Genomic DNA, 144,179 nt, shown 5'->3' with positions numbered 1-144,179 from the left:
CGTTGCTAGGACACGCCCCCGCATGTTTTGAATTTTTATCACGTTCTGACAATGTTTCTATGTATTCAAATGAAACTGCTGTTTTTCCCTCACAGTCTAATGCAGAATGCATACCCACAGCAATGAAGTATTTTATTGCTGCCACCATTGAGAAGGCCCTGACATCTCTACAGCATTCAAATAAACATAAAAGGTCAGCACATGTTTTACCTACTGCTAGTAATATATTTACTGACCAACTTAATACTAGATATGTGCATGATCGAAAAATTCATTTCGGATCGATTCGGATTTTTTCGAATTTAGTTTCGGATCGATTTGAAAAAAATTCGAATGAATTCGTTTCGGATTCATTCGGATTCGAAAAAAATTCGGCTGTATTCGGTTCGGTTCGGAAATTCGGAATTTCGGTATGTGTTAGGTGGGATATGCTGTGTATTAGACTAGTATTATGTACTGTATATTAGGTGTAACCCATAGCAGAGTGATATAACCTAATATACTGTACAATACTAGTGTAATCCATGGCCATCCGAATTTACGATTTATTCGGTAAATTCGGCAGTATTTTAATTCGGAAATTCGAATCGATCCGAATCTCCGAATGTTCCGTATTTTCCGAATTTCCGAATCCATCCGAAACGAATCGCACATGTCTACTTAATACTGATGTATCTTCTAATGATGGGGACACCTGAATTTGAGGTTCCTATATCAGACACAGAGGTTGACAATTATTTTTTATTTAAAATTGAACACGTACGTTATCTTTTAAAAGAAGTTTTATTCAAGCTAATCCTTCTGAAAATATACCATATAATCATTTGAATTCAGTGTTTAAAACGGTTATCAATCTCCATGAGGTTTTTCCTATTCCTGACGATGTCTCTGATATGATAGCTAAGGAATGGTCTAAACTAGGGAATTATTTTAACCCTTCTTCAAGGTTTAAAAAATTATATCCTGTACCTATTTCTAAGTTAGAGCTTTGGGAAACAGTACCCTAAGTTGATGGGGCTATTTCCACTCTTTTCAAACGTACTACTATTCCTTTGGAAGACAGTACTTCGTTCAATGACCCTTTTAGATTGAAAACTGGAATCTTATCTTAGAAGGGCATACTTAAATACTGGTTACAGTCTTCATCCAGCTATTTCTATTGCTGACATAGCTGATGCACCTACCTTTTGTATATCAAGTCTTGTTCATCAGTCCTCTTCTGATCCTGAATGCTCAAATATTCTTCATTTACTTCAGCATGCAAATAATTTTATTTTCGATGCAGTATTTGATATCATGAAAATCAACGTTAAAGCTGTACCTTTAGCTATTCTTCCAAGAAGAGCTTTGTGGTTTAAATCATGGAATGTCGATATGGTATCTAAAATGAGATTATTATCTGTTTTCACGATAAAATTCTCTTTGGTTCTCAACTAGCTTCTATTTTTTTCTACTATTACTGGAGATAAGGGGGTTTTCCTTCCACAAGACAAAGTCTAAAGGAAAATTTAAGGCACCAAATCATTTTCAATCCTTTCGTCAGAATAGAGAACAGAAAGCTAACCCTAAACCGCCAGGCTCTAACTGGAGACCTTCTTTAAATTGGAATAAATCTAAACAATATAAGAAACAGAATTCAGCCTCTAAGCCTGCATGAAGGTACAGTGCCCAATCCAGTTCTTCTGGTAGGGGGCAGACTAAAACACTTTCAAGAATTTTGGTCAGAATCTGTCCAAAATCCGTGGATCCAGAATATAATTTCTCAGGGATATAGAATTGGTTTCAGAATAAGACCTCATATAGGAAGTTTTTTTTCTCTCACCCATATGCCAAATCACCTGTTGAAAGCCAAGCATTTCCGAAATGTGTTTCAGACCTTTAAATGATTTGTGAGAATTCCAACTTTCAAGATGGAAACTATATAAGGACTATTCTTACCTTTTGTTCAGCAAGGTCACTTTATGTCCACAATAGACTTACAGGATACTTACCTTCACATCCCAATCCACCCAGAACATTATCAATTTCTGAGGTTCTCTTTTCTAGAAAAGCATTACCTTATATCCGGTTTCAGATGGACAATATCACAACAGTGGCATATGTCACTATTAGATATAATAGAAGTATCTCAAATATGTTCTTGGGCGGAATCAAATTCTTGTATTATCACTGCAATTCACATCCCAGGAGTAGACAACTGGGAGGCGGATTATCTCAGTCATCAATCTCTACATCCAGGGAGTGGTCTCTCCACCCAGATGTGTTCTATCAAATTGTACTGATATGGGTCCTTCCAGAAATATATCTGGTGGCCTCTCATTTGAACAAGTAACTTCCCAGGTACCTCTCAAGGTCCATGGATCATCAGGCAGAGGTGATGGATGCTCTAGCAGTACCTTGTTCTTACCAGCCTCCTTACATTTTACCCCCTTCTCATCCTGATTCCCAGAGTGATTTCAAAGATCAAGAAGAAACAGTCCTATGTGATTTTAACCCCTTAATGACCACAGTACTTTTCCATTTTCTGTCCGTTTGGGACCAGGGCTATTTTTACATTTCTGCAGTGTTTGTGTTTAGCTGTAATTTTCCTCTTACTCGTTTACTGTACCCACACATATTATATACCGTTTTTCTCGCCATTAAATGGACTTTCTAAAGATACCATTATTTTCATCATATCTTATCATTTACTATATAAAAAAATATAAAATATGAGGAAAAAATTGAAAAAAACACACTTTTTATAACTTTGACCCCCAAAATCTGTTACACATCTACAACCACCAAAAAACACCCATGCTAAATAGTTTCTAAATTATGTCCAGAGTTTAGAAATACCCAATATTTACATGTTCTTTGCTTTTTTGCAAGTTATAGGGCCATAAATATAAGTAGCACTTTGCTATTTCCAAACCACTTTTTTTTTCAAAATTAGCGCTAGTTACATTGGAACACTGATATCTTTCAGGAATCCCTGAATATCCATTGACATGTATATATATTTTTTTAGAAGACATCCCAAAGTATTGATCTAGGCCAATTTTGGTATATTTCATGCCACCATTTCACCACCAAATGCGATCAAATAAAAAAATTGTTCACTTTTTCACAATTTTTATCAGAAACTTTAGGTTTCTCACTGAAATTATTTACAAACAGCTTGTGCAATTATGGCATAAATGGTTTTAATTTTTTCTCTGGGATCCCCTTTGTTCAGAAATAGCAGACATAGATTGCTTTGACGTTGCTTTTTGGTAATTAGAAGGCCGCTAAATGCCACTGCGCACCACACGTGTATTATGCCCAGCAGTGAAGGGGTTAATTAGGGAGCATGTAGGGAGCTTTTTGGGGTAATTTTAGCTTTAGTGTAGTGTAGTAGACAACCCAAAGTATTGATCTAGGCCAATTTTGGTATATTTCATGCCACCATTTCACCGCCAAATGCGATCAAATAAAAAAAAAACGTAAATTTTTTCCAAATTTTAGGTTTCTCACTGAAATCATTTACAAACATTTTGTGCAATTATGGTACAAATGGTTGTAAATGCTTCTCTGGGATCCCCTTTGTTCAGAAATAGCAGACATATATGGCTTTAGCGTTGCTTTTTGGTAATTAGAAGACCGCTAAATGCCGCTGCGCACCACACATGTATTATGCTCAGCAGTGCAGGGGTTAATTAGGGAGCTTGTAGGGTTATTTTTTTTTAAAAAAAAACAGCTTTATTAGTGTAAAAGAATAGAATTACAGAAATCAGGAGACGCAGCTCCAAAAATAATGTGGAACAAAGCTGGTTTTATTTTCCTTCTAAACATACTGCTGCAGTCTATACACAACCAATATGCAAAAAGAGATAGATAAGGGCATATCAAATATGGCTTTCTTTCAACTGTGTATATATATATATATATTAATGCAGCAGCACCTTGCTGCAGTGGGTAACTAAAATTAACATAAAAATTAACGTAAAAAGGATATACATAATCCTAGAGGTTCCTCCAATTTTAAAGATCTCATCAATTTCTCTGTCTCAAATAGGAATATGTTAAGATAGGGAAAGAATAGCAAATGTAGATATCTGTATCAGTAGGTTGGAGACAAGTGTGTTGTAATACTTCAGGGTCAAGTCATATGGTGGGCTCTATTTTTGGGGAAATGTACCTATCCCAAACCGCTAACATTTCGGCATAGGTTTCCATCTTATCTATTTTCATGTAATGGAACTCCTCTAGATCTAAGCTCTCTGATACTCTCAGTTTCCACATGGATATGGGTGGGATTTCTTTTGCTTTTCCAGTTTTTTGCAATAAAAAATTTAACGCTGTTGGTCATGATGTGAAGTAATTTGATATATGGTTTGTATTTAATCTTGGATGGTTTATTTAATAACCAGATTAAGGGATCTAGTGGGAGTATTGTTTCAAAGATATTTTCTATTTCTGTTATTATTTCTCTCCATAAGTTCTGGATAGAGGAGCACCACCACCAGATATGAGCCATGCCGCTTCCCACATGACCACAACGCCAGCAGGTATTAGAGGAATTTGAAAATAATCTATGTAGTCTGCGGGGTGTGTAGTACCATCTATGCAAAATTTTTAGATTAAGTTCAACTATTGAGGATGAGGAAGAGGACTTTAATGTAGACTTTATTATTTGAGAACTCGTTTGTGGTAGTATTATCTGTCCCAAGTCTTTCTCCCATCTCTCTATGTATGGTGGGATATGTCCTGGCTGTAATTGGGTGAGTAGTTTGTAAATAAGTGAAATCGTATGTCTTGGGGTGGGGGATCTGGTGAATAGAGCTTCAAAGTTAGTAAGCGGTCTAGTCCTATTTTGGGATTGCGAGTGTGTGCTTAGGAAGTTATGTACTTTATGATAGGTAAACCATTGTTTGAAACAGCTAAGGCCTTGGGTGATCAGGACGTGTTGTGGTTTAATTTTTTAATTCTCGACAAGTAAATATAAGGGTATATCTGGGTTATTTGAGAGCATATGATCATGTTTCAGTTGAGGCGCAAGGTCCAAGATTCCATTCTCTATCAGCGAAGTTAGCGGGGATGGCCTGGATGAGATGAATGGGAAGTGTATCAGATTAGATTCCCAATTTTTAAAGGTTTCTGATATTATCGGGTTAGACGTGTATATAGAAATATCTTTTTATTTAAAAGTCCAGCAAAAAGAGCTGATGTATTTAGTTTGTAATAGTCCTAGTTCTATTTCAACCCATGCTTTGTGTGTGTTGTTTGTGTATAAATCTAGAATACGTTGTAGAAAGATTGCACTTCTGTAAATTTTAAGATTGGGTAACCCAAGGCCACCCTGAATCTTGGGAGAAGTCATTATATTTTTTTGGATCCTAGGATGTTTCTTGTTCCATGTAAAGTCACTAAAAGCTTTTTGTAGGGTGTCGAGGTAATGGTCAGGGAGGGGAATCGGAAGGGTTTGTAGGAGATATAATATACGGGGGAATACTTTAATTTTTAGTGTATTTATTCTGCCTAGCCAGGATATCCTTTTGTTTTTCCATCTAGATAGATCATTCGTTATGCTCTCTTTTAACGGGGCATAATTGTATCTAAATAACTGATCTAGAGATGGTGTAATGTTAACTCCTAGATATTTTATATATGTTGGACACCCTGAAAAAGGGGATTTTTTTTAACTCTGAGTAGTGCGGCTTGGTCCAGAGTAATGTTCAACATTTCCAATTTAGTTGGGTTTACCAAGAAATTAGAGAGAAGTTTGAAGTTTTGGAATTCTGTCACAAGAAGTGGTATTGCTATTTCGGGGTTAGTTAGTGTGAACATAACATCGTCTGCATAAAGGGAGATAGTATATTGATGTGACCCTATTTTGATCCCTTCTATTTGGGAATTTTGCCGAATTTTAGTTGCTAGTGTCTCTATAATGCATGCAAAGAGCATAGGAGAGAGGGGGCATCCTTGTCTGGTACTGCTGGCGATACTGAACGGGTCTGAGAGAACACCATTAAGGAGAATTCTGGCATATGGTCGAGTATATAATGCAAAAATGCGTTGGATAATTAGGTTTCCAAACCCCATGTGTAAAAGCGTACTGTGTAAGTAATCCCATGCCACCCAATCAAAAGATTTTTCAGCGTCGGTGGACAGGAGAACTAGAGGTAAGTTCTGTTCTTGGGCCTGTTGTATTAAATTTAATATCCGTACTGTATTATCTTTTGCCTCACGCCCCGGGACAAGCCCGACCTGATCTGATGTTATAATGTCTGGGAGAATTAAATTTATCCTATTTGATAAGATGTTTGCAAAAATGTTGACGTCCGCGTTCAGAAGTGAAATAGGACAGTAGTTAGCCGGTTGGTCTAAAGATTTCCCGGGCTTAGGAATTACTACTATGTGTGCCTCTAGGGCAGTTTTAGGAAAAGGATGTTCATCATCAATGGTATTAAAATAAGCAACAAGGGGTGGGAGTAATAGTTCTTGAAACTTAGCATAATAGGAGTATGTGAAGCCATCAGGTCCAGGTGATTTCCCTGTGGGTAGGTTTTGTATAGTTTTTTTAATCTCCATTAACATGATGGGTTCTTCTAATTTTTCCTTTTGGTCTTGTGTTAGTGTGTTAAATTTTAATTTAGAAATACATTTATCTAATTGTTCTTTCCTTTGGAGTTTGGAGGATTGGGTTGAGGGATATGTGTTTTGGGTAAGTTGTAGAGGTCTTTGTAAAATGATTGGAAGACTATTGCTATTGCATGTGAGGAGTGATGTGTTTGCTGATGTTTATCTCTGATCTGGATGATAAATTTAGTTTTATTTCGCTTCCCTAAATATCTTGCTAAAGAGCGTCCTGGTTTGTTGTGAGTGTCAAATGCTTGTTTTTTAAAAAGAGGTATTGGCGTTTAAAGTCTTTATTTAATATGGATGCTAGTTCTATACGTTTTTGAGAGAGAGTATCTAAAAGGTCTGAGTTAGTAGGGTTAGTCTTATGTTTAGATTCTATTTGGTCTGTTGTGTTAATAAGGGCTGTTGTTTTCTCCCTTCTTATTTTATTCTGTCTTGCCTTCAGTGCTATCAGGTCTCCTCTCAATACACTCTTGTGTGCTTCCCAATTATTTTGGGGGGAGATGTCATGATCTTTATTAATTTGAAAAAATTCTTCAATGCGCTCCTCTAATTTCGTGTATATCTCAGGGTCTGTAAGTAGCCTATCATCTAGTTTCCAAATAAAGTTTTTCAGGGGTTTTGACGGCCATATGAAAGTGGCATGAACTAATGCGTGATCTGACCAGACAACGGATGATATTTCGGCTGAACATTCCCATCCCTGTGATGTCAGTAAAAATTTAATCTATCCTCGTATATAATTTATGAGGGTAGGAATAAAAAGTGTAATCCCTAAGGGTTGGGTTTAGTGTTCTCCAAGTATCTTTAATAGCTAATTGTTTAAGTAGGTTGTTAGTTTTCGTGATTACTTTGGTTGGTGTGGAGGTATATCTCGACGAGCAGTCTAGGTCTGGATGTAGTGGGGAGCTTGTAGGGTTAATTTTAGCTTTAGTGTAGTGTAGTAGACAACCCCAAGTATTGATCTAGGCCCATTTTGGTATATTTTATGCCACCATTTCACCGCCAAATGCGATCAAATTAAAAAAAAATAGTCAACTTTTTCACAAACTTTAGGTTTCTCACTGAAATTATTTACAAACAGCTTGTGCAATTATGGCACAAATGGTTGTAAATGCTTCTCTGGGATCCCCTTTGTTCAGAAATAGCAGACATATATGGCTTTGGTGTTGCTTTTTGGTAATTAGAAGGCCGCTAAATGCCACTGAGCACAACATGTGAATTATGCCCAGCAGTGAAGGGGTTAATTAGGTAGCTTGTAGGGAGCTTGCAGGGTTAATTTTAGCTTTAGTGTAGAGATCAGCTTCCCACCTGACACACCAGACCCCCTGATCCCTCCCAAAGAGCTCTCTTCCCTCCCCCACCCCACAATTGTCCCCACCATCTTAAGTACTGGCAGAAAGTCTGCCAGTACTAAAATAAAAGGTATCTTTTTTTTAAGCATATTTACATATGCTGCTGTGTAGGATACACCCCTTAGCCCCCAACCTCCCTGATCCCCCCCCAAAACAGCTCTCTAACCCTCCCCCTCTGTCTTATTGGGGGCCATCTTGGGTACTGGCAGCTGTCTGCCAGTACTCAGTTTGCAAATAAAAAAAGTTATATTTTGTTTTTTTTCTGTAGTGTAGCTTCCCCCCCCAAGACCAATCCCCCACCCCCTCCCAGATCCATTAGATTACTTTTAATCCCACTTCTAAAAAAAATGTTTCTGTAATGTAGCGGTTCCCATCTGCTCCCTCCCCGTGCACGCGTCCGCCCGCCGCCCCCCTCTCTGACTTTGAAGCCATCGATGGCCGCCCACCCGCCTCCCACTTCAGCTCCCACCCACCAACGAATGCGGCCATCGATGTCTGGTGCAGAGAGGGCCACAGAGTGTCTCTCTCTGCACCGGAGGGGTAAAAATTGTTATTGCAGGATGCCTTGATATTGAGGCACCCTGTAATAACCGGAAAGCAGCTGGAAGTGATCAGGATCGCTTCCAGCTGCTTTCCAGACCGAGGACGTGCAAGGGTACGTCCTTGGTCGTTAAGTGACTTTTTTTTAGAGGACTACCCTTCACGTCCTCGGTCGTTAAGGGGTTAATAGTCCCTGCGTGGCCTCATGTTTTTGTTATGCGGACCTAGTTCGGATGTCCAGTTGCCCGCCATGGCATCTTCCTCTATCACTAGACCTTCTGTCTCAAGGTCCCTTCTTCCATCCAGATCTAAAGTCTCTAAACGTAATGGCATAGAAATTGAACACTAAGTTCTTAATCATAGAGGATTCTCTGACCTGCAAGCCTGTTCTCAAGTATGAGTTATCATAACATTTAGAAAAATTATATTTCATGGTGTACTTCTCATGATTACTTCTGACATTCCTTTAGAATTCCTAGAATTCTTCAGTTCCTTCAGGATGGTTTAGATAAAGGTTTGTCTGCCAGTACTTTGAAAGGACAAATCTGTGCTCTTTCTGTGATGTTTCACAGGAGGATTGCTCATCTTCTAAATATTCATTGTTTTGTTCAGGCTACTAATTATTTCAGATAGACTTCCAGTCTGTTTGTTCTGTTTTCATGATTGTAAACAAAGGCCAGAAGGCTTCAGCTATATCTTTATTTTTCTTGATTGAAACTTTTGATTCACAATGCTTATTTGGAGGTGGGTCAGTCTCTGCCTCAGAGAATAACAGCTCATTATACTAGATTGGTTGCCACATCTTGGGCTTTCAAGAATGAGGCTTCATTTGATCAAATTTGTAAAGCAGCCACTTGGTCGTCTCTGCATACATTTACTAAATATCCAGTTTTTATGTTTTTGCCTCTTCAGAAGCAAGTTTTGGTAGAAAGGTCCTTCAGGCAGTTGTCTCAGGCTGATTATTATGCCTATAATTTGAGTTTTTGATGATTTAAGACATCAAGCTGTTTTTATTTTATTCCTACCTTAAATTGTTACATGTGGTCCCCACCCATCTGTGGGTTATATTTTTTCTTTAAAACATATCTTTTTCCCTGCTTCTCTTTATTGTCTTTTACTCCTTAAACACCTTACTACTTGGCTATTCGTTAAACTGAGGTATGTTTGAGGTGGGAGGGGTATTTATAGGCTTTTGAGGTTTGGGAAACTTTGCCTCCTCCTGGTAGGAATGTATATCCCATAGGTAACAGCTCATGGACTCTTGCCACCATGAAAGAAATTAATTTATCAGGTAAGTTCTTGCATAAAATATGTTTTTTTCTGGAGGTTCAGATAGATTCCATTTCCATGGGACTTTACTTGATAGATGTGGAGTTTGAAGCTAGTTTCCACCTGTCTAAACCTTCAGTCTCTTTCTTTTCGCTCGGTTGCTCTTTGCATGGAGATGTTAGGTCTTATGATTTTGGCTTTGGATGCTATTCCGTTTACTCATCTAAAAGAAGCCTCTCCAGCTTTGTATGCTTCACAATAGTGCATACTCAGTTATCTTAAATTACTCATCTAGATTTTAGAACAAGCCAGTCTCTGTTTTGGTGGCTGAAGCATCAGCTTTTTATGCAGGGGGCTTCTTTTTTTATTGAGAGACAGTGTTCACAGGTTACAGGTAGACATAGGTATAGGAGATGACATATCATACAAGTCAAATAAGGGGGCTTCTTTTGTTCATTCTACTTGGTCTATGATCCCTACAGATGCAAGTTTTTCCGGCTGGTAGGCTGTCTGGGCATCTTAAAGAGCGCAAGAGGTTACTTATAAATGTTTTAGAACTCTGTTAAATTTCAAGAGCCCTTCAGCGCTGCCTCTGTTGAAAAGGGAGTCCTCTCCGATTTCACAAAATGTTGCAGCAATTGAATATGTTAGTTATCAAGGGGAAACTCACAGTTCCATAGCCATGAGGAAAGTATTTCAAATTCTTTCCTGGGCAGAAATCAATTGTTGTCGGTCGTTTGTCCTTGCATCCAGGGGAGTGGTCTCTTCATCTGGATGTTTTCAGTTAGATAGTGGATCTTTTGAGTCCTCCCAGAAATCTGATGGCCTCTAAGTTGATTACAATTTTCCCAGGTATTGTGCAAGGTCCAGAGATCTTCAAGCAGTTTTTGTGGATGCTCTGTTAGTTCCAGAGTCAGACAATAGGAAGCATAAGTGATTATAATTTCTCCAGGTTGGTTTTGTAGAGTTTGTATGCAGATATGGTTCAGATGTCCAGTTGTCCTCCTAACTAAAGTACAAAAAATAAAAAAAGCTAAGTTACAAAAAATAAAAAAAATAAGTTACAAACATTTCAAAAATATTACAACAATTTTAAACTACTTACACCTAATCTAAGCCCCCTAATAAAATAACAAAGCCCCCCAAAATAAAAAAATGCCCTACCCTATTCTACATTAAAAAGTTACCAGCTCTATTACCTTACCAGCCCTTAAAAGGGCCTTTTGCGGGGCATGCCCCAAAGAAAACAGCTCTTTTGCCTGTAAAAAAAAAATACAACCCCCCCAACATTAAAACCCACCACCCACACACCCCTACTCTAACCCAAACCCCCCTTAAAATAAACCTAACACTACCCCCCTGAAGATCTCCCTACCTTGAGTTGTCTTCAGCCAGCCGACCACCGATGGAACAGAAGAGGAGATCCGCAGCGGCAGAAGTCATCATCCAAGGGGCGCTGAAGAAGTCTTCCATCCGATTGAAGTCATCATCCAAGGGGCGCTGAAGAGGTCTTCCATCCGATTGAAGTCATCATCCAAGGGGCGCTGAAGAGGTCTTCCATCCGATTGAATTCTTCATCCAAGCGGCGTCTTCAATCTTCATCCATCTGGAGCGGAGCCATCTTCAGACGAGCCGACGCGGAGCCATCCTCTTCTTCCCGACGACTAACGAATGATGGTACCTTTAAGTGACGTCATCCAAGATGGCGTCCCTTCAATTCCGATTGGCTGATAGAATTCTATCAGCCAATCGTAATTAAGGTAGGAAAAATCTGATTGGCTGATTTAATCAGCCAATCAGATTGAAGTTCAATCCGATTGGCTGATCCAATCAGCCAATCAGATTGAGCTCACATTCTATTGGCTGATCTATAGTGTAGTGTTAGGTGTAATTGTAAATTTTTATTTTACAGGTAAATTTCTCTTTATTTTACCTAGGTAGGTATTAAATAGTTAATAACTATTTAATAGCTATTGTACCTAGTTAAAATAAATTGAAAGTTGCCTGTAAAATAAAAATAAATCCTAAGATAGCTACAATATAATTATTATTTATATTGTAGCTATATTAGGGTTTATTTTAAAGGTAAGTATTTAGTTTTAAATAGGATTAATTTAGTTAATAAGAGTTATATTATTTAGATTTATTTAATTAATAGTTAAGTTAGGGGGGTATTAGGGTTAGTGTTAGACTTAGGTTTAGGGGTTAATAATTTTATTACAGTGGCGGCGGTGTAGGGGGGGCAGGATAGGGGTTAATAAATTTATTATAGGTGGTGACGGTGTAGGGGGGCAGGATAGGGGTTAATAGGTATTATGTAGGTGGCGGCGGGGTCCGGGAGCGGCGGTTTAGTGGTTAATACATATATTATAGTTGCGGTGGGGACCGGGAGCGGCGGTTTAGGGGTTAATACATATATTATAGTTGCGGCGGGGCCCGGGAGCGGCGGTTTAGGGGTTAACATATTTATTATAGTGGCGGTGGGCTCCGGGATCGGTGGTTTAGGGGGTAATACATTTATTTAGTTGCGGCGGTGTAGGGGTGGGCAGATTAGGGGTGTTTAGACTCGGGGTACATGTTAGGGTGTTAGGTGCAGACGTTTCCCATAGGAATCAATGGGATGTCTGGCAGCAGCGAACATGAACTTTCGCTATGGTCAGACTCCCATTGATTCCTATGGGATCCGCCGCCGAAAAGTGCCGAGCGTACCTGCTAGTTTTTTGATAACTAGCAAAAGTAGTCAGATTGTGCCGAACTTGTGTGCGGAACATCTGGAGTGACGTAAGAATCGATCTGTGTCCGGCGGATCGAAGCTTACGTCACTAAATTCTACTTTTGCCGGTGTCTAGGGCTTGATAACTAAGGCGAATCAGCCTCGCCACAAATACGCTGAGGAATTCCAGCGTATTTGCGGTTGACGGCTTGATAACTAGAGGCCAATGTGTCCATCAGTAATAGTACATTGCCTGTTGCTGTTCCTTCAACATCTAATGTACAAGATATACCTCTGAATTTAAAAGAATTTAGTACTGATTCTATTCAGAAGGCTTTGTCTGCCATCCCGCCTTCTAATAAACGTAAAAGGTCTTTTAAAACTTCTCATAAAGTTGATGAAATTTCAAATGACCGACAACATTCTGAATTATACTCCTCTGATGAGGATCTATCTGATTCAGAAGATCCTTCCACAGATATTGACACTGACAGATCTACTTATTTATTTAAAATGGAGTATATTTGTTCTTTGTTAAATGAAGTGTTGATAACATGTTGATAACATAGGACCAGCACAAGAGCTGCTGGTGCAATGCTGAATACAGAGAGCATATTGCTCTCCGCATTCAGCGATGTCTGTCGGACCTGATCCGCACTGTCGGATCAGGTACGACAGATATTTGATAAATTGGCCCCTAAGTCTTTAGCTATTTTAGCTAGAAGAGCTTTGCGGCTTAAATCTTGGAATGCTGATATGACTTCTAAGTCCAGATTGCTATCTCTTTCTTTCCAAGGTAATAAGTTATTTGGTTCTCAGTTGGATTCAATTATTTCAACTGTCACTGGGGGTAAGGGAGTTGTTTTGCATCAGGAAAAAAGACCTAAGGGTAAATCTAAAGCTTCTAACCATGTTCATTCCTTTCAATAAAATAAGGAACAGAAACCTAATCCTTCCCCCAAGGAATCTGTTTCCAGTTGGAAACCTTCTTCAAATTGCAATAAATCCAAGCAATTTAAGAAACCAAAGCCAGTCCCCAAGTTTGCATGAAGGTGCGGCCCTTATTCCAGCTCAGCAGATTAAGATTTTTTAAGGATGTTTGGATAAATTCTGTCCAAAATCAATGGATTCTGAGTATTGTCTCTCATGGGTACCAAATAGGATTCAGAGTAAGACCTCCTGTAAGAAGAGAAGATATATTCTCTCACACATCCCAGCAAATCCAGTAAAGGCTCAGGCTTTCCTGAAGTGTGTTTCAGACCTGGAGTTTTCAGGGGTAATCATGCCAGTTCCGTTTCAGGAACAGGGTCTGGGGTTTTATTCAAATATATTCATTGTCCCAAAGAAATAAAATTCATTCAGACCAGTTCTGGATCTGAAAATTTTGAATCGTTATGTAAGAGTACCAACTTTCAAAATGGTGACTATAAGGACTATTCTGCCTTTTGTTCAGCAAAGACATTATATGTCCACAATAGACTTGCAGGATGCATATCTTCATATTCCGATTCATCCAGATCATTATCAGTTTCTGAGATTCTCTTTTCTAGACAAGCATTACCAATTTGTCGTTCTTCCTTTTGGCCTAACGACAGCTCCAAGAATCTTTTCAAAGGTTCTCAGTGCCCTACTCTCTGTAATCAGAGAGCGGGGTATTGTGGCGTTTCCTTATTTGGACGATATCTTGGTACTAGCTAAGTCTTTACATTCTGCAGAATCTCACACGAATCAACTAGTATTGTTTCTTCGAAAACATGGTTGGAGGATCAGTTTTACCAAAAAGTTCTTTGATTCCTCAGACGAGGGTCACCTTTTTAGGTTTCCAGATAGATTCAGTATCCATGACTCTGTCTATAACAGACAAGAGATGTTTAAAATTGGTTGCAGCATGGGGAGTGGAATGGGACACATGTGGTGGTGGTGCTCGCGCTTAAATCATTACTGGTATGAAATCATACACGAGATAGAACAAATTTTAAAAATAACTATCCCACCAGATCCTTTGATTTGGCTCTTGAATAAGTCATTCCGACTACCCTCCAAACATCTTCTTCCCCTATTCCGAATATTTACTAATAGTGTTAAAATGCTAATAGCAAAAAACTGGAAGTTAAAAGAGGTACCTACAATAGCAATGTGGAGGGACAAGGTCACTGAGTTGTTAGAGTTAGAGGAATACTCACTATATAAAAAGGGTAATACGGAAAGCTTTATAATGCTTCAAGCAATCTGGGATGAATACATTAGAAATTCCACAGCCCCTATAGTTCGGTAGGGAAAATAATGGCGAATTAAAGGATAGAGTTTAAGTGTATTAACTTCTAGAAGACAACGCCCACAACTAATAATAATTCAAATCATCTTCTGAGACTGGACACACATGTTACTGTAAATTATTGTTAACTGTTTTCTTAGTCATACCCTGTTATTATTACACTTTTTTATTTTTCTTATGAGAAATTCCAGAGTCTGTATTTTTATACATTTCTTGCAAGATTTCTATGCGTTTCAAAGTTTTATATGGCATGTTAATGATGTTGTCTATTCACAGTCTCTATTCAATAAAAAGAATTCAAATAAAAATTGGTTGCAGCATGTCGGAACCTTCAGTCTCAGTCATTCCCTTCAGTAGCTATGTGCATGGAAGTTTTAGGTCTCATAACTGCAGCATCGGACGCGATCCCCTTTGCTCGTTTTCACATGAGACCTCTTCAGCTTTGTATGCTGAACCAATGGTGCAGGGATTATACAAGGATATCACAATTAATATCCTTAAATCCCAATGTTCGACTAACTCTGACTTGGTGGTTAGATCACCATCGTATAGTTCAAGGGGCCTCTTTTGTTCATCCAACCTGGACTGTGATCACAACAGATGCGAGTCTTTCAGGTTAGGGAGCTGTTTGGGCATATCTGACAGTACAAGGGGTTTGGAAATCTCAAGAGGCGAGATTACCAATCAATATTTTGGAACTCTGTGTGATTTTCAGGGCTCTTCAGATTTGGCCTCTGTTAAAGAGAGAACCGTTCATTTGTTTTAAGACAGACAATATCACAACTGTGGCATATGTCAATCATCAGGGTGGGACTCACAGTCCCCAAGCTATGAAAGAAGTATCTCGGATACTTGCTTGGGTGGAATCCAGCTCCTGTCTAATTTCTGCGGTTCATATCCCAGGTATAGACAATTGGGAGGCGAATTATCTCAGCCATCAGACTTCCAATCCGGGGGAGTGGTCCCTCCATCCAGATGTGTTGTCTCAGGTTGTTCAGATGTGGGGTCTTCCGGGAATAGATCTGATGGCTTCTCATCTAAACAAGAAACTTCCCAGGTACCTGTCCAGGTCCAGGGATCCTCAGGCAGAAGCAGTGGATGCGTTGACACTTCCTTGGTGTTATCAACCTGCTTATATTTTCCCGCCTCTAGTTCTTCTTCCAAGAGTGATCTCCAAAATCATCATGGAGCAATTGTTTGAGTTGCTGGTGGCTCCAGCATGGCCTCACAGGTTTTGGTATGCGGATCTTGTTTGGATGTCCAGTTGCCAACCTTGGCCACTTCCATTAAGGCCAGACCTTCTATCTCAAGGTCAGTTTTTCCATCAGGATCTCAAATCATTATAATCATTTATAATTTGAAGGTATGTAAATTGAACGCCTAGTGCTTAGTCATAGAGGTTTCTTTGACTCAGTGATTAATACTATGTTACAGGCTCGTAAATCTGTTTCTAGAAAGATTTATTATTGAGTTTGGAAGATTTATATTTCACAGTGGTGTTCTCATAAATTCTCTTGGCATTCTTTCAAAATTCCTAGAATTTTACAGTTTCTTCAGGATGGTTTGGATAAGGGTTTGTCTGCAAGTTCCATGAAGAGACAAATCTCTGCTCTTTCTGTTTTATTTCACAGAAAGATTGCTAAACTTCCTGATATTCACTGTTTTGTACAGGCTTTGGTTCGTATCAAGCCTGTCATTAAATCAATCTCTCCTCCTTGGAGTCTTAATTTGGTTTTGAGGCTTTACAGGCTCTTCCTTTTGAGCCTATGCATTCTTTGGACATTAAACTACTTTCTTGGAAAGTGTTGTTCCTTTTGGCCATCTCTTCTGCTAGAAGAGTTTCTGAATTATCGGCTCTTTCTTGTGAATCTCCTTTTCTGATTTTTCATCAGGATAAAGCGGTTTTGCGGACTTCATTTAAATTCTTACCTAAGGTTGTGAATTCTAACAACATCAATAGACAAATTTTTGTCCCTTCCTTGTGTCCTAATACTAATAATTCTTTGGAGAGATCCTTACATTCTTTGGATGTGGTAAGAGCTTTGAAATATTATGTTGAAGCTACTAAAGATTTCAGGAAGACTTCTAGTCTATTTGTTATCTTTTCTGGTTCTAGGAAAGGTCAAAAGGCCTCTGCTGTTTCCTTGGCTTCGTGCTTAAAGCTTTTTATTCATCAAGCTTATTTGGAGTCGGGTCAAGCCCTGCCTCAGAGAATTACAGCTCATTCTACTAGATCAGTCTCCACTTCATGGGCTTTTAAGAATGAAGCTTTAGTTGATCAGATTTGCAAAGCAGCAACTTGGTCTTCTCTGTATACATTTACTTAATTCTACCGTTTTGATGTATTTGCTTCTTCAGAAGCAGTTTTTGGTAGAAAAGTTCTTCTGGCAGCTGTTTCAGTTTGATTCTTCTGCTTATGTTTTAAGTTTTTCTTTAAATTTATGAGAATAAACGTATATTTTGGGTTGTGGATTAATTTTTTTCAGCGGAAAATGGCTGTTTTTATTTTAGCCCTCCCTCTCTAGTGACTCTTGTGTGGAGTTCCACATCTTGGGTATTGCTATCCCATACGTCACTAGCTCATGGACTCTTGCCAATTACATGAAAGAACTTACCTGATAAATTCATTATTTTCATATTGGCAAGAGTCCATGAGGCCCACCCTTTTTATGGTGGTTATGATTTTTTTGTATAAAGCACAATTATTTCAAAATTCCTTTGTTGATGCTTTTTACTCCTTTCTTTATCACCTCACTGCTTGGCTATTCATTAAACTGAATTGTGGGTGTGGTGAGGGGTGTAATTATAGGCATTTTGAGGTTTGGGAAACTTTGCCCCTCCTGGTAGGATTGTATATCCCATACGTCACTAGCTCATGGACTCATGCCAATATGAAAGAAATGAATTTATCAGGTAAGTTCTTACATAAATTATGTTTTTTTGAGGATGGGGTGACCTTTCCATGTTTAAAGGAGGCAGGGAATGAGCCAGTAGAAAGGGATAGGTTGGATATTTGAGTAAGAGCCGGAGTGAGGGTGGGAGACAGAGAAGGTATTAGATGTGAAGGAATAGGGTCAAGTGGGCAGGTAGTATGGTGTGAGGAAGAATATAGGGAAGCCAGTTCACTCTCAGTGGTTGGAAGGAGGGTGCAGAGAGCGGCAGAGGGGGTGACTGGGAGCAAAGTTGGGAGATTGCAGGCTTATGTTGGGATGTTTCTTCGGATGGTAAGTGTTTAGCCAGGTCTTGAGCACTGAATGCAGATAAGGGGGAGGTGCAGGTGGGTAGAGGAGAGATTTGAAAATGGAGAAGAGTCTTTTAGGGTTTGAGGAGTGAGTGGATATAAGATAAGAGAAGTAGGTTCATTTAGCTAGGTGAAGAGCAGAGGTGTAAGAGTGAAGAATGAACTTATAGTGCATGAAATCAGGTTCAGAACAGGATTTCCTCCAGGTACGTTCAGCAGTGTGGGAGCATTTTTGCAGGTGGAGTGTTTGCTGGGAGTGCCAGGGCTGGAGCTGACGACGTGGGGCTTTGCGAAGTTGGGGCGGAGCAAGAGTGTCAAGTGCAGAGGAGAGGGTATTGTTATAGTGAGGGCAGGATATCGTGGAAGTGTGGGGGAGGCATATTTGAATAAGGTTGGAGAGTTGTTGTCAGGGTGCCAGGAATCAGACTGAGACGAGAAGTGCAAAAATAATCACACCTTTATTAATAGCAAAAAATAATAAAAAGTCCACAAGTCAAATAACAAGCCAGGAGTCAAAACCAGAGCTGGTAGTCAGACGAGCCGAGTCAGGAGCCAAAGCGAATAGTCAGACGAGCCGGAATCAGGAACAAGGAAAACAGCAGAGTCAGGAACAAGCCAGGGATCAGGAACCAGGAAGGACGTCAGGCAGCCAGGTAAAACACAGGAGCTCTCACAAACAGGTCTGAGACAACGCAAGGGCAAAGCATACTGAACAGAGGCCCTTTAAATAATAAGTGATGACATCACAATTCTGAGACCGCATCCTGTCTCACATGGATGATGCACAACAGTCTGGCCATAAAAGGAAGTGCAGGCAATGAGCAGCATCCCCCACAATGCACCAAGTCAGGAAGAGAGGTGAGTTAAATGGCTGCAAGCAGCACATGGCAAACACAACAGGGAAAAAACCCTGACAGTTGTGGAGGGTCTACAGTGTGCAGATTTCTACAGGTGTGGGGGCGAGGGGGGGGAAGTAGGTTTAGCCTGTATATTAAGATTAAAGGTGAGCAGATGGTGGTCTGAGATGGGAAATGGGCGACAGTCATCATCTGGGAGAGAGCAGAGATAGGAGAATACCAGATCAATTGAGCGTCCATTGTGGTGGGTAGGGAATAGGGTGGATTGTGAGAGGCCCAAGAAGTTAGTGAGTGAGAAAAGTTTAGAGGCAGCAGGGGCAGATGGGTTGTCAATGGGGATGTTGAAGTTCCCTAGGATTAGAGTAGGTGTATTTGTAGAGAGAAAGTAAGGAAGTCAGGCAGCAAAGTTGTCAAGGAATTGGGAAATTGGTCCAGGGGGGGCGATAGATAACTGCCACTATAAGAGAGAGGGGGAGAACAGGCGAATGCAGTGGACTTCAAAGGAAGAAAAGGAGAGAGATGGAAATGGGGATAGGTACTGATAGGAGCAGGAGGGGGAGAGTAAGATGCCAACACTGTCACCATGTCTCTCACCTGGCCTAGGTGTGTGGCTAAAGTGGAGACCACCATTTGTGACAGCAGGAACGGGATTAGTGTCAGAGGAAGATAGCCAGGTTTCAGTAATTGTTAAAAGGTAGTAGGTAGTAGCAAGACACTTGCAGCACATGCTAACCAAAGAACAAGGGATTTGTTCTCTTTTCAAGCTATTGACTATGGGGCCCATTTATCAAGCTCCGGATGTAGCTTGAAGGCCCCTGCAGGCTCGCCAGAAAAAACAGTTATGAAGCAGCGGTCTAAGCAGGCGGACAGACATCGCTGCAATTCAACCCGACCGAGTACGATTGGGTTGATTGACACCCCCCTGCTGATTGGCCGCGAATCTGCAGGGGGCGGCGTTGCACCAGCAGCTCACAAGAGCTGCTGGGTCAATGCTGAATACGGAGAGCATATTGCTCTCCGCATTCAGCGAGGTCTGTCGGACCTGATCCGCACTGTCGGATCAGGTCCGACAGACCTTTGTTAAATAGGGGCCTATGTGTCTAGTAACATAAAAGGTGGTGAAAGGTTAGCTAGATTAAACAGAAAAGAAACTTATTGGATTTTTGCTTGTAGACTGGCGTGCCATATGCTATAAATGATATTTAGCATACGCAGGAATATAATGAGAGAAAGTAAATGAACATATTTATATTTATTTATATTTGCTATTGTATGTCATGTTTTATTATATTGCAACACAAACAACTGTGTTATGTCATTATACATTATGGGGTTGAATTATCAAGGGCTGAATGGCCCCTGATTCCCCTGTTTCTGCGCGAACCTTCAGGCTCGCTGCTCCTTAACTGGATCCGCTGCCTCTGAGTGGTAGACAGCAATTAACCCGATTGACTACTGTGACATACAATCTGGGTGGCATTGAACAAGCAATTCACTAGAACTGCTTGTGCAATGTTAAATGCCGACAGTGTATACTGGAGGCATTCAGCGATGTCTGGCAGACATCTGGCTGTAGCGTATCATGTCTGCCAGACATTGATAATTTAGCCCCTATGTGTATGAGTGTTGAACCATTCATTGTATAATCCTATATTTATGAAGATTTGTTAGAATGTATATATCTATATGTAGTACTTTGAAACGAGATGTTTTTATTCCATTCCCTTTTCCTGTATTTTTTATTCCCTTTTTTATTTTACCTTATTGAAACTCCTGGGCATAGTAACATTGTCGAAATGGTGACAGCCCATTTATATATACTTATCTATACTATTTTTATACATTTAAAATTATATACTATTAGGGCTTCACCTTTGTTACATTATTTATGTTATTTCTGATATAACTTTGACTTAAGAATGCCCAGGTTGCTTTGGCAAGGTTTAAAAAAAGCCTAACTCTGTACTTTTGCATTTACACAGTTTTTCTTGTGCAATATTGACTAGCATGTAATCAGTTAACCCCTTGTTTTATAAGATAGTTGAATGGAAGGTCTCACTAATCCCTGATGAAGTGCCCTCATAGGCATGGCATTCGTAGGATGTTTTTGCTAAGCATGTTTGGCCTTGCATGATTTTCTCTCACTGTATGTACAATAAAAACCTTCTATTATAATTTAACCACAAGTGGACAGCTTCTAGATTTGTTACCTGGATAATATCTTTGTTCAAGCTCCATCTTTTATTTTCCATTAGCAGAATCTCATACCGAACAACTGTTGTTGTTTCTTAAAAATCATGGCTGGAGGACATAGATAAAATCCTACAACCATATGTTGTGAAAACTAAATCCTATCTAAAAGATACCTTAAGAAGAGTACTAAACATTTTAGAAAATCTTAAATGGCAAAATGAGTACTGGTTGGTTACAGCCGATGTTGCCTCCATGTACACAAACATACACAAAGATAAAGGGTTATTAGCTGTAAATAATATATTACAGAAAACATGACAAATAAACTCAGAAGAGTGTTGGAAGGTATGGAGATAATAGTGGATAGCAATTTATTTTGGTTCAAAGATGCCTTCTATTTACAGATCAGTGGAATTGCAATGGGCATTAGGTTTGCACCCAGTTATGCCAATTTATACATTTTATACATGACAGTGTGGGAAGACCAATATGTTTACCCCAATCATAAGTGGAAAACCTGGTAGCCCATTGCAGATATATTGATGATCTACTCTTTGTCTGCAGGGGAAGTGAATTTGATTTACAACAATACCTTAAACATTTAAATATAAATGATTGGAACATAAATCTAACGTAATTATAATCAACATAGTATTATTTTTTTAGATTTAACAATATATATAGAAGATAGTGAAATAAAAACAAAAAGCTACTTCAAACCAATAGATCTTAAAAACTACATAAATCTAGAGAGTCTTCATCATTTTAAATGGTTAAAGGGACACTAAACCCAAATGTTTTCTTTCATGATTCATATAGAGAATACAATTTTAAACAACTTTCCAATTTACTTCTATTATCTAATTTGCTTCATTTTTTAGATATCCTTTGTTGAAGAAAGAGCAATGCACATGGGAGAGCCAATCACAGGAGGCATCTATGTGCTGCAACCAACCAGCAGTTACTGAGCCTATCTAGATATGCTTTTCAGCTAAGAATATCAAGAGAATTAAGCAAATTAGATAATAGAAGTAAATTAGAAAGTTGTTTAAAACTGCATGCTCTTTCTAAATCATGAAAGAAAACATTTAGGTTTCATGTCCCTTTAAACAACATCCCTAAAGGTCAACTATGCAGATTAAACATAAATTGTACAGATAATAGTATATTTACACAACAATCATACATCTTGAAAGCTTGTTTTGTGGAAAAGCAATACAATTCAGAAAATAAAAATAATAGAGGAAATTGGAGTACCAAATAGAGAAGATTATATGAAATGTAAGGGAAAACATAATTTATGCTTACCTGATAAATTTTTTTCTCTTGTAGTGTAGTCAGTCCACGGGTCATCCATTACTTATGGGATACCAATACCAAAGCAAAAGTACACGGATGATGGGAGGGACAAGGCAGGAACTTTAAACGGAAGGAACCACTGCCTGAAGAACCTTTCTCCCAAAAATAGCCTCCGAAGAAGCAAAAGTGTCAGATTTGTAAAATTTCGAAAAAGTGTGAAGTGAAGACCAAGTTGCAGCCTTGCAAATCTGTTCAACAGAGGCCTCATTCTTAAAGGCCCAGGTGGAAGCCACAGCTCTAGTGGAATGAGCTGTAATTCTTTCAGGAGGCTGCTGTCCAGCAGTCTCATAGGCTTAACGTATTATGCTACGAAGCCAAAAGGAGAGAGAGGTAGCCGAAGCCTTTTGACCTCTCCTCTGTCCAGAGTAAACGACAAACAGAGAAGAAGTTTGACGAAAATCTTTAGTTGCCTGCAAATAGAACTTCAGGGCACGGACCACGTCCAGATTATGCAAAAGTCGTTCCTTCTTTGAAGAAGGGTTAGGACACAAAGATGGAACAACAATCTCTTGATTGATATTCCTGTTAGAAACTACCTTAGGTAAGAACCCAGGTTTAGTACGCAGAACTACCTTGTCTGAATGAAAAATCAGATAAGGAGAATCACAATGTAAGGCAGATAACTCAGAGACTCTTCGAGCCGAGGAAATAGCCATCAAAAACAGAACTTTCCAAGATAACAGCTTGATATCAATGGAATGAAGGGGTTCAAATGGAACACCTTGCAAAACGTTAAGAACTAAGTTTAAGCTCCACGGTGGAGCGACAGACTTAAACACAGGCTTAATCCTAGCCAAAGCCTGACAAAAAGCCTGAACATCTGGAACTTCTGCCAGACGTTTGTGTAGAAGAATAGACAGAGCCGAAATCTGTCCCTTTAACGAACTAGCAGATAAGCCCTTTTCTAAACCCTCTTGTAGAAAAGACAATATCCTAGGAATCCTAACCTTACTCCATGAGTAACTCTTGGATTCGCACCAATATAAATATTTACGCCATATCTTATGGTAAATTTTTCTGGTAACAGGTTTCCGAGCCTGAATTAAGGTATCAATAACCGACTCCGAGAAGCCACGCTTTGATAGAATCAAGCGTTCAATCTCCATGCAGTCAGTCTCAGAGAAATTAGATTTGGATGGTTGAAAGGACCCTGAATTAGAAGGTCCTGCCTCAGAGGCAGAGACCATGGTGGACAGGACGACATGTCCACTAGGTCTGCATACCAGGTCCTGCGTGGCCACGCAGGCGCTACCAAAATCACCGATGCTCTCTCCTGTTTGATCTTGGCAATCAGTCGAGGCAGCATCGGGAATGGTGGAAACACATAGGCCATGTTGAAGACCCAAGGGGCTGTCAGAGCATCTATCAGCACCGCTCCCGGGTCCCTGGATCTGGATCCGTAACAAGGAAGCTTGGCGTTCTGGCGAGACGCCATGAGATCCAGATCTGGTTTGCCCCAACGATGAATCAGTTGAGCGAAGACCTCCGGATGAAGTTCCCACTCCCCCGGATGAAAAGTCTGGCGACTTAGAAAATCCGCCTCCCAGTTCTCCACGCCTGGGATGTAGATCGCTGACAGGTGGCAAGAGTGAGACTCTGCCCAGCGAATTATCTTTGAGACTTCCAACATTGCTAGGGAACTCCTGGTTCCTCCTTGATGGTTGATGTAAGCCACAGTCGTGATGTTGTCCGACTGAAATCTGATGAACCTCAGAGTTGCTAACTGAGGCCAAGCTAGAAGAGCATTGAATATCGCTCTTAACTCCAGAATATTTATTGGGAGGAGTTTCTCCTCCTGAGTCCATGATCCCTGAGCCTTCAGGGAATTCCAGACTGCGCCCCAACCTAGAAGGCTGGCGTCTGTTGTTACAATCGTCCAATCTGGCCTGCGAAAGGTCATCCCTTTGGACAGATGGGACCGAAAAAGCCACCATAGAAGAGAATCTCTGGTCTCTTGATCCAGATTTAGTAGAGGGGACAAATCTGAGTAATCCCCATCCCACTGACTGAGCATGCACAGTTGCAGTGGTCTGAGATGCAGGCGCACAAACGGTACTATGTCCATTGCCGCAACCATTAAGCCGATTGCTTCCATGCACTGAGCTACTGACGGGTGTGGAATGGAATGAAGGGCACGGCAAGTATTTTGAAGCTTTAATAACCTGGACTCCGTCAGGTAAATTTTCATCTCTATAGAATCTATAAGAGTCCCTAGGAAGGGAACCCTTGTGAGTGGTATGTGAAGGTAGGCATCCTTTAAGTCCACAGTGGTCATGTATTGACCCTCTTGGATCATGGGTAGGATGGTTCGAATAGTTTCCATTTTGAATGATGGAACTCTTAGGAATTTGTTTAAGATCTTTAGGTCCAAGATTGGTCTGAAGGTTCCCTCTTTCTTGGGAACCACAAACAGATTTGAGTAAAATCCTTGCCCTTGTTCCGTCCGCGGAACTGGGTGGATCACCCCCATTAATAAGAGGTCTTGTACACAGCGTAGAAACGCCTCTTTCTTTATTTGGTTTGCTGATAACCTTGAAAGATGAAATCTCCCTCGTGGAGGAGAAGCTTTGAAGTCCAGAAGGTATCCCTGAGATATGATCTCCAACGCCCAGGGATCCTGGACATCTCTTGCCCAAGCCTGGGCGAAGAGAGATAGTCTGCCCCCCACTAGATCCGATTCTGGATAGGGGGCCCTCTCTTCATGCTGTCTTAGGGGCAGAAGCAGGTTTTCTGGCCTGCTTGCCCTTGTTCCAGGACTGGTTAGTTTTCCAGCCCTGTCTGTAACGAGCAACAGTTCCTTCCTGTTTTGGAGCGGAGGAAGTTGATGCTGCTCCTGCCTTGAAGTTACGAAAGGCACGAAAATTAGACTGTTTGGCCTTTGATTTGGCCTTGTCCTGAGGAAGAGTATGACCCTTACCTCCAGTAATGTCAGCAATAATTTCTTTCAAGCCGGGCCCGAATAAGGTCTGCCCTTTGAAAGGAATGTTAAGCAATTTAGATTTAGAAGTCACGTCAGCTGACCATGATTTAAGCCATAGCGCTCTGCGCGCTTGGATGGCGAAACCAGAGTTCTTAGCCGTTAATTTGGTTAAATGTACAACAGCATCAGAAACAAATGTGTTAGCTAGCTTAAGTGCTTTAAGCTTGTTCATAATCTCATCCAATGGAGCTGTGCGAATGGCCTCTTCCAGAGACTCAAACCAGAATGCCGCAGCAGCAGTGACAGGCGCAATGCATGCAAGGGGCTGTAAGATAAAACCCTGTTGAACAAAAATTTTCTTAAGGTAACCTTCTAATTTTTTATCCATTGGATCTGAATTATCCATTGACCCCCTCTGAGGAAGCGTTCGTGAAACGCGCGTCAGGGGTCCGATAGGGGCAGCTTTGTCTCTCCTATCGTCCGTTTTTAACTTTGCTTACTCTTGTGAAAATTATGTACTAAGTAGTTAATAACAATATATCCTCTTATCCTTTATTATATATGTAAAAGTAAAACAGCCCTCGGATTGTAAGGGCTTAGTTAACTTTAATTTACTTGGATTGAGGATATTTGATAGTGATATTTTGACTTAAAGGCTATTATGCTAACCACAGAGTTTAAGTGGTTTTAATTCACAGCTTTTGCTACTGTATGAGTGTGAGTTCCTTAGTTGAATCAATAAACTATAATGTGTGAATGATTGGGAACGATTTTATTATTTTTTGGGAAACCTTATGATATCAGTAGAGGAAAAGTGTGAATATACATAAGTGGATTTACTCTCTCTTTATAACTTTGTTGTACTCTCTGTTACAACTAGTTTATCTAGTTGTTGTTAGGTCTCTCAGTGAGTAATCCACTCCTAGTTTTACCTTCTTGTAGAATCTATAATTCTAGTATTTGAATACTAAGTGAAATATGTAAATTTGGGTAAAACCTGGCACTATTTTTATAACTCTACTCCCCCCAACCCCTTATCTCTAAATGGATCTGAAAAAGCACAACTATCCTCCACCGGGATAGTGGTACGCTTAGCCAAAGTAGAAACTGCTCCCTCCACCTTAGGGACCATCTGCCATAAGTCCCGTGTGGTGGCATCTATTGGAAACATTTTCCTAAATATAGGAGGGGGGGAAAAGGGCACACCGGGCCTATCCCACTCCTTGCTAATAATCCCTGTAAGACTCTTAGGTATAGGAAAAACGTCAGTACACACCGGTACCGCATAGTATCTATCCAGCCTACATAATTTCTCTGGAATTGCAACCGTGTTACAATCATTCAGAGCCGCTAATACCTCCCCTAGCAGTACGCGGAGGTTTTCAAGCTTAAATTTAAAATTAGAAATCTCTGAATCCAGTCTCCCTGGATCAGATCCGTCACCCACAGAATGAAGCTCTCTGTCCTCATGTTCTGCAAATTGTGACGCAGTATCAGACATGGCTCCCCTATCAGCGCGCTCTGTCCTTAACCCCAAGCAATCGCGCTTGCCTCTTAATTCTGGCAATTTAGATTATACTTCGGTCATAACAGTAGCCATGTCTTGCAAAGTGATTTGTATGGGCCTCTCTGATGTACTTGGCGCCACAATATCACGCACCTCCTGAGCGAAGACCTCCGGATGAAGTTCCCACTCCCCCGGATGAAAAGTCTGGTGACTTAGAAAATCCGCCTCCCAGTTCTCCACGCCTGGGATGTAGATCGCTGACAGGTGGCAAGAGTGAGACTCTGCCCAGCGAATTATCTTTGAGACTTCCAACATCGCTAGGGAACTCCTGGTTCCTCCTTGATGGTTGATGTAAGCCACAGTCGTGATGTTGTCCAACTGAAATCTGATGAACCTCAGAGTTGCTAACTGAGGCCAAGCTAGAAGAGCATTGAATATCGCTCTTAACTCCAGAATATTTATTGGGAGGAGTTTCTCCTCCTGAGTCCATGATCCCTGAGCCTTCAGGGAATTCCAGACTGCGCCCCAACCTAGAAGGCTGGCGTCTGTTGTTACAATCGTCCAATCTGGCCTGCGAAAGGTCATCCCTTTGGACAGATGGGACCGAAAAAGCCACCATAGAAGAGAATCTCTGGTCTCTTGATCCAGATTTAGTAGAGGGGACAAATCTGAGTAATCCCCATCCCACTGACTGAGCATGCACAGTTGCAGTGGTCTGAGATGCAGGCGCACAAACGGTACTATGTCCATTGCCGCAACCATTAAGCCGATTGCTTCCATGCACTGAGCTACTGACGGGTGTGGAATGGAATGAAGGGCACGGCAAGTATTTTGAAGCTTTAATAACCTGGACTCCGTCAGGTAAATTTTCATCTCTATAGAATCTATAAGAGTCCCTAGGAAGGGAACCCTTGTGAGTGGTATGTGAAGGTAGGCATCCTTTAAGTCCACAGTGGTCATGTATTGACCCTCTTGGATCATGGGTAGGATGGTTCGAATAGTTTCCATTTTGAATGATGGAACTCTTAGGAATTTGTTTAAGATCTTTAGGTCCAAGATTGGTCTGAAGGTTCCCTCTTTCTTGGGAACCACAAACAGATTTGAGTAAAATCCTTGCCCTTGTTCCGTCCGCGGAACTGGGTGGATCACCCCCATTAATAAGAGGTCTTGTACACAGCGTAGAAACGCCTCTTTCTTTATTTGGTTTGCTGATAACCTTGAAAGATGAAATCTCCCTCGTGGAGGAGAAGCTTTGAAGTCCAGAAGGTATCCCTGAGATATGATCTCCAACGCCCAGGGATCCTGGACATCTCTTGCCCAAGCCTGGGCGAAGAGAGATAGTCTGCCCCCCACTAGATCCGATTCTGGATAGGGGGCCCTCTCTTCATGCTGTCTTAGGGGCAGAAGCAGGTTTTCTGGCCTGCTTGCCCTTGTTCCAGGACTGGTTAGTTTTCCAGCCCTGTCTGTAACGAGCAACAGTTCCTTCCTGTTTTGGAGCGGAGGAAGTTGATGCTGCTCCTGCCTTGAAGTTACGAAAGGCACGAAAATTAGACTGTTTGGCCTTTGATTTGGCCTTGTCCTGAGGAAGAGTATGACCCTTACCTCCAGTAATGTCAGCAATAATTTCTTTCAAGCCGGGCCCGAATAAGGTCTGCCCTTTGAAAGGAATGTTAAGCAATTTAGATTTAGAAGTCACGTCAGCTGACCATGATTTAAGCCATAGCGCTCTGCGCGCTTGGATGGCGAAACCAGAGTTCTTAGCCGTTAATTTGGTTAAATGTACAACAGCATCAGAAACAAATGCGTTAGCTAGCTTAAGTGCTTTAAGCTTGTTCATAATCTCATCCAATGGAGCTGTGCGAATGGCCTCTTCCAGAGACTCAAACCAGAATGCCGCAGCAGCAGTGACAGGCGCAATGCATGCAAGGGGCTGTAAGATAAAACCCTGTTGAACAAAAATTTTCTTAAGGTAACCTTCTAATTTTTTATCCATTGGATCTGAAAAAGCACAACTATCCTCCACCGGGATAGTGGTACGCTTAGCCAAAGTAGAAACTGCTCCCTCCACCTTAGGGACCGTCTGCCATAAGTCCCGTGTGGTGGCATCTATTGGAAACATTTTCCTAAATATAGGAGGGGGGGAAAAGGGCACACCGGGCCTATCCCACTCCTTGCTAATAATCTCTGTAAGCCTCTTAGGTATAGGAAAAACGTCAGTACACACCGGTACCGCATAGTATCTATCCAGCCTACATAATTTCTCTGGAATTGCAACCGTGTTACAATCATTCAGAGCCGCTAATACCTCCCCTAGCAGTACGCGGAGGTTTTCAAGCTTAAATTTAAAATTAGAAATCTCTGAATCCAGTCTCCCTGGATCAGATCCGTCACCCACAGAATGAAGCTCTCCGTCCTCATGTTCTGCAAATTGTGACGCAGTATCAGACATGGCTCCCCTATCAGCGCGCTCTGTCCTTAACCCCAAGCAATCGCGCTTGCCTCTTAATTCTGGCAATTTAGATAATACTTCGGTCATAACAGTAGCCATGTCTTGCAAAGTGATTTGTATGGGCCTCTCTGATGTACTTGGCGCCACAATATCACGCACCTCCTGAGCGGGAGGCGAAGGTACTGACACGTGAGGAGAGTTAGTCGGCATAACTTCCCCCTCGTTGTCTGGTGATAATTTCTTTACATGTAAAGATTGACTTTTATTTAAAGTGACATCAATGCATTGAGTACACAAATTTCTATGGGGCTCCACAGTGGCCTTCAAACATAGTGAACAAACAGATTCATCTGTGTCAGACATGTTTAAACAGACTAGCAATGAGACTAGCAAGCTTGGAAAATACTTTCAAATAAATTTACAAGCAATATAAAAAACGCTACTGCGCCTTTAAGAAGCCCAAAAGGCTGTCACAGTTGAAATAACAATGAACCAAATTAGTTATAGCAACAAAATTTTTACAGTAAATGTATTAAGTTAGCAAAGGATTGCACCCACCAGCAAATGGATGATTAACTTAATACCCAAAAACGGATATCAAATTAACAAATAACGTTTTTATCACAGTCAAACACACTGTCACAGGTCTGCTGTGACTGATTACCTCCCTCAAAATGAATTTTGAAGACCCCTGAGCTCTCTAGGGACGTCCTGGATCATGGAGGATGAAGTAGGAAGACTGTGACTGAATTTTTACTGCGCAACAAAAACGCTAAAATAGACCCCTCCTACTCATATTACAACAGTGGGAAATCTCAGTTAACTGTTTCTATGCAGAAATAAACGTTAGCCATGTGGAAAAATCATGCCCCAATAAGTTTTATCACCAAGTACCTCACAAAAAACGATTAACATGCCAGTAAACGTTTTGAACATTTAAAAATTATGAAGTGTTATTAATAAGCCTGCTACCAGTCGCTTTTACTGCAGTTAAGGCTCAAACATTACTTCAGCATTAACAGTATTTTCTTAGTCAAATTCCATTCCCTAGAAAAATACTTCAGTGCACGTACACTCATCAGCCTAATACCAGTCGCTACCACTGCATTCCAGGCTGTACTTACATTACATTGGTAACAGCAGTATTTTCTAGTCAATTCCATTCCATAGAAAAATAATTTACTGCACATACCTCGTTTGCAGGGGGGCCCCGCATGCTATTCCCCTTTCTGAAGTTACCTCACTCCTCAGAATGTGCGAGAAACAGCCAGTGGATCTTAGTTACTTCTGCTAAGATCATAGAAAACGCAGGCAGATTCTTCTTCTAATACTGCCTGAGAACAAACAGCACACTCCGGTGCCATTTAAAATAACAAACTTTTGATTGAAGACATAAACTAAGTTTAAAAAACACCACAGACCTCTCACAACGACCTATCTATGTTGAGTTGCAAGAGAATGACTGGGTATGACATGTGAGGGGAGGAGCTATATAGCAGCTCTGCTTGGGTGATCCTCTTGCAACTTCCTGTTGGGAAGGAGATATAATCCCATAAGTAATGGATGACCCGTGGACTGACTACACTTAACAAGAGAAAACAATATAATCAAAGAAAATGAAGTAGGACCAATAGTATTAGAATACAACAAATTATTCATAAACACTGGGGAATCCTAAAAAGAGATACAAACCTAAAAGATATCATAACATATGTCATGATTTTTATTATTTATTTAAGGGACATCCTTCTTGAGACCGTCCTGGGAGATTGTGACCACGGACGCTAGTCTGGCAGGATAGGGAGCTATTTGGAGTGCCATGATGGCACAAGGAAAATGGTCTTGGGAGGAGTATCTCCTTCTGATCAATATCCTGGAACTTTGAGCGATCTACAACGCTCGGTGGCTTACATCAACCATCAGGGGGGTACGAGGAGCTCCCTAGCAATGAGGGAGGTGTCTCAAATTCTGGAGTGGACGGAGTCCCACAGCTGCTTGCTTTCAGCAATTCACATTCCGGGTGTGGACAACTGGGAAGCGAACTTTCTCAGCCGGCAAACCTTCCATCTGGGGGAATGGTCTCTTCATCCCAAGGTGTTTGCGGAGATTTGTCTCAGATGGGGGACACCGGAGATAGATCTCATGGCGTCCTGACTTAATTGCAAGCTACCCCGATACGGATCAAGGTCGAGGGACCCCCAGGCAGAGCTGATAGATGCATTGGCAGTGCCTTGGGGGTTCAGCCTAGTTTACATATTTCCACCGTTACCACTTCTACCTCGTATAGTGGCACGTATAAAACAGGAGAGAGCGTCGACCATTCTAATTGCTGCTTTGTGGCCCGCGGAGGACGTGGTTTGCGGATCTGGTGGGGATGTCATCCTCTCCACCATGGAGGTTACCCTGTCGCAGGGATCTGTTGGAACAGGGTCCTTTTCAACATCAAAATCTCGATTCTCTGCAGCTCACTGCGTGGAGATTGAACGATTAGTCTTAGCCAAGAGAGGTTTTTCTGAAAGTCTGATTGATACTTTAGTTCAGGCGAGGAAGCCAGTCACTCTTCGCATCTAGCATAAGGTGCGGAGGACTTACTTGTCCTGGTGTGAGAGACATGGATATCCTTGGCACAAGGTGAAGGTATCCAGGATTCTGTCTTTTCTCCAAGATGGTTTGGAGAAGGGACTTGCCGCTAATTCCTTAAAGGGACAGATTTCGGCTTTATCAGTTCTGTTGCATAGGAGACTCGCTGACCTCCTTGACATTTAATCTTTTGTTCAGGCTCTGTCTAGAATCAGGCCGGTCTTCAGGCAGTCTGCTCCTCCATGGAGCTTAAACTTGGTCCTTAAGGTTCTGCAGAGGGTTTCGTTTGAGCCTATGCATTCTCTTGACATTAAAATTCTGTCTTGGAAGGTTCTCTTCCTGTTCACTATTGCATCAGCACACAGAGTATGTGAGCTGGCAGCCTTGCAGCATGAGCCTCCTTAACTAGTTTTTCATGCAGATAAGGCTGTTCTTCACACGGGCTTGAGGTTTCTTCCCAAGGTGGTGTCTAACCGTAACATCAATCAGGAAATAGTCATTCCTTCTTTGTGTCCTAACCCTTCTTCTTCTAAGGAGAGGTTACTTCATAATTTGAATGTGGTTCGCTCCTTGAAGTTCTATCTTCAGGCTACTAAGGATTTCAGACAATCTACATCTCTGTTTGGGGTGTATTAAGGGAAGCACAGGGGACAGGGGGCTTCTGCTACTTCTTTGTCTTTTTGGCTGAGGAGCTTGATCTGCCTAGCCTATGAGACAGCGGGACATAAGCCTCCTCAAAGGATCACGGCTCACTCCACTAGAGCAGTGGCTTCGTCTTGGGCCTTCAAGAATGAGGCCTTTATGGAGCAGATTTGTAAGGCGGCTACTTGGTCTTCCTTACATACTTTTACAAAGTTTTACAAATTTGATATTTCTTTCATGTAATTAGCAAGAGTCCATGAGCTAGTGACATATGGGATATACATTCCTACCAGGAGGGGCAAAGTTTCCCAAACCTCAAAATGCCTATAAATACACCCCTCACCACACCCACAATTCAGTTTTACAAACTTTGCCTCCCATGGAGGTGGTGAAGTAAGTTTGTGCTAGATTCTACGTTGATATGCGCTTTGCAGCAGGCTGGAGCCCGGTTTTCCTCTCAGAGTGCAGTGAATGTCAGAGGGATGTGAAGAGAGTATTGCCTATTTGAATTCAATGGTCTCCTTCTACGGGATCTTTTTTTAATAGGTTCTCTGTTATCGGTCGTAGAGATTCATCTCTTACCTCCCTTTTTCAGATCGACGATATACTCTTATATACCATTACCTCTACTGATTCTCGTTTCAGTACTGGTTTGGCTATCTACTATATGTAGATGAGTGTCTTGGGGTAAGTAAATCTTATTTCTATTTATGACACTCAAAGCTATGGTTGGGCACTTTATATGTAAAGTTCTAAATATATGTGTTTAAACTTATATTTGCCTTGATTCAGGATAATCAGTATTCCTTATTTCAGACAGTCAGTTTCATTATTGGGATAATGCATATGAGATATTTTTTTCTTACCTTAAGAATTTTTTCAATTGACTTTTTTTCCCTGTGGGCTGTTAGGCTCGCGGGGGCTGAAAATGCTTCAATTTATTGCGTCATTTTTGGCGCGAACTTTTTTGGCGCAAAAATGTTGTCATTTCTGGCGCCTTAATTGACGCCGGAAGTTTGCGTATGGTTGCGTCATATTTGACGTTCTGACGTTTTTTTTGCGCCAAAATTGTGGGCGTCGTTTTTTTGGCGTCACAGGATGTGGCGTCATTCTTGGCGCCAAAAAATATGGGCGTTGTACTTGGCGCCAATAATGTGGGCATAATTTTTTGGTGCCAAAAAAATGTGGGCGTCATTCTTGTCTCCACCTTTTTTTCACATTATTTCAGTCTCATTTTTCATTGCTTCTGGTTGCTAGAGGCTTGTTCATTTGGCATTTTTTCCCATTCCTGAAACTGTCATTTAAGGAATTTGATAATTTTGCTTTATATGTTGTTTTTTCTATTACATATTGCAAGATGTCTCAACATGACCCTGGATCAGAATCTACTTCTGGAAAGACGCTGCCTGATGCTGGTTCTACCAAAGTTAAGTGCATCTGTTGTAAACTTTTGGTAACTGTTCCTCCAGCTGTTGTTTGTGATAACTGTAATGATAAACTTTCTAATGCAGATTGTATTTCCATTAGTAATAATCCATTACCTGTTGTTGTTCCTTCAACATCTAATGTTCAGGATGTCCCTGTTAATGTAAAAGAATTTGTTTCTAAATCTATTAGGAAGGCTCTGTCTGTTATTCCTCCTTCCAGTAAGCGTAAAAGGTCTTTTAAAACTTCTCATATTTCAGATGAATTTTTAAGTGACCGTCAGCATTCTGACTTATCTGTTTCTGATGAGGATCTATCTGGCTCAGAAGATTCTGCCTCAGATATTGACACTGATAAATCTTTATATTTGTTTAAGATGGAGTTTATTCGTTTTTACTTAAAGAAGTGTTAATTGCATTAGATATGGAGGAGTCTAGTCCTCTTGATACTAAGGGGGGTAGTTATCAAGCCGTCAACTTTTCTGACTTCGCCGGCCCAATACGCCCGCCTAAGCTCGCCTACCTTCGCCGCCGCGGACCTGAAAAAATACACCTAAGTTATCAAAAAAAGCTGTCAAAAAGCCCTAAACCTAAGTCTAACACTAACCCTAACACCCCCCTAACTTAAATATTAATTAAATAAATCTAAATAATATTTCTATTATTAACTAAGTTAATCCTATTTAAAACTAAATACTTACCTGTAAAATAAACCCTAATATAGCTACAATATAAATAATAATTATATTGTAGCTATCTTAGGATTTATTTTTATTTTACAGGTACCTTTCAATTTATTTTAACTAGGTACAATAGCTATTAAATAGTTATTAACTATTTAATAGCTTACCTAGCTAAAATAAAGAGAAATTTACCTGTAAAATAAATCCTAACCTAAGTTACAATTACACCTAACACTACACTATACTTTAATAAATTATTCCTATTTAAAACTAAATACTTACCTGTAAAATAAACCCTAAGATAGCTACAATGTAATTCATAATTACATTGTAGCTATTTTAGGATTTATATTTATTTTACAGGTAACTTTGTATTTATTTTAGCTAGTTAGAATAGTTATTAAATAGTTATTAACTATTTAATAACTACCTAGCTAAAAGAAATACAAAATTATCTGTAAAATAAATCCTAACCTAAGTTACAATTAAACCTAACACTACACTATCATTAAATTAATTAATTAAATTACCTACAAATAACTACAATTAAATACAATTACATAAACTAACTAAAGTACAAAAAAAAAAAAAGTTACAAACATTTAAAAACATATTACAACAATTTTAAGCTACTTACACCTAATCTAAGCCCCCTAATAAAATAACAAACCCCCCCAAAATAAAAAAATGCCCTACCCTATTCTACATTAAAAAAGTTCAAAGCTCTTTTACCTTACCAGCCCTTAAAAGGGCCTTTTGTGGGGGCATGCCCCAAAGTTCAGCTCTTTTGCCTGTAAAAGAAAAATACAACCTCCCCCAACATTAAAACCCACCACCCACATACCCCTAATCTAACCCAACCCCCCCTTAAAATAACCTAACACTAATCCCCTGAAGATCATCCTACCTTTAGTTGTCTTCACTCAGCCAAGCCACCGATGGAACTGAAGAGGACATCCGGACCGGCAGAAGTTATCCTCCAAGGGGCGCTGAAGAAATCTTCCATCCGATGAAGTGATCCTCCAAGCGGCGCTGAAGAAATCTTCCATCCGGGCGAGGTCATCTTCCAAGAGGCGCTGAAGAAGTCTTCTATCCGGGCGAGGTCATCGTCGAAGCCGGGTCTTGAATCTTCATCCCGCCGACGCGGAACATCCTCCTTTCCCGACGAACTACCGACGAATGAAGGCTCCTTTAAGGGACGTCATCCAAGATGGCGTCCCTTCAATTCCGATTGGCTGGTAGGATTCTATCAGCCAATCGGAATTAACGTAGGAAAAATCTGATTGGCTGATGGAATCAGCCAATCAGATTCAAGTTCAATCCGAGCATTCTATTGGCTGTTCCGATTCTGTTCGGATTGAACTTGAATCTGATTGGCTGATTCCATCAGCCAATCAGATTTTTCCTACCTTAATTCCGATTGGCTGATAGAATCCTATCAGCCAATTGGAATTGAAGGGACGCCATCTTGGATGACGTCCCTTAAAGGAGCCTTCATTCGTCGGGATGTTCCGCGTCGGCGGGATGAAGATTCAAGACCCGGCTTCGACGATGACCTCGCCCGGATAGAAGACTTCTTCAGCGCCTCTTGGAAGATGACCTCGCCCGGATGGAAGATTTCTTCAGCGCCGCTTGGAGGATCACTTCATCGGATGGAAGATTTCTTCAGCGCCCCTTGGAGGATAACTTCTGCCGGTCCGGATGTCCTCTTCAGTTCCATCGGTGGCTCGGCTGAGTGAAGACAACTAAAGGTAGGATGATCTTCAGGGGATTAGTGTTAGGTTATTTTAAGGGGGGTTTGGGTTAGATTAGGGGTATGTGGGTGGTGGGTTTTAATGTTGGGGGGGGTTGTATTTTTCTTTTACAGGCAAAAGAGCTGAACTTTGGGGCATGCCCCCACAAAAGGCCCTTTTAAGGGCTGGTAAGGTAAAAGAGCTTTGAACTTTTTTAATGTAGAATAGGGTAGGGCATTTTTTTTATTTTGGGGGGGTTTGTTATTTTATTAGGGGGCTTAGATTAGGTGTAAGTAGCTTAAAATTGTTGTAATATGTTTTTAAATGTTTGTAACTTTTTTTTTTTTGTAATTTAGCTTTTTATATTTTTTGTACTTTAGTTAGTTTATGTAATTGTATTTAATTGTAGTTATTTGTAGGTAGTTTAATTAATTAATTTAATGATAGTGTAGTGTTAGGTTTAATTGTAACTTAGGTTAGGATTTATTTTACAGGTAATTTTGTATTTCTTTTAGCTAGGTAGTTATTAAATAGTTAATAACTATTTAATAACTATTCTAACTAGCTAAAATAAATACAAAGTTACCTGTAAAATAAATATAAATCCTAAAATAGCTACAATGTAATTATGAATTACATTGTAGCTATCTTAGGGTTTATTTTACAGGTAAGTATTTAGTTTTAAATAGGAATAATTTATTAAAGTATAGTGTAGTGTTAGGTGTAATTGTAACTTAGGTTAGGATTTATTTTACAGGTAAATTTCTCTTTATTTTAGCTAGGTAAGCTATTAAATAGTTAATAACTATTTAATAGCTATTGTACCTAGTTAAAATAAATTGAAAGGTACCTGTAAAATAAAAATAAATCCTAAGATAGCTACAATATAATTATTATTTATATTGTAGCTATATTAGGGTTTATTTTAAAGGTAAGTATTTAGTTTTAAATAGGATTAACTTAGTTAATAATAGAAATATTATTTAGATGTATTTAATTAATATTTAAGTTAGGGGGGTGTTAGGGTTAGTGTTAGACTTAGGTTTAGGGGTTAATAATTTTATTACAGTGGCGGCGGTGTAGTGGGGGGCAGGATAGGGGTTAATAAATTTATTATAGGTGGCGACGGTGTAGGGGGGGCAGGATAGGGGTTAATAAATTTAATATAGGTTGCGGCGGGTTCAGGGAGCGGCGGTTTAGGGGTTTATTTTTTTATTTGCGGCGAGGTGCGGGATCGGCAGGATAGGGGTTAATAACTTTATTACAGGGGGGGGCAGGATAGGGGTTAATAGGTATAATGTAGGTGGCGGTGGGCTCCGGGAGCGGCGGTTTAGGGGGTAATACATTTATTTAGTTGCGGCAGTGTAGGGGGGCAGATTAGTGGTGTTTAGACTCGGGGTACGTGTTAGGGTGTTAGGTGTAGACAGCTACCATAGAAATCAATGGGATGTCTGTCAGCAGCGAACTTGTACTTTCGCTATGGTCAGACTCCCATTGATTCCTATGGGATCCGCCGCCTCCAGGCTGGCGGATTGAAAACCAGGTACGCTGGGCCGTAAAAGTGCCGAGCGTACCTGTTAGTTTTTTGATAACTAGCAAAAGTAGTCAGATAGTGCCGCACTTGTGTGCGGAACATCTGGAGTGACGTAAGAATCGATCTGTGTCGGACGGAGTCCGGCGGATCGAAGTTTACGTCACAAAATTCTACTTTTGCCGGTCTGAAGCCTTTGATAACTAAGGCGAATCAGCCTCGCCACAAATACGCTGTGGAATTCCAGCGTATTTGAGGTTGACGGCTTGATAACTAGGCCCCTAAATCTACTAAGCGTTTAAATTTGGTTTTCAAACCTCATGTAGTTATTCCTGAAGTTTTTCCAGTTCCTGATGCTATTTCAGAAGTAATTTCTAGGGAATGGAATAGTCTGGGTACTTCATTTACTCCTTCTCAAAGGTTTAAGAAATTGTACCCTGTGCCATCTGATAGATTAGAATTTTGGGATAAAATCCCTAAAGTTGATGGGGCTATTTCTACTCTTGCTAAACGTACTACTATTCCTACGGCGGATAGTACTTCCTTTAAGGATCCTTTAGACAGGAAGCTTGAATCCTTTCTAAGGAGAGCTTATTTATGTTCAGGTAATCTTCTTAGACCTGCTATTTCTTTGGCTGATGTTGCTGCAGCTTCAACTTTTTGGTTGGAGGCTTTAGCGCAACAAGTATCAGACCATAATGCTTATGGCATTGTTAAACTTCTTCAACATGCTGATAACTTTATTTGTGATGCCATTTTTGATATCATTAGAATCGATGTCAGATATATGTCTTTAGCTATTTTAGCTAGAAGAGCTTTATGGCTAAAATCTTGGAATGCAGATATGACTTCTAAGTCAACTTTGCTTTCTCTTTCTTTCCAAGGTAATAAATTATTTGGTTCACAGTTGGATTCTATTATTTCAACTGTTACTGGGGGGAAGGGAACCTTTTTGCCTCAGGACAAAAAATCTAAAGGTAAATACAGGGCTGCTAATCGTTTTCGTTCCTTTCTTCAGAATAAAGAACAGAAGCCTCACCCTTCCCCTAAAGGAACGGTTTCCGTTTGGAAACCTTCTCCAGTCTGGAATAAATCCAAGCCTTTTAGAAAGTCAAAACCAGCTCCTAAATCCGCATGAAGGTGCGGCCCTCATTCCAGCGCAGCTGGTAGGGGGCAGGTTACGATTTTACAAAGATGTTTGGATCAATTCGATTCACAGTCTTTGGATTCAGAACATTGTTTCTCAAGGATACAGAATAGGTTTCAAGATAAGACCTCCTGTGAGAAGATTTTTTCTCTCTCGCATTCCAGTAAACCCAGTGAAGGCTCAGGCATTTCTGAAATGTGTTTCAGATCTAGAGTTGGCTGGGGTAATTGTACCAGTTCCAGTTCTGGAACAGGGTCTGGGGTTTTACTCAAATCTATTCATTGTACCAAAGAAGGAGAATTCCTTCAGACCAGTTCTGGATCTAAAAATATTGAATCGTTATGTAAGAATACCAACATTCAAAATGGTGACTATAAGGACTATTCTGCCTTTTGTTCAGCAAGGGCATTATATGTCCACAATAGATTTACAGGATGCTTATCTTCATATTCCAATTCATCCAGATCACTATCAGTTTCTGAGATTCTCTTTTCTAGACAAACATTACCAGTTTGTTGCCCTTCCGTTTGGCCTAGCAACAGCTCCAAGGATCTTTTCAAAGGTTCTCGGTGCCCTTCTCTCTGTAATCAGAGAACAGGGTATTGCGGTATTTCCTTATTTGGACGATATCTTGGTGCTTGCTCAGTCTACATTCTGCAGAATCTCATACGAATCAACTTGTGTTGTTTCTTCTAAAACATGGTTGGAGGATCAATTTACCAAAGAGTTCCTTGATTCCTCAGACAAAGGTAACCTTTTTGGACTTTCAAATAGATTCAGTGTCCATGACTTTGTCTCTAACAGAAAAGAGACGTCTGAAGTTGGTTTCAGCTTGTCGAAACCTTCAGTCTCAATCATTCCCTTCGGTAGCTTTTTGCATGGAAATTCTAGGTCTCATGACTGCTGCATCGGACGCGATCCCCTTTGCTCGTTTTCACATGAGACCTCTTCAGCTTTGTATGCTGAACCAGTGGTGCAGGGATTATACAAGGATTTCACAAATAATATCCTTAAATCCCAATGTTCGGTCTTCTCTGACTTGGTGGTTGGATCACCATCGTTTAATTCAAGGGCCCTCTTTTGTTCGCCCAACCTGGACTGTGATCTCAACAGATGCGAGTCTTTCAGGTTAGGGAGCTGTATGGGGATCTCTGACAGCGCAGGGGGTTTGGGAATCTCAGGGGGCGAGATTACCAATCAACATTTTGGAACTCCGTGCGATTTTCAGAGCTCTTCAGTTCTGGCCTCTTCTGAAGAGAGAATCGTTTATTTGTTTTCAGACGGACAATGTCACAACCGTGGCGTATATAAATCATCAAGGTGGGACTCACAGTCCTCAAGCTATGAAAGAAGTATCTCGGATACTTGTTTGGGCGGAATCCAGCTCCTGTCTAATTTCTGCGGTTCACATCCCAGGTTTAGACAATGGGGAAGCGGATTATCTCAGTCGCCAGACGTTACATCCGGGCGAATGGTCTCTTCACCCAGAGGTATTTCTTCAGATTGTTCAAATCTGGGGACTTCCAGAAATAGATCTGATGGCCTCTCATCTAAACAAGAAACTTCCCAGGTATCTGTCCAGATCCAGGGATCCTCAGGCGGAAGCAGTGGACGCGTTGTCGCTTCCATGGAATTATCATCCTGCTTATGTTTTTCCGCCTCTAGTTCTTCTTCCAAGAGTGATTTCCAAAATTCTAATGGAACGTTCGTTTGTACTGCTGGTGGCTCCAGCATGGCCTCACAGGTTTTGGTATGCGGATCTCATTCGGATGGCCAGTTGCCAACCTTGGACACTTCCGTTAAGACCAGACCTTCTATCTCAAGGCCCATTTTTCCATCAGGATCTCAAATCATTACATTTGAAGGTATGGAAATTTAACGCTTGATTCTTAGTCATAGAGGTTTCTCTGACTCAGTAATTAATACTATGTTACAGGCTCGTAAATCTGTGTCTAGAAAGATTTATTATCGAGTCTGGAAGACTTACATTTCTTGGTGTTCTTCTCATAAGTTCTCCTGGCATTCTTTTAGAATTCCTAGAATTTTACAGTTTCTTCAGGATGGTTTGGATAAAGGTTTATCTGCAAGTTCCTTGAAAGGACAAATTTCTGCTCTTTCTGTTCTTTTTCACAGAAAAATTGCTAATCTTCCTGATATTCATTGTTTTGTACAGGCTTTGGTTCGTATCAAGCCTGTCATTAAGTCAATCTCTCCTCCTTGGAGTCTTAATTTGGTTCTGAGGGCTTTACAGGCTCCTCCGTTTGAACCTATGCATTCTCTGGATATTAAATTACTTTCTTGGAAAGTTTTGTTCCTTTTGGCCATCTCTTCTGCTAGAAGAGTTTCTGAGTTATCTGCTCGCTCTTGTGAATCTCCTTTTCTGATTTTTCATCAGGATAAGGCGGTGTTGCTGACTTCATTTCAATTTTTACCTAAGGTTGTGAATTCTAACAACATTAGTAGAGAGATTGTTGTCCCTTCATTGTGTCCTAATCCTAAGAATTCAAAGGAGAGATCTTTACATTCTTTGGATGTAGTAAGAGCTTTGAAATATTATGTTGAAGCTACTAAAGATTTTAGAAAGACTTCTAGTCTATTTGTTATCTTTTCTGGTTCCAGGAAAGGTCAGAAAGCTTCTGCCATTTATTTGGCGTCTTGGTTAAAGTCTTTGATTCATCATGCTTATGTGGAGTCGGGTAAGTCCCCGCCTCAAAGGATTACGGCTCATTCTACTAGGTCAGTTTCTACTTCCTGGGCTTTTAGGAATGAAGCTTCTGTTGATCAGATTTGCAAAGCAGCAACTTGGTCTTCTTTGCATACTTTTACTAAATTCTACCATTTTGATGTTTTTTCTTCTTCTGAAGCAGTTTTTGGTAGAAAAGTACTTCAGGCAGCTGTTTCAGTTTGATTCTTCTGCTTATGATTTCAGTTTTTTTCATTATTGAGATTAAAACTTTTGATTTGGGTTGTGGATTATTTTTTCAGCGGAATTGGCTGTCTTTATTTTATCCCTCCCTCTCTAGTGACTCTTGCGTGGAAGTTCCACATCTTGGGTATCTGCTATCCCATACGTCACTAGCTCATGGACTCTTGCTAATTACATGAAAGAAAACATAATTTATGTAAGAACTTACCTGATAAATTCATTTATTTCATATTAGCAAGAGTCCATGAGACCCACCCTTTTTGTGGTGGTTATGATTTTTTTGTATAAAGCACAATTATTCCAATTCCTTATTTTTGATGCTTTCGCTCCTTTCTTATCACCCCACTTCTTGGATATTCGTTAAACTGAATTGTGGGTGTGGTAAGGGGTGTATTTATAGGCATTTTGAGGTTTGGGAAACTTTGCCCCTCCTGGTAGGAATGTATATCCCATACGTCACTAGCTCATGGACTCTTGCTAATATGAAAGAAATGAATTTATCAGGTAAGTTCTTACATAAATTATGTTTTTTGCTTCTGCAGGAGCTGTTTTTGGGAGAAAGGTTCTACAGGCTGTGGTGCCCTCAGATTAAGGGTCTGCCTTTTTACCCTCCCGGCTTCATTCAGTGTCCTCTAAAGCTTGGGTATATGTTTCCCAAAAGTAATGAATGAAGCCGTGGACTCTCCTCCCATTTAGAAGGAAAATATAAATTATGCTTACCTGATAATTTCATTTCCATCGAGGGAGGAGAGTTCACGGCTCCCACCCGTACCTCTAGTGGGCGGACCTAAATTTATTTTTTATCTTCTGGCACCATTTATACCCTGATATTTCTCCTACTGTTCCTTGTTCCCTTGGCAGAATGACTGGGGGATAAGGGAAGTGGGGGGAGGGATTTAAGCCTTTGACTGGGGTGTCTTTGCCTCCTCCTGGTGGCCAGGTTCTTAATTCTCAAAAGTAATGAAGCCGTGGACTCTCCTCCCCACGATGGAAATGAAATTATCAGGTAAGCATAATTTATGTTTTTGTGTTTTCTAACCAGACACTTCTACACACAGTTATCAGACATTTCTTTGTTCCTCATAATTCAGTCATGACACTTTTGGGAAAGGGAATAGCATTACATTCAACTGTGAAAAGATATTCCATTACTAATAATAATTATTTCTGCAACAATGTAATCTAGCTATCTCTATTTTTAACCCTTCTCTCCCACTTTTTATCGGTATCTCATTTTCTCTCTCTCCTCCCCTCCTTCTAATTCTGTTCCTAACCCTGCTACATGCATGAATGTGATATCTATCTATCCGTCTCTGTCTCTCTACCCCCTCTGTCTCTCTCTCTATACTTCACTCTCCCATGCACACTCTGTCTCTCTCCCACACTCAAGGCTAACCCTCTCTCATTCTCTCTTCCATGCACACTCAAGGCTAACCTGGCTACATGCATTAAAGGGACATGAAATCCACATTTTTTCTTTAATGATTCAGATAGAGAATACAATTTTAAACAACGTTATAATTTACTTCTATTAGCTAATCAGTTTTATTCTCTTGGTATCATTGTTTGAAGAAGCAGCAATGCACTACTGGTTTCTAACTGAACACATGGGTGAGCCAATCACAATCGGTGTATATATGCAGCTACCAATCAGCAGCTAGAACCTAGGTTCTTTGCAGCTCCTGAGCTTTCCTAGATAAGACTTTCATCAAAGGATAACAAGAGAAGGAAGCAAATTAAATAATAGAAGTAAATTGGAAAGTTGTTTAAAATTGTATTCTATATCGGAATCATAAAAGAAAAATGTTGGGTTTCATGTGCCTTTAATGTGATATCTCTCCTCTCTCATGTCTTTCTCCCATGCATGAATGTGAGCTCTCTCTCATGCACACTCTGTCTCTCTCCCACACTCAAAGCTAAACCTCTCACATTCTCTCTTCCATGCACACTCAAGGCTAACCCTGCTACATGAATGAATGTACCTCTCTCTCCCATGCATGGATGTGATCTCTCTCCCATGCTCACTTTGTCTCTCTCCCACATTCAAAGCTAACCCTCTCTCATTCTCTCTTCCATGCACACTCAAGGCTAACCCTGCTACATGCATGAATGTGCCTCTCTCTATCATTCTCTCTCTCATGTTTCTCTCTTCCATGCACACTTAAGGCTAACCCTGCTACATGCATTAATGTGCCTCTCTATCATTCTCTCTCTCTCTCTCTCTCTCTCTCATCAAGTCTAAAGATCAAAAGTACAAAATCTATGTCATCTTTTATTAACATTTTTTTTTATGTGATTTCGCGTAGTGTTGGCAAAGCTTTGTAGTCTTGAAATTCTTTCATCTACAAAACATTAACAATTGTTCAGCAGATGCATATTTTACGTAAGTAATGTTTATTGTAACAATATCTGATGCACAACACTGCGTATGTATCTCAACATCATGAATCCTTTTCAGAATTGTCGATACAAACATAACAATATATGTACTATATACATTTTTTGGGACTTTATATTTATGCTATGACCCAAGTACAAAGAGGGGGCCTTGATGTGGCACTTGGGCTTCCCATAATTTGGCCAATTCTTTTTATGTTTCTCATCTACCCCTTTTGATTTTTACTTCATATACATGAGGTTCATATGATATAGTTGTTATCTGTTTGGCCAAGTGTTGTAACTAACCCTTCTTTTATTTGAATTTTGTTTCGAGTTTGTCAAGTGTTTGTCTCTATCTCCAAATTGTCAACGTTTTTTATTTATTTTTAATGTTTGTCTGGTGAGTATAAAATACACGCCTACTTTTTGGACACGTTTTTATTTTATATATTGACACACGCATATACACAATATAACTGATGTTTCTTTATGTTCTCGCAGTCAAGATAGGTGAGTAATATTAATTTTATATGTACAATTTATATGTTATTTTCAAAACTACTCTAACTTTGTCTTTGAATGTTTGTCTACATCTTTTATGTGACTTCTTTGCATGACGATGAAAAATTCTTAAAAAATTTGAGTATTTTGTACATTATTAGAACACCTTATCTTAATTAATTGTATCTCCGTTGCATTTTTTTTTTTTGTCTATGGTTTTCTACAAGAAAGACATCCGTTTTGGATACTGATTCCAAAGACATTCAACGTTAGGTTAGTAATGATATACAATAACCTATAATTATAGTACTTGTCATGTTTTTCCCTTACATAAAATAATGTCCCTTTTTTAAATTTTTGTTTAATGTTATTGGAGTGCAAAGAAATGAATGAACGGCGATATGCTCGTAGCAATATCATCAATTATCGGCAAACCCATCAATGTGACCCACATGTTTCGAACAGTACCACAAGAAGACCCTTTGAAAATTTTTAAACCCTGCCTCCAGTCTGTGTAGGGAGATCGGACTGGTGCTCATGTGGTCACTGTTTTTAAATGCTTACAGAGGTGGAGTCTCTCTGCAGTCAGGAGGTTCCAAATATCGTAATTTTTTACCGGATGATGTCAGATGTTTATCTACTCAACCCTATGTAGCAGACTTTTTGAGTAACCGGGAAGTAATTGAAGATTTTTTTTTTAATTATGAATCCATTTTTGACAGCAGGAGCATCAGTGCTGAAATGTTAGAGAGGTAATTGCACCCACAAACCTAATACACACATTTTCTGAATCTGATCACAGCTTTGAAATATTATATTGAAGCTACTAAAGATTTCAGGAAGACTTCTAGTCTATTTGTTATATTTTCTGGTCCTAGGAAAGGTCAGAAGGCTTCTGCTATTTCCTTGGCCTCTTGGTTAAAGCTTTTGATTCATAAAGCTTATTTGGAGTCAGGTCAAGCCCCGCCTCAGAGAATTACAGCTCATTCTACTAGGTCAGTCTCCACTTCGTGGGCTTTTAAGAATGAAGCTTCAGTTGATCAGATTTGCAAAGCAGCGACTTGGTCCTCTTTGCATACATTTACTAAATTCTACCTTTTTTATGTATTTGCTTCTTCTGAAGCAGTTTTTGGTAGAAAAGTTCTTCAGGCAGCTGTTTCAGTTTGATTCTTCTGATGCTGTTTTAAGTTTTTCTTTTCTTCATAAGAATAACTTATATTGGGTTGTGGATTATTTTTTCAGCATTTGGCTGTTTATTTTTTATCCCTCCTTCTCTAGTGACTCTTGCGTGGAGTTCCACATCTTGGGTATTTGATATCCCATACATCACTAGCTCATGGACTCTTGCAAATTTCATGAAAGAAAACATAATTTATGTAAGAACTTACCTGATAAATTAATTTCTTTCATATTGGCAAGAGTCCATGAGGCCCACCCTTTTTATGGTGGTTATGATTTTTTTTGTATAAAGCACAATTATTCCAAATTCCTTTGCTGATGCTTTTTACTCCTTTCTTTATCACCCCACTACTTGCCTATTCGTTAAACTGAATTGTGGGTGTGGTGAGGGGTGTATTTATAGGCATTTTGAGGTTTGGAAAACTTTGCCCCTCCTGGTAGGATTGTATATCCCATACGTCACTAGCTCATGGACTCTTGCCTATATGAAAGAAATGAATTTATCAGGTAAGTTCTTACATAAATTATGTTTTTGTTGTTGTTGATTTTTTTTGCACATTGTTTGTTTTCAGCACTTTATTATTGTTAAGATATTAGTTACGTATTTAATTAAAACATTTTTTTAAAGTTATTGAAAATTGTAATCCTTTTTTAAATAAAAAAAAAAGGGTAAACAAATATTTTAATAGAATTTGAAAACAGTAAATATGCCCCGTCCTTCACCACCCTCTTTCAAAAAACTAAATTTTTTTATTGAACACAGATTTTTTACAATTACACACTGTAAGTGAAAGAAAAAATAAAACAAATTGATAATCAGTAAAGAACAATTTTATTTACTCAATGAGAACCAATTGCATTTTCAGATATCAATACATTTTAAAAAATATTGTTTATTTTTATTTCTTGACTTTACTTTTTAAGGAAGCGGGACTTTGAACTTAACAACAGAGATTCTTTTGATGGACGTGGGGTACAAGCAATGTTTGCTGGCAGTGTACCATTTCTTGATTCCCAAGTACTATCCAATTCCCCGGAAGCCAAACAAAGTACATCAGCAAGCATTGGATAGATATAGTCCATTTTAAGGGACTCATAAATAGGTCGCAATTACCACTCCTTTTTGCTTTTTGGGAAAACAAATTTGAATTTAAGTTGCCCAAACTGTCCACTGTTTAGAGATTCTCTTAGGATACGTTGTTGGATTACGTTCCATGTTCGAGTTGTGTGCAACAGCAGCTAGCTTGGACCTTGCATCCATTGAAAAATGGATTCTTTTGGACCGATATTTTAGAACAAGGCTATTAACGACCTCTATTGTCCCAGTGTGGCAAAATTGGGACATACTTTGGAAATCTTTGTCCATCCTGAGGTCACATATAACCATTTGGAGTTCTTTGAAAGCTTTTCCATGTGGATTCAACCATGGTCTCACATGGTCTTCCTCGGTCATATCTTCATGTGTAAATGAATTGATAAGTGTGCCATCACCCCAGGAATGGATATTAAATGCAGTGGTACAAGCAGCTTCTCCAGATTTCTTTCATGAGATGTTCATCACCCTTACAAATCATACTTGATGTCCATAGGTGATTAACTATGGGCCCCAACCAAGGTGCTAGTAGTGATGTTGCAAACTGTTCGCCGGAGAACAGTTCCCGGCGATCTTAGCTTGTTCGCGTTCGCCGCGGCGGGCGAACATATGCGATGTTCGATCCGCCCCCTATTCGTCATCATTGAGGAAACTTTGACCCTGTATCTCACAGCCTGCAGACACATTTGAGCCAATCAGCAGCAGACACTCCGTCACAGACCCTCCCAGCTCCTGGGCAGCAGCCATTTTAGATTCATTACGATCCTGCTTTCTTAGTGAGAGGAGGGTTAGTGCTGCTGCTCGTGATTTTATAGGGAAATAGATAGCTAGGCTAGTGTATTTAGTGTCCACTACAGTCCTGAAGGACTCATCTAATCTCTGCTGTAAGAACAGCACCCCAAAAAGCCCTTTTTAGGGCTAGAACTTCAGCCCAAAAAGCCCTTTTTAGGGCTATAACTTCAGTCGTTTTTTTTTTGTTTTTTTTATTTGCATTTGCCTGGCTGTCAGCCTGTGTGTGAGGCTCACAGCATATACTGTGATTAGTGCCACCACTGATATCTGCTTAATATTAGTGTAAATTTAAAAAAACAAAACTTTTACATCATTTTGCTAGTGTAATCTAATTTCATTTTCTATCAGGCCTGTGTGTCAGACCCACATCATATACTGTGATTAATTGCTCTGTGCCACCACTGATATCTGGTGTAACATTAGTGTAAAATAAAAAAATATAAAAACTTTTACATCATTTTGCTAGTGTAATCTAATTTCATTTTCTATCAGGCCTGTGTGTCAGGCCCACATCATATACAGGGATTAAAGTGCTAAGAACAGTACTACTTAACACAACCTAGTTACCATGGGTCTCAGACCGCATGTTTTGTTGTTATACTTGGTCAGGGTAATCATGCAGGCCATATAGACCTCCCCCGATAGGGGGAGTTACAGGGATTAAAGTGCTAAGAAACAGAATTTATGCTTACCTGATAAATTTCTTTCTCCTACGGTGTGTCCGGTCCACGGCTTCATCCTTACTTGTGGGAATATTCTCTTCCCTAACAGGAAATGGCAAAGAGGCACACAGCAAAAGCTGTCCATATAGCCCCTCCTCTGGCTCCGCCCCCCAGTCATTCGACCGACGGTTAGGAGAAAAAGGAGAAACCATAGGGTGCCGTGGTGACTGTAGTGTATAGAGATAAAAATTTTAAACCTGACAAAAATCCAGGGCGGGCCGTGGACCGGACACACCGTAGGAGAAAGAAATTTATCAGGTAAGCATAAATTCTGTTTTCTCCTACATTGATGTGTCCGGTCCACGGCTTCATCCTTACTTGTGGGAACCAATACCAAAGCTTTAGGACACGGATGAAGGGAGGGAACAAGTCGGGTAACCTAAACGGAAGGCACCACGGCTTGCAAAACCTTTCTCCCAAAAACAGCCTCCGAAGAAGCATAAGTATCGAATTTGTAAAATTTGGTAAAAGTGTGCAGGGAAGACCAAGTCGCTGCCTTACAGATCTGATCAACAGAAGCCTCGTTCTTGAAGGCCCATGTGGAAGCCACATCCCTAGTAGAGTGAGCTGTAATTCGTTCAGGAGGCTGCCGTCCGGCAGTCTCATAAGCCAATCGGATGATGCTTTTCAGCCAAAAGGAAAGAGAGGTAGCAGTAGCTTTCTGCCCTCTCCTCTTACCAGAATAAACGACAAACAAGGATGATGTCTGTCTGAAATCCTTTGTTGCCTCTAAATAGAATTTTAAAGCACGGACCACATCTAGGTTGTGTAACAAACGTTCCTTCTTTGAAACTTTCCAAGATAGTAACTTAATATCTATGGAATGTAAGGGTTCAAACGGAACCCCTTGAAGAACTGAAAGAACTAAGTTTAGACTCCATGGAGGAGTCATAGGTCTGTAGACAGGCTTGATTCTGACTAACGCCTGTACAAACGCCTGTACATCTGGCACGGCTGCCAGTCGTTTGTGCAACAAAACAGACAAAGCAGATATCTGTCCTTCAAGAGAACTCGCTGACAACCCTTTATCCAAACCCTCTTGGAGAAAGGAAAGTATCCTAGGAATTTTAATTTTACTCCAAGAGAATCCCTTGGATTCGCACCAACAGATATATTTATTCCATATCTTATGGTAAATCTTCCTAGTCACAGGTTTTCTGGCTTGGACCAGAGTATCTATAACTGAATCTGAAAACCCACGCTTAGATAAAATCAAGCGTTCAATTTCCAAGCAGTCAGTTGCAGAGAGACTAGATTTGGATGTGCGAATGGACCTTGTACTAGAAGATCCTGTCTCAAAGGTAGCTTCCATGGTGGAGCCGATGACATATTCACCAGGTCTGCATACCAAGTCCTGCGTGGCCACGCAGGAGCTATCAGAATCACCAAGGCCTTCTCCTGTTTGATCCTGGCTACAAGCCTGGGAAGGAGAGGGAACGGTGGAAACACATAAGCTAGGTTGAATGACCAAGGCGCCACCAATGCATCCACTAGTGTCGCCTTGGGATCCCTGGATCTGGACCCGTAGCGAGGAACCTTGGAGTTCTGACGGGACGCCATCAGATCCATGTCTGGAATGCCCCATAGTTGAGTTAACTGGGCAAAGACCTCCGGGTGGAGTTCCCACTCCCCCGGATGGAAAGTCTGACGACTCAAATAATCCGCCTCCCAGTTGTCTACTCCTGGGATGTGAATTGCAGATAGATGGCAGGAGTGATCCTCCGCCCATTTGATGATCTTGGATACCTCTCTCATCGCCAAGGAACTCTTTGTTCCCCCCTGATGATTGATGTACGCTACAGTCGTCATGTTGTCCGACTGAAATCTTATGAATCTGGCCTTCGCTAGTTGAGGCCAAGCCCGGAGCGCATTGAATATTGCTCTCAGTTGCAAAATGTTTATCGGGAGAAGAGACTCTTCCCGAGACCATAGACCCCGAGCTTTCAGAGAGTCCCAGACCGCGCCCGAGCCCAAGAGGCTGGCGTCGGTCGTGACAATGACCCACTCTGGTCTGCGGAAACTCATTCCCTGAGACAGGTGATCTTGAGTCAACCACCAGAGGAGTGAGTCTCTGGTTACCTGGTCTACTTGAATTTGGGGAGACAAGTCTGCATAATCCCCATTCCACTGTTTGAGCATGCACAGCTGCAATGGTCTTAAATGAATTTGAGCAAAAGGAACCACGTCCATTGCTGCAACCATGAGTCCTATAACTTCCATGCACTGAGCTATGGAAGGCTGAGGAATAGAATGAAGAACTCGACAAGCTTTTAGAAGTTTTAACTTTCTGACCTCTGTCAGAAAAATCTTCATTTCCACAGAATCTATTATTGTTCCCAGAAAGGGAACCCTTGTGGACGGGGACAGGGAACTTTTTTCTATGTTCACCTTCCACCCGTGAGATCTTAGAAAGGCTAAAACAATGTCTGTATGAGCCCTTGCTTTGGAAAGGGACGACGCTTGGATTAGAATGTCGTCTAGGTAAGGTGCTACAGCAATGCCCCTCGGCCTTAGAACCGCTAGAAGGGACCCTAGCACCTTTGTGAAAATTCTGGGAGCAGTGGCTAAACCGAATGGAAGAGCCACGAACTGGTAATGTTTGTCCAGAAAGGCGAACCTTAGGAACTGATGGTGATCTTTGTGGATATGAATATGCAGGTACGCATCCTTTAAGTCCACGGTAGTCATATATTGACCCTCCTGGATTGTTGGTAAGATCGTCCGAATAGTTTACATTTTGAATGATGGAACTCTGAGGAATTTGTTTAGTATTTTTAAATCCAGAATTGGTCTGAAAGTTCCCTCTTTTTTGGGAACTACAAACAGGTTTGAGTAAAACCCCAGACCTTGTTCCGCTGTTGGAACTGGGTGTATCACTCCCATCTTTAATAGGTCTCCTACGCAATGTAAGAATGCCTGTCTCTTTATCTGGTCTGAAGATAAGCGAGACATGTGGAACCTTCCCCTTGGAGGGAGTTCCTTGAACTCTAGAAGATACCCCTGAGAGACAATTTCTAGTGCCCAGGGATCCGGAACATCTCTTGCCCAAGCCTGAGCAAAGAGAGAAAGTCTGCCCCCTACTAGATCCGGTCCCGGATCGGGGGCTACCCTTTCATGCTGTCTTGGTAGCAGCAGCAGGCTTTTTGGCCTGTTTACCCTTGTTCCAGCCTTGCAATGATTCCATGCTGGTTTAGGCTGGGAAGTGTTACCCTCTTGTCTAGAGGCTGCAGAGTTAGAAGCCGGTCCGTTCCTGAAACTGCGAAAGGAACGAAAATTAGACTTGTTCTTAGCCTTGAAAGGCCTATCCTGTGGGAGGGCATGGCCCTTTCCCCCAGTGATGTCAGAAATAATCTCCTTCAATTCTGGCCCGAAAAGGGTCTTACCTTTGAAAGGAATGTTAAGTAATTTTGTTTTGGACGACACATCCGCCGACCAAGATTTTAGCCAAAGCGCCCTGCCCGTCACTATTGCAAAACCTGAGTTTTTTGCCGCTAACTTTGCTAATTGAAAAGCGGCATCCAAAATAAAGGAATTAGCCAACTTTAGTGCGTGAATTCTGTCCATGACTTCATCATATGGAGTCTCCTTTTGGAGCGAACTTTCTAGTTCCTCGAACCAAAAAGACGCCGCTGAGGTGACGGGAATAATGCACGAAATTGGTTGAAGAAGGAAACCCTGCTGAACAAAAATCTTTTTAAGCAATCCTTCCAATTTTTTATCCATAGGATCTTTGAAAGCGCAACTGTCCTCTATAGGAATCGTTGTGCGCTTTGCTAACGTTGAAACTGCCCCCTCTACCTTAGGGACCGTTTGCCATGCGTCCCTTCTGGGATCAACAATGGGGAACATTTTCTTAAATATAGGAGGTGGAACAAAAGGTATACCTGGCTTCTCCCACTCCTTATTCACTATGTCCGCTACCCTCTTGGGTATCGGAAAAGCATCAGCGTGCACTGGGATCTCTAAGAATTTGTCCATTTTGCACAACTTCTCTGGAATTACCAAAGAATCACAATCATCAAGAGTAGCTAGCACCTCCTTAAGCAGGGCGCGGAGATGTTCTAGCTTAAATTTAAATGCCACGATATCAGGTTCTGCCTGCTGAGAAATTTTTCCTGAATCAGAAATTTCTCCCTCGGACAGACCCTCCTTCACTGCCAATTCAGATTGATGTGAGGGTATAACAGATAAATTATCGTCAGCGCCTGCTTGCTCATCCTCTGTATTTAAAACTGAGCAATCACGCTTTCTGGGAAATGCTGGCAGTTTGGGTAAAAGATTTGCTATAGAATTATCCATTACTGCTGTTAATTGCTGCATAGTAACAAGCATTGGCGCGCTAGATGTACTAGGTATCGCCTGCGCGGGCAAAACTGGTGTTGACACAGGAGAGGATGATAAACTATCCCCACTACCTTCATTTGAAGAATCATCTTGGGCAACCTTATTAAATGTGACAGTACTGTCCTTACTTTGTTTGGACGCCATGGCACAATTTGCACATACATTTAAAGGGGGAACCACCTTGGCCTCCATACACACAGAACATATGCTATCTGCAGGTACAGACATGTTAGGCAGGCTATTAATGCAATAAAAACGATTTTATACAAAACCGTTACTGTCTCTTTAAATAATAAAAAGAACACACTTTATTTCTGAATGTTAAAAAAAACTATGAAGGAAATATCCGATCTTTATAAAATTTACACCCCAGTGTCTTAATGCTTTGAAAGTATTGCACACCAAATATGAAGTTTCTAGACCCTTAAATAAGCAAACCGGAGCTAATTGTTCAATTTAACCGGTTTAAACACACTACAGTCCCTGCCACAGACTTTGCTGCGGCTTTTACCTTCCTTAGGGGTTATTCACCACAGAAATAAGCCTTCCGGAGTCTGTTTCTCAGCCACAGGACCCTCTCACATAAAGCTGTATGCACTGCCTTTGGAAGTAACTGCGCAACTGAGGCGCGAAAATGAGGCCTCCTCCCTCTGCATACCAGAGTGAAGGGGCCTTTCTGACTAGATTAGGCGTCTAAACCAATGCCAGGCATAATTAAAACGTTCCCAAAAGTGTTTCTAAGTTCATAAAAACACTCCAAATGTCATAAGAATATGATATAAGCAAATCGATTTAGCCCACAATAGTGTCAACCAGTATAGAGCCCAATATATAAGCCTTTAATCTGTTACAGAGTCTAAGAAAATGGCTTACCGGTCCCATGAGGGAAAAACTAACAGTCTTCTAGCATTACTATGTGTTGTTAGAAAGGAGACTGGTCATACCTGAAGCAGATAAGTCTGCAAACTGTTACCCCCAACTGAAGTTCTCTGGTTTCAACAGTCCTGCGTGGTAACAGCAATGGATTTTAGTTACTGGTGCTAAAATCATACTCCTCTTTTAACAGAACTCTTCATCACTTTCTGTTGTAGAGTAAATAGTACAAACCGGCACTATTTTAAAATAACAAACTCTTGATAGAAGAAATAAAACTACAACTAACACCACATACTCTTTACCATCCCCGTGGAGATGCTACTTGTTCAGAGCAGGCAAAGAGAATGACTGGGGGGCGGAGCCAGAGGAGGGGCTATATGGACAGCTTTTGCTGTGTGCCTCTTTGCCATTTCCTGTTAAAGAAGAGAATATTCCCACAAGTAAGGATGAAGCCGTGGACCGGACACACCAATGTAGGAGAAATAGTACTACTTAACACAACCTAGTTACCATGGGTCCCAGACCACGTTTTGTTGTTATACTTTGTCAGGGTAATCATGCAGGCCATATAGACCTCCTCCGATAGGGGGAGTAACAGGTATTAAAGTGCTAAGTATAGTACTACTTAACACAACCTAGTTACCATGGGTCCCAGACGGCATGTTTTATTATTATACTTTGTCAGGGTAATTATATATCTATCAAATCGATCTATTTATCTTTTATCGATTCTATCTAACTATCAATCTATGTATATCTATCTATCTATCAAATCTATCTATCTCGTGGCCGGACTGATATGAGACAGCCACTTGTGTTTAGGCCAAATTTGAAGTAGGAGGACAGACCAATCATCTTCTTCCATCTCCCTGTTCCAAAAATGCAGGCCATATAGACCTCCCCCGATAGGGGGAGTAACAGGTAGTAAACTGCTAAGAATAATACTACTTAACACACCACGGGTCCCAGACCGCATGTCTTATTGTTATACTCTGTCAGGGAAATCATGTATCTATCAAATCTATTTATCTATCGAATCTATCTAACTATCAATCGTATCTATCAAATATAAATTGCATCTATTGATCTATGTAATTCGTATCTATCAAATGTATATTGCATCTTTTGATCTATGTAATTCCTATCTATCAAATGTATATTGCATCGATTGATCTATGTAATTTGTATCTATCAAATGTATATTGCATCTATTGATCTATGTATCTATCTATCAAATCTATCTCGTGGTTGTGCAAATGGACTGTTTTCGGTGCGTTACACAGGGAGTTTGGTCTGTCACTGTGAAGCGGGCGTAACCCTTACACTACCTGATCGATACATCATACCTGATGTTTTAAAGCACGTTATTAAAAAAAAAATTAGGAATGTTAGGTGATTAAGGCCCTTTATGGGTTAAAACCAGACTCTGCATCAACTATGTAATTTTCCGTGGGAGTTTTGCCATGGATCCCCCTCCGGCATGCCACAGTCCAGGTGTTAGTCCCCTTGAAACAACTTTTCCATCACTATTGTGGCCAGAATGAGTCCTTGTGGGTTTTAAAGTTTGCCTGCCTATTGAAGTCAATGGGGTTCGCGAACAGTTGCGGAAGTTCGAGTCTGCCGTTCGCGAACCGAAATTTTAAGGTTCGCGACATCACTAGGTGCTAGCTCTCTGCAGTTTCTTTTTTCAACAAAAGCATTTAGTCGCTTGCATATATTTTTGGTATAATGCCAGATATAAAACTGGTGATTAATCACCGGGTATTCTTCACATAGTATTTTACATATACTAACATGTCTGTCCGTAGCAATCTGTAGTACAGTTAAATCTTTCCCTAAAAGGGAAATTTATGCTTACCTGATAAATTGATATCTTCTAAGATACGACGAGTCCACGGATTCATCCTTTACTTGTGGGATATTATCCTCCTGCTAACAGGAAGTGGCAAAGAGCACCACAGCAGAGCTGTCTATAAAGCTCCTCCCTTGACTCCAACCCCCAGTCATTCGACCGAAGGTATAGGAAGAAAAGGTAGAAACTAAAAGTTGCAGAGGCGACTGAAGTTTTAAACCAAAAAATATAATCTGTCTTAAATTGACAGGGCGGGCCGTGAACTCGTCGTATCATAGAAGAAATCAATTTATCAGGAATTTCCTTTTCTTCTATAAGATACGATGAGTCCACAGATTCATCCTTTACTTGTGGGATACAATACCAAAGCTACAGGACACGGATGAACGGGAGGGACAAGACAGATACCTAAACAGGAGGCACCACTGCTTGAAGAACTTTTCTCCCAAAAATAGCCTCCGAAGAAGCAAAAGTATCAAATTTGTAAAATTTGTAAAAGGTATGAAAGGAAGACCAAGTCACAGCCTTACAAATCTGTTCAACAGAAGCATCGTTTTTAAAAGCACATGTGGAAGCCACCGCTCTAGTAGAATGAGCTGTAATTTTTTCAGGAGGCTGCTGTCCAGCAGTCTCGTATGCCAAACGGATGATGTTTTTCAGCCAAAAAGAAAGAGAGGTATCCGTAGCTTTTTGACCTCTATGCTTTCCAGAATAGACAACAAACAGAGAAGATGTTTGACGGAAATCCTTGGTCGCTTGCAAGTAAAACTTCAAGGCACGAAACACGTCCAAGTTATGTAACAGACGCTCCTTCTTAGAAGAAGGGTTAGGACACAGAGAAGGAACAACAATTTCCTGATTAATATTCTTATTTGAAACAACCTTAGGAATGAATCCAGGTTTAGTACGCAAAATCACCTTATCAGAATGGAATATAAGATAAGGCGAGTCGCATTGTAACGCAGATAGCTCAGAAACTCTTCGAGCAGAAGAGCTAGCAACTAAAAACAGAACTTTCCAAGATAGAAGTTTAATATCTATGGAATGCATGGGTTTAAACGGAACCCCTTGAAGAACATTTAGAACGAAATTCAAGCTCCATGGCGGAGCAACAGGTTTAAACAGGCTTAATTCTAACCAAAGCCTGACAAAACGACTGAACGTCTGTGACATCTGCCAGACGCTTGTGTAGTAAGATTGACAAAGCAGAAATCTGTCCCTTTAAGGAACTAGCTGATAACCCCTTCTCCAATCCTTCTTGGAGAAAGGACAAAATCCTAGGAATCCTGATCTTACTCCATGAGTAGCCTTTGGATTCGCACCAATAAAGATATTTACGGCATATCTTATGATACATTTTCCTAGTGACAGGCTTCCAAGCCTGAATCAAGGTATCAATGACCGACTCAGAGAATCCCCGCTTAGATAAAATCAAGCGTTCAATCTCCAGGCAGTCAGCTGCAGAGAAACTAGATTTGGATGTTGGAACGGACCCTGAATGAGAAGGTCCTGTCTCAGGGGCAGTTTCCATGGTGGCAGAGATGACATTTCCACCAGGTCTGCATACCAAGTCCTGCGTGGCCACGCAGGCGCTATCAAGATTACCGAAGCCCTCTCCTGTTTGATTCTGGCAATCAGACGAGGTAGGAGAGGAAAAGGAGGAAACACATAAGCCAGGTTGAACGACCACGGTACTGCTAGAGCATCTATCAGTACTGCTTGAGGATCCCTTGATCTGGACCCGTAACAAGGAAGTTTGGCATTCTGAGGAGATGCCATCAGATCTAATTCTGGTGTGCCCCATTGATAAATCAATTGTGCAAACTCCCCCGGATGAAAAGTCTGACGACTTAGAAAATCCGCTTCCCAGTTCTCCACTCCTGGGATATATATTGCTGATAGATGGCAAGAGTGAGTCTCTGCCCATCGAATTATTTTGGAAACCTCTATCATCGCTAGAGAACTCTTTGTTCCCCCTTGATGATTGATATATGCTACAGTCGTGATATTGTCCGACTAGAATCTTATAAATTTGGCCGAAGCCAGCTGAGGCCACGCCTGAAGCGCGTTGAATATCGCTCTCAGCTCTAGAATATTTATTGGTAGTAGGGACTCCTCCTGAGTCCACACACCCTGAGCCTTTAGGGAATTCCAGACTGCACCCCAGCTCAAGAGGCTGGCGTCCGTCGTCACTATGACCCATGCTGGCCTGCGGAAGCACATTTCCTGGGACAGATGATCCTGTGACAACCACCAAAGAAAACAGTCTCTGGTCTCTAGATCCAGATTTATCCGCGGAGATAAATCCGCATAATCCCCATTCCACTGTCTGAGCATGTACAGTTGCAGTGGTCTGAGATGTAAGCGAGCAAACGGAACTATGTCCATTGCCGCTACCATTAGTCCAATTACCTCCATACACTGAGCCACTGATGGCCGAGGAATGGAATGAAGTGCTCGGCAAATGGTTAAGATCTTTGATTTTCTGACCTCCGTCAGAAAAATCTTCATCTCTACCGAGTCTATCAGAGTTCCTAGGAATGGAACTCTTGTCAGAGGAACAAGTGAACTCTTTTTTATGTTCACCTTCCACCCGTGAGTTCTTAGAAAAGCCAACACGATGTCCGTGTGAGATTTGGCTAGATGGTAAGTTGACGCCTGAATCAAAATATCGTCCAGATAGGGCGCCACTGCTATGCCCCGCGGCCTTAGAACCGCCAGAAGGGACCCTAGCACCTTTGTGAAAATTCTGTGAGCTGTGGCCAACCCGAAAGGAAGGGCCACAAACTGGTAATGTTTGTCCAGGAAGGCAAACCCGAGGAACTGGTGATGATCTTTGTGGGTAGGAATGTGAAGATATGCATCCTTCAAATCCATGGTGGTCATATATTGACCCTCCTGGATCATTGGTAAAATTGTCCGAATGGTCTCCATCTTGAAGGATGGAACTGAGAAATTTGTTTTGAGATCTAAAATCAGTCTGAAGGTTCCCTCTTTTTTGGGAACCACGAACAGATTGGAGTAAAACCCCTGCCCCTGTTCTACTTTTGGAACTGGGCAGATTACTCCCATGGTATATAGGTCTTCTACACAGCGTAAGACTCTTTTTATCTGGTTCACAGACAAACGAGAAAGATGAAATCTCCCCCTTGGGAGAGAGTTTTTGAATTCTAGACGATACCCCTGGGTCACGATTTCTAATGCCCAGGAATCCTGAACGTCTCTTGCCCAAGCCTGAGCAAAGAGAGAGTCTGCCCCCTACTAGATCCGGTCCCGGATCGGGGGCTGCCCCTTCATGCTGTCTTGGTAGCAGCAGTGGGCTTCTTGGCCTGTTTACCTTTATTCCAGGTCTGGTTAGGTCTCCAGACTGACTTGGATTGAGCAAAATTCCCCTCCTGCTTTGTGGCGGAGGAGGAAGTAGAGGGTCCACCTTTAAAATTTCGAAAGGAATGAAAATTATTTTGTTTGGCCCTCATTTTAACCGTCTTGTTCTGAGGAAGGGCATGGCCTTTACCTCCAGTAATGTCAGAAATGATCTCCTTCAGTTCAAGCCCGAATAGGGTCTTACCTTTGAAAGGAATAGCTAACAGCTTAGATTTCGATGACACATCAGCAGACCAAGACTTAAGCCATAACGCTCTACGAGCTAAAATTGCAAAGCCTGCATTCTTTGCCGCTAATTTAGCCATTTGAAAAGCGGCATCTGTAATAAAAGAATTAGCTAGCTTGAGAGCCTAAATTCTATACAAAATATCATCTAATGGGGTCTCAACCTTAAGAGACTCCTCTAGAGCCTCAAACCAGAAAGCTGCTGCAGTAGTTACAGGAACAATGCACGCTATAGGTTGTAGAAGAAAACCCTGATGAATAAACAATTTCTTTAACAGACCCTCTAATTTTGTATCCATAGGATCTTTGAAAGTACAACTGTCCTCAATAGGTATAGTTGTACGCTTAGCCAGGGTAGAAATAGCTCCCTCCACCTTAGGGACCGTCTGCCAGGAATCCCGAATGGTGTCAGATATGGGAAACATTTTCTTAAAAGTAGGAGGGGGAGAGAACGGAATGCCTGGTCTATCCCATTCCTTAGTAACAATGTCCGAAATTCTTCTAGGGACTGGAAAAACATTAGTGTAAGTAGGGACCTCTAGATATTTATCCATCTTACACAATTTCTCTGGTGGGATGACAATAGGGTCACAATCATCCAGAGTCGCTAAAACCTACCTGAGTAACAAGCGGAGGTGTTCAAGCTTAAACTTAAAGGCCGTCATATCTGAGTCTGTTTGAGGTAACATCTTTTCTGAATCCGAAAGTTCTCCCTCAGACAGGAATTCCCCCACCCCCAAATCAGAACACTGAGGGTACATCGGAGATGGCCAATAAAGTATCAGAGGTCTCAGCATTTACTCTAATACCGGACCTACTGCGCTTACCCTGCAAACCAGGCAGTTTAGATAATACCTCTGTAAGGGTAGTAGACATAACTGCATCCATATCTTGCAGGGTGAAAGAATTAGACGCACTAGAAGTACTTGGCGTTGCTTGGGCGGGCGTTAAAGGTTGTGACACCTGTGGAGAAGTAGATGGCATAACCTGATTCTCTTCTGACTGAGAATCATGCTGAGACATACTTTTATCAGCTAAAATATGTTCTTTGCAATGTAAGGTCCTTTCAGTACATGAGGGACACATTTGAAGTGGTGGTTCCACAATGGCTTCTAAACACATAGAACATTGGCTTTCCTCAATGTCAGCCATGTTAAAACAGGCTAGTAATGACCACAAACAGGCTTGAAAACACTTTATTATGTTAAAAAAAACAACAATCTGAAAAAACGGTACTGCGCATACAAATTTTCCAAAAGCATACAATTTTTCCAAAACTGCTTTAAAACGATAAAATTATCACAATTTTATGATAAATGCATCCCAACTTGTCAGTTAAGCTTGCCCCACAAGGAAAGGAATACTTAACCCTTAAGACAAAAAACGTTGTACTAAAAAAAAGTTATATTTAAACAAAAACACCCCCTGCACCTTGCCACAGCCCTGCTGTGGCGCCTACCTGCCCTCAGGGGTCTGCAAAATTGTATTAACCCTTCGATTAGGCCCAAACTGTCCTAAAAGGCCCACCGGAGTTGGAGCTTGCAGCTTGCAAGGGAAAAACAACTGTGCAACTGAGGCGTGAAAATAGGCCCCGCCCATCTCACTCGATGTCTCACAGCCTTAACAATAACCGCACCAGAGCGGTCTAAAACCTAGCCATGTGGGTTCATATACCCATCTAAGTGAAGCCATGTGTACCCTCCATTAATAATAAAGTCAAAACGTTTGCCACCAAAAACGTTATCTTTAACTCCCAACAAAGAATAGTTTGCCCAAAAACATCATGTCATCAGTGTCAACCATTTTTTACAGCCCAACATACAGGTCCAGTAATACCCCTCTCTATACATGTAGGATTACTGCTTACCCTTTCCCTCATGGGGATACTGTCAGCCAATTCTGAAATAACAGTCTCTCCAGAAAAAAAATGACTGAACATACCTCAATGCTTGTAGCATGAAAAACGTTCCTCACACTGAAGTTTCTTAAGTACGCCTCAGCCATTCTGTGGGAACTACTCTGCATCTTAGTGACAACTGCTAAGAGAATGACTGGGGGGGTGGAGTCAAGGGAGGAGCTATATAGACAGCTCTGCTGTGGTGCTCTTTGCCTCTTCCTGTTAGCAGGAGGATAATATCTCACAAGTAAAGGATGAATCCGTGGACTCGTCGTATCTTATAGAAGAAATGCTATTTAGACTTCTTATAAATGCTTTTGCTTCCATTCCAACAGATGAAAAAGCTTCAGTCACTTGTACAACATTTAGATCGACAATTTTCTGTGATTCGTCCTCTATCATTGTATACGTACAATATTTTGCACTATAGCCAGGGCTATCACTTTGCCCATCGCCACATAATGTGATACCTCGATCTTGCATAGTACAGATGTTACTCTCCACATCTTCAATCCAATGTGTATGCACCACTGGAAAAAGCAATTGTCTTTGAATTTTATAGTAAGTTTGCTTCGAAATGTTTTGTAAACCTAAATAGCTACAAAACTCATTGATCTTGTCATAGTGGTTACCACTAAACAGTAGTGCAGCGGAATAGAGAATATTACCGATGGGCATTTTACCAATTGTTGGCTGGCTGCTCCACAATGTAACGTTGTGCCCAGATAAACATTCCCCTGTTACAGTTACATTACTCCCAAGAAGACTTTTTGTCCTATGTATTATAGGCGCTCTGCATAGGGGAAAAGTACATGGTGCATATTTTAGTAAATTGTCAAGACAACTTTCAAATACAATAAAAAAAAAAAAAATTGTCAAATCTTCTGGGGTTGTATCTTCAATGTAGATTATGTCTTCCTCCGAAACAAAGCTACTTTCTGGTTTGTAGTCAGGATCGTGATTTTTGGATGTGTCTTATTCACTTTTTGTTAAATCACTTTCACCCAGAAGGTCAATATCAGCAGTCAAATCCATATTGATGTTCTCATCTTGAGTTGACAGGTATATTGGTGAAACTGCACCTTCAAACGCTGATAAGATATCGTCCATAGTTTCTTCTTCAAATGTGCTTTCCAATAGTAATTCTATTGGATTCAATGTTTGTACACATTGATCAACAGAATGTTGAACTGGACCCATTGTCCAACTATAGGCATCTTTAAATAATTTTAAATCTATTGTAGATGTAGATGAATGTTTAGATTAATAGTTTGTGTTGAACGTGTTACTGTCCCTCGTACTTTTCAGACTGCGTTGCTTTGTTGATCCTGTTAACATGGGTATTGGTTGATGCATTTTTGTATGTTATGTTGCATTTATTGACACATGCATGGCAGGTATTAGGTATGCTACTTGTTTTTGAAATTGCACCTGATGTAGGCAAATCGATAACCTTCTCAACAAGTTTACCTTCCTTCAAAGAAATTATAACTGTTTTACTTTTGTTAGTGAAAGTATTCACTGTTGTAGGTACTGTTAAAATGTGTTGCTTGTTGATTCTTGTTGATTGACATTGAAGTACCAAAAATATTTGGTATTACATCCATCAGCAGACATCCATTTTCATAGTATTGTTCCTTAGAGAACTGTAGCGAACACATCCAGTACCGACAATTCTTGTTGGTTTCAATGACTTTTTGTACCATCTCACCGATGCAATGGTCAAATTGTTTGGTTGCAATTAACCACAGTTGTATTTTTTCAGCGTTGCGTGGAAATATGTGCATGGTTGTTGGTGTCTTTAGCTTTGTTTTTGTGCTTGAGTTGGGACAATCTTTCACGATACATAGTGACAATTTGTTGTTTTTCTGTTACCAAAAAGATTTGTAACATAAAAAAAAAATATAAAAAAAAAATGAGGTTGACAATTTGGAGATAGAGAGACACACTTGACAAACTCAAAATACAATTCAAATTAAAAGAAGGGTTAGTTACAACACTTGGCTAAATGGATAACAACTATATTATATGAACCTCATGTATATGAAGTTAAATTCAAAAGGGGTAGATGATAACATAAAAAGAGTTGGCCAAATGATGGGAAGTCGAACGAGAGAGAACAGCATGAGTGCTGTTCTCTCTCTTTTGATTTTTATGCAAATTACTCTTGGGTCACCCTAAGAGTAATGGGGAAACCAGACATGGACTCCATGCACACTTGCTCTTAGAGAGATACAACTGCACCTCACTGACGAGGCCCATAGGAGGCCGAAACGATCGTCTGGGGTTGTTGCTTCCCTAGTTCAGAGAAGAATTGCCTGGTATTTCGGTGCTGGACTGTCATTGGGCAGTGTCAGACTGATATGCTTCAGGATATTTTTACAGGGTGCATTCTTGCTCACCCTGTGTGACTCCTCAGCTATCAAAGCAATTTCCAGGCAGCCTGCTGCTCAGACTGGACATGTGACCTTATCTGTGGGCAATGGGTTGTTGTATGTTTATAAATAGTAACAATCTCCTCGCCAACTGAAGATAACTGGGGATTTAGCACCCTGGAGCTTACACTCTTAACCCCTTATAAAGTCAATGAAACAAGTTCCAAGACACACTTTTCCTTTTTAATCTATAAGAAAACGTTCAATACATAGTAAAAAAAACATTTAATCTTACAGGCAGGCACATCACTGCTCTTTATATGTATATTTTGGGTCAGTCTACACAGACATTGTGCTGTACATAGAGAGTATCTAGATGTCACACAGAAATTAAGCACCAGTCTAAAGGAATACTTCACCCAACTAAAAAAAATCAATAAACTAATAATAATATTAACCCAGCATTGCTATAGAAGAATACATTTTGCATATATTCACTATCCTATAACAAGGATCTTGGGGACACCTGTCTTATCCTGCTTTAACCAGTGCTGCCAAATAAGTATAACACAGTGGAAGAAACATACTGTACCATATAATCTCCAATAGAATCCAATCTAGGAACTACTAACTACTGCTGGAGGGTTGAACAGGACACTGGTACGCCGCAACTATGAACCACTCAGATAATGAGCCAGTGTTTTTGTTCCTGTGTTCAAACGTTCCCCTTTAGTACAATAGGTGCATTGCACATGCGCTAAAGCCGGTTACAAGGATAAAAGAAAAATTACATGTATCAAGAAGATGATGATGTCACTGATGACGAAATAGGGTAGGGGCCAGACGGACATTTTTAAACGGCAGGGGCGCGAACAGTAAGTGCTTTTACTTGCAAACGCAATATATTACAAAACTGGGTTACATTTGGAAATAATGATCTCTGGAAACGTTATATATATTTAACTTAAAACGATTTTTGGTTTCACTGTCCCTTTAAAAGGAACAGTAAAGTCAATATCAAACACATTGATTGGATAGAGTGTGATATTTTAAAATACTTTCCAATTTGCTTCTCTAATCAAATTTTTTTTTTGTTATCTTGGTATCCTTTGTTAAAGAGTAATCCCTAAGTTCAGCCTACCTAAGCTTGGCCTTCAACAAAGAATACCAAGAGAACAATGCAAATTTGATCATTGAAGTCAATTGGAAAGTTGTTTAAAACTGCATGCTCTATCTAAATTATTGAAGTTTAATTTTGTCTTTACTGTCTCTGAGCACTACTGGAAATCATTTTTCAGTAAGAAACCCACTTAAAATTTATATATATATATATATATATATATATATATATATATATATATATATATATATATATACACACACACACGTGTGTGTTTCAAACTATATCATAAATACATATACATCATGACATGTGAGAAATGTACAACAAAGGTGTGAAAGATAAACATATTTTTATTACAATTTTAATAAACAAAGTTGTAAACAATACACAGTGGGAGTTTTCCAGTTTTCCCAACTCTATAGTCAAAACGTTTGTAGATTTATAAAGGAATTAATTAACATTTCTAAAATAAGCAGGAAATGAGAACAATTCAGTGTTTTTCTACATAAATTAGCATTAGAAAATCAGAAGAAAGTGTTGTATTTCAGCACTGTGTATTTATTGCAGCCACGGGGCTTTCCTTATCCAGACAAGGGCTTTTGGAAACAACTTGCACTTTTGATGTTAAAGGGACAGTCTACAATTTAATTTTTATTGTTTTAAAAGATAGACAATGCCTTTATTACCCATTCCCCAGTTTTGCATAACCAACACAGTTATATTAATATACTTTTTACCTCTGTGATTACCTTGTATCTAGGCATCTTCTGACAGCCTTAGTAGGTAAAAGCGACCGCAGCCTTGGCGTGTAGCATGACAAACCGGATACAGATCCCAGCAGGGGTAGCAAGTTCCTTTGACACCCGGAGTGCCGTAGTCAAAGCGGCTAGTTAGTCCGCAAAAGCGAAGTCGGCAGGCACTACTCCAAACCCAGACAGGTAAAATCAAAAATACTTTTACTGGAACATCATTAAAACAGGCAGACAGACATGGAAGGTATGGTGGACAGTCTGACGCATTTCGCGCCCTCTAGTGGTGCTTATTCATAGACTACAGTCTATGTCCCAACCAGATCTCTTTATAGGCAGAGAACAGCACCATATTAACTATTTCACTGCCCAAAAAAAACAAAAAGTGATTAAAAACAACAATCACCAATATAGTCACATAATTATTTTATCTTTAGTAACAAATATTTTCTTCAAACATGTGGCACTGCGATAGTCACAAAATTTGCGCCATTGTTTGCTAATATATTTGTGGCATGGTGTGAGCAATTATACATCTATACCCCTGATAACCCTTGGTTATAGGTTGTTCTCTGCCTATAAAGAGATCTGGTTGAGACATAGACTGCTGTCTATGAATAAGCGCTGCTAGAGGGTGCGAAACGCATCAGACTGTTTACCATACCTGCCATGTCTGTCTGCCTGTTTTAATGATGTTCCAATGAAAGTATTTTTGATTTTACCTATCTGGGTTTGGAGTAGTGCCTGCCAACTTAGCTTTTGCTTATATCTTCTGACAGCCCCCTGCTCACATGACATTTTATTTATTATTTATTGACTTGCATTTAGTATTGTGTTGTGCTAACTCTTAAATAACTCCCTGTGCCTGAAGACAGTGTTATCTATATGGCCCACATGAACTTAGTCACTTGTGAAAAACAATTAAAAAAGCATGTGATAAGAGGCAGCCTTCAAGGGCTTAGAAATTAGCACATGAATAAAGCATATTTGATGATAAAAGTAAATTGGAAAGTTGATTAAAATTACAAGTCCTATCTGAATAATGAAAGTTTAATTTGACTAGTCTGTCCCTTTAATTTAGGGGCTCCCTGTACCTATACACCTGGCCAATTTATTGGGACAATGTACTGTAAATATTTTTTCTTAAAGGGACAGTATACTATAAAATAGTTTTTCCCTTAATGTGTTTCCAATTACTTTTTTTTACCAGCTGCAGAGTGTAAAATGTATAAGATTTGTTTTTTTAAGGCTTATTTGTGTATAAGAATTAGCTGATTTTGTGTTTTAAAGCCACAACCTAATAATATGGGTTTGTAGGTATAATCAGATCTTATTACTGTATCACATTGTATACATATATCTTCTTCTTTATCTTATATCTGTCCATAAACCAATCACAAGTACTTGGAGAGAACAATGGAAAACAAACATTTTATTACCTTATCTCTTCTATAACCCACTGGGAGTGTAATTTCTTATACTGGCTGTGTTTATACAGCTTGGCCTTGAGGCCAAAAACTTTCAGGATGGGTGGGGATACCACAGGCTAAATAATCTATTTAAAATGCCAATATAAGGGTAATGGAAATACTTGTAAACAATTTAATACACTCCAGGAGGTAAAGTGGATCATTGGGAACAAATTAAAAGGGTGAACATTTTTGAGTAAACTGTCCCTTTAATGTGTCTACAAGGCCTTGTTATACCAGCTTCAGAATATAAAATGTATGAGAAATTGCTTATTTAGGTTTATTTGTTGTATATGAACTAGCTGACTTGTTCTTTGAAACCCAACCTATTAAAATAATTTGAGCTTTCAGAGAAATCAGATTTCCTTATTTTATCAATTTCTGTACACACCCATGCTTTTTACTTTATCGGTATACCAAAGGCCAAATACTTAAAAAGAACAATTTAAAATTAACATTTTATAACTTCTCTCTCTCACACTCCACTGGGAGTGCAATTTATTCTGCTGGCTTTGTTTACAAAGCTTTTCTATAGCCAATACTTAAAGGGACAGTCAACACCAGAGTTTTTGTTGTTTAAAAAGAAAGATAATCCCTTTATACCCATTCCCCAGTTTTGCATCACCAACACAGTTATAATAATATACTTTTTACCTCTGTGATTACCTTGTATCCAAGCCTCTGCAGACTGCCCCCTTATTTCAGTTCTTTTGACTGACATGCATTGTAGCCAATCAGTGCTCACTCCTAGGTCACTTCACTTGCATAAGCTCAATAATATCTATATAAAACACACGAACTAATGCCCTCTAGTGGTCAAAATGCATTCAGATTAGAGGCAGTCTTCAAGGTCTAAGAAATTAGCATATGAACCTCCTAGGTTTAGATTTCAACTAAGAATGATAAGAGAACAAAGCAAAATTGGTGATAAAAGTAAATTGGGAAGTTGTTTAAAATTACATGTCCTATTTAAATCCTGAATTTTTTTGAACTTGACTGTCCTTTTAAAGGGACATGATACCCAAATGTTGAAGTGGTTGAAAGTGTTGCAGCATAGCTATAAAAAGCTGATTAGAAAATATCACCTGAATATCTCTATGTAAAAAAATGAAGATAATTCGTAAATATGCACAACCCACAGTAATCAGTATGCTAGTACCAGAACTTGTAAGGGAGTGTGCATCTGGCATGTGCAGGCGCAGTCATGCTATTTTCCTATTCAGTTTAAGTAAGTTTACTATGAAATGTTCAGCTTCTTACAGTTATGCTGCATCCCTTTAAAGTGAGAATTATTATGTCCCTTTAAAGACTAGTAAATACAGTAGATTTGCATAATCAACACATACATGATAAAAAAGACAATGTACAAACACTTAGGCCCTGATATTAAAAACCCAACCGCTCAGGTGAGATTTTCTAAAATGATCCTCCAGCACTCAAGATCCATAGTGACATTTTTTTTGCTTTACTTCTCCAAGGGGAGTTCCCTGCATTTTTGTATGTGAAAGAGAGACAAGCTCAGTGCAATATAGCACTGCATAACATGACAGTTGTGCTGCATTTACACTTTGTGCTTTCTATTTTATATCACGGTACACTTCAGATTACATTTTATTATTACATTTAAACTTTGCACTTTCTATTTTGTATTTTATTTTGTGTACAGCAGTGTATTTAGAATTGTGATTTTACAAATTGTGATTATAGGGCAGACTTCACAGAGGCAGAACTTGGAAATCCCAAAGATACTACTTCTCTGTTAGTTAAAAAAAAAGTCTATTGTGAATTTTGAGCAAACTTCACCTGCATTTAGCTGGTGAGACAAATCAGTGAGAACAGCTTGTTTAAAATGTTTAGAAAATTTCACAATACTTGTGAGAGAGTTTCAGACAAACCCTGGGAACTCCCTTGTTCAGCCCAGGGAACTGCCTTCTCCCTCGCACTTTCTGAAAGTGTCATTTTTAGTTTGCAATGCAGCAATTTAAAGGTGCATTGTAATTTGTACATATAAACAGAAATATACAAAGTATGATCCTACTTTGTTAAAGTAACTCATAAGTGTAACAAAACTCTCATATCATACAGTGCTGTATTGCACTGGGCTTGTCTCTCCTTTATATAAAGAAATTAGAAATATCTCGCAGTGCTGGAGAGTTTTGAATATTCAGCGAGTTCAGCCCCATATGAAGTCTGAACTGCAATGTCTCTCCAAGCTGGAGAACCTCAGAATATCAGGGACTTAGTCTGAACTTCAAATGAGTAGTAGAAATTTTCATACAAATTACAAAGTTATGTCTATTTCCACTCCCCCGTATCATGTGAGAGACATCAGCCAATCACAAATGCATATACGTATATTTTGTGAATTCTAGAACATGCTCAGTAGGAGCTGGTGACTCAAAAAGTGTAAACATAAAAATAATGTGCATTTTTTGTTAATGGAAGTAAATTGAAAAGTTGTTTAAAACTGCATGCTGCATCTGTCCCTTTAAGTACAGAATATTTCAAAATAGGCAGGGATACCACCGTCAAAAAAGTAAATTTATGCTTACCTGATAAATTAATTTCTACTATGGTACGACGAGTCCACGGATTCAACCTTTACTTGTGGGATATAGTCCTCCTGCTAACAATAAGTGGCAAAGAGCACCACAGCAGAGCTGTCTATATAGCTCCTTCCTTAGCTCCACCCCCCAGTCATTCGACCGAAGGTACAGGAAGAAAAAGGAGAAACTACAAGGTGCAGAGGTGACTGAAGTTTAAAATCAAAAAAATATAATCTGTCTTAAAATGAGAGGGCGGGCTGTGGACTCGTCGTACCATAGAAGAAATTAATTTATCAGGTAAGCATAAATTTACTTTTCTTCTATAAGTTACGACGAGTCCACGGATTCATCCTTTACTTGTGGGATACAATACCAAAGCTACATGACACGGATGAACAGGAGGGACAAGACAGATGGTTAAACAGGGAGCACCACTGCTTGAAGAACTTTTCTCCCAAAAATAGCCTCCGAAGAAGCAAAAGTATCAAATTTGTAAAATTTGGAAAAGGTATGAAGTGAAGACCAAGTCACAGCCTTACAAATCTGTTCAACAGAAGCATCATTTTTAAAAGCCCATGTGGAAGCCACCGCTCTAGTAGAGTGAGCTGTAATCCTTTCAGGAGGCTGCTGTCCAGCAGTCTCGTATGCTAAACGGATGATGCTTTTCAGCCAAAAAGAAAGAGAGGTAGCCGTAGCCTTTTGACCTCTACCTCTTCCAGAATAGACAACATAGAAGATGTTTGACGGAAATCTTTGGTTGCTTGCAAGTAAAACTTCAAAGCACAAACCACATCCAAGTTGTGCAACAGACACTCCTTCTTAGAGGAAGGATTAGGACACAGAGAAGAAACAACAATTTCCTGATTGATATTCCTATTAGTAACAACCTTAGGAAGAAACCCAGGTTTGGTACGCAAAACCACCTTATCAGCATGGAAAACAACATAAGGCGAGTCGCATTGCAATGCAGATAGTTCAGAAACTCTTTGAGCTGAAGAGATAGCAACTAGAAACAGAACTTTCCAAGATAGAAGCTTAATATCTATGGAATGCATAGGTTCAAACGGAACCCCTTGAAGAACTTTAAGAACTAAATTCAAACTCCATGACGGAGCAACAGGTTTAAACACAAGCTTGATTCTAACTAAAGCCTGACAGAACGACTGAATGTCTGGAACATCTGCCAGACGCTTGTGTAGTAGAATTGATAAAGCAGATATCTGTCCCTTTAAGGAACTAGCTGATAGCCCCTTCTCCAATCCTTCTTGGAGAAAGGACAAAATCCTAGGAATCCTGATCTTACTCCATGAGTAGCCTTTGGATTTGCACCAATAAAGATATTTACGCCATATCTTATGATAAATTTCCCTAGTGACAGGCTTTCGAGCCTGAATCAAGGTATCTATGACCGACTCAGAGAAACCCCGCTTGGATAAAATCAAGCGTTCAATCTCCAAGCAGTCAGCCGCAGAGAAACTAGATTTGGATGCTGGAACAGACCTTGAATCAGAAGGTCCTGTCTCAGTGGCAGAGTCCATGGTGGAAGAGATGACATGTCCACCAGGTCTGCATACCAAGTCCTGCATGGCCACGCATGTGCTATCAAGATCACCGAAGCGCTCTCCTGTTTGATTCTGGCAATCAAACAAGGAGAGGAAATGGTGGAAACACATAAGCCAGGTTGAACGACCAGGGTACTGCTAGAGTATCTATCAGTACTGCCTGAGGATCCCTTGACCTGGACCCGTAACAAGGAAGTTTGGCGTTCTAACAAGACGCCATCAGATCCAATTCTGGTGTGCCCCATTGCTGAATCAATTGTGCAAACACCTCCGGATGGAGCTCCCACTCCCCCGGATGAAAAGTCTGACGACTTAGAAAATCTGCTTCCCAGTTCTCCACTCCTGGGATATAGATTGCTGATAGATGGCAAGAGTGAGTCTCTGCCCATCAAATTATTTTGGAAACCTCTATCATCGCTAGAGAACTCTTTGTTCCCCCCTGATGATTGATATATGCTACAGTCGTGATATTGTCTGACTGGAATCTTATGAATTTGGCCGAAGCCAGCTGAGGCCACGCCTGAAGCGCGTTGAATATCGCTCTCAGTTCTAGAATATTTAAATCGGGAGGAGAGCCTCCTCCTGAGACCACAAACCCTGTGCTTTCAGGGAATTCCAGACTGCACCCCAGCCCAAAAGGCTGGTGTCCGTCGTCACTATGACCCACACTGGCCTGCGGAAACACATTCCCTGGGACAGATGATCCTGTGACAACCACCAAAGAAGAGTCTCTGGTCTCTTGATCCAGATTTATCTGAGGAGATAAATCTGCATAATCCCCATTCCACTGTTCGAGCATGCATAGTTGCAGTGGTCTGAGATGTAAGCGAGCAAACGGAACTATGTCCATTGCCGCTACCATTAGTCCGATTACCTCCATACACTGAGCCACTGACGGCCGAGGAATGGAATGAAGAGCTCGGCAGGTGGTTAAAATCTTTGATTTCCTGACCTCTGTCAGAAAAATTCTCATGTCCACCGAATCTATCAGAGTTCCCAGGAATGGAACTCTTGTGAGAGGGATAAGTGAACTCTTTTTTACGTTCACCTTCCACCCGTGAGATCTTAGAAAAGCCAACACGATGTCCATGTGAGACTTGGCTAGTTGGTAAGTCGACGCCTGAATTAAGATATCGTCCAGATAAGGCGCCACTGCTATGCCCCGCGGTCTTAGAACCGCCAGAAGGGACCCTAGCACCTTTGTGAAAATTCTGGGAGCTGTGGCTAACCCGAAAGGAAGAGCCACAAACTGGTAATGCTAATTAAAAACTAATATTTTATCACCTCTTTCACTTTACCCTTCCTTGTACTTAGAGTAGGCAAATAGAATGACTGGGGGGTGGAGCTATATAGACAGCTCTGCTGTGGTGCTCTTTGCCACTTCCTGTTAGCAGGAGGACTATATCCCACAAGTAAAGGATGAATCCGTGGACTCGTCGTACCTTATATTAGAAATCAGCTCTTTCAAATGCTGATATAAAAGGTAAATTAACTATATGTTAAAAAAACAAAACACACCACAGCAGGTTAAATGGATCCTAGAGAATAAATTAAAGGAAAGAAAGACTTAGGGTACACTGTCTCTTTAAATTCTATTTTAATTATCACCTGACTATAATGCCCTCAAAAACAAGGGTTTATCAACTTCAAAAGTCTTTGGGTATATTTATATAACTTTTATCTGCACATAGGAGCTCCCATCTATAAACATATGCTAAAATAAATGCACATTTTATTTACACAAGGTGATAACTTGGCTATTCTAACCTATATTGAAATCCCTGATCCCCCTCTAGTGATAATAAACACACTAGGCTATCTTGTAAACAAGCTTCAGGTACAGAGGGGTCCTTAAACAGCTCCAAAAGCATGAACCCAGAGAAAGACGTATAATCATCATCAGCACTCTAGGTATTGTGCAGAAAAGGACTATGAGTCACCCTATGTACTTACTAGGTTTAACTCGGATTTCTTCTAATATGGATTTTCTGATGCGTAATAAGATGTGATTTCTGAATAAAACATTTCCCACATTCAGAACATGAAAATACTTTCTCTCCTGTATGAATTTTCTGATGAGTAATAAGGGATGATTTCAGAGTAAAACATTTCCCACATTTAGAACATGAAAATGCTTTCTCTCCTGTATGAATTTTCCAATGAGTAATAAGGGATGATTTTAGAGTAAAACATTTCCCACATTCAGAACATGAAAATCCTCTCTCTCCTGTATGAATTTGATGATGATATTTAAGAGACGATTTTAATATAAAACATTTCCCACATTCAGAACATGAAAATGGTTTCTCACATGTATGAATTTTCTGATGAGTATTAAGATTTGATTTTAGAGTAAAACATTTCCCACAGTGAGAACATGAAAATGCTTTTTCAGCAGTATGAATTTTCTGATGATTATTAAGCGTTGTTTTCCGGGTAAAACCTTTCCCACAGTGAGAACATGAAAATGCTTTCACTCCTGTATGACATTTTTGATGGTCAATAAGATATGATTTATTGGTAAATGATTTTCCACATTCAGAACATAAAAATATTTTTTCACCTGTGTGAATTTTCTGATGAGTAATCAGAGTTGATTTCAGAGTAAAACTTTTCCCACATTCAGAACATGAAAATGATTTATATCCTGCATGAATTTTCTGATGAATATTAAGATTTGATTTATGGATAAAACATTTCCCACATTCAGAACATGAAAATAATTGTCTTCCTGTATGAATTTTCTCATGAGTAATAAGGATTGATTTTCGGGCAAAACATTTCCCACATTCAGAACATGAAAATCCTCTCTCTCCTGTATGATTTATAAGATGATATTTAAGAGATGATTTCCAGGTAAAACATTTCCCACATTCATAACATGAAAATGGTTTCTCACCTGTATGAATTTTCTGATGATGAATAAGATTTGATTTCAGAGTAAAACATTTCCCACAATGAGAACATGAAAATGCTTTCTCTCCTGTATGCATTTTCTGATGACCAATGAGAGATGATTTCTTAGTAAAACATTTTCCACATTCAGAACATACATTTTCTACATGGCTTTTTTTTATCCTGAAGAAGGTTGAAAGATGCATCTGCATTCTGACTGTAACTAGGATTTTTGTAGTTTGTGAAGCTACCTGAAATATAATAGAAATAATGCTATTTATTAATGGCATACCTATTTTATGTTTAAAACATTTCAACCATTCTGAATACGTGTCTATTACAAGAGAAGGGGTCCAGCTATGACCCTACACCTTTCCCCAGCCCCCATCGGCAGTTTAGTGGATACTACAGAATATTTTTTTAGACTCCCCAGCATCACATATATGTCAGTCACTGAAATAAATATGAATTATTTAGTAAGGTTTTTTACCTATTATTTTTCTTAAATATATTTAACATTTAAAATTCACAGACAAGTTTACAAATACAATTATTCAATTTCAAAACTACTCTTTATAACTTGGCTTTGTGCACAAAGCATTCAGCTTTAGTTGTTTTTTTCCAGAATGTTACATTTATACTGCATATTCTTCACCTATAATGAAGACTTTCTTCACATAATTTCATATTAAAAAGTACATTTATGTTTAAAATCACTATATGGTGAACATATGCAAATAAATATTTTTGAAATTAATTCTGCTATTAAAGTTCTTTGAAGATTAATTGAAAAATAAATATTTCAAAGTGTTGTATACAGTTCAGGAAAACAATTACTTTAGTAAAAAAAAAAAAAACACACTTTACAACTATTGTTTGTGTGCACAAATGTTGCTTTAGATTTTTTTTCCCCAGTCATAATGCCTCCTTTATTGACTTTGTAAAGCTTGTTTTCTCTTCATTGCATGTTGTACCCCTCTCTAGAACAAAATATGCATTTCAGTGTAGATAAATGTACATTTTCAAAGATTGTAAGCAATAATTCTTACAGGGCTTTAAAACTGCACTAAAATTAAAAATTGGAACTGACTTAAGGGTTAAGTAATCCTGCAGATATTGTCTCCTTATCAGACTAAATATAAATGACGCAGGGCTGTACTGAAGGGCTGACACATTTGTTCAAAACAAAAAGAGGCAACACAAAAGTTCAAGATCCAGTAATGTGTAGTGGCCACATGATTACTTAACCATTGATTGCTTAGAAAAAGGAGTTAAAGTTATAGTAAACACCTTCAGATATTTATGTAAAATGTTAGTAATGTTTAATGAAACAACTTTGAAATATATTTTACTATTTATTTCCCCCCTGTCATGAGGACCTCATGATTTTTGGATGCCAGGGGTTAATTTTTTCTACTGTGCCATTTCAAAATCTGTACCAAAAGTGCCTAAAAAATAAATAAATTATGAGACCAATGATTTTCCTGCACCTGGTTCAACAGGATAAAGGGGGTAATTAAGTCTTTGCAATACAGTGATTTTTATGAGTCAATGATTAAACCTTAGGTCTATCAGAGGTGACACTAGTTTATCTTAAGACATGCTCTTATCACATATAAGACACTAGATGATAAAAATATGACAACCATGTCATGTCTGGTATCAAACTAATCCTCCTGATGTCACGAGGGGATTGCTTATATGGGTGTATGCATTGGATTTACATCACAGAAAGGTATAAGTTGTTATATAGTTTTCAGCCAGGGTCTCAGAGCTTTTATGCCATAAAACAGAGGGGTGGTTAATCTCATTGCCCATTCTGGAAAGAAGTTTGGACAAGAAATCTGATCTCTGAGAAAAGTGCATATAACTTTGATTTCAATAATATAATTTTGTCATTCTACATGGGAGGATGCATGCACAGCATATTCTGATTATTCTCCATTCCATCTCCCAGGAAGCAGTGTCTATTCTTCAGGTAAAGTTATAGGTTCTGTAATATTGTCTCCCTTTTATTTTTGAAAACTGTTTTGCATTGTGTAATTTTATTTGTTAACTCTTTTTATATAAATGCACTGACTGCTCATAATAGCAAAATAGCAGCAGCAAAACATAGGGTTTTTAAGACACTTTACAAATCACAAGTGAGGCACAACCGTGTATAATGTGTACAGATCTGGAGAAACCATTTATAGAAGCTTGTACATTACACATTTCTTAATAGAAGCTTCAAAAAGAGTTTCTGGTATATATATATATATATATATATATATATATATATATATATATATATATATATATATATATATATATATATATATATATATATATTTTAAAGACTTAGTTATCTTAAAGTGCCATAAAACAGATTGAGATCTGTACATATCCTAAAAGGGCTAATTAAGTAAAAATAGTTTGCATAAAATAATTGTTTCAAAATTGTTGGGAAGTATTTTAAAATAATTTTCAAAAATAAGCAAAAATACTTAAAATAGCCATGCTGTCTGGACACTGTGCTCCACCCCTCTTATCAGTGTTTAGACACAGGCATTGTATTTCACCTGAGTTCACAGCTTCTAGGCATGCTCCAGCAGATAATCCCTATTCATTTGTGCATTTTACCAAAACAACAATGGATATAGCTACAGCCATAAAAGGGATTGTGTGGGGGGAGTTAGAGCTGTGCAATTCAGAAACTTAAAAGAAAGGGTTAATGGCGAGGCACTGCAGTATAAATTTGCAGGTAAGTTAATTAATGTACATATTATTATATTTTGTCTCTATCTCAACTTGTTTTATGTCCGTTTAACATGTGTTGCTTGTGACGGAGAATATAACAGTGATATGGCAGAAGATATAAGATTTTGTTTAGGGATTTAAAGGGACACTCAGGTTAAATTAAATTTGCATGATTCAGATACAGCATGTAATTTTAAACAACTTTCCAATTTACTTCCATTAAAAAAAATATGCAGTCTTTTATATTTACAATTTTTGAGTCACCAGATCCTACCGAGCATGTGCAAGAATTCACAGACTATACGTATATGCATTTGTGATTGGCTGATTGCTATCACATGGTACAAGGGGAGTGGAAATATACATAACTATGAAATTTGTTATAAAAAAATCTACTACTTATTTGAAGTTCAGACTAAGTGCTATTGCATTGTCTTGTTATCTTGCATTTCTTGATTATGCAAATCTAATGTGTTGACTGGTCCTTTAATTAAAGGGATAGGAAAGTCAAAATTAAACTTGCATGATTCAGATAGAGCATGTTATTTTAAGACACTTAAATTCACTTCTATTTTCAAATGTGCTTTGTTCTCTTAGTATTTCTTGTTAAAAATGAATACGCACATATCATACACTAGTGGGAGCTGCTGCTAATTGGTGCCTGCACACATTTGTCTCTTGTGATTGGCTAACTAGATATGTTTAGCTAGCTGCCAGTAGTGCAATGCTGTCCCTTCAGCAATGGATAACAAGAGAATTAAGCAAATTTGATAATAGAAGTAAATTGGAAACTTGTTTAAAATTGTATGTTCTATCTGAACCATAAAAGAAAATTTTGGAGTTTACTATCCCTTTAAATTCAGACACATTTTTTTCTTTACTAAGAAATATCTTTCCCCTGAGATGAAGTCATTTTCAGGATTTTGCACTCACTGAATTTAGACTTGGATTTCAGTCCCACATAAATCATATCACAATCAACTACAAAAAAATTTGGAGTTTTCATCTGTGTTTTATTGAGATGAGGGGTCTAAAAATGTATCTCTCTCCCCTAATAAAAAACCTCCTTGTGCCTAGTGGGACAGGTGATCTGTATCCCTCAGACACATCACACACGTGCACTCACCTGTACTGATATTGTCACTGATTTCCTGCTTCACAGCATCCAGCTGACTCTTTACACACAGATCATTTGTTTGTTCAGCATTAAGTGTGACTTCAGTCTTAACATCACCTGCATAGATCATACAAATAAATAGTCACATTTAAGTTTTATAGCACTGCACAAAAAAATTGCAATATCTGAATTTCACATGTACACTCACCTGTGCCTGCATCCCTCAGACATGTCACACACATACACTCACCTGTGCCTGTATCCCTCAGACATGTCACACACATACACTCACCTGTGCCTGCATCCCTCAGACATGTCACACCAATACACTCACCTGTGCCTGCATCCCTCAGACATGTCACACACATACACTCACCTGTGCCTGCATCCCTCAGACATGTCACACACATACACTCACCTGTGCCTGCATCCCTCAGACATGTCACACACATACACTCACCTGTGCCTGCATCCCTCAGACATGTCACACACATACACTCACCTGTGCCTGCATCCCTCAGACATGTCACACACATACACTCACCTGTGCCCTCAGACATGTCACACACATACACTCACCTGTGCCTGTATCCCTCAGACATGTCACACACATACACTCACCTGCGTCTGCATCCCTCAGACATGTCACACACATACACTCACCTGTGCCCTCAGACATGTCACACACATACACTCACCTGTGCCTGCATCCCTCAGACATGTCACACACATACACTCACCTGTGCCTGCATCCCTCAGACACATCACACACATACACTCACCTGTGCCCTGTATCTCTCAGACATGTCACACACATACACTCACCTGTGCCTGCATCCCTCAGACATGTCACACACATACACTCACCTGTGCCCTGTATCCCTCAGACATTTCACACACATACACTCACCTGTGCCCTCAGACATGTCACACACATACACTCACCTGTGCCTGCATCCCTCAGACATGTCACACACATACACTCACCTGTGTCTGCATCCCTCAGTCACATCACACATGTACACTCACCTGTGCCCTGTATCCCTCAGACACCTCACACACATACACTCATCTGTGCCTGCATCCCTCAGACACCTCACATACATACACTCACCTGTGCCTGCATCCCTCAGACATGTCACACACATACACTCACCTGTGCCCTCAGACATGTCACACACATACACTCACCTGTGCCTGCATCCCTCAGACATGTCACACACATACACTCACCTGTGTCTGCATCCCTCAGTCACATCACACATGTACACTCACCTGTGCCCTGTATCCCTCAGACACCTCACACACATACACTCATCTGTGCCTGCATCCCTCAGACACCTCACATACATACACTCACCTGTGCCTGCATCCCTCAGACATGTCACACACATACACTCACCTGTGCCCTCAGACATGTCACACACATACACTCACCTGTGCCCTGTATCCCTCAGACATGTCACACACATACACTCACCTGTGCCCTCAGACATGTCACACACATACACTCACCTGTGCCTGTATCCCTCAGACATGTCACACACATACACTCACCTGTGTCTGCATCCCTCAGTCACATCACACATGTACACTCACCTGTGCCCTGTATCCCTCAGACACCTCACACACATACACTCACCTGTGCCTGCATCCCTCAGACACATCACACACATACACTCACCTGTGCCCTGTATCCCTCAGACATGTCACACACATACACTCACCTGTGCCCTGTATCCCTCAGACATGTCACACACATACACTCACCTGTGCCCTCAGACATGTTACACACATACACTCACCTGTGCCCTCAGACATGTCACACACATACACTCACCTGTGCCCTGTATCCCTCAGACATGTTACACACATACACTCACCTGTGCCCTCAGACATGTCACACACATACACTCACCTGTGCCCTGTATCCCTCAGACACGTCACACACATACACTCACCTGTGTCTGCATCCCTCAGACACATCACACACATACACTCACCTGTACCCTTTATCCCTCAGACACATCACACACATACACTCACCTGTGCCCTGTATCCCTCAGACACATCACACACGTACACTCACCTGTGCCCTGTATCCCTCAGACATGTCACACACATACACTCACCGGTGCCCTCAGACATGTCACACACATACACTCACCGGTTCCCCTCAGACATGTCACACAAGTATAATTACGGTTGCCCTGTGTCCCTGACATGTCACACACAAATACTCACCCCTGACCTGTGCCCCTCAAACATGTCACATAGAAAACAAAAAAAGGCTTAAAATAATCAAAGAAAACTATCATTTAAATTACAATTTTCAAATTTTCAATTCTGTCAGGTTGGCAACAGCTGTGAAATCACATGGAGGAGCTGAGAGGAATATTACAGAGTTTTGTGGCTAAGTCAGCAGGTTCATTTTGTTTGCTAAAAAACTGTATTTGATTTACCTAAGCCTTACACTGTCTGCTGTGTAACTATATAATATATCTGTTATTTACATTAGCCTTACACTGTCTGCTGTGTAACTATATAATGTATATAATATATCCGTTATTTACATTAGCCTTACACTGTCTGCTGTGTAACTATATAATGTATATCATATATCTGTTATTTACATTAGCCTTACACTGTCTGCTGTGTAACTATATAATGAATATAATATATCTGTTATTTACATAAGACTTACACTGTCTGCTGTGTAAAAATATAATGTATATAATAGATCTGTTATTTACCTAAGCCTTACACTGTCTGCTGTGTAACTATATAATGTATATAATACGTATATATCTGTTATTTACATAAGCCTTACACAGTCTGCTGTGTAACTATATAATGTATATAATATATCTGTTATTTACCTAAGCCTTACACTGTCTGCTGTGTAACTATATAATGTATATAATACGTATATATCTGTTATTTACATAAGCCTTACACAGTCTGCTGTGTAACTATATAATGTATATAATATATCTGTTATTTACCTAAGCCTTACACTGTCTGCTGTGTAACTATATAATGTATATAATATATCTGTTATTTACCTAAGCCTTACACTGTCTGCTGTGTAACTATATAATGTATATAATATATCTGTTATTTACATAAGCCTTACACTGTCTGCTGTGTAACTATATAATGTATATAATATATCTGTTATTTATATAAGACTTACACTGTCTGCTGTGTAACTATATAATTTATATAATACGTATATCTGTTATTTACATTAGCCTTACACTGTCTGCTGTGTAACTATATAATGTATATAATACAGCTGTTATTTACCTAAGACTTACACTATCTGCTATGTAACTATATAATGTATATAATATATCTGTTATTTACATAAGCCTTACACTGTCTGCTGTATAACCATCTGAGTAAATATATCTGTTATTTACATGAGATAAAGTGTCACATCACAGAATCCTTCCTTTACTTAAAGGGACAGTCAACACCAGAAATGTTGTTGTTTTAAAAGATAGATAATCCCTTTATTACCCATTCCCCAGTTTTGCATAACCAACACAGTTATAATAATACACTTTTTACCTCTGTGATTAACTTGTATGTAAGCATCTTCTGACAGCCCCCTGATCACATGACATTTTATTTATTATCTATTGACTTTCATTTTAGCCAATTAGTGCAGTGTCTGCCACAATCCACGGGCGTGCTCACAATGTTATCTATAGGGTTTACCTGAACTAGCTCTCCCCTGCTGTGAAAAGCAAATACAAAAGCATGTGATTAGAGGCGGCCTTCAAGGGCTTAGAAATTATCACATGAGCCTTCCTAGGTCTAGCTTTCAACTAAGAATACCAAAAGAACAAAGCAAAATTGGTGATAAAAGTAAATTGGAAAGTTGTTTAAAATTACATGTCCTATTTGAAACATGAAAGTTTTTTTTGGACTTGACTGTTCCTTTAACTGCATGTAATAGACACTAATATAACCAAGACTATGCACAGATACTGATCTACAAAGCCTTTTAAAAACTTACTTAGAAGCTCCCAGTTTAGCACTGTTGTGAGGGAAAGAGGTGATTTGATAGCAACTTTCAAGTATATTAAAGGGCTTAGTAAAACTGAGCCAGTGAGTATTTTACATAAAAAGGAAAATTCAAGAACAAGGGGCCATGGTCTCAAGCTGAAGGGTAGTATATTAAGGAGTAATTTGAGGAACTTCTTTACAGAAAGGGTGATTGATTCATTGAATAAACTTCCACAAGAGGTAGTTATAACAAACACTGTGGCGGACTTTAGGAATACCTGGGACAAGCATAAGGCTACCCTACAAACTAGATAAGTTCATACTTTTAGCTAATATCGGGCAGACTTGCTGGGCCTATGGCTCTTATCTGCCGTCAATATATATATATATGTTTATTTGAGGTTAGGCTGGGACACGCAGTGAAAAAAACAGCAGACCTCCCCCCCTTCCCTGCATATGAAAAAACTGATTATAGAAACAGAAGCCACACACATCAGTAAACATCTAAAACTTTGGGGCTTGGTTAAGAGTCTGAAAAGCAGAACGTTCTAAAAAAAATAAGCAAAACTATACATTTATACAAAACACTCCCGGATGGGCTATATAAATGGATCATCTACAAAACATTTATGCAAAAAAGTCTAGTGTACAATGTCCCTTTAATAAGCTATAATCACCTGTAGCTGTATTTATAGGAACTGCATCCTTCTCAGTCTTCATGTGATCAGACACATACAGTTCTCCTCCGCGCTCAGTCCCTAAGCCATATAAAGGAATCACATCCATACAGCCTTACAGTGAGAATACACCTGTATGTGTAAGTTGTTTATAGCCCTTGTGGGATGTATCAATAGCTCTCTTATTATAAATAAAACCATGTGATGACCCAGAAATTAAAAAGGGCATATGAGATCAATATTTACCAGATTATCACATTTATTAGGCACACTCACCTGTGACCCAAACATCTCAGACACTATGTACATGCACACTCTCCTGTAACATGTATCCCTCAGAATAAACATACATGCACACTAACATGTAATCTGCATACCAGAGACGCAACACTCACCTGTAACCCATGTCCCTGAGACATAACACATGCACACTCACCTGTGACCCATGTCCCTGAGACACAAAACACACCTGCACACTCACCTGTGACCCAAGTCCCTGAGACACAACACACCTGCACACTCACCTGTGACCCATGTCCCTGAGACACAACACACCTGCACACTCACCTGTGACCCAAGTCCCTGAGACACAACACACCTGCACACTCACCTGTGACCCATGTCCCTGAGACACAACACACGTGCACACTCACCTGTGACCCATGTCCCTGAGACACAACACACCTGCACACTCACCTGTAACCCATGTTCCTCAGACACAACACCCCTGCACACTCACCTGTAAGCCATGTCCCTCAGACACAACACCCCTGCACACTCACCTGTAAGCCATGTCCCTCAGACACAACACCCCTGCACACTCACCTGTAACCCATGTCCCTGAGACACAACACACTCACCTGTAACCCATGTCCCTCAGACACAACACCCCTGCACACTCACCTGTAACCCATGTCCCTCAGACACATCACCCCTGCACACTCACCTGTAACCCATGTCCCTCAGACACAACACCCCTGCACACTCACCTGTAACCCATGTCCCTCAGACACAACACCCCTGCACACTCACCTGTAGCCTGTATCCCTCAGACACAACACACGTGCACACTCACCTGTAACCCATGTCCCTCAGACACAACACACGTGCACACTCACCTGTAACCCATGTCCCTCAGACACAACACACGTGCACACTCACCTGTAACCTGTATCCCTCAGACACAACACACCTGCACACTCACCTGTAACATGTCTCCCTCAGACACAACACACGTGCACACTCACCTGTAACCCATGTCCCTCAGACACAACACACCTGCACACTCACCTGTAACCTGTCTCCCTCAGACACAACACACGTGCACACTCACCTGTAACCCATGTCCCTCAGACACAACACACTTGCACACTCACCTGTAACCCATGTCCCTCAGACACAACACACATGCACACTCACCTGTAACCCATGTCCCTCAGACACAACACACGTGCACACTCACCTGTAACCCATGTCCCTCAGACACAACACACCTGCACACTCACCTGTAACCCATGTATCTCAGACACAACCCACATGCACAATCACCTGTAACCCATGTATCTCAGACACAACACACATGCACACTCACCTGTAACCCATGTCCCTCAGACACAACAAACCTGCACACTCACCTGTAACCCATGTCCCTCAGACACAACACACCTGCACACTCACCTGTAACCTGTATCCCTCAGACACAACACACGTGCACACTCACCTGTAACCCATGTCCCTCAGACACAACACACCTGCACACTCACCTGTAACCCATGTATCTCAGACACAACCCACATGCACACTCACCTGTAACCCATGTCCCTCAGACACAACACACCTGCACACTCACCTGTAACCTGTCTCCCTCAGACACAACACACGTGCACACTCACCTGTAACCCATGTCCCTCAGACACAACACACGTGCACACTCACCTGTAACCCATGTCCCTCAGACACAACACACCTCCAAACTCACCTGTAACCCATGTCCCTCAGACACAACACACGTGCACACTCACCTGTAACCCATGTCCCTCAGACACAACACACCTGCACACTCACCTGTAACCCATGTCCCTCAGACACAACATACCTGCACACTCACCTGTAACCTGTCTCCCTCAGACACAACACACGTGCACACTCACCTGTAACCCATGTCCATCAGACACAACACACATGCACACTCACCTGTAACCCATGTCGCTCAGACACAACACACGTGCACACTCACCTGTAACCCATGTCCCTCAGACACAACACACCTGCACGCTCACCTGTAACCCATGTCCCTCAGACACAACACACGTGCACACTCACCTGTAACCCATGTCCCTCAGACACAACACACCTGCACACTCACCTGTAACCTGTCTCCCTCAGATACAACACACCTGCACGCTCACCTGTAACCCATGTCCCTCAGACACAACACACCTGCACACTCACCTGTAACCCATGTCCCTCAGACACAACACACCTGCACACACACCTGTAACCCATGTCCCTCAGACACAACATACCTGCACACTCACCTGTAACCTGTCTCCCTCAGACACAACACACGTGCACACTCACCTGTAACCCATGTCCCTCAGACACAACACACATGCACACTCACCTGTAACCCATGTCGCTCAGACACAACACACGTGCACACTCACCTGTAACCCATGTCCCTCAGACACAACACACCTGCACGCTCACCTGTAACCCATGTCCCTCAGACACAACACACGTGCACACTCACCTGTAACCCATGTCCCTCAGACACAACACACCTGGACACTCACCTGTAACCTGTCTCCCTTAGACACAACACACGTGCACACTCACCTGTAACCCATGTCCCTCAGACACAACACACGTGCACACTCACCTGTAACCCATGTCCCTCAGACACAACACACCTGCACACTCACCTGTAACCCATGTATCTCAGACACAACCCACATGCACAATCACCTGTAACCCATGTATCTCAGACACAACACACATGCACACTCACCTGTAACCCATGTCCCTCAGACACAACAAACCTGCACACTCACCTGTAACCCATGTCCCTCAGACACAACACACCTGCACACTCACCTGTAACCTGTATCCCTCAGACACAACACACGTGCACACTCACCTGTAACCCATGTCCCTCAGACACAACACACCTGCACACTCACCTGTAACCCATGTATCTCAGACACAACCCACATGCACACTCACCTGTAACCCATGTCCCTCAGACACAACACACCTGCACACTCACCTGTAACCTGTCTCCCTCAGACACAACACACGTGCACACTCACCTGTAACCCATGTCCCTGAGACACAACACACGTGCACACTCACCTGTAACCCATGTCCCTCAGACACAACACACCTCCAAACTCACCTGTAACCCATGTCCCTCAGACACAACACACGTGCACACTCACCTGTAACCCATGTCCCTCAGACACAACACACCTGCACACTCACCTGTAACCCATGTCCCTCAGACACAACATACCTGCACACTCACCTGTAACCTGTCTCCCTCAGACACAACACACGTGCACACTCACCTGTAACCCATGTCCATCAGACACAACACACATGCACACTCACCTGTAACCCATGTCGCTCAGACACAACACACGTGCACACTCACCTGTAACCCATGTCCCTCAGACACAACACACCTGCACGCTCACCTGTAACCCATGTCCCTCAGACACAACACACGTGCACACTCACCTGTAACCCATGTCCCTCAGACACAACACACCTGCACACTCACCTGTAACCCATGTCCCTCAGACACAACACACCTGCACACTCACCTGTAACCTGTCTCCCTCAGATACAACACACCTGCACGCTCACCTGTAACCCATGTCCCTCAGACACAACACACCTGCACACTCACCTGTAACCCATGTCCCTCAGACACAACACACCTGCACACACACCTGTAACCCATGTATCTCAGACACAACACACCTGCACACTCACCTGTAACCCATGTCCCTCAGACACAACATACCTGCACACTCACCTGTAACCTGTCTCCCTCAGACACAACACACGTGCACACTCACCTGTAACCCATGTCCCTCAGACACAACACACATGCACACTCACCTGTAACCCATGTCGCTCAGACACAACACACGTGCACACTCACCTGTAACCCATGTCCCTCAGACACAACACACCTGCACGCTCACCTGTAACCCATGTCCCTCAGACACAACACACGTGCACACTCACCTGTAACCCATGTCCCTCAGACACAACACACCTGGACACTCACCTGTAACCTGTCTCCCTTAGACACAACACACGTGCACACTCACCTGTAACCCATGTCCCTCAGACACAACACACCTGCACACTCACCTGTAACCCATGTATCTCAGACACAACACACCTGCACACTCACCTGTAACCTGTCTCCCTCAGATACAACACACCTGCACGCTCACCTGTAACCCATGTCCCTCAGACACAACACACCTGCACACTCACCTGTAACCCATGTCCCTCAGACACAACACACCTGGACACTCACCTGTAACCTGTCTCCCTTAGACACAACACACGTGCACACTCACCTGTAACCCATGTCCCTCAGACACAACACACCTGCACACTCACCTGTAACTCATGTCCCTCAGACACAACACACCTGCACACTCACCTGTAACCTGTCTCCCTCAGACACAACACACGTGCACACTCACCTGTAACCCATGTCCCTCAGACACAACACACATGCACACTCACCTGTAACCCATGTCGCTCAGACACAACACACGTGCACACTCACCTGTAACCCATGTCCCTCAGACACAACACACCTGCACACTCACCTGTAACCTGTATCCCTCAGATACAACACACCTGCACGCTCACCTGTAACCCATGTCCCTCAGACACAACACACCTGCACACTCACCTGTAACCCATGTCCCTCAGACACAACACACCTGCACACTCACTTGTAACCCATGTCCCTCAGACACAACACACCTGGACACTCACCTGTAACCTGTCTCCCTCAGACACAACACACGTGCACACTCACCTGTAACCCATGTCCCTCAGACACATCACACCTGCACACTCACCTGTAACCTGTCTCCCTCAGACACAACACACGTGCACACTCACCTGTAACCCATGTCCCTGAGACACAACACACCTGCACACTCACCTGTAACCCATGTCCCTCAGACACAACACACATGCACACTCACCTGTAACCCATGTCCCTGAGACACAACACACCTGCACACTCACCTGTAACCTGTATCCCTAAGACACAACACACCTGCACACTCACCTGTAACCTGTATCCCTAAGACACAACACACCTGCACACTCACCTGTAACCTGTATCCCTCAGACACAACACACCTGCACACTCACCTGTAACCCATGTCCCTCAGACACAACACACGTGCACACTCACCTGTAACCTGTATCCCTCAGACACAACACACTCACCTGTAACCCATGTCCCTCAGACACAACACACGTGCACACTCACCTGTAACCCATGTCCCTCAGACACAACACACCTGCACACTCACCTGTAACATGTCTCCCTCAGACACAACACACCTGCACACTCACCTGTAACATGTCTCCCTCAGACACAACACACGTGCACACTCACCTGTAACCCATGTCCCTCAGACACAACACACGTGCACACTCACCTGTAACCCATGTCCCTCAGACACAAGACACCTGCACACTCACCTGTAACCCATGTCCCTGAGACATAACATATGCACACTCACCTGTAACCCATGTCCCTCAGACACAACACACATGCACACTCACCTGTAACCCATGTCCCTCAGACACATCACACCTGCACACTCACCTGTAACCTGTCTCCCTCAGACACAACACACGTGCACACTCACCTGTAACCCATGTCCCTCAGACACAACACACCTGCACACTCACCTGTAACCTGTCTCCCTCAGACACAACACACGTGCACACTCACCTGTAACCCATGTCCCTGAGACATAACATATGCACACTCACCTGTAACCCATGTCCCTCAGACACAACACACATGCACACTCACCTGTAACCCATGTCCCTCAGACACAACATACGTGCACACTCACCTGTAACCTGTATCCCTCAGAAACAACACACCTGCACACTCACCTGTAACCCGTCTCCCTCAGACACAACACCCGTGCACACTCACCTGTAACCCATGTCCCTAAGACACGACACACCTGCACACTCACCTGTAACCCATGTCCCTCAGACACAACACCCCTGCACACTCACCTGTAACCCATGTCCCTCAGACACAACACACCTGCACACTCACCTGTAACCCATGTCCCTCAGACACAACACACCTGCACACTCACCTGTAACCCATGTCCCTCAGACACAACACACATGCACACTCACCTGTAACCCATGTCCCTCAGACACAACACACGTGCACACTCACCTGTAACCTGTCTCCCTCAGACACAACACACATGCACACTCACCTGTAACCTGTCTCCCTCAGACACAACACACCTGCACACTCACCTGTAACCTGTCTCCCTCAGACACAACACACGTGCACACTCACCTGTAACCTGTCTTCCTCAGACACAACACACGTGCACACTCACCTGTAACCCATGTCCCTCAGACACAACACACCTGCACACTCACCTGTAACCCATGTCCCTGAGACACAACACACATGCACACTCACCTGTAACCCATGTCCCTCAGACACAACACAGATGCACACTCACCTGTAACCCATGTCCCTCAGACACAACACACGTGCACACTCACCTGTAACCCATGTCCCTCAGACACAACACACCTGCACACTCACCTGTAACCCATGTCCCTCAGACATAACACACGTGCACACTCACCTGTAACCCATGTCCCTCAGACACAACACACGTGCACACTCACCTGTAACCCATGTTTCTCAGACACAACACACGTGCACACTCACCTGTAACCCATGTCCCTCAGACACAACACACCTGCACACTCACCTGTAACCCATGTCCCTCAGACATAACACACGTGCACACTCACCTGTAACCCATGTCCCTCAGACACAACACACGTGCACACTCACCTGTAACCCATGTTTCTCAGACACAACACACGTGCACACTCACCTGTAACCCATGTCCCTCAGAAACAACACACCTGCACACTCACCTGTAACCCATGTCCCTCAGACACAACACACATGCACACTCACCTGTAACCTGTATCCCTCAGACACAACACACCTGCACACTCACCTGTAACCCATGTTCCTGAGACGTAACACGTGCACACTCACCTGTAACCCATGTCCCTCAGACACAACACACATGCACACTCACCTGTAACCTGTATCACTAAGACACAACACACCTGCACACTCACCTGTAACCCATGTCCCTCAGACACATCACCCCTGCACACTCACCTGTAACCCATGTCCCTCAGACACAACACACATGCACACTCACCTGTAACCCATGTCCCTCAGACACAACACACGTGCACACTCACCTGTAACCTGTATCCCTCAGAAACAACACACCTGCACACTCACCTGTAACCCATGTCCCTCAGACACAACACACGTGCACACTCACCTGTAACCTGTATCCCTCAGACACAACACCCCTGCACACTCACCTGTAACCCATGTCCCTCAGACACAACACACCTGCACACTCACCTGTAACCCATGTCCCTCAGACACAACACACGTGCAAACTCACCTGTAACCCATGTCCCTCAGACACAACACACGTGCACACTCACCTGTAACCCATGTCCCTCAGACACAACACACGTGCACACTCACCTGTAACCCATGTCCCTGAGACATAACACATGCACACTCACCTGTAACCCATGTCCCTCAGACACAACACACGTGCACACTCACCTGTAACCCATGTCCCTGAGACATAACACATGCACTCACCTGTAACCCATGTCCCTCAGACACAACACACCTGCACACTCACCTGTAACCCATGTCCCTCAGACATAACACACGTGCACACTCACCTGTAACCTGTATCCCTCAGACACAACACACTTGCACACTCACCTGTAACCCATGTCCCTGAGACGTAACACGTGCACACTCACCTGTAACCCATGTCCCTCAGACACAACACACCTGCACACTCACCTGTAACCTGTATCCATCAGACACAACACACCTGCACACTCACCTGTAACCCATGTCCCTCAGACACAACACACGTGCACACTCACCTGTAACCTGTATCCCTCAGAAACAACACACCTGCACACTCACCTGTAACCCATGTCCCTCAGACACAACACACGTGCACACTCACCTGTAACCTGTATCCCTCAGACACAACACCCCTGCACACTCACCTGTAACCCATGTCCCTCAGACACATCACCCCTGCACACTCACCTGTAGCCTGTATCCCTCAGACACAACACACCTGCACACTCACCTGTAACCCATGTCCCTCAGACACAACACACTCACCTGTAACCCATGTCCCTCAGACACAACACCCCTGCACACTCACCTGTAACCCATGTCCCTCAGACACATCACCCCTGCACACTCACCTGTAACCCATGTCCCTCAGACACAACACCCCTGCACACTCACCTGTAACCCATGTCCCTCAGACACATCACCCCTGCACACTCACCTGTAGCCTGTATCCCTCAGACACAACACACGTGCACACTCACCTGTAACCCATGTCCCTCAGACACAACACACGTGCACACTCACCTGTAACCCATGTCCCTCAGACACAACACACGTGCACACTCACCTGTAACCTGTATCCCTCAGATACAACACACCTGCACACTCACCTGTAACATGTCTCCCTCAGACACAACACACGTGCACACTCACCTGTAACCCATGTCCCTCAGACACAACACACCTGCACACTCACCTGTAACCTGTCTCCCTCAGACACAACACACGTGCACACTCACCTGTAACCCATGTCCCTCAGACACAACACACTTGCACACTCACCTGTAACCCATGTCCCTCAGACACAACACACATGCACACTCACCTGTAACCCATGTCCCTCAGACACAACACACGTGCACACTCACCTGTAACCCATGTCCCTCAGACACAACACACGTGCACACTCACCTGTAACCCATGTCCCTCAGACACAACACACCTGCACACTCACCTGTAACCCATGTATCTCAGACACAACCAACATGCACAATCACCTGTAACCCATGTATCTCAGACACAACACACATGCACACTCACCTGTAACCCATGTCCCTCAGACACAACACACATGCACACTCACCTGTAACCCATGTCCCTCAGACACAACAAACCTGCACACTCACCTGTAACCCATGTCCCTCAGACACAACACACCTGCACACTCACCTGTAACCTGTATCCCTCAGACACAACACACATGCACACTCACCTGTAACCCATGTCCCTCAGACACAACAAACCTGCACACTCACCTGTAACCCATGTCCCTCAGACACAACATACCTGCACACTCACCTGTAACCTGTCTCCCTCAGACACAACACACGTGCACACTCACCTGTAACCCATGTCCCTCAGACACAACACACATGCACACTCACCTGTAACCCATGTCGCTCAGACACAACACACGTGCACACTCACCTGTAACCCATGTCCCTCAGACACAACACACCTGCACACTCACCTGTAACCCATGTCCCTCAGACACAACACATGTGCACACACACCTGTAACCCATGTCCCTCAGACACAACACACCTGCACACTCACCTGTAACCTGTATCCCTAAGACACAACACACCTGCACACTCACCTGTAACCTGTATCCCTCAGACACAACACACCTGCACACTCACCTGTAACCCATGTCCCTCAGACACAACACACGTGCACACTCACCTGTAACCTGTATCCCTAAGACACAACACACCTGCACACTCACCTGTAACCTGTATCCCTCAGACACAACACACCTGCACACTCACCTGTAACCCATGTCCCTCAGACACAACACACTCACCTGTAACCCATGTCCCTCAGACACAACACACGTGCACACTCACCTGTAACCCATGTCCCTCAGACACAACACACCTGCAACATGTCTCCCTCAGACACAACACACCTGCACACTCACCTGTAACATGTCTCCCTCAGACACAACACACGTGCACACTCACCTGTAACCCATGTCCCTCAGACACAACACACGTGCACACTCACCTGTAACCCATGTCCCTCAGACACAACACACTTGCACACTCACCTGTAACCCATGTCCCTCAGACACAACACACGTGCACACTCACCTGTAACCCATGTCCCTCAGACACAACACACGTGCACACTCACCTGTAACCCATGTCCCTCAGACACAAGACACCTGCACACTCACCTGTAACCCATGTCCCTGAGACATAACATATGCACACTCACCTGTAACCCATGTCCCTCAGACACAACACACATGCACACTCACCTGTAACCCATGTCCCTCAGACACATCACACCTGCACACTCACCTGTAACCTGTCTCCCTCAGACACAACACACGTGCACACTCACCTGTAACCCATGTCCCTCAGACACATCACACCTGCACACTCACCTGTAACCTGTCTCCCTCAGACACAACACACGTGCACACTCACCTGTAACCCATGTCCCTGAGACATAACATATGCACACTCACCTGTAACCCATGTCCCTCAGACACAACACACATGCACACTCACCTGTAACCCATGTCCCTCAGACACAACATACGTGCACACTCACCTGTAACCTGTATCCCTCAGAAACAACACACCTGCACACTCACCTGTAACCCGTCTCCCTCAGACACAACACCCGTGCACACTCACCTGTAACCCATGTCCCTAAGACACGACACACCTGCACACTCACCTGTAACCCATGTCCCTCAGACACAACACCCCTGCACACTCACCTGTAACCCATGTCCCTCAGACACAACACACCTGCACACTCACCTGTAACCCATGTCCCTCAGACACAACACACCTGCACACTCACCTGTAACCCATGTCCCTCAGACACAACACACATGCACACTCACCTGTAACCCATGTCCCTCAGACACAACACACGTGCACACTCACCTGTAACCTGTCTCCCTCAGACACAACACACATGCACACTCACCTGTAACCTGTCTCCCTCAGACACAACACACCTGCACACTCACCTGTAACCTGTCTCCCTCAGACACAACACACGTGCACACTCACCTGTAACCTGTCTTCCTCAGACACAACACACGTGCACACTCACCTGTAACCCATGTCCCTCAGACACAACACACCTGCACACTCACCTGTAACCCATGTCCCTGAGACACAACACACATGCACACTCACCTGTAACCCATGTCCCTCAGACACAACACAGATGCACACTCACCTGTAACCCATGTCCCTCAGACACAACACACGTGCACACTCACCTGTAACCCATGTCCCTCAGACACAACACACCTGCACACTCACCTGTAACCCATGTCCCTCAGACATAACACACGTGCACACTCACCTGTAACCCATGTCCCTCAGACACAACACACGTGCACACTCACCTGTAACCCATGTTTCTCAGACACAACACACGTGCACACTCACCTGTAACCCATGTCCCTCAGAAACAACACACCTGCACACTCACCTGTAACCCATGTCCCTCAGACACAACACACATGCACACTCACCTGTAACCTGTATCCCTCAGACACAACACACCTGCACACTCACCTGTAACCCATGTTCCTGAGACGTAACACGTGCACACTCACCTGTAACCCATGTCCCTCAGACACAACACACATGCACACTCACCTGTAACCTGTATCACTAAGACACAACACACCTGCACACTCACCTGTAACCCATGTCCCTCAGACACATCACCCCTGCACACTCACCTGTAACCCATGTCCCTCAGACACAACACACATGCACACTCACCTGTAACCCATGTCCCTCAGACACAACACACGTGCACACTCACCTGTAACCTGTATCCCTCAGACACAACACACCTGCACACTCACCTGTAACCCATGTCCCTCAGACACAACACACGTGCACACTCACCTGTAACCTGTATCCCTCAGACACAACACCCCTGCACACTCACCTGTAACCCATGTCCCTCAGACACAACACACCTGCACACTCACCTGTAACCCATGTCCCTCAGACACAACACACGTGCAAACTCACCTGTAACCCATGTCCCTCAGACACAACACACGTGCACACTCACCTGTAACCCATGTCCCTCAGACACAACACACGTGCACACTCACCTGTAACCCATGTCCCTGAGACATAACACATGCACACTCACCTGTAACCCATGTCCCTCAGACACAACACACGTGCACACTCACCTGTAACCCATGTCCCTGAGACATAACACATGCACTCACCTGTAACCCATGTCCCTCAGACACAACACACCTGCACACTCACCTGTAACCCATGTCCCTCAGACATAACACACGTGCACACTCACCTGTAACCTGTATCCCTCAGACACAACACACTTGCACACTCACCTGTAACCCATGTCCCTGAGACGTAACACGTGCACACTCACCTGTAACCCATGTCCCTCAGACACAACACACCTGCACACTCACCTGTAACCTGTATCCATCAGACACAACACACCTGCACACTCACCTGTAACCCATGTCCCTCAGACACAACACACGTGCACACTCACCTGTAACCTGTATCCCTCAGAAACAACACACCTGCACACTCACCTGTAACCCATGTCCCTCAGACACAACACACGTGCACACTCACCTGTAACCTGTATCCCTCAGACACAACACCCCTGCACACTCACCTGTAACCCATGTCCCTCAGACACATCACCCCTGCACACTCACCTGTAGCCTGTATCCCTCAGACACAACACACCTGCACACTCACCTGTAACCCATGTCCCTCAGACACAACACACTCACCTGTAACCCATGTCCCTCAGACACAACACCCCTGCACACTCACCTGTAACCCATGTCCCTCAGACACATCACCCCTGCACACTCACCTGTAACCCATGTCCCTCAGACACAACACCCCTGCACACTCACCTGTAACCCATGTCCCTCAGACACATCACCCCTGCACACTCACCTGTAGCCTGTATCCCTCAGACACAACACACGTGCACACTCACCTGTAACCCATGTCCCTCAGACACAACACACGTGCACACTCACCTGTAACCCATGTCCCTCAGACACAACACACGTGCACACTCACCTGTAACCTGTATCCCTCAGATACAACACACCTGCACACTCACCTGTAACATGTCTCCCTCAGACACAACACACGTGCACACTCACCTGTAACCCATGTCCCTCAGACACAACACACCTGCACACTCACCTGTAACCTGTCTCCCTCAGACACAACACACGTGCACACTCACCTGTAACCCATGTCCCTCAGACACAACACACGTGCACACTCACCTGTAACCCATGTCCCTCAGACACAACACACATGCACACTCACCTGTAACCCATGTCCCTCAGACACAACACACGTGCACACTCACCTGTAACCCATGTCCCTCAGACACAACACACGTGCACACTCACCTGTAACCCATGTCCCTCAGACACAACACACCTGCACACTCACCTGTAACCCATGTATCTCAGACACAACCAACATGCACAATCACCTGTAACCCATGTATCTCAGACACAACACACATGCACACTCACCTGTAACCCATGTCCCTCAGACACAACACACATGCACACTCACCTGTAACCCATGTCCCTCAGACACAACAAACCTGCACACTCACCTGTAACCCATGTCCCTCAGACACAACACACCTGCACACTCACCTGTAACCTGTATCCCTCAGACACAACACACATGCACACTCACCTGTAACCCATGTCCCTCAGACACAACAAACCTGCACACTCACCTGTAACCCATGTCCCTCAGACACAACATACCTGCACACTCACCTGTAACCTGTCTCCCTCAGACACAACACACGTGCACACTCACCTGTAACCCATGTCCCTCAGACACAACACACATGCACACTCACCTGTAACCCATGTCGCTCAGACACAACACACGTGCACACTCACCTGTAACCCATGTCCCTCAGACACAACACACCTGCACACTCACCTGTAACCCATGTCCCTCAGACACAACACATGTGCACACACACCTGTAACCCATGTCCCTCAGACACAACACACCTGCACACTCACCTGTAACCTGTATCCCTAAGACACAACACACCTGCACACTCACCTGTAACCTGTATCCCTCAGACACAACACACCTGCACACTCACCTGTAACCCATGTCCCTCAGACACAACACACGTGCACACTCACCTGTAACCTGTATCCCTAAGACACAACACACCTGCACACTCACCTGTAACCTGTATCCCTCAGACACAACACACCTGCACACTCACCTGTAACCCATGTCCCTCAGACACAACACACTCACCTGTAACCCATGTCCCTCAGACACAACACACGTGCACACTCACCTGTAACCCATGTCCCTCAGACACAACACACCTGCAACATGTCTCCCTCAGACACAACACACCTGCACACTCACCTGTAACATGTCTCCCTCAGACACAACACACGTGCACACTCACCTGTAACCCATGTCCCTCAGACACAACACACGTGCACACTCACCTGTAACCCATGTCCCTCAGACACAACACACTTGCACACTCACCTGTAACCCATGTCCCTCAGACACAACACACATGCACACTCACCTGTAACCCATGTCCCTCAGAAGCAACACACCTGCACACACACCTATAACCCATGTATCTCAGACACAACCCACATGCACACTCACCTGTAACCCATGTCCCTCAGACACAACACACCTGCACACTCACCTGTAACCTGTCTCCCTCAGACACAACACACGAGCACACTCACCTGTAACCCATGTCCCTCAGACACAACACACCTGCACACTCACCTGTAACCCATGTCCCTCAGACACAACACACCTGCACACTCACCTGTAACCCATGTCCCTCAGACACAACACATGTGCACACTCACCTGTAACCCATGTCCCTCAGACACAACACACGTGCACACTCACCTGTAACCTGTATCCCTCAGACACAAGACACCTGCACACTCACCTGTAACCCATGTCCCTCAGACACATCACACCTGCACACTCACCTGTAACCTGTCTCCCTCAGACACAACACACCTGCACACTCACCTGTAACCCATGTCCCTCAGACACAACACACCTGCACACTCACCTGTAACCCATGTCCTCAGACACAACACTAAGCTGCACACTCACCTGTAACCCATGTCCCTCAACACCACCACATGCACACTCACCTGTAACCCATGTCCCTCAGACACAACACACCTGCACACCTCACCTGTAACCATGTTCTCCCTCAGATACAACACACCTGCACACTCACCTGTAACCCATGTCCCTCAGACACAACACACCTGCACACTCACCTGTAACCATGTCTCCTCAGGACACAACACACCTCACACTTCACCTGTAAACCCATGTCCCTCAGACATCAACACACTGCACACTCACCTGTAACCCATGTCCCTCAGAAGCAACACACCTGCACACACACCTATAACCCATGTATCTCAGACACAACCCACATGCACACTCACCTGTAACCCATGTCCCTCAGACACAACACACCTGCACACTCACCTGTAACCTGTCTCCCTCAGACACAACACACGAGCACACTCACCTGTAACCCATGTCCCTCAGACACAACACACCTGCACACTCACCTGTAACCCATGTCCCTCAGACACAACACACCTGCACACTCACCTGTAACCCATGTCCCTCAGACACAACACATGTGCACACTCACCTGTAACCCATGTCCCTCAGACACAACACACGTGCACACTCACCTGTAACCTGTATCCCTCAGACACAAGACACCTGCACACTCACCTGTAACCCATGTCCCTCAGACACATCACACCTGCACACTCACCTGTAACCTGTCTCCCTCAGACACAACACACGTGCACACTCACCTGTAACCCATGTCCCTGAGACATAACATATGCACACTCACCTGTAACCCATGTCCCTCAGACACAACACACATGCACACTCACCTGTAACCCATGTCCCTCAGACACAACATACGTGCACACTCACCTGTAACCTGTATCCCTCAGAAACAACACACCTGCACACTCACCTGTAACCCATGTCCCTCAGACACAACACCCCTGCACACTCACCTGTAACCCATGTCCCTCAGACACAACACACCTGCACACTCACCTGTAACCCATGTCCCTCAGACACAACACACCTGTACACTCACCTGTAACCCATGTCCCTCAGACACAACACACGTGCACACTCACCTGTAACCTGTCTCCCTCAGACACAACACACATGCACACTCACCTGTAACCTGTCTCCCTCAGACACAACACACCTGCACACTCACCTGTAACCTGTCTCCCTCAGACACAACACACGTGCACACTCACCTGTAACCTGTCTTCCTCAGACACAACACACCTGCACACTCACCTGTAACCCATGTCCCTCAGACACAACACACCTGCACACTCACCTGTAACCCATGTCCCTGAGACATAACACATGCACACTCACCTGTAACCCATGTCCCTCAGACACAACACACCTGCACACTCACCTGTAACCCATGTCCCTCAGACACAACACACCTGCACACTCACCTGTAACCCATGTCCCTCAGACACAACACACATGCACACTCACCTGTAACCCATGTCCCTCAGACACAACACACGTGCACACTCACCTGTAACCCATGTTTCTCAGACACAACACACGTGCACACTCACCTGTAACCCATGTCCCTCAGACACAACACACCTGCACACTCACCTGTAACCCATGTCCCTCAGACACAACACACGTGCACACTCACCTGTAACCCATGTCCCTCAGACACAACACACATGCACACTCACCTGTAACCTGTATCCCTCAGACACAACACACCTGCACACTCACCTGTAACCTGTATCCCTCAGACACAACACACCTGCACACTCACCTGTAACCCATGTCCCTCAGACACAACACACGTGCACACTCACCTGTAACCTGTATCCCTCAGACACAACACACATGCACACTCACCTGTAACCCATGTCCCTCAGACACAACACACGTGCACACTCACCTGTAACCCATGTCCCTCAGACACAACACACATGCACACTCACCTGTAACCTGTATCCCTAAGACACAACACACCTGCACACTCACCTGTAACCTGTATCCCTCAGACACAACACACCTGCACACTCACCTGTAACCCATGTCCCTCAGACACAACACACGTGCACACTCACCTGTAACCTGTATCCCTCAGAAACAACACACCTGCACACTCACCTGTAACCCATGTCCCTCAGACACAACACACGTGCACACTCACCTGTAACCTGTATCCCTCAGACACAACACCCCTGCAACCCATGTCCCTCAGACACATCACCCCTGCACACTCACCTGTAGCCTGTATCCCTCAGACACATCACCCCTGCACACTCACCTGTAACCCATGTCCCTCAGACACAACACACCTGCACACTCACCTGTAACCCATGTCCCTCAGAAACAACACATGTGCACACTCACCTGTAACCCATGTCCCTCAGACACAAGACACCTGCACACTCACCTGTAACCCATGTCCCTGACACAACACATGTGCACACTCACCTGTAACCTGTCTCCCTCAGACACAACACACGAGCACACTCACCTGTAACCCATGTCCCTCAGACACAACACACCTGCACACTCACCTGTAACCCATGTCCCTCAGACACAACACACGTGCACACTCACCTGTAACCTGTATCCCTCAGACACAAGACACCTGCACACTCACCTGTAACCCATGTCCCTCAGACACATCACACCTGCACACTCACCTGTAACCTGTCTCCCTCAGACACAACACACGTGCACACTCACCTGTAACCCATGTCCCTCAGACACATCACACCTGCACACTCACCTGTAACCTGTCTCCCTCAGACACAACACACGTGCACACTCACCTGTAACCCATGTCCCTGAGACATAACATATGCACACTCACCTGTAACCCATGTCCCTCAGACACAACACACATGCACACTCACCTGTAACCCATGTCCCTCAGACACAACACACCTGCACACTCACCTGTAACCCATGTCCCTCAGACACAACACACCTGCACACTCACCTGTAGCCTGTATCCCTCAGACACAACACACATGCACACTCACCTGTAACCCATGTCCCTCAGACACAACACACCTGCACACTCACCTGTAACCCATGTCCCTCAGACACAACACACCTGCACACTCACCTGTAACCCATGTCCCTCAGACACAACACACATGCACACTCACCTGTAACCTGTCTCCCTCAGATACAGCACACATGCACACTCACCTGTAACCTATGTCCCTGAGACATAACATATGCACACTCACCTGTAACCCATGTCCCTCAGACACAACACACGTGCACACTCACCTGTAACCCATGTCCCTCAGACACAACACACGTGCACACTCACCTGTAACCCATGTCCCTGAGACATAACACATGCACACTCACCTGTAACCCATGTCCCTCAGACACAACACACCTGCACACTCACCTGTAACCCATGTCCCTCAGACACAACACACATGCACACTCACCTGTAACCTGTCTCCCTCAGATACAGCACACATGCACACTCACCTGTAACCTATGTCCCTGAGACATAACATATGCACACTCACCTGTAACCCATGTCCCTCAGACACAACACACATGCACACTCACCTGTAACCCATGTCCCTCAGACACAACACACGTGCACACTCACCTGTAACCCATGTCCCTGAGACATAACACATGCACACTCACCTGTAACCCATGTCCCTCAGACACAACACACGTGCACACTCACCTGTAACCCATGTCCCTGAGACATAACACATGCACACTCACCTGTAACCCATGTCCCTCAGACACAACACACCTGCTACACTCACCTGTAACCCATGTCCCTCAGACATAACACACGTGCACACTCACCTGTAACCTGTATCCCTCAGACACAACACACCTGCACACTCACCTGTAACCCATGTCCCTGAGACATAACACACGTGCACACTCACCTGTAACCCATGTCCGTCAGACACAACACACGTGCATACTCACCTGTAAACCATGTCCGTCAGACACAACACACCTGCACACTCACCTGTAACCCATGTCCCTCAGACACAACACACCTGCACACTCACCTGTAACCCATGTCCCTCAGACACAACACACATGCACACTCACCTGTAACCCATGTCCCTCAGACACAACACACGTGCACACTCACCTGTAACCCATGTCCGTCAGACACAACACACCTGCACACTCACCTGTAACCCATGTCCCTCAGACACAACACACGTGCACACTCACCTGTAACCTGTATCCCTCAGACACAACACACCTGCACACTCACCTGTAACCCATGTCCCTCAGACACAACACACATGCACACTCACCTGTAACCCATGTCGCTCAGACACAACACACGTGCACACTCACCTGTAACCCATGTCCCTCAGACACAACACACTTGCACGCTCACCTGTAACCCATGTCCCTCAGACACAACACACCTGCACACTCACCTGTAACCCATGTCCCTCAGACACAACACACGTGCACACTCACCTGTAACCCATGTCCCTCAGACACAACACACGTGCACACTCACCTGTAACCCATGTCCCTCAGACACAACACACCTGCACACTCACCTGTAACCCATGTCCCTCAGACACAACACACGTGCACACTCACCTGTAACCCATGTCCCTCAGACACAACACACCTGGACACTCACCTGTAACCTGTCTCCCTTAGACACAACACACGTGCACACTCACCTGTAACCCATGTCCCTCAGACACAACACACCTGCACACTCACCTGTAACCCATGTCCCTCAGACACAACACATGTGCACACTCACCTGTAACCCATGTCCCTCAGACACAACACACGTGCACACTCACCTGTAACCTGTATCCCTCAGACACAACACACGTGCACACTCACCTGTAACCTGTATCCCTCAGACACAAGACACCTGCACACTCACCTGTAACCTGTCTCCCTCAGACACAACACAAGTGCACACTCACCTGTAAACCATGTCCCTCAGACACATCACACCTGCACACTCACCTGTAACCTGTCTCCCTCAGACACAACACACGTGCACACTCACCTGTAACCCATGTCCCTGAGACATAACATATGCACACTCACCTGTAACCCATGTCCCTCAGACACAACACACATGCACACTCACCTGTAACCCATGTCCCTCAGACACAACACACCTGCACACTCACCTGTAACCCATGTCCCTCAGACACAACACACCTGCACACTCACCTGTAACCCATGTCCCTCAGACACAACACACCTGCACACTCACCTGTAGCCTGTATCCCTCAGACACAACACACATGCACACTCACCTGTAACCCATGTCCCTCAGACACAACACACCTGCACACTCACCTGTAACCCATGTCCCTCAGACACAACACACCTGCACACTCAGCTGTAACCTGTATCCCTCAGAAACAACACACCTGCACACTCACCTGTAACCCATGTCCCTCAGACACAACACACGTGCACACTCACCTGTAACCTGTCTCCCTCAGACACAACACACGTGCACACTCACCTGTAACCCATGTCCCTCGGACACAACACACGTGCACACTCACCTGTAACCCATGTCCCTCAGACACAACACACGTGCACACTCACCTGTAACCCATGTCCCTCAGACACAACACACCTGGACACTCACCTGTAACCTGTCTCCCTTAGACACAACACACGTGCACACTCACCTGTAACCCATGTCCCTCAGACACAACACACCTGCACACTCACCTGTAACCCATGTCCCTCAGACACAACACATGTGCACACTCACCTGTAACCCATGTCCCTCAGACACAACACACGTGCACACTCACCTGTAACCTGTATCCCTCAGACACAACACACGTGCACACTCACCTGTAACCTGTATCCCTCAGACACAAGACACCTGCACACTCACCTGTAACCTGTCTCCCTCAGACACAACACACGTGCACACTCACCTGTAAACCATGTCCCTCAGACACATCACACCTGCACACTCACCTGTAACCTGTCTCCCTCAGACACAACACACGTGCACACTCACCTGTAACCCATGTCCCTGAGACACAACACACCTGCACACTCACCTGTAACCCATGTCCCTCAGACACAACACACATGCACACTCACCTGTAACCCATGTCCCTGAGACACAACACACCTGCACACTCACCTGTAACCTGTATCCCTAAGACACAACACACCTGCACACTCACCTGTAACCTGTATCCCTCAGACACAACACACCTGCACACTCACCTGTAACCCATGTCCCTCAGACACAACACACGTGCACACTCACCTGTAACCTGTATCCCTCAGACACAACACCCCTGCACACTCACCTGTAACCCATGTCCCTCAGACACATCACCCCTGCACACTCACCTGTAGCCTGTATCCCTCAGACACATCACCCCTGCACTCACCTGTAACCCGTATCTCTCAGACACAACACACCTGCACACTCACCTGTAACCCATGTCCCTCAGACACAACACACCTGCACACTCACCTGTAACCTGTCTCCCTCAGACACAACACACGTGCACACTCACCTGTAACCCATGTCCCTCAGACACAACACACCTGCACACTCATCTGTAACCCATGTCCCTCAGACACAACACACCTGCACACTCATCTGTAACCCATGTCCCTCAGACACAACACCCCTGCACACTCACCTGTAACCCATGTCCCTCAGACACATCACCCCTGCACACTCACCTGTAACCTGTATCCCTCAGACACAACAAACCTGCACACTCACCTGTAACCCATGTCCCTCAGACACAACACACTCACCTGTAACCCATGTCCCTCAGACACAACACACGTGCACACTCACCTGTAACCCATGTCCCTCAGACACAACACACCTGCACACTCACCTGTAACATGTCTCCCTCAGACACAACACACGTGCACACTCACCTGTAACCCATGTCCCTCAGACACAACACACGTGCACACTCACCTTTAACCTGTATCCCTCAGACACAAGACACCTGCACACTCACCTGTAACCTGTCTCCCTCAGACACAACACACGTGCACACTCACCTGTAACCCATGTCCCTCAGACACAACACACGTGCACACTCACCTGTAACCCATGTCCCTCAGACACAACACACGTGCACACTCACCTGTAACCCATGTCCCTCAGACACAACACACTCACCTGTAACCCATGTCCCTCAGACACAACACACCTGCACACTCACCTGTAACCCATGTCCCTCAGACACAACACACGTGCACACTCACCTGTAACCCATGTCCCTCAGACACAACACACTCACCTGTAACCCATGTCCCTCAGACACAACACACCTGCACACTCACCTGTAACATGTCTCCCTCAGACACAACACACCTGCACACTCACCTGTAACATGTCTCCCTCAGACACAACACACCTGCACACTCACCTGTAACATGTCTCCCTCAGACACAACACACGTGCACACTCACCTGTAACCCATGTCCCTCAGACACAACACACGTGCACACTCACCTGTAACCTGTATCCCTCAGACACAAGACACCTGCACACTCACCTGTAACCTGTCTCCCTCAGACACAACACACGTGCACACTCACCTGTAACCCATGTCCCTCAGACACAACACACGTGCACACTCACCTGTAACCTTTCTCCCTCAGACACAACACACGTGCACACTCACCTGTAACCCATGTCCCTGAGACATAACATATGCACACTCACCTGTAACCCATGTCCCTCAGACACAACACACATGCACACTCACCTGTAACCCATGTCCCTCAGACACAACACACGTGCACACTCACCTGTAACCCATGTCCCTCAGACACAACACCCCTGCAAACTCACCTGTAACCCATGTCCCTCAGACACAACACACCTGCACACTCACCTGTAACCCATGTCCCTCAGACACAACACCCCTGCACACTCACCTGTAACCCATGTCCCTCAGACACAACACACGTGCACACTCACCTGTAACCCATGTCCCTCAGACACAACACACGTGCACACTCACCTGTAACCTGTCTCCCTCAGACACAACACACATGCACACTCACCTGTAACCTGTCTCCCTCAGACACAACACACCTGCACACTCACCTGTAACCTGTCTCCCTCAGACACAACACACGTGCACACTCACCTGTAACCTGTCTTCCTCAGACACAACACCTGTAACCCATGTCCCTCAGACACAACACACCTGCACACTCACCTGTAACCCATGTCCCTCAGACACAACACACATGCACACTAACCTGTAACCTGTCTCCCTCAGACACAACACACGTGCACACTCACCTGTAACCCATGTCCCTCAGACACAACACACCTGCACACTCACCTGTAACCCATGTCCCTCAGACACAACACACCTGCACACTCACCTGTAACCCATGTCCCTGAGACACAACACACATGCACACTCACCTGTAACCCATGTCCCTGAGACACAACACACATGCACACTCACCTGTAACCCATGTCCCTCAGACACAACACACGTGCACACTCACCTGTAACCCATGTTTCTCAGACACAACACACGTGCACACTCACCTGTAACCCATGTCCCTCAGACACAACACACCTGCACACTCACCTGTAACCCATGTCCCTCAGACATAACACACGTGCACACTCACCTGTAACCCATGTCCCTCAGACACAACACACGTGCACACTCACCTGTAACCCATGTTTCTCAGACACAACACACGTGCACACTCACCTGTAACCCATGTCCCTCAGACACAACACACCTGCACACTCACCTGTAACCCATGTCCCTCAGACACAACACACATGCACACTCACCTGTAACCTGCATCCCTCAGACACAACACACCTGCACACTCACCTGTAACCCATGTCCCTGAGACGTAACACGTGCACACTCACCTGTAACCCATGTCCCTCAGACACAACACACATGCACACTCACCTGTAACCTGTATCACTAAGACACAACACACCTGCACACTCACCTGTAACCCATGTCCCTCAGACACATCACCCCTGCACACTCACCTGTAACCCATGTCCCTCAGACACAACACACATGCACACTCACCTGTAACCCATGTCCCTCAGACACAACACACGTGCACACTCACCTGTAACCTGTATCCCTCAGAAACAACACACCTGCACACTCACCTGTAACCCATGTCCCTCAGACACAACACACGTGCACACTCACCTGTAACCTGTATCCCTCAGACACAACACCCCTGCACACTCACCTGTAACCCATGTCCCTCAGACACAACACACCTGCACACTCACCTGTAACCCATGTCCCTCAGACACAACACACGTGCACACTCACCTGTAACCCATGTCCCTGAGACATAACACATGCACACTCACCTGTAACCCATGTCCCTCAGACACAACACACCTGCACACTCACCTGTAACCCATGTCCCTCAGACATAACACACGTGCACACTCACCTGTAACCTGTATCCCTCAGACACAACACACCTGCACACTCACCTGTAACCCATGTCCCTGAGACGTAACACGTGCACACTCACCTGTAACCCATGTCCCTCAGACACAACACACGTGCACACTCACCTGTAACCTGTATCCCTCAGACACAACACACCTGCACACTCACCTGTAACCCATGTCCCTCAGACACAACACACGTGCACACTCACCTGTAACCTGTATCCCTCAGACACAACACCCCTGCACACTCACCTGTAACCCATGTCCCTCAGACACATCACCCCTGCACACTCACCTGTAACCCATGTCCCTCAGACACAACACCCCTGCACACTCACCTGTAACCCATGTCCCTCAGACACAACACACGTGCACACTCACCTGTAACCCATGTCCCTCAGACACAACACACGTGCACACTCACCTGTAACCCATGTCCCTCAGACACAACACACGTGCACACTCACCTGTAACCCATGTCCCTCAGACACAACACCCCTGCACACTCACCTGTAACCCATGTCCCTCAGACACAACACACGTGCACACTCACCTGTAACCCATGTCTCTCAGACACAACACACCTGCACACTCACCTGTAACCCATGTCTCTCAGACACAACACACGTGCACACTCACCTGTAACCTGTCTCCCTCAGACACAACACACGTGCACACTCACCTGTAACCCATGTCTCTCAGACACAACACACATGCACACTCATCTGTAACCCATGTCCCTCAGACACAACACACATGCACACTCACCTGTAACCCATGTCCCTCAGACACAACACACATGCACACTCATCTGTAACCCATGTCCCTCAGACACAACACACGTGCACACTCACCTGTAACCCGTATCTCTCAGACACAACACACCTGCACACTCACCTGTAACCCATGTCCCTCAGACACAACACACCTGCACACTCACCTGTAACCCATGTCCCTCAGACACAACACACCTGCACACTCATCTGTAACCCATGTCCCTCAGACACAACACACCTGCACACTCACCTGTAACCCATGTCCCTCAGACACAACACACGTGCACACTCACCTGTAACCCGTATCTCTCAGACACAACACACCTGCACACTCACCTGTAACCCATGTCCCTCAGACACAACACACGTGCACACTCACCTGTAACCCATGTCCCTCAGACACAACACACATGCACACTCACCTGTAACCCGTCTCCCTCAGACACAACACACATGCACACTCACCTATAACCTGTCTCCCTCAGACATAACACACATGCACACTCACCTGTAACCCATGTCCCTCAGACACAACACACATGCACACTCACCTGTAACCCATGTCCCTCAGACACAACACACCTGCACACTCACCTGTAACCCATGTCCCTCAGACACAACACACCTGCACACTCACCTGTAACCCATGTCCCTCAGACACAACACACCTGCACACTCACCTGTAACCCATGTCCCTCAGACACAACACACGTGCACACTCACCTGTAACCCATGTCCCTCAGACACAACACACCTGCACACTCACCTGTAACCCATGTCCCTCAGACACAACACACCTGCACACTCACCTGTAACCCATGTCCCTCAGACACAACACACGTGCACACTCACCTGTAACCTATGTCCCTCAGACACAACACACCTGCACACTCACCTGTAACCCATGTCCCTCAGACACAACACACCTGCACACTCACCTGTAACCCATGTCCCTCAGACACAACACACCTGCACACTCACCTGTAACCCGCGTCCCTCAGACACAACACACGTGCACACTCACCTGTAACCCGTCTCCCTCAGACACAACACACATGCACACTCACCTGTAACCTGTCTCCCTCAGACATAACACACATGCACACTGACCTGTAACCCATGTCCCTCAGACACAACACACGTGCACACTCACCTGGGCTGATGCTGTCACTGGATTCCTCATCTGGGGCTCCCAGCTGATGCCTCACACACAAATCTTCTGTTATCTCAACCTTCACTATATCAGCGTTATCTTCATCTGTACAAATAAAGCAGATTCAGTTTTTATATCACATGATTATATATTTCCCAGAGAGACAATAACACCAAATACACACACTGTGGTACTTTCCTCAATTTTTTTACTTTTTAGCTGAAGGCCTTTAGTCTGGGCTGTGAGCCTCTATATCCCAGTATAAAACTACAACATGAACTAAACAAGGGTTAAACACATGTTGTTATCTGCGCTTATAAACCAGACAGTAAACTACAAGGGAGAGCAGTAAGTAACTGTGTGCACAGCCCCGGCAGACTCTCACGTATTACTACTCACCGGCAGGGAGGGAGAGCAGTAAGTAACTGTGTGCACAGCCCCGGCAGACTCTCACGTATTACTACTCACCGGCAGGGAGGGAGAGCAATAAGTAACTGTGTGCACAGCCCCGGCAGACTCTCACGTATTACTACTCACCGGCAGGGAGGGAGAGCAGTAAGTAACTGTGTTCACAGCCCCGACAGACCCACGTATTACTACTCACCGGCAGGGAGGGAGAGCAGTAAGTAACTGTGTGCACAGCCCCGGCAGACCCTCACGTATTACTACTCACCGGCAGGGAGGGAGAGCAATAAGTAACTGTGTGCACAGCCCCGGCAGACTCTCACGTATTACTACTCACCGGCAGGGAGGGAGAGCAGTAAGTAACTGTGTGCACAGCCCCGGCAGACTCTCACGTATTACTACTCACTGGCAGGGAGGGAGCAATGTATTTCAGTCTGATGACTATTCAGGTCATCTGTCTCATCCTCTTCCTTCACATTTAATAGCCCAGTGCCCGGGTTTTCCTCTAGACGCCCTGTAATTACAGCAGGAAATTACCTGATAGAGCACAGATTTATTATTCAGACACCTTCAATGTATTTTGCCTCAATTAAATGTTATTCAGGGAGATTCTCTGAGAAATAAATTGTATAAAATTGTTCTGATATCTCATAATTTTTCTTTCGATAGAACAAGTGAGATAACAACTGCAAAAGAATCATATTTCATTTAATAATACAAAAAAAATGAAAAAGGGACAGAACTCCCTATACTAGCTTAACCTGCTTCCTTACAAACACCTGAAATATCTGCCGTAAAATCAAATTTTACGGCAGATGCGCTGCTACTTACTACAATTATACCCGTGTTTTAGAACACACAGCTTGTCTATGTGATTCACACCCAGTACTACTGCATCTGTAGTGCTATAATTATACCTGTGTATCAGCACACACAGCTTGTCTATGTGACTCACATCCAGTACTACTGCATATGTAGTGCTATAATTATACCTGTGTATCAGCACACACAGCTTGTCTATGTGAGATCAGACCCAGTACTACTGCAGCTGTAGTGCTATAAATATACCTGTGTATCAGTACACACAGCTTGTCTATGTGACTCACATCCAGTACTACTGCAGCTGTAGTGCTATAATTATATCTGTGTATCAGCAAACACAGCTTGTCTATGTGAGATCAGACCCAGTACTACTGCAGCTGTAGTGCTATAAATATACCTGTGTATTAGCACACACAGCTTGTCTATGTGACACAGACCCAGTACTACTGCAGCTGTAGTGCTATAATTATACTGTGTATCAGCACACACAGCTTGTCTATGTGACTCACATCCAGTACTACTGCAGCTGTAGTGCTATAATTATATCTGTGTATCAGCAAACACAGCTTGTCTATGTGAGATCAGACCCAGTACTACTGCAGCTGTAGTGCTATAAATATACCTGTGTATTAGCACACACAGCTTGTCTATGTGACACAGACCCAGTACTACTGCAGCTGTAGTGCTATAATTATACCTGTGTATCAGCACACACAGCTTGTCTATGTGACTCACACCCAGTACTACTGCATCTGTAGTGCTATAATTATATCTGTGTTTCAGCACACACAGCTTGTCTATGTGACTCACACCCAGTACTACTGCAGCTGTAGTGCTATAATTATACCTGTGTATCAGCACACACAGTTAGTCTGTGACTCACACCCAGTACTACTGCAGCTGTAGTGCTATAATTATACCTGTGCATCAGCACACACAGCTTGTCTATGTGAGATCAGACCCAGTACTACTGCAGCTGTAGTGCTATAAATATACCTGTGTATTAGCACACACAGCTTGTCTATGTGACTCACACCCAGTACTACTGCATATGTAGTGCTATAATTATATCTGTGTATCAGCACACACAGCTTGTCTATGTGACTCACATCCAGTACTACTGCAGCTGTAGTGCTATAATTATATCTGTGTATCAGCACACACAGCTTGTCTATGTGAGATCAGACCCAGTACTACTGCAGCTGTAGTGCTATAAATATACCTGTGTATTAGCACACACAGCTTGTCTATGTGACACAGACCCAGTACTACTGCAGCTGTAGTGCTATAATTATACCTGTGTATCAGCACACACAGTTAGTCTGTGACTGACACCCAGTACTACTGCAGCTGTAGTGCTACAATTATACCTGTGCATCAGCACACACAGCTTGTCTATGTGACTCACACCCAGTACTACTGCATATGTAGTGCTATAATTATATCTGTGTATCAGCACACACAGCTTGTCTATGTGAGATCAGACCCAGTACTACTGCAGCTGTAGTGCTATAAATATACCTGTGTATCAGCACACACAGCTTGTCTATGTGACTCACACCCAGTACTACTGCATATGTAGTGCTATAATTATATCTGTGTATCAGCACACACAGCTTGTCTATGTGAGATCAGACCCAGTACTACTGCAGTTGTAGTGCTATAATTATACCTGTGTATCAGCACACACAGCTTGTCTATGTGACTCACACCCAGTACTACTGCAGCTGTAGTGCTATAATTATACCTATGTATCAGCACACACAGCTTGTCTATTTGACTCACACCTAGTACTACTGCATCTGTAGTGCTATAATTATACTGTGTATCAGCACACACAGCTTGTCTATGTGACTCACACCCAGTACTACTGCAGCTGTAGTGCTATAATTATACCTGTGTATCAGCACACACAGCTTGTCTATGTGACACAGACCCAGTTCTACTGCAGCTGTAGTGCTATAATTAGTCTATGTGACAGAGACCCAGTACTACTGCAGCTGTAGTGCTATAATTATACCTGTGTATTAGCACAAACAGCTTGTCTATGTGACCTCAGACCCAGTGCTACTGCAGCTGTAGTGCTATAATTATACCTATGTATCAGCACACACAGTTTGTCTATGTGAGATCAGACCCAGTACTACTGCAGCTGTAGTGCTATAACTATACTATGTATCAGCACACACAGCTTGTCTATGTGACACAGACCCAGTACTACTGCAGCTGTAGTGCTATAAATATACCTGTGTATCAGCACACACAGCTTGTCTATGTGACTCACACCCAGTACTACTGCAGCTGTAGTGCTATAATTATACCTATGTATCAGCACACACAGCTTGTCTATGTGACTCACACCCAGTACTACTGCATCTGTAGTGCTATAATTATACTGTGTATCAGCACACACAGCTTGTCTATGTGACTCACACCCAGTACTACTGCAGCTGTAGTGCTATACTTATACCTGTGTATCAGCACACACAGCTTGTCTATGTGACTCACACCCAGTACTACTGCAGCTGTAGTGCTATAATTTTACCTGTGTATCAGCACACACAGCTTGTCTATGTGACTCACACCCAGTACTACTGCAGCTGTAGCGCTATAATTATACCTGTGTATCAGCACACACAGCTTGTCTATGTGACTCACACCCAGTACTACTGCAGCTGTAGTACTATAATTATACCCTGTGTCTATGTGACACACACCCAGTACTACAGCATCTGTAGAGCTATAATTATACCTGTGTATCAGCACATACAGCTTGTCTATGTGACACAGACCCAGTACTACTGCAGCTGTAGTGCTATAATTATACCTGTGTATCAGCACACACAGCTTGTCTATGTGACTCACACCCAGTACTACTGCAGCTGTAGTGCTATAAGTATACCTGTGTATTAGCACACACAGCTTGTCTATGTGAGCTCAGACCCAGTACTGCTGTAGCTGTAGTGCTCTAATTCACTTCAGCATTAATTATATATATATATATATATATATATATATATATATATATATATATATATATATATATATATAACACACAGAGAAAACCCAGCACTCACTTACAAGCTCTCAGCTAAGATTTAAAAGCAAAACTGGAAAGGTTAGTCACCGCATCTGGCCAAATGGGACAAGCTCAGGTACCACGTCAAGGTCCACTCCAATACCTGAGACCCTAAAACAGCCACACAATGCAAGCTTTCAAATCCAAACAAACTGAAAACAAAAAAAGGGTGCACAGGAATATGTAATCACCCTAGACCTTGACGTGGTACCTGAGCTTGTCCCATTTGGCCAGATGCGGTGACTAACCTTTCCAGTTTTGCTTTTAAATCTTAGCTGAGAGCTTGTAAGTGAGTGCTGGGTTTTCTCTGTGTGTTGTATTAATTTGTTTTGTAATTTTCCCTATGGTTCTTGCACCCAGACCTGTCTGGGGTTAACTGCTTGTGGCTCTGGGGACAGCACAGCTTCCTGTGAGTGCCAGTGGCACCCAGGGCTGAGCATGTTGCAGGGTCATAGGATGTGTACCCGGTCCGGTATGAGAGTGCAGTTCCCTTCCGTGTTTTGTATATATATCAGATGTCCCAGCACTCCAACCTTGGCACTGTATCAGCCACCTGGGTGCAATCCTCAAAGTTCATATAGAATAAAACTTGGAAATGAAGGGCACTCTCAGGACATTTTAGAGAAGCAAAATAATCATTTAATCAAAATCTCAACAGGTCATCAAAGACATAGTCAACGTTTCGGCTCTCTTTAGAGCCTTCTTCAAGACAAATTAAACCTGTAGAAAAAAAGAAAACATGTATAGATACACAAACAAAATTTACATACAGCAGTGAAAAATAACACACCCATCACCAATGTTACATTAAACCAAGATAAAATCATACAAGAATAAAGTGAAACTCTAGACCAGAAAAAGAGGCTTGTGTAATCACATAGAAACAATGCAAACAATTTTATAAGAAAACAGGGGGTTCAATAAGTCAAATCCCCCAGGGGTGAACCAAATGCCAAAAACATAACGGAATATATACGGTGGAATAAAAATACAAATGTTAAGTATTATTATGCAGTTGGGCTTGAGTATACTCACGAATCATAAACCTTGTAAATAGCATAGCAGCAAAAAAAAAATAAAAAAAATAAGCACAAACATATAAATAAACATGTGATAGTGATCCAATCAATATATCAACAGAAAAAAAAGGAAATCGAAACATACCAATGATGGAACCAATGTCTAAATAACCTGACACCATCTAATAAAAAATGTACTCATTTGTAATGTATCATAGTGCAAACAGATTGGGGCTTATTCACAAACCCAAACCATGTGAATAAAGTTACAATAAGGAGCCAATTACCACAGACTTAAAAGTATAAATGAGAATGCAATATAGTAACCATCCACCTGCATAAGTGTAAACACCAGACTAAACTTAGTCTGTGTGTATCCGAAACTAGCATACATAATCCTACATCGTGATGGTAGCAAAACCAGAGTTGTGGACCTTTGTATAAGCACATAGATAAAGACAATATGTATATACCAACTAAATTAAATTGTATTTCCATGTTGGCCACACTAATACTTATACATATTAGATATGAACAGGCACTGCTAGCCCAAAGCATAAGCACACTATTAAGCAACAGTAAAACATCAATTATATATAACGAAGCAATAGGAAAAGTCCGACACTTACACTAATTATAACCTGGCATTAATACCAAATAGATATCCAAAGATGCGCTCAAAAAACAAAACAGTGACTATTCAAAATTTTAACAGCCCCCACCAATATTTCTATAGGGATAGCAAATAATCATCGTGTCACGTTAACACTGAACAGCACCAAAATCGATGTTGATATATTGATTGGATCACTATCAGATGTTTATTTATATGTTTGTGCTTATTTTTATTTTTTTTCTTTTTGCTGCTATGCTATTTACAAGGTTTATGATTCGGGAGTATACTCAAGCCCAACTGCATAACAATACTTAACATTTGTATTTGTATTCCACCGTATATATTCTGTTATATGTTTTTGGCATTTGGTTCACCCCTGGGGGATTTGACTTATTGAACCCCCTGTTTTCTTATAAAATTGTTTGCATTGTTTCTATGTGATTACACAAGCCTCTTTTTCTGGTCTAGAGTTTCACTTTATTCTTGTATGATTTTATCTTAGTTTAATGTAACATTGGTGATGGGTGTGTTATTTTTCACTGCTGTATGTAAATTTTGTTTGTGTATCTATACGTTTTCTTTTTTTCTACAAATTTAATTTGTCTTGAAGAAGGCTCTAAAGAGAGCCGAAACGTTGACTATGTCTTTGATGACCTGTTGAGATTTTGATTAAATGATTATTGTGGTTCTCTAAAATGTCCTGAGAGTGCCCTTCATTTCCAAATTTTATTCTCTCTTATATATATATATATTGTAAGTAGTTGGAGTCCAGCACCATAAATTATGCTTAATTTTCAACCTGTGTGCTTGTCACCAAGGAGTATCAGCAAAACTCCAATGTACACAGTCCATATAAAGAAAATGTGACAGCACCACAGTACAAAATTCTTCTTTAAAAGTGAAAAATGTTCTTTATTAGGATATAGCAACCATAAAAGCGACGTTTCGGACCTACATGGTCCTTAATCATGCAGGTCCGAAACGTCGCTTTTATGGTTGCTATATCCTAATAAAGAAAATTTTTCACCTTTAAAGAAGAATTTTGTACTGTGGTGCTGTCACATTTTCTTTATATGGACTATAATATATATATATATATATATATATATATATATATATATATATATATATATATATATATATATATATATATATCAGCAAAATAAAGCAGGCACTCTCCGTTTTAACTTAATCGTTTAATGGTAAACGTTTTCGGGGTCTCCCCCGTCCTCAGACCACTTACAGACCTTCAATAACACACATCTTAAATAACTACTTACCCTCACCGTGACAAATCGCCATCAGCCTCCCAGCTTCCGTGTAGCGCAACTGCGCATGCGCGCCCGGAACTAAGGAGAGCCGACAGGGACCAACTACCAAACACCAAAAGCAAAAGTGAAAATCCACATCACGCAGAATAATGCAGCAGTACAGACAACTAACTAAAAATAGTACTGTGATGTATACTGATATTACTACCCTATACTAGGCATACTGTAATATACACAAATCTGCCCCCCAAGCTTTATTCAAACGTTACACCTTCAAATGTTTAACATCTACTGATATCCTATATTCTAATCCATGCACAACATTATGCAAGAACATATTTCCATTTTAACATAAAGGGGATATTTTTATATTTACACAGAGGGGATACCAGTGCTAGATGACATTACTCTTCATGTATTAAACTCATGTCCCCAACTGGACCACTAGCACAATACCTCTTTCACAGACTCAAAGGCATTAGACCCATGTGAATGTTACTTTACCACAGAGCACCCCACACCATTCCGTGTAGCGCATGCGCAGTTGCGCTACACGGAAGCTGGGAGGCTGATGGCGATTTGTCACGGTGAGGGTAAGTAGTTATTTAAGATGTGTGTTATTGAAGGTCTGTAAGTGGTCTGAGGACGGGGGAGACCCCGAAAACGTTTACCATTAAACGATTAAGTTAAAACGGAGAGTGCCTGCTTTATTTTGCTGATATTTGATTGCTTGCAAGCGCACCCCGGCAGCTGGATGATAAAAAGAGAGTGCTGGTTCCCTGCTTCTGTTTGTATGTATATATATATATATATATATATATATATATAGAAACAAAGAACTCCTCGGCACTCCAAGGTCAGGATACAATAAAATTTCCTTTATTAGTAAGCGCCACTTAAAAACATAAATCCACATACAGCAGCAACGGTAAAATCGCACATAGAAAAATCATCAGTGAACAAGTGCCCCAGAGGCATGAAAAGCATATGATGTCACAGGAGGGTGATGTTCCCCCTGTTTCTTTTTTCTATGTGTGATTTTACCGTTGCTGCTGTATGTGGATTTATGTTTTTAAGTGGCGCTAACTAATAAAGGAAATTTTATTGTATCCTGACCTTGGAGTGCCGAGGAGTTCTTTGTTTCCTTCTGTATGTGAACGTCTGGACAGGGACGTATTCTCTACGTGCACCCGTATTGGCTATCAAGCTGGACATGTGGCAGCGCAGAAGAACGCCGTGGTGAGAACCTGACTGGAGCATCCTGCCCGACACCTGTGTGTTATATTTATATCAAATGAGAGGATAAGCACTAACAAGTAAATATATGTATAAAATATAAAAAAGAAATAAGCAGTGCTTGAGACTATGGTGTACTACTACCAATTACACCAAGAAATAGTATAAATTTAAATATTAGACTCCGCACTTAATGTAAATAAAAAATGAATGCATAAATGTGCAAAGCAAGAAATATCTTTTAAATGTACAAAGAGAAACAGACAACTTCGTAATTGTACTGCATACACAAAATCAAAATGCCACAATCATCCATACAAACTGGACGTCCCCAGTTATCAAGCAACAATGGAGTGGAGGAGGTCGGATGTTCATTATGGATTTACTTGAAATAGTGTTAACAAGGAACTATTTTCTCTTTGGAGATTCTTTTTACTTGCAAACAAAGGGTACGGCGATGGGGGCCAATATGGCCCACACATACGCATCCTTGTATGTACATGAATTTGAATATAAATTTCTCTATAACAACCAGAGCTTTAAGACATTCTGCAGTTTTTGGAAAAGATATATTGATGATGTCTTTATGGTTTGGACAGGTGACAATAATTCCTTAATGTCTTTCTTTCAGGAATTGAATACTTTTGATCCAAACCTTCAATTTACCATCAATTATGACTCTAAGACACAAAATTTTCTTGATATAACTGTTTCCCTGAGAAATGGTTCCTTGTTCACAGATGTGTTTAGAAAGGACACAGATAGAAATAACCTGTTGTTTTTTTCTAGTTTCCATCCTCCACAGACCATTAGGAGCCTTCCTTTCAGACAACTTTTAAGGGCTAAACGTATAGTTAATGACACATCACGCCTGAATGAACAATTTGTTAATTTTTATGATCGTTTTGAGAGCAGGGGATATCCTATTGACCTGTTACATACACATAAATCTAAGGTAGATCTTATCCCCCGTGCTGACCTCATACAGAAAAAATCCTCTAAGAAAACTCTAAATGATAGGATTCCATTTGTGGTACCCTATGGTTATCATATTGCTCCCCTAAAAAGGATTTTTAGGAAACATTGGGGTCTACTATCAGAGGACAGATTGCTTGCTGGCACATTCAAGGATTTTCCTTTATTTTCATATAAGAGAAACCGGAATCTGAGAGACACCCTGGTTAAAGCAGATGTAGGTACTGGGTCAATGAGAGTAGCTGAGAATTCTGTTCCACAAGGCACATTCCCCTGTAACAACTGTGCACAATGTAAATCTATACAATTGGGGGATACAATTACACACCCTAGATCGGGCAAACGTCTGTCGATTAGAGGACATTTTACCTGTGACTCCTATTATGTAGTCTATGTCATCAAATGTCCTTGTGGGCTAGCCTACGTGGGCGAAACCACAAAACTCATTCGTGAAAGGATCAAACAACATAAAGTAGCCATTGGCAAACTTGACCCCTCTGCCCCTGTTGCCCATCATTTTACACTTTTAGGGCATAAAAAAAGTCAACTTAAATTTCAGGTGGTGGATGGGGTTGGCCCTTTAAGAAGAGGTGGTAATAGGCAAAAATTACCATTTGAAAAAGAAGCACTTTGGATCCAAAAAATGGATTCTTTGACTCCCTATGGCCTTAATAGGGAAATTACATGGGGCACTTTTGTATAGGGTCTGTTGGTTTATCTGTTCTCTTCGGTAAGAGATATGAAGGTCCTTATATAGACACTTAAACCATCTTTTTTTCAGTTTTATTTTTTATATTTTGTGTTTTGTGTTTTTCATTATTAGTTTGTTTTATAGAGTTTTTCCTTATTTTTATTACCTTGTAGCTTTTGGGTCCCTCCATAAATAGTAGCTCAGTACCTGAGATTAATATAAATGGCCACAGCTTAATCGCAAAAACACACTATGAACAAATTTTATTGATTACTTGCATTGTTACTTAATACATTTGCGCATGTCTGTGTGATGGCTGTTTTTTTTATGTATGAGCCGTGGAGTAGTGACGCCGAGTGGGCGTGACTTACAGATAACAGGTTTCAAGCTTAAAAAGGAGGTGGCTATCCGGATGACGACAGGCCAAGTTGAAGGGCGGAGCCCGAAACGCGTGTTGCCTGACTGGTGGATGTGACGTCAGACGCCAAGGGAGTTGGATACTCACATGCTGCTTTCGGTCGCTGACATTTCTATGTATGCGGAGCACAGATAGAATCACCACTGCTATTTGTGACTTCATCACGGACGCTTTCTACTACATACCTGACACGGTTTGGGTGAGATCGCTCAGTGAGCGTTATAATTGCACAGCTCTTTATCCTCACGGCGGACTTTGTCCTTGAGTGTCGGAGTGGCATAAAATATACCATATATGGAAACAAGGTTTATACGCAAAAGGAAACACTTTGTTACACCTTGGTGATACTTGATATTACGTGTTATCCTGACAACGGTTACCATCTTTTTGATGTAGGAACTTTCTGAAGTGCATGAACTGCTCTAATCATTATACATCTGTGATTCTTTGCTATACTTTTTACCTCTGCAATTGCCAGCTACCTAACCATTGCTTCTTTGCCATTTGCATGAACTGCTTATAGTGCATGAACTGCCTCAATCTCATAGTGTTTGTATCCTGCACAGATATACCCACTGTTTTGCATATATAACCTGGGGTTGCTTTTTTGCTCTCCATCTGACCTCCTCCACTCCATTGTTGCTTGATAACTGGAGACGCCCAGTTTGTATGTTTGTATGGATGATTGTGGCATTTTGATTTTGTGTATGCAGTACAATTACAAAGTTGTCTGTTTCTATTTGTACATTAAAAGATATTTCTTGCTTTGCACATTTATGCATTCATTTTTTATTTACATTAAGTGCGGAGTCTAATATTTAAATTTATACTATTTCTTGATGTAATTGGTAGTAGTACACCATAGTCTCGAGCACTGCTTATTTCTTTTTTATATTTTATACATATATTTACTTGTTAGTGCTTATCCTCTCATTTGAGATAGATATAGATATATAGATATATATATATATATATATATATATATATATATATATATATTTTTTAGGGATGACAATATAACAAAAATTTGAGATGTATGGTTCTGAGCTTTGCAAATCTCTGTACGATAACAGAGCAGGGCATTATCCAGGGCACATTTTGTAATGCGCATCTAGCACCGTGGCACCTGGGTTAATTGAGCCATGCATTAGCTAGCATGCACATCTATATAATTTTATGTTACAATCTCCTCAATGTGTTTAATGTCCCTTTAAAAAGGACCCTAAACACCTATTACTTTTTTGTAAAATGGCTGCAAATCAGAAAGCCAGTGATTTGTATGTTACAGATTTCGCTTTTTGACCTCTCTAGGGAGTGTAGAACAAAGCACAATCTTTACACCAACGCAAGAAATGTATAATGTAGGGTTGCCACCTCGGCCATATTTTCATGGACACTTATGAGTTACACATGCTGCAGGGTGTGCAGGGAGGAACATGAATAGTGCTGTCCAGGGTCACTATGTGTGTGCTATCCAGAGGCACAATGTATGTTTCCCTCTGCACACCCTGCAACATGTGTAACTCATAAATGTCCAGGAAAACATGGCCTAGGTGGCAACTCTAGTATAATGTCCCTTTAAATTACATGAAAAGGGGCAACATAAATAATGACAGTATATTGTAAAGCTTCTGTACTGTACATGTTTCTTTGACCATTCTTTATAACATAACATGTTTATCTGCTTCTGTTTCCTGTATATAAGACATTTACTGTGATTTTACTTTTTATCATGATCAAATACTTTATAAGCATTTTCAGGCTAGATGTCATGTGTTTGTACATCTAAGTACAGAGACTGATATTGAGTGTGCACGTGTTGCTGAGCATGTGCACGTGGTGCTGAGTTCATTATTAACAAGGCTAAAGAAGCAGATTAGTATAAGATGCTGCTCAGTAGTAGAGTCTGTAAAGTGACAGCATACTACTGACCGTTATGTCCCTTTAAGACAATCAGATCACTGAGGTTTCTGGTTCGTTAATGTAAATAATATCTTATTCTGATGACAAAACCAGGTGACATGCACATGACGTCCTGCTTACCACCGTGTGCATCAGGAAGGTCTGAGGTTTGTCTTTCGGTCTTGTCAGACATTGTCTTGTACAGCAGAACTGAATTTGTCAGATATTCTTATAATGTTTCTTCTTTACTGGCAAATGCAGTGATCTGTATTGTACGTGATCTTCACAGTAACAGGAGCCTAAACACAGAGAGGGAGAGAAGTGTCTTGTACAGTTCATTGTCATAGGGGAAATCTGAGATTTTTCTGTGAGTTACTCACACAAGTTATACTGTTATTTTGTTTACAGCAAACCAAACACTTTTAAAAATAATTTTAGTTTACAGAAATACCCAAATATTATCAAAAGTCATCACATAAATATATTTTCCATAACATATATATTATATTATAGAGATGTTCTATTTGTCTCACACACACAGCTCGGTTCCCAGTACCTTATATAGAGATATTTATTTTATAGAGGTTCCCTGTACATCTTACACACACACACACAGCCTTCTCTCCAGTACTTTGTATAAAATATATATTATAGAAATGTTCTCTCTGCTCACACACACACAGCCCTTACCTAGAACCTTATACTCAGACATATAACACTATAGAGAGTTACAATCACTTACATGCACACATACAGCACCCCCAGCACTGTATACATAGACACATAACACAATAGAGAGGTACCATCTATCACACACAGCATCTTAAACACAGCAATATAACTATAGAAAGGTACCATCTGTTACACATACAGCCTTTGATACATTGACATATGAAGTGCCATCTAACTTTAGTTTACATAAATATCATACCAAATGCAAAGAAACTAGATTTCTGTATCATTTTCTATAACATATATATTGTATTGCAATTGCAGAGAGATTTCTTCTGCCTTATGCAGACAGCCCCCTCCCTAGACTGGAGTCAAGCTATCAGACAGTTTAAAAATCCAAGTCAAGCTATCAGACACTGTTTTGGAGCTATCAGACAGGTTTAAAACAGTAGTCAAGCTATCAGACACTTATTTGTTAGTACTTTCTTAAGACTATTAAAGGCTGTACCATACATATATGCTAATAAGAAATGTTTTAATGAATACCACAAGCATTTTTGTTATAAATGTCACTCAAATGTAAAAAAAAAAAAGTCATATTCCAGCATTTCTCTAAGCGTTAAAAACAAAATTCCCCATTGTGCCACTACATTTTCACCACAGCTAGTTCAAACAATGACCCCACTAAGATATCACAAAGTATGGAAACTTTTTAGTGTGGAATTTTAAAAATATAGGGCCCCAAACTTCCCTAAAATTGCAAAAATCATTACTTTCAAGCAATTTCACTTAGGGATAAAAGCAAAATCTCCCATTGTGCCACTACATTTTCACCACAGCTAGCTCACACAATGACCCCTCTACGATATCATAAATTTTGGAGAGTTTTTACTGTGGAATTTTAAAAATATTGGGCCCCAAATGTCCCTCGAATTGCATAAATTGGCCCTTTTCAGCAAATTCACTTAGGAATAAAAAAGAAATCTCCCATTGTTCCACTAAAATTTCACCACAGCTAGCTCACACAATGACCCATCTACGGTATCACTAAGTTTGGACCATTTTTACTGTGGAATTTTAAAAATATTGGGCCCCAAATGTCCCTTGAATTTCATAAATCGGCCCTTTTCAGCAAATTCACTTAGGAATAAAAAAGAAATCTCCCATTGTTCCACTAAAATTTCACCACAGCTAGCTCACACAATGACCCCTCTACGATATCACAAAGTTTGGAGACTTTTTACTGTGGAATTTTAAAAATATTGGGCCCCAAATGTCCCTCGAATTGCATAAATTGGCCCTTTTCAGCAAATTCACTTAGGAATAAAAAAGAAATCTCCCATTGTTCCACTAAAATTTCACCACAGCTAGCTCACACAATGACCCCTCTACGGTATCACTAAGTTTGGGGTATTTTTACTGTGGAATTTTAAAAATATTTGGCCCCAAATGTCCCTCAAATTGCAAAAATAGTCACTTTCCAAAAATTTCACTTTGGGATAAAAAATGAAATCTCCCATTGTTCCACTAAAATTTCACCACAGCTAGCTCACACAATGACCCTCTACGATATCACAAAGTTTTGAGACTTTTTACTGTGGAATTTTAAAAAATATTGGGCCCCATATGTCCCTCGAATTGCATAAATAGGCCCTTTTCAGCAAATTAACTTAGGAATAAAAAAGAAATCTCCCATTGTTCCACTAAAATTTCACCACAACTTGCTCACCCAATGACCCCTCTACGGTATCACTAAGTTTGGACCATTTTTACTGTGGAATTTTAAAAATATTGGGCCCAAATGTCCCTTGAATTTCATAAATCGGCCCTTTTCAGCAAAGTCACTTAGGAATAAAAAAGAAATCTCCCATTGTTCCACTAAAGTTTCACCACAGCTAGCTCACACAATGACCCCTCTATGATACCACACATTTTGGAGAGTTTTTACTGTGGAATTTTAAAAATATAGGGCCCCAAATGTGCCTTGAATTTCATAAATCGGCCCTTTTCAGCAAATTCACTTAGGAATAAAATAGAAATCTCCCATTGTTCCACTAAAATTTCACCACAGCTAGCTCACACAATGACCCCTCTACGGTATCACTAAGTTTGGACTATTTTTACTGTGGAATTTTAAAAATATTGGGCCCCAAATGTCCCTCAAATTGCAAAAATAGTCACATTCCAAAAATTTCACTTTGGGATAAAAAAGAAATCTCCCATTGTTCCACTAAAATTTCACCACAGCTAGCTCCCACAATGACCCCTCTACGGTATCACTAAGTTTGGACCATTTTTACTGTGGAATTTTAAAAATATTGGGCCCCAAATGTCCCTTGAATTTCATAAATCGGCCCTTTTCAGCAAATTCACTTAGGAATAAAAAAGAAATCTCCCATTGTTCCACTAAAATTTCACCACAGCTAGCTCACACAATGACCCCTCTACGATATCACAAAGTTTGGAGACTTTTTACTGTGGAATTTTAAAAATATTGGGCCCCAAATGTCCCTTGAATTTCATAAATCGGCCCTTTTCAGCAAATTCACTTAGGAATAAAAAAGAAATCTCCCATTGTTCCACTAAAATTTCACCACAGCTAGCTCACACAATGACCCCTCTACGATATCACAAAGTTTGGAGACTTTTTACTGTGGAATTTTAAAAATATTGGGACCCATATGTCCCTCGAATTGCATAAATAGGCCCTTTTCAGCAAATTCACTTAGGAATAAAAAAAGAAATCTCCCATTGTTCCACTAAAATTTCACCACAGCTAGCTCACACAATGACCCCTCTACGGTATCACTAAGTTTGGGGTATTTTAAAAATATTTGGCCCCAAATGTCCCTCAAATTGCAAAAATAGTCACTTTCCAAAAATTTCACTTTGGGATAAAAAAGAAATCTCCCATTGTTCCACTAAAATTTCACCACAGCTAGCTCACACAATGACCCCTCTACGGTATCACTAAGTTTGGACTATTTTTACTGTGGAATTTTAAAAATATTGGGCCCCAAATGTCCCTCAAATTGCAAAAATAGTCACTTTCTAAAAATTTCACTTTGGGATAAAAAAGAAATCTCCCATTGTTCCACTAAAATTTCACCACAGCTAGCTCACACAATGACCCCTCTACGGTATCACTAAGTCTGGACTATTTTTACTGTGGAATTTTAAAAATATTGGGCCCCAAATGTCCCTTGAATTTCATAAATCGGCCCTTTTCAGCAAATTCACTTAGGAATAAAAAAGAAATCTCCCATTGTTCCACTAAAGTTTCACCACAGCTAGCTCACACAATGACCCCTCTACGATATCACACATTTTAGAGAGTTTTTACTGTGGAATTTTAAAAATATAGGGCCCCAAATGTGCCTTGAATTTCATAAATCGGCCCTTTTCAGCAAATTCACTTAGGAATAAAAAAGAAATCTCCCATTGTTCCACTAAAATTTCACCACAGCTAGCTCACACAATGACCCCTCTATGATATCACTAAGTTTGGACCATTTTTACTGTGGAATTTTAAAAATATTGGGACCCATATGTCCCTCGAATTGCATAAATAGGCCCTTTTCAGCAAATTAATTTAGGAATAAAAAAGAAATCTCCCATTGTTTCACTAAAATTTCAACACAGCTAGCTCACACAATGACCCCTCTATGGTATCACTAAGTTTCGACCATTTTTACTGTGGAATTTTAAAAATATTGGGCCCCAAATGTCCCTTGAATTTCATAAATCGGCCCTTTTCAGCAAATTCACTTAGGAATAAAAAAGAAATCTCCCATTGTTCCACTAAAATTTCACCACAGCTAGCTCACACAATGACCCCTCTACGATATCACAACGTTTGGAGACTTTTTACTGTGGAATTTTAAAAATATTGGGACCCATATGTCCCTCGAATTGCATAAATAGGCCCTTTTCAGCAAATTCACTTAGGAATAAAAAAGAAATCTCCCATTGTTCCACTAAAATTTCAACACAGCTAGCTCACACAATGACCCCTCTACGGTATCACCAAGTTTGGGGTATTTTTACTGTGGAATTTTAAAAATATTGGGCCCCAAATGTCCGTCAAATTGCAAAACTAGTCACTTTCCAAAAATTTCACTTTGGGATAAAAAATAAATCTCCCATTGTTCCACTAAAATTTCACCACAGCTAGCTCACACAATGACCCCTCTACGATATCACAAAGTTTGGAGACTTTTTACTATGGAATTTTAAAAATATTGGGACCCATATGTCCCTCGAATTGCATAAATAGGCCCTTTTCAGCAAATTCACTTAGGAATAAAAAAGAAATCTCCCATTGTTCCACTAAAATTTCACCACAGCTAGCTCACACAATGACCCCTCTACGGTATCACTAAGTTTGGACCATTTTAACTGTGGAATTTTTAAAAATATTGGGCCCCAAATGTCCCTTGAATTTCATAAATCGGACCTTTTCAGCAAATTCACTTAGGAATAAAAAAAGAAATCTCCCATTCTTCCACTAAAATTTCACCACAGCTAGCTCACACAATGACCCCTCTACGATATCACAAAGTTTGGAGACTTTTTACTGTGGAATTTAAAAAATATTGGGCCCCAAATGTCCCTCGAATTGCATAAATTGGCCCTTTTCAGCAAATTCACTTAGGAATAAAAAAGAAATCTCCCATTGTGCCACTAAAATTTCACCACAGCTAGCTCACACAATGACCCCTCTACGGAATCACTAAGGCCTAGATTTAGAGTTGGGCGGTAGCCGTGAAAACCAGCGTTAGAGGCTCCTAACGCTGGTTTTGGGCTACCGCCGGTATTTAGAGTCAGTCATTAAAGGGTCTAACGCTCACTTTCCAGCCGCGACTTTTCCATACCGCAGATCCCCTTACGTCATTTGCGTATCCTATCTTTTAAATGGGATCTTTCTAACGCCGGTATTTAGAGTCGTGGCTGAAGTGAGCGTTAGAAATCTGACGACAAAACTCCTGCCGCAGAAAAAAGTCAGTAGTTAAGAGCTTTCTGGGCTAACGCCGGTTTATAAAGCTCTTAACTACTGTGCTCTAAAGTACACTAACACCCATAAACTACCTATGTACCCCTAAACCGAGGTCCCCCCACATCGCCGCCGCCAGCTACCTACAATAATTAACCCCTAATCTGCCGACCGCAATGCGCCGCCAACTACGTTATCCTTATGTACCCCTAATCTGCTGCCCCTAACACCGCCGACCCCTATATTATATTAATAACCCCTAATCTGCCCCCCTCAACGTCGCCTCCACCTGCCTACACTTATTAACCCCTAATCTGCCGAGCGGACCGCACCGCTACTATAATAAAGTTATTAACCCCTAATCCGCCTCACTCCCGCCTCAATAACCCTATAATAAATAGTATTAACCCCTAATCTGCCCTCCCTAACATCGCCGACACCTAACTTCAAGTATTAACCCATAATCTGCCGACCGAATCTCGCCGCTACTGTAATAAATGGATTAACCCCTAAAGCTAAGTCTAACCCTAACACTAACACCCCCCTAAATTAAATATAATTTAAATCTAACGAAATAAATTAACTCTTATAGCTAAAATAGTTAAAATAATTACAAAATTACCTGTAAAATAAATCCTAACCTAAGTTACAATTAAACCTAACACTACACTATCAATAAATTAATTAAATAAAATACCTACAATTATCTACAATTAACCCAATCAGATTGAGCTCGCATTCTATTGGCTGATCGGAACAGCCAATAGAATGCGAGCTCAATCTGATTGGCTGATCGGATCAGCCAATCGGATTGAACTTGATTCTGATTGGCTGATTCCATCAGCCAATCAGAATTTTCCTACCTTAATTCCGATTGGCTGATAGAATCCTATCAGCCAATCGGAAAACGAGGGACGCCATCTTGGATGACGTCATTTAAAGGAACCGTCATTCGGCTAGTAGGCGTCGGTTGAAGAGGATGTTCCGCGTCGGCTTGGAAGAAGATGGCTCGCTCCGCTCCGGAAGAAAGAAGATTGAAGATGCGGCTTGATAGAAGACTTCATCCCGATGATGGACTTCCGACTTCAGCCCGATGATGGAGTTCTTCAGCCGCCGCTTGGATCCAGACTTCAGCCCGAGGATGGACGTCACTCTTCAGCCCCCCGCTTGGGCTTGGATCAAGACTTCGGACCCTCTTCTGGACAGATCGGGACCCGGTGAGGTGAAGACAAGATAGGAAGATCTTCAGGGGCTTAGTGTTAGGTTTATTTAAGGGGGGTTTGGGTTAGATTAGGGGTATGTGGGTGGTGGGTTGTAATGTTGGGGGGGGTATTGTATGTTTTTTTTACAGGCAAAAGAGCCGAATTCTTTGGGGCATGCCCCGCAAAGGGCCCTTTTCAGGGCTGGAAGGTAAAAGAGCTTTGTACTTTTTTATTTTAGAATAGGGTAGGGCATTTTATTATTTTGGGGTCTTTGTTATTTTATTAGGGGGCTTAGAGTAGGTGTAATTAGTTTAAAATTGTTGTAATATTTTTCTAATGTTTGTAAATATTTTTTTATTTTTTGTAACTTAGTTCTTTTTTATTTTTTGTACTTTAGTTAGTTTATGTAATTGTAGTTATTTGTAGGTATTGTATTTAATTAATTTATTGCTAGTGTAGTGTTAGGTTTAATTGTAACTTAGGTTAGGATTTATTTTACCGGTAATTTTGTAATTATTTTAACTAGGTAGCTATTAAATAGTTATTAACTATTTAATAGCTATTGTACCTGGTTAAAATAAATGCAAAATTGCCTGTAAAATAAATATTAATCCTAAAATAGCTACAATATAATTATAATTTATATTATAGCTATATTAGGGTTTATTTTACAGGTAAGTATTTAGATTTAAATAGGAATAATTTATGTAATAAGAGTTAATTTATTTCGTTAGATTTAAATTATATTTAACTTAGGGGGGTGTTAGTGTTAGGGTTAGAGTTAGCTTTAGGGGTTAAAAAATTTATTAGAGTAGCGGTGAGCTCCGATCGGCAGATTAGGGGTTAATACTTGAAGTTAGGTGTCGGCGATGTTAGGGAGGGCAGATTAGGGGTTAATACTATTTATTATAGGGTTATTGAGGCGGGAGTGAGGCGGATTAGGGGTTAATAACTTTATTATAGTAGCGGTGCGGTCCGCTCGGCAGATTAGGGGTTAATAAGTGTAGGCAGGTGGAGGCGACGTTGTGGGGGGCAGATTAGGGGTTAATAAATATAATATAGGGGTCGGCGGTGTTAGGGGCAGCAGATTAGGGGTACACAGGGATAATGTAGGTAGCGGCGGTTTACGGAGCGGCAGATTAGGGGTTAATAAAAATATGCAGGTGTCAGCGATAGCGGGGGCGGCAGATTAGGGGTTAATAAGTGTAAGGTTAGGGGTGTTTAGACTCGGGGTACATGTTAGAGTGTTAGGTGCAGACGTAGGAAGTGTTTCCCCATAGGAAATAATGGGGCTGCGTTAAGAGCTGAACGCGGCTTTTTTGCAGGTGTTAGGTTTTTTTTTCAGCTCAAACAGCCCCATTGTTTCCTATGGGGGAATTGTGCACGAGCACGTTTTTGAAGCTGGCCGCGTCCGTAAGCACCGCTGGTATCTAGAGTTGCAGTGGCGTTAAATTATGCTCTACGCTCCCTTTTTGGAGCCTAACGCACTGAAAACCCTGCCATTATGTGAACTCTAAATACCAGCGGTATTTAAAAGGTGCGGGGAAAAAAAAGCATGCGTTAGCTACGCGGGTCGTTACCGACAAAACTCTAAATCTAGGCGTAAGTTTGGACCATTTTTACTGTGGAATTTTAAAAATATTGGGCCCCAAACGTCCCTTGAATTTCATAAATCGGCCCTTTTCAGCAAATTCACTTAGGAATAAAAAAGAAATCTCCCATTGTTCGACTAAAATTTGTGAGCTAGCTGCTCCTAAGTGTGAGCTAGCTGCTAGCTCCTAAGTGAATTTGCTGAAAAGGGCCGATTTATGAAATTCAAGGCACATTTGGGGCCCTATATTTTTAAAATTCCACAGTAAAAATGGTCCAAACTTAGTGATACCGTAGAGGGGTCATTGTGTGAGCTAGCTGTGGTGAAATTTTAGTGGAACAATGGGAGATTTATTTTTTATCCCACAGTGAAATTTTTGGAAAGTGACTATTTTTGCAATTTGAGGGACATTTGGGGCCCAATATTTTTAAAATTCCACAGTAAAAATAGTCCAAACTTAGTGATACCGTAGAGGGGTCATTGTGTGAGCTAGCTGTGGTGAAATTTTAGTGGAACAATGGGAGATTTCTTTTTTATCCCAAAGTGAAATTTTTGGAAAGTGACTATTTTTGCAATTTGAGGGACATTTGGGGCCCAATATTTTTAAAATTCCACAGTAAAAATAGTCCAAACTTAGTGATACCGTAGAGGGTTCATTGTGTGAGCTAGCTGTGGTGAAATTTTAGTGGAACAATGGGAGATTTCTTTTTTATTCCTAAGTGAATTTGCTGAAAAGGGCCGATTTATGAAATTCAAGGCACATTTGGGGCCCTATATTTTTAAAATTCCACTGTAAAAACTCTCCAAAATGTGTGATATCGTAGAGGGGTCATTGTGTGAGCTAGCTGTTGTGAAATTTTAGTGGAACAATGGGAGATTTCTTTTTTATTCCTAAGTGAATTTGCTGAAAAGGGCCGATTTATGAAATTCAAGGGACATTTGGGCCCAATATTTTTAAAATTCCACAGTAAAAATGGTCCAAACTTAGTGATACCGTAGAGGGGTCATTGTGTGAGCTAGTTGTGGTGAAATTTTAGTGGAACAATGGGAGATTTCATTTTTATTCCTAAGTGAATTTGCTGAAAAGGGCCAATTTATGAAATTCAAGGGACATTTGGGGCCCAATATTTTTAAAATTCCACAGTAAAAATGGTCCAAACTTAGTGATACCTTAGAGGGGTCATTATGTGAGCTAGCGGTGGTGAAATTTTAGTGGAACAATGGGAGATTTCTTTTTTATCCCAAAGTGAAATTTTTGGAAAGTGACTATTTTTGCAATTTGACGGACATTTGGGACCCAATATTTTTAAAATTCCACAGTAAAAAGTCTCCAAACTTTGTGATATCATAGAGGGGTCATTGTGTGAGCTTGCTGTGGTGAAATTTTAGTGGAACAATGGGAGATTTCTTTTTTATTTCTAAGTGAATTTGCTGAAAAGGGCCGATTTATGAAATTCAAGGGACATTTGGGGCCCAATATGTTTAAAATTCCACAGTAAAAATGGTCCAAACTTAGTGATACCTTAGAGGGGTCATTGTGTGAGCTAGCTGTGGTGAAATTTTAATGGAACAATGGGAGATTTCTTTTTTATCCCAAAGTGAAATTTTTGGAAAGTGACTATTTTTGCAATTTGAGGGACATTTGGGGCCCAATATTTTTAAAATTCCACAGTAAAAATACCGCAAACTTAGTGATAACGTAGAGGGGTCATTGTGTGAGCTAGCTGTGGTGAAATTTTAGTGGAACAATGGGAGATTTCTTTTTTATTCCTAAGTGAATTTGCTGAAAAGGGCCGATTTATGAAATTCAAGGCACATTTGGGGCCCTATATTTTTAAAATTCCACAGTAAAAACTCTCCAAAATGTGTGATATCGTAGAGGGGTCATTGTGTGAGCTAGCTGTGGTGAAATTTTAGTGGAACAATGGGAGATTTCTTTTTTATTCCTAAGTGAATTTGCTGAAAAGGGCCGATTTATGAAATTCAAGGGACATTTGGGGCCCAATATTTTTAAAATTCCACAGTAAAAATGGTCCAAACTTAGTGATACCATAGAGGGGTCATTGTGTGAGCTAGCTGTGGTGAAATTTTAGTGGAACAATGGGAGATTTCTTTTTTATTCCTAAATTAATTTGCTGAAAAGGGCCAATTTATGAAATTCAAGGGACATTTGGGGCCCAATATTTTTAAAATTCCACAGTAAAAATGGTCCAAACTTAGTGATACCTTAGAGGGGTCATTGTGTGAGCTAGCTGTGGTGAAATTTTAGTGGAACAATGGGAGATTTCTTTTTTATCCCAAAGTGAAATTTTTGGAAAGTGACTATTTTTGCAATTTGACGGACATTTGGGGCCCAATATTTTTAAAATTCCACAGTAAAAATACCCCAAACTTAGTGATACCGTAGGGGGGTCATTGTGTGAGCTAGCTGTGGTGAAATTTTAGTGGAACAATGGGAAATTTCTTTTTTATTCCTAAGTGAATTTGCTGAAAAGGGCCGATTTATGAAATTCAAGGGACATTTGGGGCCCAATATTTTTAAAATTCCACAGTAAAAATGGTCCAAACTTAGTGATACCGTAGAGGGGTCATTGTGTGAGCTAGCTGTGGTGAAATTTTAGTGGAACAATGGGAGATTTCTTTTTTATCCCAAAGTGAAATTTTAGGAAAGTGACTATTTTTGCAATTTGAGGGACATTTGGGGCCCAATATTTTAAAAATTCCACAGTAAAAAGTCTCCAAACTTTGTGATATCATAGAGGGGTCATTGTGTGAGCTAGATGTGGTGAAATTTTAGTGGAACAATGGGAGATTTCTTTTTTATTCCTAAGTGAATTTGCTGAAAAGGGCCGATTTATGAAATTCAAGGGACATTTGGGGCCCAATATTTTTAAAATTCCACAGTAAAAAGTCTCCAAACTTTGTGATATCATAGAGGGATCATTGTGTGAGCTAGATGTGGTGAAATTTTAGTGGAACAAAGGGAGATTTCATTTTTATTCCTAAGTGAATTTGCTGAAAATGGGCGATTTATGAAATTCAAGGGACATTTGGGGCCCAATATTTTTAAAATTCCACAGTAAAAATGGTCCAAACTTAGTGATACCTTAGAGGGGTCATTGTGTGAGGTAGCTGTGGTGAAATTTTAGTGGAACAATGGGAGATTTCTTTTTTATCCCAAAGTGAAATTTTTGGAAAGTGACTATTTTTGCAATTTGACGGACATTTGGGGCCCAATATTTTTAAAATTCCACAGTAAAAATACCCCAAACTTAGTGATACTGTAGAGGGGTCATTGTGTGAGCTAGCTGTGGTGAAATTTTAGTGGAACAATGGGAGATTTCTTTTTTATTCCTAAGTGAATTTGCTGAAAAGGGCCTATTTATGCAATTCGAGGGACATATGGGTCCCAATATTTTTAAAATTCCACAGTAAAAAGTCTCCAAAATTTGTGATATCGTAGAGGGGTCATTGTGTGAGCTAGCTGTGGTGAAATTTTAGTGGAACAATGGGAGATTTCTTTTTTATTCCTAAGTGAATTTGCTGAAAAGGGCCGATTTATGAAATTCAAGGGACATTTGGGGCCCAATATTTTTAAAATTCCACAGTAAAAATGGTCCAAACTTAGTGATACCATAGAGGGGTCATTGTGTGAGCTAGCTGTGGTGAAATTTTAGTGGAACAATGGGAGATTTCTTTTTTATTCCTAAATTAATTTGCTGAAAAGGGCCTATTTATGCAATTCGAGGGACATATGGGTCCCAATATTTTTAAAATTCCACAGTAAAAAGTCTCCAAACTTTGTGATATCATAGAGGGGTCATTGTGTGAGCTAGCTGTGGTGAAATTTTAGTGGAACAATGGGAGATTTCATTTTTATTCCTAAGTGAATTTGCTGAAAAGGGCCAATTTATGAAATTCAAGGGATATTTGGGGCCCAATATTTTTAAAATTCCACAGTAAAAATGGTCCAAACTTAGTGATACCTTAGAGGGGTCATTGTGTGAGCTAGCTGTGGTGAAATTTTAGTGGAACAATGGGAGATTTCTTTTTTATCCCAAAGTGAAATTTTTGGAAAGTGACTATTTTTGCAATTTGACGGACATTTGGGGCCCAATATTTTTAAAATTCCACAGTAAAAATACCCCAAACTTAGTGATACCGTAGGGGGGTCATTGTGTGAGCTAGCTGTGGTGAAATTTTAGTGGAACAATGGGAAATTTCTTTTTTATTCCTAAGTGAATTTGCTGAAAAGGGCCGATTTATGAAATTCAAGGGACATTTGGGGCCCAATATTTTTAAAATTCCACAGTAAAAATCGTCCAAACTTAGTGATACCGTAGAGGGGTCATTGTGTGAGCTAGCTGTGGTGAAATTTTAGTGGAACAATGGGAGATTTCTTTTTTATCCCAAAGTGAAATTTTTGGAAAGTGACTATTTTTGCAATTTGAGGGACATTTGGGGCCCAATATTTTTAAAATTCCACAGTAAAAAGTCTCCAAACTTTGTGATATCATAGAGGGGTCATTGTGTGAGCTAGATGTGGTGAAATTTTAGTGGAACAAAGGGAGATTTCATTTTTATTCCTAAGTGAATTTGCTGAAAATGGGCGATTTATGAAATTCAAGGGACATTTGGGGCCCAATATTTTTAAAATTCCACAGTTAAAATGGTCCAAACTTAGTGATACCTTAGAGGGGTCATTGTGTGAGCTAGCTGTGGTGAAATTTTAGTGGAACAATGGGAGATTTCTTTTTTATCCCAAAGTGAAATTTTTGGAAAGTGACTATTTTTGCAATTTGACGGACATTTGGGGCCCAATATTTTTAAAATTCCACAGTAAAAATACCCCAAACTTAGTGATACTGTAGAGGGGTCATTGTGTGAGCTAGCTGTGGTGAAATTTTAGTGGAACAATGGGAGATTTCTTTTTTATTCCTAAGTGAATTTGCTGAAAAGGGCCTATTTATGCAATTCGAGGGACATATGGGTCCCAATATTTTTAAAATTCCACAGTAAAAAGTCTCCAAAATGTGTGATATCGTAGAGGGGTCATTGTGTGAGCTAGCTGTGGTGAAATTTTAGTGGAACAATGGGAGATTTCTTTTTTATTCCTAAGTGAATTTGCTAAAAAGGGCCGATTTATGAAATTCAAGGGACATTTGGGGCCCAATATTTTTAAAATTCCACAGTAAAAATGGTCCAAACTTAGTGATACCGTAGAGGGGTCATTGTGTGAGCTAGCTGTGGTGAAATTTTAGTGGAACAATGGGAGATTTATTTTTTATCCCTAAGTGAAATTTTGGGAAAGTGAATATTTTTGCAATTTGGGGACATTTGGGGCCCAATATTTTTAAAATTCCACAGTAAAAATAGTCCAAACTTAGTGATACCGTAGAGGGGTCATTGTGTGAGCTAGCTGTGGTGAAATTTTAGTGGAACAATGGGAGATTTCATTTTTATTCCTAAGTGAATTTGCTGAAAAGGGGCGATTTATGAAATTCAAGGGACATTTGGGGCCCAATATTTTTAAAATTCAACGGTAAAAATGGTCCAAACTTAGTGATACCTTAGAGGGGTCATTGTGTGAGCTAGCTGTGGTGAAATTTTAGTGGAACAATGGGAGATTTCTTTTTTATCCCAAAGTGAAATTTTTGGAAAGTGACTATTTTTGCAATTTGACGGACATTTGGGGCCCAATATTTTTAAAATTCCACAGTAAAAATACCCCAAACTTAGTGATACCGTAGAGGGGTCATTGTGTGAGCTAGCTGTCATGAAATTTTAGTGGAACAATGGGAGATTTCTTTTTTATTCCTAAGTGAATTTGCTGAAAAGGGCCGATTTATGAAATTCAAGGGACATTTGGGGCCCTATATTTTTAAAATTCCACAGTAAAAACTCTCCAAAATGTTTGATATCGTAGAGGGGTCATTGTGTGAGCTAGCTGTGGTGAAATTTTAGTGGCACAATGGGAGATTTCTTTTTTATTCCTAAGTGAATTTGCTGAAAGGGGCCGATTTATGAAATTCAAGGGACATTTGGGGCCCAATATTTTTAAAATTCCACAGTAAAAATGGTCAAATCTTAGTGATACCGTAGAGGGGTCATTGTGTGAGCTAGCTGTGGTGAAATTTTAGTGGAACAATGGGAGATTTCTTTTTTATTCCTAAGTGAATTTGCTGAAAAGGGCCAATTTATGCAATTTGAGGGACATTTGGGGCCCAATGTTTTTAAAATTCCACAGTAAAAAAACTCTCCAAAATGTATGATATCGTAGAGGGGTCATTGTGTGAGCTAGCTGTGGTGAAAATGTAGTGGCACAATGGGAGATTTTGCTTTTATCCCTAAGTGAAATTGCTTGAAAGTGATGATTTTTGCAATTTTAGGGACGTTTGGGGCCCTATATTTTTAAAATTCCACACTAAAATGTTTCCATACTTTGTGATATCTTAGTGGGGTCATTGTAGTGGCACAATGGGGAATTTTGTTTTTAACGCTTAGAGAAATGCTGGAATATGACTTTTTTTTTTTACATTTGAGTGACATTTATAACAAAAATGCTTGTGGTATTCATTAAAACATTTCTTATTAGCATATATGTATGGTACAGCCTTTAATAGTCTTAAGAAAGTACTAACAAATAAGTGTCTGATAGCTTGACTACTGTTTTAAACCTGTCTGATAGCTCCAAAACAGTGTCTGATAGCTTGACTTGGGTTTTTAAACTGTCTGATAGCTTGACTCCAGTTAACCCACCCCCCTCAACCTCTAATCCCCCTATCCCTCACACAGTCTCCACCTCACACATAACTGAATCTTCACCTCCTCAGACCCCCTCACACACACCTCTCTCCTAGTCCTCAACCTCTAAAAACCCCCTCCTCACCCTTTAACCCCTTTCCCTCACAAAAAGCCCTCTCCTCACCCTCAGACAATAAGCTCAGCTGCTGCCGTTACCTGTCCGTCACGCCGCTTCCTGTGTCACACACAGCCGCTAACTCAAATAAGGTCTCACTATACACGACACACACACAGTTGTCTGGTAGCAGCTAGATCCCATAAAGCTAAAGGACCTAAATGTGTCACATGGTACAGGGAAGGGAGTGGGTGGAGATATTTGATTCAGCAGCTTTGTTCCTTCTTGCCTGGTGTGTTTATAGCTTGGTAAGTACATGATGTGATATGTGTAATTCACAGAGTGTAGCTTATGTGTGTAAATCACTGTGTGTGTGAGAGATATAGATTGTACCTCTGTATAGTGTTATATTTCTGTGTTTAAGGTGCTGGGGAGAGGTGATGTGAGTATGAGATAGATGGCACCTCTAGATGTATGTATGTATGTATGTGTATAAGGTGCTGTGTGTTTTAGAGACAGATGGTACTTCTCTATAGTGTTATATGTCTGTGTATAAGGTGCTGGGGAGAGGTGGTGTGAGACAGATGGTATGGCTCTATACTGTTATATATCTGTGTATAAGGCCCTGTGAGGGGCTGTGTGTGAGACAGATGTATGTATGTAAATGTGTATAAGGTGCTGTGTGTTTTAGAGACATATGGTACCTCTCTATAGTGTTATATGTCTGTGTATAACGTGCTGGGGAGAGGTGGTGTGAGACAGATGGTATGGCTCTATACTGTTATATATCTGTGTATAAGGCCCTGTGAGGGGCTTTGTGTGAGACAGATGGCGCCTCTCTATAGTGTTATATGTATGTGTTTAAGGTGCTGTTTGTTTTAGAGACAGATGATACCTCTCTATAGTGTTATATGTTTGTGTATAAAGTGCTGGTGTCTCACACTCAGACAAGCTCTCCCCAGTAATTGATACACAAACATATATCACTATAGAGAGGTACCATCTGTGACACACACAGTAATTTATACACAAACATATAACAATATTTAGAGGTACCATTTGTCTCACACATCACCACTCCCCAGCACCTTATACACAACACACAGGGGTTGACTGCCTGCGTTTCTGACCAATGTGCAGCTGTCTGTGGCTTAGGATGTGTGTCCAGTCCAGTCTGTGAGTGCAGTCCATTCCTGTGTTCAGCACCTTATACACATTCATATAACACTATAGAGAGGTGCCATCTGTCTCACACACAGCCCCTCACAGGGCCTTATACACAGATATATAACAGTATAGAGCCGTACCATCTATCTCAAACACACACAGCCCTTTATTCACATATATAACACTATAGAGAGGTACTGTCTATACACACAACCTCTTATACACAGACATATTAATACTACACAATGGTAACAGCTATCACACACACCATCCCTCCCCAGAACCTTATACACAGAAATATAACACTATAGAGAGGTACCATCTATCTCACACCACCTCTCACCTTATACACAGACATATAACACTATAAAGAGGTACCATCTATCTCATACTCACATTACCTCTTCCCATCACCTTATACACTGCCGTCTGTGTATAAGTGGTTGTGTGTATGAGACTTAAAGTACCTCTCTATAGTGTTTATGTATGTGTATAAAGGGCTGTGTGTGTTTGAGATAGTTGATACCTCTCTACAGTGTTATAGTTTGTGTATAAGGTGCTGGGGAGAGGGGATGTGACTATGAGATAGATAGTACCTCTCTATAGTGTTATATGTCTGTGTATAAAGTGCTGGGAAGAGATGATGTTAGTGTGAAATAGATGGCACCTCTCTACAGTGTTATATGTCTGTGTATAAGGTGCTGGGGAGAGATGATGTTAGTGTGAAATAGATGGCGCGTCTCTACAGTGTTATATGTCTGTGTATACAGTGCTGGGGAGAGGGGGTGGGAGCGTGAGATAGCTGGTACCTCTGTATAGTGTTTGGTATATGTCTGTTAATAAAGGGCTGTGTGTGTTTGAGATAGATGGTACCTCTCTACAGTGTTATATGTCTGTATATAATGTGCTGGGGAGAGGTCATGTGAGTGTGAGATAGATGGCACCTCTCTACAGTGTTATATGGCTGTGTATAAGGTGCTGGGGAGAGATGATGTGAGTGTGAGATAGATGGTACCTCTGTATAGTGGTATATGTCTGTGTATAAGGTGCTGGGGAGAGGGGATGTGAGTGTGAGATTGATGGCACCTCTCTACAGTGTTATATGTCTGTGTATAAGGTGCTGGGTAGAGGTTGGATGGGAGTGTAGTATATGCTACCTCTCTACAATGTTATATGTCTGTGTATAAGGTGCCGGGGGAGAGGGAATGTGAGTGTTAGATAGATGGTACCTCTGTATAGTGTTATATGTCTTTGTATAAGGTGCTGGGGAGAGGTAATGTGAGTGTGAGATAGATGGTATCTCTGTATAGTGTTATATGTCTGTGTATAAGGTGTTGGGGAGAGGTGGTGTGTATGATAGATTGTACCATTGTGTATTATTATATGTCTGTGTATAAGTGGTTGTGTGTATGAGACATACAGTTCCTCTATATACTGTAATATGTATGTGTATAAGGTGCTGTGTGTTTGTGAGACAAATTGTACCTCTGTATAGTGTTATATGTCTGTGTATAAAGGGCTGTGTGTGTTTGAGATAGATGGTACCTCTCTATAGTATTATATGTCTGTGTATATGGTCCAGTGAGGGGCTATGCGTTAGACAGGTGGCACTTCTCTATAGTGTTATATGAATGTGTATAATGTGCTGGAGAGAGGGAATGTGTAAAACAGATGGTACCTCTCTATATAATTATATGTCTGTGTATAAGGTGCTGTGTTTGAGACAGATGGTACCTCTCTATAGTGTTATATGTCTGTGTATAAGGTGCTAGTGAGGGTATGTGTATGTGAGATAGATAGCACCTCTCTATAGTGTTATATGTCTGTGTATCAAGTACTGGGGAGAGCCCTGGTCTGAGTGTGAGACACCTGTCTATAGTGTTATATGTCTGTTATAAGGTGGTGGTAAAGGGGTGTGTGTGTGAGACAGATGGTACCCCTCTATAGTGTTATATATCTGTGTAGAAGGTGCTGTGTATGTGTGAGACAGATGTTATCTAACTATAAGATACATATCTGCGTATACGGTGATGTGTGTGTGAGAGATAGTTGGTACCTCTTTATAGTGTTATGTGTCTGTGTATAAGGTGCTGTGTGAGATAGATTGTACCCCTCTATAGTGTTATATATCTGTGTAGAAGGTGCTGTGTGTGTGTGAGACAGATGTTATCTGTCTATAAGATACATATCTGCGTATACGGTGATGTGTGTGTGTGAGAGATAGTTGGTACCTCTTTATAGTGTTATGTGTCTGTGTATAAGGTGCTGTGTGAGATAGATTGTACCTCTCTATAGAGTTTTATGTCTGTGTATAAGGTGCTGTTTGTCTAAGGGACAGATTGTACCTCTTTATAGTGTTATGTGTGTGTGAGAGACAGATGGTACCTCTCTATATCATTATATGTCTGTGTATCAGGTGCTGTGTGTGTGTGACAGATGGTACCTCTCTATAGTGTTGTATGTCTGTGTATAAGGTGCTGAGCGTGTGCAGGTGGTACCTTTCTGTAGTGTTATATGTCTGTGTATAAGGTGCTGAGCATGTGCAGGTGGTACCTTTCTGTAGTGTTATATGCCTGTGTATAAGGTGCTGTGTTTGAGACGGATGGTACCTCTCTATTGTGTTGTTTGCCTGTGAATAAGGTGCTGTGTGTGTGTAACATATGGTGCACTTGTTTATAGCGTTATGTGTCTGTTTATAACGTGCTGGGGAGGAGCTGTGTATGTGAGGCAGATGGTACCTCTCTATAGTGTTACGTGTCTGTGTATATGGGGTTGTGTGTGAGACAGATAGTACCTCTCTAAAGTGTTATATGTCTGCGTATACAGTGTTGTGTGTGTGTGTGAGAGACAAATGGTACCTCTCCACAGTGTTATGTCTGTGTATAAGGTGTTTGTGTGTGTGTGAAAGATAGTACTTCTTTATAGTGTTATATGTCTGTGTATAAGGTGCTGAGCATGTGCAGGTGGTACCTTTCTGTAGTGTTATATGTCTGTGTATAAGGCGCTGAGCATGTGCAGGTGGTACCTTTCTGTAGTGTTATATGTCTGTGTATAAGGTGCTGAGCGTGTGCAGGTGGTACCTTTCTATTGTGTTATATGTCTGTGTACAAGGTGCTGAGCATGTGCAGGTGGTACCTTTCTGTAGTGTTATATGTCTGTGTATAAGGTACTGAGCATGTGCAGATGGTACCTTTCTGTAGTGTTATATGTCTGTGTATAAGGTACTGAGCATGTGCAGATGGTACCTTTCTATAGTGTTATATGTCTGTGTATAAGGTACTGAGCGTGTACAGGTGGTACCTTTCTGTAGTGTTATATGTCTGTGTATAAGGTGCTGAGCATGTGCAGGTGGTACCTTTCTGTAGTGTTATATGTCTGTGTATAAGGTGCTGAGCATGTGCAAGTGGTACCTTTCTGTAGTGTTATATGCCTGTGTATAAGGTGCTGAGCATGTGCAGGTGGTACCTTTCTGTAGTGTTATATGTCTGTGTATAAGGTACTGAGTATGTGCAGGTGGTACCTTTCTGTAGTGTTATATGTCTGTGTATAAGGTGCTGAGCGTGTGCAGGTGGTACCTTTCTGTAGTGTTATATGTCTGTGTATAAGGTGCTGAGCGTGTGCAGGTGGTACCTTTCTGTAGTGTTATATGTCTGTGTATAAGGTGCTGAGCGTGTACAGGTGGTTCCTTTCTGTAGTGTTATATGTCTGTGTATAAGGTGCTGAGCGTGTGCAGGTGGTACCTTTCTGTAGTGTTATATGTCTGTGTATAAGGTGCTGAGCGTGTGCAGGTGGTACCTTTCTGTAGTGTTATATGTCTGTGTATAAGCTGCTGAGCGTGTGCAGGTGGTTCCTTTCTGTAGTGTTATATGTCTGTGTATAAGGTGCTCAGCGTGTGCAGCTGGTACCTTTCTGTAGTGTTATATGCCTGTGTATAAGGTGCTGAGCATGTGGTACCTTTCTGTAGTGTTATATGTCTGTGTATAAGGTGCTGAGCATGTGCAGGTGGTACCTTTCTGTAGTGTTATATGCTTGTGTATAAGGTGCTGAGCATGTGCAGGTGGTTCCTTTCTGTAGTGTTATATGCCTGTGTATAAGGTGCTGAGCATGTGCAGGTGGTACCTTTCTGTAGTGTTATATCTGTGTATAAGGTGCTAAGCATGTGCAGGTGGTACCTTTCTGTAGTGTTATATGTCTGTGTATAAGGTGCTGAGCATGTGCAGGTGGTACATTTCTGTAGTGTTATATGTCTGTGTATAAGGTGCTGAGCATGTGCAGGAGGTACCTTTCTGTAGTGTTATATGCCTGTGTATAAGGTGCTGAGCGTGTGCAGGTGGTACCTTTCTGTAGTGTTATATGTCTGTGTATAAGCTGCTGAGCATGTGCAGGTTGTACCTTTCTGTAGTGTTATATGTCTGTGTATAAGGTGCTGAGCGTGTGCAGGTGGTACTTTTCTGTAGTGTTATATGTCTGTGTATAAGGTGCTGAGCGTGTGCAGGTGGTACCTTTCTGTAGAGTTATATGCCTGTGTATAAGGTGCTGAGCATGTGCAGGAGGTACCTTTCTGTAGTGTTATATGTCTGTGTATAAGGTGCTGAGCATGTGCAGGAGGTACCTTTCTGTAGTGTTATATGTCTGTGTATAAGGTGCTGAGCATGTGCAGGAGGTACCTTTCTGTAGTGTTATATGTCTGTGTATAAGGTGCTGAGCATGTGCAGGAGGTACCTTTCTGTAGTGTTATATGTCTGTGTATAAGGTGCTGAGCATGTGCAGGTGGTACCTTTCTGTAGTGTTATATGTCTGTGTATAAGGTGCTGAGCATGTGCAGGTGGTACCTTTCTGTAGTGTTATATGTCTGTGTATAAGGTGCTGAGCATGTGTAGGTTGTACCTTTCTGTAGTGTTATATGTCTGTGTATAAGGTGCTGAGCGTGTGCAGGTGGTACCTTTCTATTGTGTTATATGTCTGTGTATAAGGTGCTGAGCATGTGCAGGTGGTACCTTTCTGTAGTGTTATATGTCTGTGTATAAGGTGCTGAGCATGTGCAGGTGGTACCTTTCTGTAGTGTTATATGTCTGTGTATAAGGTGCTGAGCATGTGTAGGTTGTACCTTTCTGTAGTGTTATATGTCTGTGTATAAGGTACTGAGCATGTGCAGGTGGTACCTTTCTGTAGTGTTATATGTCTGTGTATAAGGTGCTGAGCATGTGCAGGTGGTACCTTTCTGTAGTGTTATATGTCTGTGTATAAGGTGCTGAGCATGTGCAGGTGGTACCTTTCTGTAGTGTTATATGTCTGTGTATAAGGTGCTGAGCGTGTGCAGGTGGTACCTTTCTGTAGTGTTATATGTCTGTGTATAAGGTGCTGAGCGTGTGCATGTGGTACCTTTCTGTAGTGTTATATGCCTGTGTATAAGGTGCTGAGCGTGTGCAGGTGGTACCTTTCTGTAGTGTTATATGCCTGTGTATAAGGTGCTGAGCGTGTGCATGTGGTACCTTTCTGTAGTGTTATATGCCTGTGTATAAGGTGCTGAGCATGTGCAAGTGGTACCTTTCTGTAGTGTTATATGCCTGTGTATAAGGTGCTGAGCATCTGCAGGTGGTACCTTTCTTTAGTGTTATATGTCTGTGTATAAGGTGCTGAGAATCTGCAGGTGGTACCTTTTTGTAGTGTTATATGTCTGTGTATAAGGTGCTGAGAATCTGCAGGTGGTACCTTTCTGTAGTGTTATATGTCTGTGTATAAGGTGCTGAGCATGTGCAGATGGTACCTTTCTGTAGTGTTATATGTCTGTGTATAAGGTGCTGAGCATCTGCAGGTGGTACCTTTTTGTAGTGTTATATGTCTGTGTATAAGGTGCTGAGCATGTGCAGATGGTACCTTTCTGTAGTGTTATATGTCTGTGTATAAGGTGCTGAGCATCTGCAGGTGGTACCTTTTTGTATTGTTATATGTCTGTGTATAAGGTGCTGAGCATGTGCAGGAGGTCCTTTCTGTAGTGTTATATGTC

The 144,179-nt window shown here is 41.9% G+C and overlaps 1 protein-coding gene and 1 long non-coding RNA gene across 2 annotated transcripts; both read right to left on the bottom strand.

Annotated features, from left to right (window-relative positions):
* Nucleotides 1-72,595: 72,595 nt before the first annotated feature.
* Nucleotides 72,596-109,347, bottom strand: LOC128657109 (gastrula zinc finger protein XlCGF26.1-like). Its single transcript, XM_053711356.1, has 3 exons — nucleotides 109,255-109,347; nucleotides 77,776-77,883; nucleotides 72,596-74,161 (listed from the first exon to the last, which is right to left on the bottom strand). The coding sequence occupies exon 3, from the start codon at nucleotides 74,120-74,122 to the stop codon at nucleotides 72,974-72,976; it is 1,149 nt and encodes a 382-aa protein (XP_053567331.1). The 5' UTR covers nucleotides 74,123-74,161; nucleotides 77,776-77,883; nucleotides 109,255-109,347; the 3' UTR covers nucleotides 72,596-72,973.
* Nucleotides 109,348-110,037: 690 nt separating this feature from the next.
* LOC128657111 (uncharacterized) lies at nucleotides 110,038-137,202 on the bottom strand. Its single transcript, XR_008402087.1, has 3 exons — nucleotides 137,107-137,202; nucleotides 121,830-121,987; nucleotides 110,038-110,173 (listed from the first exon to the last, which is right to left on the bottom strand). It is a non-coding gene; the product is annotated as an uncharacterized LOC128657111 (long non-coding RNA).
* Between the last annotated feature and the right edge of the window lie 6,977 nt (nucleotides 137,203-144,179).

Source organism: Bombina bombina, chromosome 4, assembly GCF_027579735.1.
Source record: "Bombina bombina isolate aBomBom1 chromosome 4, aBomBom1.pri, whole genome shotgun sequence".
Classification (NCBI taxonomy): Eukaryota; Metazoa; Chordata; class Amphibia; order Anura; family Bombinatoridae; genus Bombina; species Bombina bombina.
This window is presented reverse-complemented; position numbering and strand designations above follow the sequence as displayed.

What these genes read in the sequence shown, in the direction of transcription:
- LOC128657109 (XM_053711356.1), bottom strand. Translation starts at nt 74,122, where the DNA reads ATGCAGATGCATCTTTCAACCTTCTTCAGGATAAAAAAAAGCCATGTA.